This window comes from Lynx canadensis, chromosome D4 (genome assembly GCF_007474595.2).
Source record: "Lynx canadensis isolate LIC74 chromosome D4, mLynCan4.pri.v2, whole genome shotgun sequence".
NCBI classification, from domain to species: domain Eukaryota; kingdom Metazoa; phylum Chordata; class Mammalia; order Carnivora; family Felidae; genus Lynx; species Lynx canadensis.
The window spans coordinates 6,157,285-6,283,116 of record NC_044315.2 but is presented as its reverse complement, the minus strand read 5'-3'; the positions used below and the strand labels follow the sequence as shown (position 1 = coordinate 6,283,116).

The window sequence follows — 125,832 nt, the reverse complement described above, 5'->3', positions numbered from 1 at the left end:
CAGCACTTCTCCGTCTACTTTACCCAAATCACAAAGTCAGGATTGTTTTGATTCTCATGTATATTTTTACGTTTTTTAATTTTAATTCCAGTATAGTAACATACAGACTCTCATATATTTTTTGAAGTGATAAATTCTCCTTTTTTTCTAAACACATCCTGGTTTTTTTGTTTGTTTGTTTTTTAATATCTCCAGAAGGTACCAAAAACTTCATTAAGAACCTTGATAAGCTGTATGGGAAATCAATGGCTGAAGGGTGAAAACAGGTGGGGAAGATGAATAAGATCAGCAATCATCAAATTACTAATATGTAAATCACTGAGCAGCAATCTGAGTAAATACTTTCCATTCCCATCACTGAGTTCAGAGAAAGACAGATTCCATTCACTCTCTGCCTTCTCTGTTGATCATTATGTAGATCCTGGACATCACCTTAGTAAAGCAAACAGTAAACTAAACACCCTCCCTCCCCCCTCCTCTCAGTTTGAAAAATTATTCATAGATCATAGAGGCCATCTAAGAGGATATTACTTAATCCTCACTACTACTCAGTGAATTGGTTGCTCAGGATAACTTAGCTAGTTAGCAGCAGGTGGCTCTAGAGACAGTTTTTTTCTTTCTTTTTTTCCTCACACAATAGTCATGACCACACTCACAGGTCATGAAATCTTGTGTCCTGGGTCTTAACTCTCATTTTTAGAAAAATGAAAGATAAAATAGAAAATATCAGACAAAGTTGGGATAATACTGCTGTATTCCACTATGTGGCCTCAAAAAGAGATTTGAAAGAGGGAGCGTCTCAGCTGAATCTCCAAGTATATTTACAATTTGATTGAGGCTAAAGAGAATTTCACACTCTCTACCAGATTTTTAAGGCAGTATCATCCTCAGTATTTTTCTAGGTTAAAGAATAAAAACGTGATACTCTTGAGAATGTGAAGTCTTACTTGGGAAGCAAATGCCATAACCAAGGCAATGGACATCTTGATATTCATCCGTTATGCAGTATTTTGAATTGCAGTTGAAATAAATAAGCAGGAAAGTCAAAACAATGAAGAGTTCAGGTTACCAATTTAAAATTACAAAGAGAGGGAGACAGAGAGAGACCAGAAGGGAGGGAAGAAGGAAGGAGAAAGAGAGGGAAGCACCTACAAGTCCAGCAATGGGGAACGCTTAATTATGCCATCACCCTCTGTGTGACTCACATGGTTTTTAGCTAGTCTCCTCCATGGGTCTGGAGGGTTTTCCTTATCTTCGCCTAGAATGTGCTAACCTAACCTGAACCCCCAAGGATGGCAAAACAGCAGGGATCGAGAGCATTCTTAAAAGATGTAACCGGTGATGGGAAGTTCTTTTCATGTCAAAGCAACCTAAGTTTCATTATGTCGAGGAACTTTGAGGAAGTCCTCAAAATTCACGTATTAAAAGTATATTTCCTATTACACACACCCGTACTTTCTAGAATAAAAACCAAAGCCATATGGGCTTGCCATTTTACTTCGTATGTATTGTGGAATTACATCCAGCTACGACAAGATGTACCATCTTGTGAAAAGCTTTTATCGGAAGGCTGTGGGGGTTGGGGGGTGGGGGGAACCTGATGGGCAGAACGTCAGGTGTCTGGATTCCTAAAATAAAAGCCGTCTGAAGTCTTTGTAATCAGCTCAGACGTCAGTTTGTTTTCAACCTTTGTTTTATTTTTTCAACCTCTGTTTTAAAAGAATAGGTCGGAATTATTAGATTGCTTTAATGCGGAAGCTTTTCTCTTTAACAGCTGATTTACAAGAACCCGGACCTCTATTTTCGCTTTCGGTTTCTACTTTTTATCCTAGAACGCAACCGCTAACTCCCCACTACGAGCCCAGCCTAGAGAACGGATCAAGGACGAAGGGCTCGCCGAGGTCTCAGGGGCGGGGCTGCGGCCGGGTGGGGCGGAGCCCCGCCCCGCCCCGCCCCCCGCCAGCTCATTAGCGCGAGAACCCGCGCCACCTGCTGCTGCAGCAGCTCCGGGGCCACCGCGTGCGGAGGCGCCGCCAGTCTCCCCGCCGGCAGGTAGGGAGCGTCCTTCCCTCATGGGGTGCCCACCGCGGGATTCGCTGGCTGTCCCGGTTGGGGTTGGCGCTTTAAAAAATGCTCTGTGGACCTTTGGAATGGAGAGGGGAGGCGGACGAGGGAAAGCGTTGCTGGTTGGATGGGGCAATAGAGCAGATCAGCTGCATAGGTTAATAGGAAAAGCTAAAACGTTTGGCCTTTCGCCAGGTGGGATTCAGTTTTGCTTCATGTCAGTTTTGTAAGTATAAGTTTCCGCGCGTTCCTGAATATGGTCCTGACTTAGGTAGCAGAGTCTAGGGGGAAATTCCTAGGCTGGAGGTCGGACACCTGGGTCCTCGTCCATCCTCAGCTGCTCTCTGAGTACGTCGTACACCTGCAGCATCTCCTAAGGATCCCCTCCTACTGTAAGATCCAGGAAACCTCAATAGGAGTTCTTCGCGCTGCCTGCGCTGAGGACCTGCAGGAGACCTGCAGGCTCCAAATGGAGCCTTTGGACACATTGATCATGGTCTTTGTCTTATAACACATTGTTTCACCTTGTTTGCATCTAAGAAATACCTTGTATGATTTTCTGTGGATTAAACAGTCTTCTAAAATGTGATATATCTACCCACACATACTCACAGTATGTATGTGTATATATGTGTATGTATATGTGTGTGTACATGTAGATACAGTTTTTTTACTGGCTGCATTCCATGTTACTGGGTAACCAGGCAAAATTAATACCCCATTCTGGACATAAAGATTATTTACAGTGTTTTAAGTATCTTAGCCATTCAGTGAACATCTTTGAATGTAAATAAATCTCTGGGATATTGCTGATTATTTCCTTCAGGCAAACTCTTGTAAGCTTAACTACTTAGGCAAAGAGCCTGAATATTTTAAAGCCCTTTTTTAAAGTTTTTAATGTTTATTTTATTTGGGGGGTGGAGTAGGGGCAGAGAGAGAGAATCCCAAGCAGGCTCCGCACCATTAGCGCAGAGCCTGACATGTGTCTCGATTTCCACCAACCATGAAAGCATGATCTGAGCCGAAATCAAGAGTCAGAGGCTCAACCCACTGAGCCACCTTTTGAGGCAAATTGAAAAATCACCTTCAGGATAGTGCCACTTTCCATTGAAGTTGCCAGCAGTTTTTAAGGACTATGATAGTCTAAAGAAAAAATTAGCCTTTTTCGGTGGAAGAGAGTAGGCAGAGGTTACAGGACAGTAGTTAGAGTGTAGTCTTACAGGAAGCCACAGAAGTACTGCTGGGATTTGAAGTCACCTGGGAATCATAGAAGAGGGTCTCAGGGTGACCGAGGGAAGGGAGTTGGGCACAGGGTTTAGATGGGTTTAATAGGTCAACTCTCTTGATCTATTGATGGGGTGGATTTTCATTTTGGAGTTACATTGTCAAACTCTAGGAAAAAATTTTTTTTTGAAAATCAAATTATAGTTCATTTACATCAGGTAAAAGTCAAAGGAAACTCTAAAACAAACAGACATCAAGACACTGCTTACTCCTACTTATTGAGAAAGGAAGCTTGAATTCTTTTCCATCTTTTCCTCCTACCCTGGCTACCCTTGGGAGATGGAGGGGGTAGCATCAGTTCCAAAGGATTATACTGAGTTCCCCAGGCACAAACCTGCTTCCCCATCCAGAATGAACCATCATTTCTTTCCTAGTTCAAATTTCCTTGCTCTTTGAATGCTCTTGTTGGGGAATCCAGATATACCATCATAGTTTCTTACTTGAGGAAGATGTCAGTGTTCTCTTAGACCAGCTGCCCTGATGTTCCAGAGGGAATCCCAGGCAGGCTCCACACCGTCAGTGCAGAGCCTGATGTGGGGTTCAAACTCATGAACGATGAGATAATGACTTGAGTCAAAATCAGAAGTTGGACACTTAACCGACTGAGCCAGCCAAGTGTCCCAGAATGTTCTTTGTCCTCGATCAACAATTCCACTTGGGGAAAGTCTATCCTAGGACCTAGCATGGGGCTGAGCACACAGTAGGCACTTCCCAGATATTTGCTGTATACACAAATATGTATGATATTTTTAAACAATCTTATGCCTAACTATAGGGGAAGTAACCATTATGGAAACAGTAAGATACTTATGAATATCATTCAGTAAAATGGAAAATGTTTGTATTATAATACTAAATGAAAAAAAAATGAGTTAAATATAGGATAAGGTTATAATTGTTTTTTAAAAAAATTCATAGGGGAAAGGACTAGAGGTAAAATATTTGCTAGAATGCTCATAATGGTTTCTCAGTCTTAGCACTGTTGACAGCTTGGCCTAGACACTGCTCTGCTGTGGTGGCTGTCCTGTGCTTTGTGGGATGCTCAAAGACAGCATTCTTGGAGACCAGCAATCCTCACCCCCACCCCACTGCACTTGGACACCAAAAATACTTCCTGGCATTAGCAATTGTTTCTCAGGTTAAAGTAATGGAATAGTGGGTGATCTTTCCCTTCTTTTCTCATTTTCTTCAATGTGTTTATATTATTCTAATAATGAACAAAAAACCAGGAAAATAAATATCATTATTCTCCCTCAACTCTGATGCTTGAGGTTCCAGGGTTCTGTCCCTTCTGCTACTCTGCCTCACAAACATTCTGCAGGTTGGCAGGATGAAATGCTTCACTAAATTCATTTTTATGTTTTTCTGATAAATAAAGGGAAACATATCCATTTATTTGAAAATGTGCACACAGAAACACCAAAGAAATCATTAGTAAGATCATCTACTTTTTTTTCTTTTTCTCACATTCTTTCTTTTAAAAATTATAAAAAGGTGAAAACCTGCTTATCATCCCTTTGATTTCACTCCTAGAGATAATCACCATCAGCGTGTTGGTATGGATTTTTCTGGGTATTTCCTATGTCTAAACACACACACACACACACACACACACACACACACACACACACACACACAGATTTTTCTTTGTTTTCACTACAGTAGATTTCTGCTACATATACTGCTCTGCAAATTATGTTCTACAGCTTTGCAAAGTCACTACAATTCTATCCTTAATGGTATTACATTGTATGACTATAACAAAATTTATTTAACCCTTTAGGCTTTCTGGAGTATTCCCCAGTTTGGGGCTAGTGTTAGTAGTATCATCAGTTAACATGTATTGTTTATGTAGGTGTTCTTGTAGGATATATTTCTAGGAGAGGAGGTGAGAGCTCATATATCGTATATACATTTAAAATTTTAATGGGCATTACCAAATTGCCATCCCAAAAAGGTTGTATAACTTCACATTCCTACCATTAGTGAGAAAACCCATTTGTCCATTTCTTACAAACACTAAATATTAGGAATCTTTATAATTTTGGCTAGGTTGATAAGTGAAAAATAGTACCTAATGTAAACTTATACTTTTAAAAAAACTGTTGAGATTAAACATTCTTTCCTGTGTGTATATGTCACTTGTACTTCTTATTCTCTGACCTGTATGCTAGAACTTTTTGCTCATTTTCTGTTGAGTTGTATGTAGTTTTCTTTCTGATTTTTAGGAGCTATTTGTGTATTAGCCTAAATCTTCTGTCTTATATATGTGTAGCATAGATTAATTGATCACTTGTGAGTTTTTGTATGTATACAAGAGGTCAAAGAGACCTTAAGAGGGAAAACTGACTTCTCAAAGTGTGTAAATACATGTATAATACAAGAGGGAGAATGTGTTAATAAAGAATAGAAAGAGTGACTGTGAGTCATTAACATCTTAGTATGAATTGGTTGGAGCCTACTGTTTCTCCTTCTCACTCCTGCTACTTGTAGAACCAATTTTATTGAGAGAATAGGATTTATAATTTGGAATAAGTGAAGGACAGAAGAGGAGATTTAGAAGGATGGCCCCTGGGAGAGAAGTGGCGTGGTTGGGATAGTGATATGGAAGGCTTGAGTAGTTAAGGGTAGGATGAAAATATTCAGGTGCCATGGAGGGGGAAAAAAAGAGTTAAAAGGTGGGAGGTGTGGAAGTCAGACTCTCCTTTTAAATTTTTCACAGGGCAGGTTTGGATTTCCAGATATGTTCCACTGAAGAAAAAACATGAAATAGTTGAGAGGGTTTAGTGTAATATTTTCTCCTTGGCGTCTTTTGAGTTCTAGTATAAGTTATTTTCAGACCTTGTAATTACATTTAAAGATTCTGGGAAGGGAAGGAAAAATAAGATAAAAAGAGAGAATGGGACAAACCATAAGAAACTCTTAAACACAGAGAACAAACAGGGCTGCTGGAGGGATGTTGGGTGGGGGGATGGGCTAAATGGGTAATGGGCATTAAGGAGGGCACTTGTTGGGATGAGCACTGGGCGTCATATGTAAGTGATGAATCACTGAATTCAACTTCTGAAACAAAAAAATAATAATAAATAAAGATTCTCACCATAGTAACTTTTTTCCATTTTGCTTTATATGACGGTGATATTAAGTAAAGGTATTAAACTTCTAAATTCCCTATTGCACTTCCACATTTATGAATCAGGCATTGTCTGGTTATCAGAAGACTATTTCAGTGAGAACTGCCAAGACCTGTCATCATTGAATAAAGCATTTTTCTTTTTGTGTTTTCCATAATTCGGTCACTCCAGAAAAATGAGGATATTTAGTGTCTTTGCATTCATGGCCTACTGTCATTTGCTGAAAGGTAAGACACCAGATCGTTTCATTAGGTTCTATATTTGAAATATTTTACCATAAGTTAAAAACTAAAATAATTATTTTAAATGGATGTCATTTTTTTTTAGAGAACATTCTGTTTTTCCTTCTTTATTTCATAAACCCATTTCATTGGCCAAAGATACGGGGAATATGGTCAAACTGAAAGAAAGAAAACTTATCCATTAGCTATTTGTCTATTACCCATTATCCATTTCCCAGGGATAATTCCTGAAAATATCTGGGGAAATGGTCTATGTATGTACTTTTATTCATTTATTTTAAACAAGAACAGGATCGTTATATCCACCTTCCTCTGCAACCTGCTTTTCCCAATGAGTATATTCTACAGAAGAATTATAGTATACGTTGAAAGTGCCAGGGTAACACAGAGACCCTCCCTAAATCTCCATACCCATGTACCTCTGGCTGGACAGCTGGTCAAGAGTTTAGGACAGTAAGAAAAGAGGACTGTTGGAATCTATCATTCAGACTGTCTAGAAGGTAAATAGGTTTCCAACCAAAGGACATTATGGGGGTATCCGTATGAAACCAAGTCTTCCTGGTTATAAGTACACCATCACCATGTCATATTTCTACAGTAATACAGGTTTATGATTTGGGGACAGCAGCTTGTTTAGTGGATTTTACTATTCTCACTCATGGATGAGATTTAGGGTTCCAAAGTGTGCTCCAAAGCCACTAGATAAAATATGTATTTTAGGGAAGTAAGTCCTTGAACATAATGATCACATAAGTGACCAGATAAAGTGTTTGTAAACCCTGCATCAGTCTGCAAATTTTTTGAGGAGTTTCCCATCTTCTGAAGACTGATCATCTTTCTCTTCAGCGTTTACGATCACAGTGTCCAAGGACCTGTATGTGGTAGAGTACGGCAGCAATGTGACAATGGAGTGCAGATTCCCTGTAGAAGAACAATTAGACCTGGTTTCACTGATCGTCTACTGGGAAATGGAGGATAAGAAAATCATTCAGTTTGTGCAAGGGAAGGAAGACCTGAAAGTTCAGCACAGAAGCTACAGTCAGAGGGCCCAGCTGTTGAAGGACCAGCTCTTCCTGGGGAAGGCCGCGCTTCAGATCACAAACGTGACCCTGGAGGATGCCGGGGTTTACTGCTGCTTGATTGGCTATGGCGGTGCTGACTATAAGCGGATTACTTTGAAAGTTCATGGTAAGAGTAGTCCCCAGGTGAAGAGGGCCCAGTCTTGATGAAAACCGTGTCCTGGTGCTGGGAACATTTCCTTCTTGCAAGTGGACCTCGATATCCATGGTGTCAGTCTGTTCATTCATTCCTTCACACACTCGTCAGGGAGCATTATGGGAACAGTTCCTATTCAACAGCCCCCAGGAATCTAGAGCCAAACATGGCAGGGCCCTTTTTCAGTTCTCCTAAATATAAATTTCTAGTATTTATTTTTTTATTATTGTGAAAGTAATATATGTATTTGCAAATAATTCAGATACTATGGAGGGGAGTAAAATGAATTACAAAAGTGCCCTTCCTCCATTCACTGCCATTTTCCATGGCACACAAAGATGGCAACCACTGTTCGTGTGTCCCTCCAGGAATTTTTTTATTCCACTATAATTTCTTAAAATTTTATGAAGTCTGCCATCATTTTCCTTCCTTTATGCCTCTCTGTGTCAAGTCCCAATTAATATGTTAAAAACAAACCCCACTATAAGGTTTACATTCAGAAAGACTTGAAGTCAGTCTATGTAGGCAAAAAATAATCCTACCAAATACAAAGGAAACTATTCTTCAGAGAGAGTGTAAACTAGGCTCATTGGGCATATATTCATCTTGAAAATATGTACCACTGTTATCTTGGAGTGTTGCAGAGGAACTGTGAATATCAAATTCCTGGGTACTGACCCATAGATACGTCATCAGGTCACTTAGGTTCAAAGTTTTGCATTGCCACTAGCTAAGAAAAGGAAAACACCTTCAACACTTTACTTGACCCCTACTGCTTTCACTGTTTAGATTCACAGAATTGAAACATGAAAGGATCCCAAGTAAGAGAAACTAATCCAAACTCCCAAAGAACAGAAATCTCCCCCAAGGGATCTTTTGCTCACATGCTTTCCACAGCAACATCCTGTCCATAGGCTTATTGAAATTATTATCTGATACTAAGCTGAAATCTGTTCTTTCTAGTCATAGTTTTGAGATTATCTGCCTGCCTTTTTTGTTTACATGATGATCTTTTAGTATGTGACCAGAATCTAATCGTTACCCTCCTTGCTCTTTCCATTCCTGGTTTACCCACCTTCCATTGGAAGATCAATTTTACAAGTAGAAAAAGTTTATATTTATCATAAAGGGATAACTGATCATTTAAACTCAAAATCAAAATTTTGTAGGAATTCGGAGAAATGCATATATTTTATGGCACATTACTGAGTTTCTGATTCTGGCCCAATTAGTGCTACTGTTGTCAAGAAGATGTCACTTGTCTTGGGAAGTAGATCTAATTTTCATTATATTTTACCATCTACGTCCCCAGAACAGCAAGCTGGTGAGATCCCAGGTTGGGATTTTCAACTTTCCTTCAGTCTGTCAGCAAATATCAGGCACTAACTGTTTCATGCATGGCATTGAAGAAATTATCAAGACTTAGCCCCATGAATGGCCAGCATGGCTGGATCTGGGTTGGAGAAAAAGAGCAAAACCCTATGGTCAGGTAAAAGGAAGTATAGGGTATAAATTTCTGCTTCCAGAAAAGAGGGTCTCTCATCAGCCATTAGGGGGTATGCAGAGAGTGGAACAGTTGTCCTGTAGCGAGTGTGAGTGTTCTTTTAGGTCCTCTGGGCTCTGTAATGTCCCTTGTTGATCTGTGACTTCCTTTGCTATGGTTCAACATAATAGAAAACCTTATAGCCTTGATGGTTTTTCCAAGGAGGGGTTCCTAATGGAACAAAGCAGATGAACATCCAGGTTTGAGGGTCTGATTTATTTTTGTTTTTTAAAGTTTATTTACTTATTTTTGAGAGAGAGAAAGAATCCCAAACAGGTTCCATGCTGTCAGCACAGAGCCCAACACAGGGCTTAATCCCATGAACTGTGAGATCATGACCTGAACTGAAATTAAGAGTCGGATGCTCAATTGACTGAGCCACCCAGGCACCCTGATTTGTTTTGACCATTCCATTTTGTATTATAAATTACTAAATTTGGCACCCTAGTCCCATCCCTCTTGTCATCTGTACACAAGTGGTCTTGGGTGTTGAGTTGAACTACACTTGAGAGCAAGCCAGCCACCAAGCTTCGCATGCACTGAGGCAGAGTCATTCGTGGAAATGTCCTCTTTCATGAGCTTCACAACTCAAGCAGGTTAGAATTCCTGAGTCATCTCCATATGCAAATGATTTCACAGTAATGCTGTCAGGTTCCTCTCCCCATCACTGTCGACCTGAGTTAACAGCAGCTTTCCCACAGAGAGTTTACTCACCCTGGGATTTTAAAGGGGAAGCATTTCAAAACTGAAATGTGTAAGAGTTTAGTTTTAGATTAACTCAATTATTATATAGTTACCCTGATAAAGCTCATTTGTTCATACAAACCAAGGATTCATGTTGTCATTCCCCACCAACCCCATTTCTCCCCCCAGATTCACCAGCCATCCCCATTTAGGTGTTCTCTGTAGTGTTCCTCCCCATCTAATGTATCACAGAACATACTTATCCCCATCTAACACATCATATAAATGTGCCTGTTCTGTTTGTTATCTCTCTCCTCTTTCTTGAATATATTTCGCACAAAGGCAGAGATTTTGGTTTGTTTAATCACTGTTTTATCCCTAGGACTTGGCATACAAGAAGGGTGTGACAAGAACACACACACACACACACACACACACACACACACAATATTTGTTGAATGGGGTGCCTGGGTGGCTTAGTTTGTTAAGCATCTGACTCTTGATTTCATCTTAGGTCACGATCTCATGGTTTATGAGATCGAGCCCCACGGTGGGCTCTGTGCTAATAGCATGGAGCCTGCTTGAGGTTCTCTCTGCCTCTCTCTGGCCCTGCCTGGCTCTCTTGTGCATGCACACATTCATTCGTATTCTCTCTCTCTCTCTCTCTCTCTCTCTCTCTCTCTCTCTCTCAAAATAAATAAACAAACATGAAAAGAACATAAAAAACATATTTATTGAATGAATGAATGAAGTATTTCCTCAAATAGGATAAGCCTAACCTTTTTGAAACATGAACAAGTTTGAATATGTGAAAATTTATTTCTGAGTCTGTTCATGAGGAATTGTCAGTACTTTCTGAAGAAGACTGTCTGAGGACACTTAAATAGAGGTAGTAAGGAGAGGAGCAGCAACAGCTCTAGTAGCTGTCCTAGTAGTAACTGACACGCATGTAGTAGCTATTGCATCCCAGGCCCTGTCCTAAGCACTTTTCCTACTTAACTCACTTAATCCTCAAATGACTCTATGGGGTAGGAGGTCCATCATGGGGTAGGAGGATGCATGTTTTCATATTCGACTATCTCTGCAATCTAAGTGTGTCTTTCAATAGATGCCATCTTGGATTCAGTGATGGGTATGGTGTGATTCTCATTTTATGAATAAAGAAACTGAGCTCCAGGGCACCTGGGGGGCTCAGTTGGTTAAGCGTCTGACTTCGGCTCAGGTCATGATCTCACGGTTCGTGGGTTCGAGCCCTGCGTCAGGCTCTGTGCTGACAGCTCGGAACCTGGAGGCTGCTTTGAATCCTGTGTCTCCCTCTGTCTCTGTCTCTGCCTCTCCCCTGCTTGCAGTCTGTCTCTGTCTGTGTCAAAAGTAAATAAAACATTGAAAAAAATATTTTTAAGAAACTGAGGTCTAAAGAAATTAAGTAATTTACCCAAGTTCAACTATTAGGTGGTAAAGCCAGGTTCTGAACTCAGGTAATCTAGCTCTTAAGTCTCTGTCCTTAATGACCAGGTTTTACCCCTTGTATTTATCCCTCCAGGGTATATATGGAATTGTATATTGACTTCAAAACTACTGTGAACTTTTCTTGGTCTTGATATGACCACTGGATTAGCACATGTGTGCTCTATATCTAGTAAACCAGTAGTCTGTAAATGTTTTTGATAACCTACCCCATCAATAAAGTAGATTAGCTAATATGTGTGTGTAGTTATAAAGGATGTACTTGTGCTAATATAAAGGATATAGCATAAGAAATTGACTTTTTTAAAAGGTAAAAGAAGTTGAACATCGCTAATTTCATATGGTTCAACCTACTGCATTGTGCATTCCATAAATGTACAAAAATAGGGGACTCTGGGGTGGCTCAGTCGGTTAAGCATCCAACTTCAGCTCAGGTCATGATCTCAGGGTTCGTGGGTTTGAGCCCCACCTAGGGCTCTGTGCTGACAGCTGGGAGCCTGGAGCCTGCTTCAGATTCTGTGTCTTCCTCTCTCTGCCCTTCCCCTACTCACATTCTTTCTGCCTCTCTCTCAAAAACAAACATTAAAAATATGTACAAAAATAGAAAATTTTAAAGGATGGAATAAAAATTTAACATACCATATTTTTTTTTTAATTTTTTTTTTCAACGTTTATTTATTTTTGGGACAGAGAGAGACAGAGCATGAATGGGGGAGGGGCAGAGAGAGAGGGAGACACAGAACCGGAAACAGGCTCCAGGCTCTGAGCCATCAGCCCAGAGCCCGACGCGGGGCTCGAACTCACGGACCGGACCGCGAGATCGTGACCTGGCTGAAGTCGGACGCTTAACCGACTGCGCCACCCAGGCGCCCCTAACATACCATATTTTTAATGCGTCGCTAATTATGATGATTCACTATCATTAGCTAATACTTCAAGGTGAAGTTCATTGTTAACAAAGTGGATGGTCTTGACAATCTTGAGGGTTTTTTTCAGTTTCAGGTGTACAATTTAGTGATTCAACACTTAACATCCAACATTAGGTGCTCATCACAACAAGTGCCCTCCTTAATCCCCATCACCTATTTCACCCATCCCTCCACCCACCTCCCCTCACGTCCCCTCTGGTAACCATCAGTGTGTTCTCTATAGGTTAAGAGTCTGTTTCTTGGTTTGCTTCTCTCTTTTTCTTTATGCTCATTTTTTTTTTTGTTTCTTAAATCCCACATACCAGTGAAATCATGGTATTTGTCTTTGACCATCTTGTTTCACTTAGCATAATACTCTCTAGCTCCATCCATGTCATTGAAAATGGCAATATTTCATTATTTTTTTATGGTTGAGTAATATTCTGGTGTGTGTGTGTGTGTGTGTGTGTGTGTGTAGTGTGTTGTGTGTATATATATGCCGTATCTTCTTTACCCATTCATCACTCGATAGACATATGGGCTATTTCCATAATTTGGCTATTGTAGGAAACAGTATGAAGATTCCTCAAAAAGTTAAAAATAGAACTACCCTATGCTCCAGCAATTGCACTACTAGGTATTTACCCAAAGGATACAAATATACTAATTCAAAGGTATACGTGTATCCCAGTATTTATAGCAGCATTATCTACAGTCTTTAGGTTTTTCAAACCATCACCTTGTCAGGTCCAATTAGGCATTTACTGTTTTAACTTCATAAAGTGTCATTCCTGCCACTTCCTTGTGGTTTGTGCTTGAATTCTTAGTATTATCTTCCATCTTCAGTTTCTCTGCAGAGAAACTTTTAATTAGTTGTTCATTTTGTAAGCAGGTTCAGTCTACTTAAAATTAGATAATCTATAATCCCAAAATGAGTCACTATTCTCCCTTTGGTGTTGTAAAACCTCCCTCTTCCCATATGACCCTCATGTGGCATATGAAGCAAGCCCCAGTATCAATTAGCAAAGCTTTAAGCTTAGATTATTTCTTAATTATTATGATAAAAATATGTATAAGTGGAAGTTCTCATATTTTCTTCTTATACCCAAATACATGTGCCCTACTTTAGAGACTGATACCATGGATATCTAACCATGAGTAGAACCAATGCACTTATTTATTCGGCACTTAGAGGTATACCACATTTATACATTTTCTTAGCATGAAGCAACATTCTCCTTTATTATTGCATTAAAAATTATAATAGAAGAGTAAAAAAGCAAACTTTTTACCTCTAATCCTTTACCATTATCTGTGATTTTACTCTTGAAACTGAAATTGTCCAGAGATCAAGCTCTGTGCTATGTGAACTAGAAACTGTTATGGTAATATTATTGCAGGAGGTATATAATCAGTGGATTGATTGATTTATTTATTATTTTGAGAGAGAGAGAGAGCGCATGCAAGAGCAGTGTGTGGGGTAGAGGGAGAGAGACCATGTTAAGCAGACTCCACGCCCAATGCGGAGCTTGACGTGGGACTCAGTCTCATGACCCTGAAATCATGACCCAAGCCAAAAATCAAGAACCGAGCCACCCAGGTGCCCCAGTGGATTTATTTTTCTTAAAGAATTCTTGAACATAACAGATACAATGTTGAGGACCCAAGTACTCATGAGAACCATTCTTTATGTGTTTTGAAATTGTCATTATGTTGATTTCCAGTGTTTCTATTTGTGGTTTCATTAAGAGCACAAAAACATCACATCATTATTTCAGTTTTGTTTCTGGTTGTTTTGTATCAAATTTCTGTGAATATATCTTATAAAGCCATTGTTAGGCCTTTAGTAAAGGAATGGAAAGTTAAGGCTCTGGGTGAACCGCTAGTGATTTCACTGAAGCATTAGAAATAAAATAAAGATTACCAGCATAATAATGGCTCGTTACCATGCTTGTAATGAAAAAACATGAATAAAGGTCGTAGGTGATGTAAATAGACTAAACAATCTACTAGAATAGTCAGTACACATGGTATCTTAATACTAAAAGGGTCCTAAACTGATGAGCTAAATTTTAATCGATGATCTAAAATTTAAACTTTATATCTTGAGTGTAATAATTATTTAAATGATTTATTAAAATAGCCAGCATAGTGGCACCTGGGTAGCTTAGTCAGTTAAGGCATATAACTCTTGGTTTCGGCTCAGGTCATGATCTCATGGTTCGTGAGTTTGAGCCCCATGTGGGGCTCTGTGCTGACAGTACAGAGCCTGCTTGGGATTCTCCCTTTCTCTCTCTCTCTCTCTCTCAAATAAACAGATTTTAAAAATAAATAAAGAATAGCATAAAAATGTTCAAAAAAGTAAGTACCATAATATGGAATTCTGGATGAGATCCTAGAATAGAAAAAGGACCGTAGGGAAAAACTAGTTAAATATAACAAAGTGTGAAGTTTAGTTAATAGTAATGTACTAACATTGGCTCCTTAGTTATGACAAATGTACTGTAAGATGTCAGCAGTGGGGGAACTGGGTGATAGGTATGTAGGGACTCTGCATTATCTTTGGTGTAAATCTTTCTGTAAATCTGAAACTACTTTAGTATCAAAAATAAATTTAACCTTTAAAAAGTATTATCAGGAACACATAGCAGTTTTTATAATGATATCATGCTCTTTTTCATACCTAATTTCTGATCCTTGACCTACAGTTGAAAAAGTGAATATTATGCTAAGTGAAATAAATCATGAAGAGAAAGACAGATATCATATGTTTTCACTCATATGTGGAATTTGAGAAACTTAATAGAGGACCATGGGGGAAGGGAAGGGGGGAAAATAGTTTCAAACAGAGGGAAGCAAACCATAAGAGACTCTTAAATACAGAGAACAAATTGAGGGTCGATAGGGGGAAGGGGGAGGGGAAATGGGTGACAGGTATTGAGGAGGGCACTTGTTGGGATGAGCACTGGGTGTTGTATGTAAGCAATGAATCATGGGAATCTACTTCCAAAGCCAAGAGCACATTGTATACACTGTATGTTAGCTAACTTGACAATAAAGTATATTTAGAAAAAAGAAGAAGAAAAATAGTAAAAAAAAAAAAAAAAAGTGAGTGGCACATGAAAATCAGATTTTCTGTTTATTAAATAAAGTCTAAGAAAACTGTGCTGGCCAGCTGAAGAGGTTCAATGTTATGAAGATAGATTTATGGCAACAAAAAGAAAATATCCAGGAATAAATTTAAGAAGAAATAGTTTGGCCCTTTGTAAAAATTATAAAGCTTTCCTGAGAAACATACAAAGACTTGAGTAAATGGACAGACATACTTTATATTTGGATAGAAAGACTATTGGTTTCAGGAAGACATTTCTCTTTAAATTAACCTGTACATTTACTTGAAGTCTAAATAAAAGCAATATAATTTTTATGGCAAGGTAGTTGTTCCTGTAAGTTCAAACTTAGCCCAGTTGTGAATAGAAGAGTTGAAGGAGGGGCGCCTGGGTGGCTCAGTCGATTAAACATCCAACTCCAGCTCAGGTCACGGTCTCACAGTTCATGGGTTCAAACCCCGTATTGGGCTCTGTGCTGACAGCTCGGAGCCTGGAGCCTGCTTCAGATCCTGAGTCTCCCTCTCTCTCTGCCCTTCCCCCACTCACACTCTGTCTCTCTCTCAAAAATAAATAAATGTTCAAAAAATTTTAAAAAAAGAGTTGAAACAGAACTAACGGGTTCCCCACTGCTGAGACGTCTGAACATTAAGCTTATTTCTCTGAGAACCAGCCAGAATTGATACTTTTTCTAATGTAGACAGCACCAAGCTACATACATAGTTTTGTCCTAAATAAAAGCCCTGCCTTCTTTTTGCTCATGACCTAGCCCCATATCGAAAAATCAACCAAAGAATTTCTGTGGATCCTGTCACCTCTGAACATGAACTAATGTGTCAGGCTGAGGGTTACCCGACCGCTGAAGTCATCTGGACAAACAGTGCCCATCAAGTCCTGAATGGCAAAACCATCATCTCTGTTTCCAACATGGAGACAAAGCTTTTCAATGTGACCAGCACGCTGAGAATCAACACAACGGCTAACGAGATTTTCTACTGCACTTTTCTTCAAAGATCAAGTCCCGAGGGAAACAGTACTGCTGAGTTGGTCATCCCAGGTAATATTCTGAAATGTCTCAACTAAAATGTGCCTATTGCTGTCCCCTGACCTCTAGCACAATGCGTGTTCACTGTAGGCATTCATGTGTTAAATAGATGAATGCATGTATTACACTATATTTAAAAAATGCTTCCTCACCTCCACTCATCTGAGTCTATTGCTATTTAATAAGCATTCAGCAAATATTATTGAATACGCCCTATGTTCTAGTTATCAAGCGTTCATAGAAAAGTAAGACACCATTCAGGCTCTCCAGGAAAAGGAAAAGTTAAACAGATAAGGCAACCCCATTCCATGTAGGAAATGCTCTTGTGGCTGAGGGGGTCTGGGGGAGTATCTGAAAGGAAGACTCAACACAGGCAGGGTTTCAGGAGTCCAGATCTGAGCACATCAGAGCTGCTCCTTTCTTTCCAGGGTTTCTCTGGTAGCAAGCAAATGGAAATCTATCCTATTCTAAATGGTACAGGTCATTTCTCCCCATCTGTCCCCCAACCCCAGATATAGTCTATGACATTCCAACTCAAAGCAGTCTGCTGAGCACGTAAGACACAAGAGACTCAATTTCTGCATGTGTCATGCTCCCTCTACAGCAATAACCTGTCAGGCAGGGTTATCCTAGGGGTAAATAAGCTACAGCGTGTGAGAGGGATTTGAGACTCTTGCCTGCACAGACTCCGTTATTGTTTTCCTTACTACCCTACAGAAGTGGGTAAGGTGGGATATAGGTGAGAGGCTCAGACCTTTAGAGAGAGACAGGAGAGTACGATGTTTACGTAACCCCAGAGGTGTTCTGAGAAGCACTTCTCAACGCCCCCTCTTCTACTAGATGTTATCAGTAAAGCTTCAGTTACTTAAGAAAAAACAACTAAGAGGGGTGCCTGGGTGGCTCAGTCGGTTAAGCGTCTGACTCTTGGTTTTGGCTCAGGTCATGACCTCATGATTTGTGAGTTCGAGCCCCACTTGGGCTCTGCACTGGTATTGTGGAGCCTCCTTGGGATTCTCTCTCCCTCTCTCTACCCTTTCTTCCCCAGTTTGCGCGCGCTCGCTCTCTCTCTCTCTCTCTCTCTCTCAAAGTAAATAAATAAACTTAAAAAAAAAAAAAACTAAGAAATTAGGTGGAAAGGTCAAACAATAGGAAAAGGTAATTAATACCGGATTGGTCCTATGAATGAAAAGAGCAAAAAAAGTTTAGAAGCTTAAAGAGATGCTCTTACTGGGTTATGAGTCACTTTGGTAGGGGCTGCTCTCATGGGCTCCTGCCATTTAAAAGTTGTTTTATGACAGCTTATTTGTGGGAAGGCTTACAGTAACTCGCCTAATTGCTGGTGTTTGTTTCCTCGTCTATAACCTGTGATTTTATTTTAATATCTTACATGCCTAACTCAACTTACTTTGAGATTGAAATAAAATAGATGTAAACAGGTTGTAAACTGTAAGCTCTTAAAGAAAGGTTCACCACTGTGTGGTTTAAAGCTTGAATTAGGCCGTCAGGGATCATGCCTAATGGTTAGGAGATGGGAATTAGCAGTATCTGAGCATCATGTGCTGAGGGAACCCCTTTTCCTCCTGCACAGAACCCCAGACAGATTGGTGACAGGTACCAGTGATTGGATGGCCCGAGATGTTCAAACTGAGAAATAAAAGGTAGCCTGAAATGGCCTTTAGTGGCGGCCACATGTACGGGGAGGCAGGAGCTCTCTGCCAGGACCAGGTAGCCTTCATGTCCCATCTCCATGTACAGCAAGCCATTGGCTTCTGCATTAAAGAATGCGAGGAGAATAATGAGGCTCCCAGGTGGTACTGAGCTGCTGTGGTGAGCACTTCACAAACGCTAGCCTCGCAATAAATTTATTATCATTTCCATTTTGTGGGCAGGTTAAAGGATTTGCCTGAGACCTCAAAGCTAGGGAGTGGCAGCAGAATTGAACTCCAGGCCCGTCTGTCCAAAGCCTGGGCTTCTTTCTCTTTTCCATGCTGTTCCCATTCTCATGTCGAAGGCATCTCGCTGTTCCGGCCACTCACTGGCCTGGCACTTTTGGCCACCTCAAGCTAATCTGAATTAAACTTCAAGGATAATTATTCTCTCGACCCCTTCCCGTCAAAATGTTATCTTTAGTTTCTCTTTCTCTTTTGTTTTTCAGAACCATTTCTGGTTCCAGCAAATGAGAGGACTCACTTCATGATTCTGGGAGCCATCCTGTTGTTTCTTGTCGTGGTCCCGGCTGTCACTTTCTGTCTGAAGAAACAAGATGGTATATCTTTTATTGCAGTGGTGCCCACCGGGCATATGGGCAAGCGTATGGGGGGCTGTTGTCACAGTGGCTCTTATAGGCAGAGCCAGGGCTGCTAAGTCTTGTGTAATGTTGCAGGATAGTCCCATGTAGCAGGGGGCCCTCCCGCCCCAAATGTTAGTGGTGGCCCCACTAGGAAACAATGATTTATAAAATGCTGCCTTTCTATTAGCGTTCACTTCTAAGGCCAGCTTTCAGTTATGCAAAGTAGGTCTTAGCTGGGCTAGCGTGTGAACCTGTGTGTCATGCGTTACTCCAGTCCTGCTCCTTTCGCTGTTCTGCACCATTGCTTACATTGAGGATGGCAGTGAGCCCTTGAAGTAGCATTTCCAAGGGGGTGACAGTTGGATCACGGCCGCAGGGAGACCTGATTTGCCTTTGCCGCGTGTCCCAAAGACATTCCACTGTTGAGTAGAGATGGCAGTGAGGCCGAGCAGGATTGCTGGGTGAAGAGCGTGTGTATGGGGGTGAGGGCGGGAGAATGGGTGTGTACACAGGGTGAAGAAGACCATGCATCATACAATTTCTTTCCATCATGCAAATAACCACAGACTTAGAGTAGGAGAGGAAAAGCTAAAATACCTGTCAGTTTCGGTTGAATTTAAGTCTTGCATTAGTTGTACTGCTGTATTGAGTTGGTTTCTGGGCACCCTAAGGAATAAAGATAGTTTTTCCTGTAGAGCTGTGATACTCCTACCATAGAGTATTTTATAAGATTTCTGGCTGAGGGTGCTATATAGTTTTTGAAATAATTTGCATGTGTTTCTCTATTTGCCCATGGGAACAATTAAAATCCAGGAAATTGAATCTATTCAAATAATTTCCTCCCATTTTAAGATGATTCAAAGTAGACATTTCCCCAATACTTTGAGAAGTATACCAGGGGATCCAATGATGATCTGTGTGTAGAATTATCTGAGGTCAAATAGGGAAGTGGAGGATGGAAGGGAATTCCAATGGTGGTTGAGAAATTCCCCACAACCCCTTTATAGGGTGAGTGGATACGGGAAAGTGGTGTAATTGAGTGGAGGTCAGCTGTTTCTAAAGAATATGTATTTAACAGAACTGAGACAATGAGCCAGAATGTAAGGATGAAGTTTCAATGATATGATGACCCTGAAATGGAGTTGATTTGTCCAAGGAAGTGACTATTGCCACCTTGCATTTTGAATATTTCCCCATGAAAAATAATTTTTGGCATTAGGAATGACTAGAAAACTAGTGTATAATAAAGTACCTTGGAATATGGTCCATCTCTGAGGGAAGGATGGAGAATAAAAGTATATACTCCTAAAAAAAAAAATCTCGGAGCAGGGCACCTGGCTGGCTCAGTCAGGAGAGAATATGACTCTTGATCTCAGTGCTGTGAGTTTGAGCCTCACACTGGGCATAGAGATGACAACTAAACAAACAAACAAACAAACTTAAAAAAAAAAAGAAAGAAATCTAGCAGCAAAAGAATATGCCCTAAACTGTTGAATTGACCTCAGGGGTTGGAACCCATGGAATAAATTTGGAAGTCTACCCGATTTCCTAGGGGATTAAAAATGTTTCCTAAGAACCTGGAATTTAAACTTGAGTCACTGCATGGGATGTAGAGTTATGTTATATGGGGATAAATATGATTTGTTGTTTTCTTTTTTTTTTTTTTTTTGAAGTGCGAACGATGGATGTGGAAAAATGTGACGCCACAGATATGAACTCAAAGAAACAAAACGGTAAGAATATTAGCAGGGGTGAGGAAGCTGAAGGAAAAAGAAACAAAAAGTTAACAAGAAGAAAGCCATCAGCTATAATCTCCCCTCACTGTAAAGAATGCTGGCTGTTAGAGCAACGGGCTCCTCCTTACCTCCACCTGCGATAAGGGGCCTCCTCTCACTGTCAGCCAGGAGACTGAGGAACAGCCCTGGTCCACAGCTTTGGGGATGGCAGGAGGACGTAACTTCTCTCTGCTGAATTTTTATTGCTCTGGATCCTAACACCTCCCTGCAAAAGGGGACCAAGTTGAGTTACATGGATGGATGACAGATGGATAGATGATAGAGAACTTGAGTAGCAGTCACTGTGTTAACTGCATAGGCAGTTCCTTATTTAATCTCTCCCCCACAAAATCAAAGAGATAAAGACTGGAATATTCCCCATTTTATAGTAGAGAAAACATAGGGTTAAGAAGATCATGTAAATTGCCCAAGAACACATACCTGACAAAAATCAGGCTTTGGAGCCTGCTAGCCTGACCATTGATCCTTACTCTTAACCTGTCCACTAACATTCATTTCACCACAAATGTCTGCATTGACAAAAGGTAGAAAGACCTCACCCAGCTGATTGAACTAAGAAGAAAGGTTTATTTTTTTCAAGTTTATTTTATTTATTTTGAGAGAGAGAATCCTAGCAGGCTCCACACTGTAGCCCAGAGCCCAGGCTCAAGCTCATGAACCTTGAGATCATGACCTGAGCCAGAATCAAGAGTTGGAAGCTTAACCAACTGAGCCACCCAGGCACCCCTGAACTAAGAAGAAAGTTATATTAAGATTTCTAATTCTTTCTAAAAATTTTTTTTAATGTTTATTTTTGAGAGGGAGAGAGACAGAGACAGAGTGCAAGTGGAGGAGGGGCAGAGAGAGGGAGACACAGAATCCAAAGCAGGCTGCACGCTCTGAGCTGTTACCACAGATCCCGATGCAGAACTCGAACCCAGGAATCACGAGATCATGACCTGAGCCAAAGTCTAATGCTTAACTGTCTGAGCCACCTAGGCACCCCTCTAATTCTTTCTAATTCAGATAGAAATGAAACTTCATGACAAACCCAAATTTAAAGGAATTTAAATTAGTTTGGATAAGCCCAGGCAGGTCTCATTATGCTGTCCATCCCACTCAATTGTTTTGTAAAACTAGTGAACTTTTGGAGCATCTTAGGGTGACCAGCCATCTCTCTCAATTTGCCCAGAATTAAGGGCTTTTTCAGGACATGGACTTTCAGTTTTAAAACTAGAACAAACCTAGGCAAACCAGATGGTTGATCACCCTTTATACTGCAGAGGTAACTGGACATAAACATAATTTGCCTCTTTCTCTTACTGCAAATTTATTATATCATCTAGCAACCATGAGTTATGTTTCTCACGATCACTTTCCAGATCTACAATTTGAGGAGACGTAATCCAGCATTGAAATTCCTGATCTTAAAGCAGGGATTCTCAGCCTGTGGTTTGGGCTCGTCAGGGGTAAGCATGACCAGAGGAATGCGGAGGGCCAGGCGAACTGCAGATGATGTCGGATGTGAGAGGCCCAAGCACTGAAAAGTGGAAGCCAGGAGAGAAGAGGAGAACAAAGCAAGGTGTAAGCAGGGGTCACCTGCCAGGAAACCCTGTGGCCTCAGCATGACTGGGGCCTCAGACTTACGGGCACCTGAGAAAGAGAGAGGACACTTCCAAACTGTCCATCGCTCATCCTAGGAAAACAAGTTGAGATTCCCTGATTTAGTGGTCAGTTCCTACAGAAGTGCCCGTTGGCTTCACCAGCATCTCTATTTGTCGTCTGTGTTATTGAGAGCCCCAGTGTTGCAGCAATATTTAAGTATGTTATTTCTATTTATTTTGAGTGTGTGGAGTCTTGTCACGTGAGTGTGGTTGTGAGTGATTTCTTTTGAAGGAATACTATGGTGGAAGTTAAAATTTTGCCATGGAACTAAACTGCTTAGTGACTTGGGTGTGTTCAATAAGATGTGTAGTGTTTTTAAATTTTTTGGTAATGTTTCTTTATTTTTGAGAGAGAGAGAGAGAGAGAGAGACAGTGGGTGAGCAGGGGTGGGGCAGAGAGAGGGGGAGACACAGAATCCGAAGCGGGCTCCAGGCTCCGAGCTGTCAGCACAGGACGCATCTCAGGGCTGGAACCCATGAACCATGAGGTCATGACCTGAGCCGAAGTCGGACACTTAACTGACTGAGCCACCCAGGTGCCCCAAGGCGTGTAGTATTTATAAAGTGCTTGGTATCCACCACAGCTACCAGGACGTAGGAAGCATAGAGAATGGACTGATGGTTTGTATAGGATATTACCTTATTTAGCCCCCCAGTACTTTGGTTGACTTGAAAACTCTTACTCTCACACCTTAAGGTGAGGTATGTTACTGCAGTGTCTGTTCCATTTTACCTCTCAGCGTTACAGCCATGTGGCATCCTCACACACAATGTCACGTAATGCTTGTGACAACTGTATTGTGCTAGGCACCGTTGCTACCCCCATTTCACGGTGGAGGGAGAGGAGGGATAAAGTAACTGGCCCGAGCCAGTAAATATCACACCTGAGGTTTCCACAGCTGTCACTCACTGGCCTTTTAGAAGACAGTTGAGGGCTGTGTTTTGCTTTAAGCACTTCATTCATTCAGCAGAGACATTTAGGAAGTGCCCTTGCACGTCCAGCACTTTGCCAGGCCGTGACTGAAGCGGACAAAGTAGCTCTCCTCAAGGAGCTCATGGCATCGAGGAGAGATGGGTCAGAGAATATATTATTACAACTTAGTGCAGCGTCATAGTATAAGGTACCGGAGGACCGCGACGGTGTGGAGAGTCTGGAAAAGCCGCCAAAAGGAGGGATGCCAGTCAGTGTGTTCCTCAGAAGCTGAAAATACATTTTCATAATCCAAGTGATTTTAGTTTATGAGGCGAGGTCAGCATTTTTAAAAATTGTGGACGATAACTCTTGAATCCCTTTTCTCTCATTGTATTTACCTCTGATTTACTTACCTTTGCCCTGCAGTCTGATGTCTATATATATCGTGTTGGTATTATTTTTAGCAGTTCTTTCTTTTTACTTAAGTGCTGTTGAATTTTGAATTCATATCTTTCCGTGATTCAGAATTCAGATCTAAGAGAAGACATTAAGAAGTCTTCATTCCATTCTCGCCGTCGAGTTTTCCTTTGCAGAAGCAACCATCCCTGCCTTTTATTTATGTGGTCTTCTAAAGACCATCTCTGAATATATGTAGAAATATGTATGAAAAGCATGTCTTTTATTTCTTTCTCTTTTTCACATAAGTGGTAACACACTATTCACTTGCTGTGCACTTTGCTATTTTTATTGAATATATTATTCCTCATGTAGCGGCTGGAACCAATGTGAACTTCCCAGAGGCCGGGCGTCATGTCTTCTTTGCTTCTAGATCATCTCTTCCATAGCCTGTTAGTATCTTTTCTAAGACTTAGTACATCCTAAATATTACTTCATCCACATTTAGACAACAGCATTTGTTGAGTGCTCTGTGACTGAGTTTGGATTTGGTTTATGTTGTGTTTCTCAAAGTGAAACCCTTGGGTTCTCCAGGGTACACTGGGTCAACCTAGTCCTAAGGGCTGACTTTAATACTAATTCTCTATGACCGAATCATGTGTGGAACTTGGTTTTTCCTCTCTGTTTTCTCTTGAGTATAAACTAGATTTTGATGTTGCAGTTGCAAAACTACATGAGTGGGTTTTATTGTGTTTTGTTTTTTGTTTTGTTTTTGTTTTTTTGAAATTCCAGTAGTGTACTTTGACTCTCACCTGTGCTAGAAAAGGCCCATGAGCTGTGCCTGAACCCTTGAGTCCTACCAGTTCTCATCACTACACAGATCCAAGATACTGCTTTTCAAAACTTTGAATTTACATGCCCTCTCTGGAGGCCCCAGCGTATTCCTTCTGTCTTCGCCATCTACCTGTGTAATCAACAAGGAAAACCTTTGCTTTGCCACATGTCAAGGCTGAAGAAACAGAATCTCCAACAGAACAGAACTCCTTCTGTTCTCTTGTTGTACACGTTCATTTGTACAGCATCCATTGTTTGCGTGACTGTATCCTCTGTGTGAGGTACACGAGAGGGTTCTGGCTGAGTTGGAGGACAGTCTGTTCACTCCATTCCTAAATGTTAATGCCTTCTTGTGGTGTTAGATTTGTAAGGCACTTTATATCTTTGTCTTGTGTTTCACTGTAAAAGACATAGGCAGAGATGATACTTAGTTCTGCATTTTAATTGTCATTATTTACACCTGCATTAATTTAATAAAATATTTATTTTGTTCCTCGGTGCACCAGCCTGTCCATTTTCTTGTTTTCTAGGTTTTATAAAACCACGTCCAGTTTAATATCCTGGTGGGAAAAGTTGCTTAGAATATCTGCAGCTACCTTCCTAGTAATTTTTTTCATAGCTGCCATTTATGTTGCATACTCTTGAGTTCTGTGTGATGAAATCGATCAAGAGAATTATTTGTTTAAAAAGGATGTATTGAAAGTTTTCATTCTCTCTTACTTGATAGCTTCTTTTAGGACAATACCAAGAAAAGAGTCAAAGTTGTGTCACACAAATTGAAGATCTGAGGGAGGGAGGAGAGGAGGGAGGATGAGAGGGAGGGAGTGGTCCTCAAGACAACTATGAGGAGGGGCGCCTGGGTGGCTCAGTGGGTTAAGCTTCTGAGACTCTTTATCTTGGCTCAGGTCATGATCTCAAGGTTTGTGAGTTTAAGCCTTGCGTTGGGCTCTGTGCTAATGGCACAGAGCCTGCTTGGGATTCCGTCTCTCCTTCTCTCTGCCCCTCCCCTGCCTGTGCTTACTCTCTCTAAAAAAACAAAACAGACAGCTATAAGGAAACTGAAGGGGCTTTCCTCTCAGAGAGTCCTCTTCTCAGGACAGTAAACATGGACATGAAGGCCAATGCCTGTAAAGCTGGATGTATTCCAGTCTTCACATTCTGAAAAGGAAGTGAGACATCTTAGCGTGAAGTCAAGTGGAGGATTAAAGCCTGGTCTAGGATGGGGCCATAAAAAGATTTGTAGTTTTATTTTATTTATTATTATTACTATTTAAGTTTATTTATTTATTTTGAGAGAGACAGAGACCGCATCAGCGGGGCAGGGGGGGGGGGTGGAGAGAGAGAGAGAGAGAGAGAGAGAGAGAGAGAGAGAGAGAGAGAATCCCAAGCAGGCTCCACACTGTCAGCGCAGAGCCCAACGTGGGGCTGGAACCCACGAACCGTGAGATCATGACCTGAGCTAAAGTCGGAAGCTTAACCGACTGAGCCACCTAGGTGCCCCAACCAAATATATTTTTATCTAAATATTTTAGAAAACTTAGATTATTACTATTTTAAAAGTTAGAATTCAGAGTTAACTTTTGCACAATTGCTATCCCTGGCCATATTTGTGAAGACAGATGCATTCCATTTTTATGACTTTTCCCTGCTCCAGGCCTCCAGAGTTTCAAGGAAATCAGTAAACCAACTTACCCTTATTATAATTTAAATATTCTCAGAATTACTTATATTTTAAAAGAAATTAAAGTTTGAGGAAACTGAAACAATTGTTAGTGGTGAGGTTTTGTCATTAAAAGTCATGATAATTACCGTTTATTGGGCACGTACTTCAGGCTAGACACTGGGATTATATTAGCTCATCTAATGCCATGGGCTGGTGATGAGATACACCAAGCAACAGTTTTTATTGTAATTCTTGCTGATTATTTACTTATGTCTTTTCCCTCAACAGAAAAATATAAAGTGGTCATTTAAAAGTAAGGTATATAAGACTACTATGACATAATTTCGAATGGAGAATAAGTGGCCAAATTGGCTGAAATGTACATTTCTTGGTTTCTTTTTTTCTCATTTAAGTTAATTTATTTATTTTGAGTAAGAGAGAAAGAGAGAGTGTGAGCGAGTGTGCAAGTAGGGGAGGGGAGAGAGAGAGAGAATCCCAGGCAGACTCCTCACTGTCAGCGTGGAGCCCGATGCAGGGCTTGCCCTCGCAAACCGTGAGATCGTGACCTGAGCCGAGATCAAGAGTCAGATGCTTGGGGTGCCTGGGTGGCTCAGTCGGTTAGGCATCCAACTCTTGATCTTAGCTCAGGTCATGATCTCACGGTTTGTGGGATCAAGCCTCACATCGGGCTCTGTGCTGACAGCATGGAGCCTGCTTGGGATTCTCTCTCTCCCTCTCTCTCTCTCTGGCCCTCCCCTGCTCTCTCTCTCTCTCTCTCTCTCTCTCTCTCTCTCTGGCCCTCCCCTGCTCGCTCGCTCTCTCTCTCTCTCTCTCTCTCTCTCAAAATAAAAAAAGAGAGAGACACTTAACCCACTGAGCCACCCAGGTGCCCCTACACTTCTTGGTTTCTTAATTGCGACGTTATCATATTTTAGCTCCATTTTTCATCAATTTATGATCTGATTGCAGATTCTGTAGTATAGAAGAATGGAATTAAATGGAGCAGAAGTTCAGAACCTCTGTCTCCATTGAAGAAAACACAGATCCCCATCTTCCTCCTCCTAGTCAGTGTGATCTTTCTGGATCTTTCTAGATCTCTTGCAGAAAATGAGAGTCAAGGCTGGGGAGATGGGCAGCAGTCTGGTGTGGAGTTAAGTCTCATGCAGGCCTCAGGATTCAGCCCCTCAGTAGGGCCTTTCAGGCCAGGTGGCAAATCTGGGGATGATCCAGAGAGGGAGAGGAGATGAGATGTTAAGACCCTAGGCACTGCAGAAGGGACACGGCCTTCAAGGCTACGCCTCAAACAATAGGCAGCCACATCCTGGCTGGAGGGAAGGTAAAGGGAGGTGAATCTGATCTTGCATCATCTCCGGGCTGGAGACCAGCTGAAGGATCACACTCTCAGATCCAGTGCCTTGAGACTCCTGGGGATGACTGCGATGGTGGCAAAACCGAGTTAGGACGGTGTTCTGGTGCCTCCATTTTGGGGAAGGAAAGTTCTCAAGAAGTAAATGGGTTTACCAGAAGAAGGCTTTGTGTCAGGATTGTGGCAAATCTTAACATATTAATCTGATTATGCTTCCTGTATTTCCCTCTACCTCTGTTCTCCCTCTTTGTAGTCTAGGGGTTGATTTCCCTTCCCCAGCCCATGCCAAAGATGAGATATAGTGCCACTTTAAAAAAAATTTTTTTTAATGTTTCTTTATTTTTGAGAGAGAGAGAGAGAGAGAGCATGCATGCAAGTGGGAGAGGGGCAGAGAGAGAGAGAGACATAGAATCCAAAGTAGGCTCTAGGCTCCGTTCTGTCAGACCTGATGCGGGGCTCGAACTCACAAACCATGACCCAAGCCGAAGTCGGACACCTAACCTACTGAGCCACCCAGGCACCCCGCAAGTGCCACTTTAATACTTGAAATTCCACTCACGTTTCTTCACAGTTCCATTACAACCACATCCGTGGGTCACAACTACTCATTGGCCAACTTCTCTAGGCCAGGCATTTACAAGGCATAGCAAAGGAATCAAAGATGTGAAATGTGGCCACTGCTTTCAAGAAGCTTACAGTCTAACTGAAGACATAATACATAAATTCAAGAAGAATTAAGTCATAATTCAAATGTTGGAGAATATGAGATTGAAGAAAATGTCTCAGGACAGTGAGAAGAGAGGACAGCAAACATTATAAAGGAGAAGAAGGAGGAAATCATTGGTGCCAGAAACTTTCACCAATGAGGCCAGATTCAACTTGGACCCTGGAGAATGGAGAAGATGCCTGCGTCTGATGGTGTGTGTTTCTAGTCCGTTCAGGCTGCTATAGCAAAATACCACAGAGCAGCTGACTGGTAAACAAATTTATTTCTGACCTTTCTGGCGACTGTGAAGTCCCAGGTCAAGGTGGGACCAAAGCCAAGGTTGTCTTCTGGTCAGGATCCTCCGCTTGGCTTGTACCCAGCACCTTCTAGTGGTCTCTTCACATGGTGGAAGGGGCAGAGGATCCCTGTGGTGTCTCCTTCATAGGAACACTAATCCCACTCATGAGAACTTCACCCTGATGACCCAAGAACCCTCCATAGGCTCCATCATCTTCAGACCATCGTCTTTGGGGGTTAGAATTTCAACATGTGAATTTGAGGGGACACAAATATCCAGGCCATAGCAGTGAGGGCAGCTGCTGCCCCTCCTTGTCGTCATCGTCATCCTCCTCTTCCTCCCCTATCCCCCTCCCCTTTCCCCTTTGGATAAATTTAACAATGGAAGAAAATCTGTGATCCCTTACACTTTAGTGGGAATGTAAATTGCTACAATCTCTGAAAAGGATAATTTGGCAATATCTATCAAAATGATAAATGACCCAGGAATTCCCCTTATAGAAATTTACCCTACAGTTCTATTCTCGTATGTGAAAAATGGCATATGTGTCAGGATATTCACGTATCCTTACTGTGAAGGATATGTGAATTAATAAATATGAGATTAATTTTGATTTAAAAAAGGGTTTTAAAGCTGAAAGGATTTCAGCTTTGTTTGTGATAGCAAAACATTGGAAATAACCCAAATGTTCATCATTTGGGAACTGGTTAAATGAATGGGGCGTCACATCCAAACGAGAATATTAGACGGCCACATAAACAGATGAGGAAGTTCTTTCTGTACTGATATGAAACATATCTCTGACATATAGTTATTGTTAAATTGAAAAAAGAAGATATAGAACAGTATAGTATCAGCACTTTGTACATTGTATTATGTGTGCATTTATACTATGAACACTTTGTACACCAGGTACTTAGTATGTATACTGGGTACACTTAGTTTGTATATTATGTACACTATGTATCCTTGCGGATATAAATTTTGTATTATTTGAAAGGGAAAAATGTAGATACATATTTACATGTATATGCAAAAAATGTATATCTGAAAGAATGCATAAGAGGCTGATAAGACTGGTTGTTTTTGGAGTGGCATAGTGGGTTCCTAGTGGGAGAATCTTACTGGTAGGACCTTTTGACTTTGAATCATGTGAACATATTACCTATTCCAAATAAATTATAATTTTTAAAATCTGAGCTCAATTATTTGCCTTCTAGGAACTTTCAAGTACTACTTGTAAGAAATGATAACTCTCCTTAATGTGTAAGACTAAATACAAACATCAGAGGTGAGGGAGTTTAAACAACTAAATTGAACCACCAGTGGATTTTCAATCAGGACTGAATTATTTTCTTTCATTTACCTTTTCCCCAGTTTTCACTGGTTTCACTCCCAGTATGGCTTGACTATGGAAAAGCATGATCAGTTTACTTATGGGCTCTGACTGTGGGTTTAGATCCATATGATACTGTTAAAAAAAAAAAAATGAGTAGAACAAATCAACCCATTGTTTATGGTGTTATAGATATGAAATATGTTTCTTTTGATATGAAATCACTAAAACATTTGGATCTTGGGGAAATTTGCAAGAAAGATTCCAGTATATGTATCCAGTCTAAGAACTGAGTTTAACACAAGCGAAGTTTCTGCATAACTGCAAGGTAAAACTTTTGGCCAGCATTTGGGGGGTTATTGGTGACTATCAAAATCCCCCAAACCTAGGTTTCCCCTTTCAGATCTTGGCTTCTCCTTGGGAAGGTTTGGCCGTCTGCCCCAAGACCAAGCACCCAGACTTTCACAAGACACAAAAAGCTGTTTCCACCTCAGTGCTTTGCAGTTGTGAAAAATGAAAGATTATGGAGAAGTTACTCAGTAGACAACAAAACTTGCATAACTGAAACTGACTAGAAGAATCTTTTTTTGTTGTGAGAATTAAAGAAAATGCCACATCAAGCATGAATAATGAAAAAAATTTAAATCAGCAACAACAAATGACTGAGAGCAAGCTTCATCCGTCAACTACCTCTCTTAGCAAGACAGAAACAAGTTGTCAATGCTAACATGTATGAGATCCAACAAAGTGGCCTCTTTCTAGGACACAGAAGATGCTTGGGGACTTCAAAACTTGATTAAAGTGATTCAGGCATGTAGGAGAAAACTGAAAAACAAAAACAAAGACAAAAACAACAAACACGTTTTGTTGTTTTACCACTGTTCTAAAAGTTGCTTCATCCTGGGTGACTGTGGAAGGTAAAAAACTGAAAAAAAAAAAAAATCTAGCTGTACTGAGAAATGTACATATACTTAGGAAAAGTGAGAGATTGTGTAGAAACCTGGAGTCAGACCCAAGTTCTACTCTTAGTAACTCTGTGACTTGGGTATGTGATTTAATTTCATGAGTCTTGTTTCCTTATGGGTAAAACAGAGTGAGGTCTAAATGCAACAGCATATCTAATGCATGATGGATGGTCTAGTCAGTTTGTGTACTGATAGTATCAATGCCAAGAAATTACTTATTAAATTATTTTAAAGTCCAGGAGCTATAAATCCAACCAGACTGGTATTGGTAATGGACGACTTCAAAAACCATTTTTAAATCAAAATTAATTTTGTATATATTACTAAAACTTATTTTTAAAAATTAAAAAAATTTAAAGTTAAAATGTTTAATTTTTCTTTCTATAAAGTAAAATAACTGAATTAAAGTTGTGTTGGGTTGATGGTCATCGTAATAATTTTGGAGTTTTTCATTATGTTACAATTGACTACAATTTCTTTTCTTTTTCAATTTGCCCATTTAAAATTCTGGCATTGATCCCTTTTCGATGCATCTGGATCTCTCATGTCAGTAAATGCTGAACTCTACCGTAAAGCAGAAATTACTTGCATAGGATAATGTAACTTATTTAGGGACAGTTTAGAAAATGTTTATTTGGATACCCGTGTTTTGTTTTTAAAGAAAGATGCTTCACTTCTTGGTAATTTCAGAACAAGCTGTTTTCTAGTGGAAAGTAATTCCTCTTTTTACACCTCAAGTTAAATATTTCTGTCTATCCTTCAGTCAAACTGAAAACAAAATATAGCAAAACAATGACCCTTGTTGGTTTCTAACTAAAGAGAAACAAATACACCATCAATGAGAACTTGCCCTCTTTGTTTGAACAAACACGCATTTAGTGCCTACTGTATCTACTTGGCTTCATGAAGAATATAGAGATGAGCCAGACATCCACACTACCCTTAAAAACACCACGATTGAAGCATATTATCATTAGTTATGGGCATAGAGCCGCCTCCTCCTCCCAAAACAAAAGACACAAATAACAGTGTTAGAGAAACCACTGAATCGCCAGAAAATAATTAAAGCAGTTTGAACTCAATCTTTATCCTCTCTACCACGTAAGTTATATTTTCTCAATCCTTGGAGAGTTTGTGAATTTTGTGGCCTCATTGATTCGAACCCAAATGTGGTATTTTTGTAGTTGTATGAGTTCTGCCATATCAGAGCACTGGAACATATGAAAGAGGTTTAATAAATAGTATTAAGACTTAAAAACAATTTTTTTTTTAAAACGTTTATATTTTGAGAGAGAAGGACAGACAGACAGAACATGAGCGGGGGAGGGGCAGAGAGAGACGGAGACAGAATCCGAAGCAGGCTCCAGGCTCTGAGCTGTCAGCACAGAGCTCGATGAGGGGCTGGAACCCACAAGCTGTGAGATCATGACCTGAGCCAAAGTCGGACGCTTAACCGACTGAGCCGCCCAGGCACCCCAATAGTGTTAAGATTTATAAAACATTTACTATTTGTTGGGCAGTATTCTCCGTGCTTTGTGTGTATTGACTCATTTAGTCTACCTAAAATCTCTACGAGGAAACTACCGTTATCATCTTTTCTTGACAGATGGAGAAATGAAGGAACAGAAAGTTTAGATAACTGAACCAAAATCAGATGTCCAGTAAACTCTGGCTGCAGGATGCAAACATAGTGTGGCTTCAGATCCCATGCTCGTACACTCCCTGCTGTGCTGCAGCCAAAGACTGCCTGGAGGCATGTTAATGAAGAGGTTTCAGAGTTTATTACCACTGGGACCTACCTGGGTTGGACAACTCCAGAAGCAGTCAGATGTCTGTTTGCCTGTATAGTTTTGTTTTTCCAGGCAATGGGGGATAATCTGACTAGTGTTGTTCTAGATATTCTAGTGTATGTCTTTGATGAATCCTTGAGCTCATTTCTATTCAGTGTATAACTGGTAAGTTCAACTGCCGGGCCATCAAGATATAGACATACGTAAGAGTGGGATTTCTGGGGCGTAGTGTGGACATGTTGGGAAATGTACCAATTCGCATTTCCAGCCTCAGTGTGTGAGAACTCTAGTTATTCCACTTTCTCACCAACATCTGGCATTTTGTTGCTTCTATTTTAGGCATTCTGGTAAATCTGTAGACACATCAAATATGGTTTTCATTTGCATTGTCCTGATGGCTGATGGAATTGAGCTCTTTTTCATGTTTATGAGCTATGTGGCAATCAGCTTCCACGAAGGGGCTTTTCAAGTGTTGTGTTCATTTTTTATTAGGTTGTCTATGATTGATTTGTAGGAATTCTTATCAGATTCTACATATAAGTCCTTTGTCAGATATTTTCTCACCCTGTGTGTTTCCTATTCTTTCTCTTAGTGGGGTCTTTTGATGATCAAAAAGCTCTTAATTTTACATAGTCCTATTTACCAATTTTCCCTTTACTTTTTTGTGGGTCCCATTTAAGCAAAGTTTGCCTACTCCAAGGTCATGAAGACCTCTTTCCACGTTTTCTTTTAAAATATCTACTGTTACTTTTCACATTTAGATCTTCAGTCCTTCTGGAATTAATTTTTTGCATATCACGTCATAAAAAGTATTTCTACTTTTTAAAAAAGTGTTTATTGGGGCGCCTGGGTGGCTCAGTCGGTTGAGCATCCGATTTCGACTCCGGTCATGATCTCACACTCATGGGTTCGAGCCCCACGTCGGGCTCTGTGCTGACAGCTCAGAGCCTGGAGCCTTGCTTCGGATTCTGTGTCTCCCTCTCTCTCTGCCCCTCCCCCACTCGCATTCAGTCGAGTAAAAAACACTTAAAAATTTTTTTTATTATTATGTTTATTTTGAGAGAGAGAGAGTGAGGGAGGAAGGGAGATAGAGAATCCCAAGTAGGCTCTATGCTCTTAGCACAGAGCTGGATGTGGGGCCCAAACTCACCAACCATGAGATCATGACATGAGCCAAAGTCAAAAGTCAGACACTTAACTGACCGAGCCACCCAGACACCCCACATTTTTAAAAATCATATGGATAACCAATTGTCCCTACACTATTTACTGAAAAGACTGTCTTTCCCCTTGCTGTATAGCAGTGTTACCTTTATCATAAACCAATTGACTGTATCTCTGTCTACATATCTATTTATCTGTTCATAGACTCTATTCTAGTACATTGATCAACTCATTTTTTGTCTGGAAAATTTTGTTAAAGCAGTATTAATGAGTTTGAAATTTGCCTCTTTGTATTAGGGCAACACTTGAATTGTGGGTTTTCATCTGTAGCTCTAGCCAGGCCATGGCACCCACCAAGGCTTTCATCCTGTGGGTATTTATATAATGAAAAGACAATGCATCTGTTTCTCCTACTGTTTTCCCTTCCCCCTCCCCCCCAAATCTTTATTCAGTCTCTTTCTCTCTGCATGTGTTTGTCTCTTTGTAAGTATAAAAGCAACTCATCGTTGACTTTTTTATTGGATATCTTCTCTTCTTTGGGCAATATTTTAAAAGCAGATGAATATAGGATTTAATGTATTTTTGTATAATAAAGAAATTAAGGTACACTTATCTATGTATAGTTAAATGAATTTTTCCTACTATAAATTTATTGCACCCTAGTTTTAGAAAAATATTTTGCACTCTCACCCTAAAAAAATGGGTATTTGAATTCTACAAGGAAATGATTTTGTCCCAATCTAACAACCACTACAAAACAATACATCCTTTCTGTTATAATTTAAACATCTATAATAAAAAATAAATATTGTATATAACTGCATTCCTAGAATGTTTGCTGACAGCTACAATATTGTAGGGTCAAATGAACTTTATCTCATACTCACATGTTTGGGTAGAGTCATGTAGCAATATGCAAAGCAGATCCTCTGTTGGGATGTCTGTTGGCCTCACAGGGAAATAGACTAAAACAGAAACGGTGGGCCATGCCCATCATTTGTGCCTTTCTGTTAATGGTTTATTAAGGTTCCCAGTCATCAGAGCTAAAACCTTTGGGCCATATTTACTCTTCCATTTTCTCATAGCTCAGCTTCAATATTGACCTAATCTCCTTTCACAGAATTTCTTCTTCCAACTTCTTCTTTTGTGAATTCACAATTACTGCCCTCTCTTGGCCCTTCTATTAGGATGTTCATATTGACTTAAACAAAAGGAAGATCATTATCTCAGCAAGAAATATACATGTAGAATGGCTCTGTCTCTATTTCTCTGCAATTCTCTTGGCCTCACTCTGTGGTGGGGGTGGCGGGTTGACTCTATACGCAAGCTTGTAGCAAGACAGCTGTGGTAGTCCCACATTCCACACTGAGCAGCCACACCTCATGTGTCTCACTGGCCACGACCGGGCCCCATGCCCATCCCCCAAACCAATTGTTGGCAAGGATTTACCCAGGAGCCAGGGATGAGACCATCGTTTTCTGGGTCACATGAGGATAGATACCTTAACAAAGTCGGGGCCTTGCCACAGTGGAAGATGCGGGTTTGAATGGTGGTAGACAACCAACAGTGTCTGCCCCAGACCCTAATCACCTCAATTTAAGTAATTGTAAGCTTCCTCCTAACCATGCTCCCTGCCTTTTGTTTCAGCCCCCATTTTCTCAGCATTTATAATAAAGTCACCAGAATTCTCCTTAAACCTATTTCTGTCATCACAGCACTTTCTTAGTATTACGGTGGCTCCTCCCTGAGTGAAGGATAAGGTCTGAACACCTTGGCCTCCCCACTCAAGATCCCCACAATGAGCCTCCAACCTATCCCTTTATCCTTTCTTCTCCCTACTCCATTATAACAAGGGTGGGCATTTTTAAATTTTCTGTAAAGGGCCAGAGAGTAAATATTTCAGGCTTCGTGAGCCATGTGATCTCTGTTGCAACTACTCAACTCTGCCATTAGAGTACAAGAGCAGCTATAATTAATATGCAAACAAACTAGCATGGCTGTGTTCTAATAAAACTTTATTTACAAAAACAGTAGACAAGAGTTAGCCCCCAGGTCACACTTTGACAATCTCTGCCTTTTAAGAAACCCCTTACTCCACTGAACAAGCAGCATCCCATTAGAGTCATAATGATGACAAGGTAATGGTTTGAGGCAGTGCTACATATGCAGGATATCTGGCAGGGTCCAGGCTTCATGTCTGATACATCATCAAAATTTGCAATAGCAGCAAGACTTTCTGTAAATGTATTAATTCAGCGAGATCATTATAGTGATTCAAAGATCAAAAGATCCTATGGGGCTGTGTTTCAAATCTCCAAGCTGTGGCACATGGATTTGCTGGACTGAGGCAAATAAATGGGTTTATTTCTCTCCTGTGCAGATAACCTCTTGGTGAGTCATCAGTTCAAGCTCATCTTCCTACCCTCACCAGCAGATACTCACCCTAACTCCTACAATCTTTTTTTTTTTTTTCTGATCATGCTATTGCTTTTTTTTATTGTAAAATATACATAACAAAATTTACCATCTTAACCATTTTTAAGTATACATTTTTAAATGCATTCATGTGCAACTGTCACCACCATCCATCACCATAGCCCTTTTCATCGTAAAAATTGACATTCTGTACCCATGAAACAGTAACTCCCTATTCCCCACTTGCCCTTGCCCCCGGCAACCACCAATCTATTTTCTGTCTCTATGATTTTGATTACTGTAAAGTATTTCGTATATGTGGAATCATACACTATTTGTCTTTTTGTGGTAGGCTTATTTCACTTAGCATAATGTTTTTGGGTTTTTTTTTTAATATTTGTTTTGAGAAAGAGAGCATGAGCACAAGCAGGGAGGGCGAGAGAGGGAGAAAGAGAGAGAGAGAGAGCGAGAGAGAATCCCAAGTAGTCTCCATGCTCAGCACAGAGCCCATTGTGGGGCTCAAGCCCATGAAATGTGAGATCATGATCTGAGCTGAGATAAAGAGTTGGGTGCTACGGGGTGCCTGGGTGGCTCAGTCGTTAGGCGTCCAACTTCGGCTCAGGTCATGATCTCACGGTTCGTGAGTTTGAGCCCCATGTCAGGTTCTGTGCTGACAGATCAGAGCCTGGAGCCTGCTTCGGAGTCTGTGTCTCCGTCTCTCTGCCCCTCCCCTGCTCGTTCTCTCTCTCTCTCTCTCAAAAATAAATAAATGTTAAGAAAAATTTTTTAAAAAGAAGTTCAATGTTCTATTTCTATAAAAATAAAAAAAGAGTTGGATGCTTAACCGACTAACTCATCTAGGCACCCACTTAGCATAATGTTTTTAAGGTTTATCCAGGTTGCGGCATATGTCAGAATTTCTTTTCTCTTTAAGGCTGAATAATATTCCATTGAATGTATACACTATATTATGATTATCCATCAGTCTGTTGATGGGACACCTAGGTTGCTTGCAAGTTTCAGGTATTGTGAATAATGCTGTCATAAACATGGGTACACCTCTTTGAGACCCTGTTTTCAATTATTTTCTGTGCATATACTCAAAACTAGAATTGCTGGGTCATACGGTGATTTTTTTGAGGAATTGATATATTGTTTCCCACAGTGATTGCACCATTTCATTTTACATTCCCATTAACAGTATGCAAGGGCAATTTCTACACATCCTCACCAACGTGTTATTTTCTGTTTTTTTGTTTTGTTTTTTTGGCAGTAGCCACTCTAGGGTGTAAGGTGGTATCTCATTATGGTTTTGATTTGCATTTCCCCAATGATTAGTGATGTTGAACATCTTTTCATGTGCTTGCTGGCCATTCATGTATCTTCTTTGTAGAAATGTCAGTTCAAGCCCTTTGCCAGTTTTTAATCAGGCTTTTATTGTTGTTGACTTTTAGGAGTTCTGGATATCAATCCCTTATCAGATATATGATTTGCAAATAGCTTCTCCCATTCTATTGGTTGCCTTATTGCAATGTTTACATTGTCTTTTGATGTGCAAAATTTAAAATTTTTCATGAAGTCAATTTGTCTACATCTTCTTTTGTTGCCTGTGCCTTTCATGTCATATTCAAGACAAATCCAATCTCATCAAGTTTTTGCTCTATGTTTTCTTCTAGAAGTTTTATTATTTTAGCTCTTACATTTGAGTCTTTGATACATTTTAAGTTAATTTTTGTATATGGTGTTAGATAAGGGTTCAAATTCATTATTTTGCCTGTGGATATCCAGTTTTCCCAGTATCATTTATTACAAAGACTGTCCTTTACTTACTGAGTGGTCTTGGCAAGCTTGCCAGAAATTATTTCATCATATATGTTGAGGGGTTTATTTCTGGGTTCTCTATTCTATCCCACTGACCTATATGTCTGCCTTTTCCCCAATATTGTACTGTTTTGATTACTACAGCTTTGTAGTAAGTTTTGTAATTAGGAAGTGTGAGTCCTCTAGCTTTGGTCTTTCTTAAGATTGCTCTGGCTAATTGAGGTCCCTTGAGATTCCATATGAATTTCAGGATGCATTTTATTTATTTATGCAAAAAATACCATTGGGATTTTAATAGAGATTCACTGAATCTGTAGATTGCTTTGGGTAGCACTGACATCTTAACAATATTAAGCTTTCCAACCCATGAACATGGGGTGTGTTTCCATTTGTGTCTTATTTAATTTCTTTCAGCAATGTTTTGTGGTTTTCATTTTGTGAGTCTTAAACCTCCTTGGTTAACTCCTAAGTATTTTTTTTCTTTTTGATGCTATTGTAAATGGGATGTTATATCTTCTTGCTGTATTAATTTTTTATTAATATGTAATGTCCTTCTTTGTCTCTTGCAAACTTTTTGGTTTTAAAGTCCGTTTGTCTGATATTAATATAGCTACCCCTGCTTTCTTTGCATTACTAGTTGCATGGAATATATTTTCCAACCTTTTACTTTCCATCTGTTTGTACCTTTGGAACTAAAGTAAGTATCCTATAGACAGTATACAGTTGTATCATGTGTTTTAATCCATTCTGTCAATCTTTGTATTTTGATTGGATAGTTTTAGTCATTGAAATTTAAAGTAATTATGGATAAGATGGGACTTAATGTTGTCATTTTTCTATATCCTATATAGCCTATAGCTTTTTTTGTCCCTCATTTACTGCATTACTCTCTTCTTTTGTGTTTAATTTTTTGTAGGGAAATGCTTAAGTTACTCTCTCTCTCTCTCTCTCTCTCTCTCTCTCTCTCGTGTATATTCTATAGCTATTTTCTTCATGATTCCCTTGGGATTACATTTAACATCTTAAAGTTCTAACACTCTAATTTGAATTTATGCTACCTTAACTTCAGTAACATACAAAAATTCTGCTCCTTTACAACTTTGTCCCCATCCATTTTGACTATTGAAGTCACAAAATTATATCTTTATATACTGTATCCCCCAAAACATAAACTAATAATTCTTTTAAGTGCATTAATTTCTTAAATCATTTAGAAAACAAAAAGTGGAATACAAAATGTTGTTACCATAATACTGGCTTCTATAATTGCCTGTGTATTTATCTTTATCAAGATTTTTATTTCTTCGTATGGCTTTGAGTTACTGTCTGTTGTTGTCTCATTTCACCCTGCAGGACTCCTTTGAGCATTTCTTTGCAGAGCAAGTCTAGTAGTAATAATTATCGGCTCACTGCCTTCTGGCCTCCAAAATTTCTGATAAGAAATCTGCTGATAATCTTATCTGAGGATCACTTGTATGTGATGAGTTGCTTCTCTCTTGCTGCTTTCAAGTTTCCCTCTTTGTCTTTGTCTTTCAAAAGTTTGATTATAATGTGTCTCAGTGGAGTTCAGAACTGAAAGTTCATTGAGCTTCCTGGATGTTTATGTTCATGTCTTTAATCAAATTTGGGAAGTTTTCAGCCATTATTTCTTCAGATATTCTCTTTGCCCCTTTCTCTGTCTCTTCTCATTCTGGAATTCATGTGGTGCATGTTCTGGCTCACTTGGTGGTGTCCTACAGGTCACTTTGGCTCTGTTTACTTTTCTTCAGAGTCTTTCCTTTCTGTTCCTCGAACTTGATAATTTCCATTGTCTTATCTTCAAGTTCACTGGTTCTTTCTTCTGCCCTTTCAAATCTGCCATTGAATCTCTCTAGTGAATTTTTCATTTCAGGTATTGTACTTTTGTGCTCCAGAATTTCTTTTGGGTTTCTTTTTAGGTTTTCTATCTCCTTATCAGTCTTCCTATTTTGTTCATATATCATTTTCTTGACTTCCTCCATATCATCCTTTAGTTCTTTGTGCACCTTTAACACACTTGTTTCAGAGTATTTTTCTAGTAGATCTGCCATCAGGTCTTTATCAGGGACAGTTTCTGTTGATTTATTTTTTCCTTTGAATGCACCATACTTTCCTGTTTCTTTGTATGCCTTATTTTTGTTGTTGTTGTTCTGGTAGAAAATAAGACATTTGAATCTAATAATGTGTTAACTCTAGAAATAAGATTCTCCATATTCCCTAGAGTTTGCTGTTTTGTTGTGGTTTTTGTATATTGTTTTTATTTTGTTGTTGTTGCTGTTGTTGTTATTGTTGTAGTCTGTCTCTGTGCCAAGAATCTGTGCCAATTTTACCAAGGTGTAAACTTAAGGTCTTCTCAGGTCTGTTATGAACCTATTCCTTTCTCTGGCCATATGCAGTCACTTTAAAAATTTCCCCGTATCTGCAGTTATAAATGTCCTAGTCTTTGTTGTCTGGCTCCCCAAAGGGAACAAAGAGAAAAATGTGAAGTTTTAGGGGATAGTAAGAAAAAGGGCTTTGACCCTTTAAGTCCCCTGGAAGTCATGTCAGCTGGAGGGGGAGGGGATTGCAGCAATGAGAGGAGGTGCAACAAAAATGGCCACTGCCTCTTTGTCTGCACCTCTGTGGTTAGATGCAGCAATCAGTGATAAGAGCAAAAATCCTCAATATTTGGAGAATAGGGCCTTTTTTGCCTGCTCTGGCTCCCACAAGCTGTGTGTGGGCTATTCCAGGAATATGTGCATAGCTAGCCTCCTGCCATAGGAGTAGGAGTAGGAAATAGGCAGCTGCTATTGTGCTATGAGCTGAAATGTATCAAAATTAACTGCAATTTACCATGCCTTCCCCTGGAAATTGCAAGTCTTCAATAGATTCCAGAGTTCCAAAATAGTTGTATCAGACAGATTCTGCCACTGTAATTATTGTCCAGGTGGGAAAACAAACTCCTGATGCTTTTCTACTCCATCATCTTTCCCCTGCTGACTCACACAGTCTTATCACTGCCTCTGCCTCCCTGTAAGAGACTGAAGAAACAAAAGGAAGAAACCCAGACATAGTTTGCATCCAGGATTACACTTACATGTACCGGACAGTGGTTGGGAGAGTGTTTTATTGACTCACAATAATTCATGCCAAGTATTAACATGTTTCCAATGGACATAGGGATCACAAGCATGGCTGAAGACTAACGTTTGGCTTTAGTTAATTAGTTGGCACCTATGTCAACAAAGAGTTTAATAAAACTCTGTTAGAAAATAGGGTAGGAGAGTGATTGAGAGCAGGGACTAGAATTAGGCTGTTTGGGTTTGAATTCTGGGTTTGCTGCTTCCTGTTTCTTTGACCTTAGTTAAGTTGCTGTACTTCTTTCTTTCTTGATGTGTGTAATGGAGCCAATGATAGTACCTGAATCAAGAGAGCTGTTAGGATAATTACATGAGCTAATATGTGTAAGAAAACTCAAGCACATTGTAAATGCTGAACATGAGCTGGTAGAAGAATATGTATGTTCTGTCCATAGGCATGGGGTAAAATTTCTATAAGAAAAGGACAGAGTCAGTAGATACTGACTGGGTAGGCAGTCTGCTCTGTGTAGTCAATCAAGGACTCAGATGGATAATGGCCCTGTTATATTCAGTATGTGGTTTCTGAGGTTTCCTTAGGGGGCCTCCATACAGCTTGCTAAACTAGGAGAATATAGAGGAGCTCAGTGGAAAGTTTTTATGAATTGGTTTCATTGGTTAGAATTTCATTGGTTAGAATTTCATTGGTTAGTATTCAGTCACAAGATCATACCCAATTGCAAGGGAGGCTGGGACATATAATCTAGCTGGAAAAAGGAGTTTATGAATTTGGAGGGAGAGCTATCAGTGTTGGCTACAGCTGAACATCAAGACCAAATTAGTATTGGTATCCCAGCAAGAAAAGACTACATTGAATTAAAATAGCTATAATGTCATTGGCCTCTATTGAGGTTGTTTTAACAAAGCACTTTTTGAAACTGGTCATTGAATATACTCTAAAAATATGGATGAGGACATTGTTCACGTCATTACATAATGTGCTTTCTAAGGAACTCTAGGAAAAATTTCCCTTTGATCTTAATGCCAAAGTAATTGTGTTTCCTCAAGTGAGAAGTTTTTTTGTTTTACCATCAACCTTAGAAGTATTAGTAATTGTTTAACTGTCCAACATTGGATTGGAAAACTTATAGCAAATTTAACTTTTTAATTCAACTGATATTTAATGAGTATTTACTGCCTGGCAAGCTTTGAGCTAGATACTGAAGATATAGGAAAGAACAAAACATACATGGGTTGGATCCTGCCTGGTGGAACTCACAATCTGGATGAGGGTCTGGGAGTGAAGGTGGAGATACATAATAAACAAATGACTACATAAGTGCAACAATACCAATAAATAAGAGACCAAGGTAGGGGCACCTGGGTGGCTCAGTCAGTTAAACATCTGACTCGATCTTGGCTCAGGTCATGATCTCACAGTTCGTGGGTTTGAGCCCCACATTGGGTTCCACACGGACAGTGCAGAGCCTGCTTGGGATTCTCTTTCTCCTTCTCTCTCTGCCCCTCTCTCCCCATTCAAAATAGGTGGATAAACTTAAAAAAAATAACAAAAAGACCAAGATAAAATTTAAGAGTCATGAAATGACTTTACAGACAATGAATAGGGAAGGAATTTCTCTGAAAAGGTAACACTTAAACTGAGCCGTACAAAAGTTGTTGTACTTCCAGCAGGATGTACAATTTGCACAAAAGTTTTAAGGTGGGATTGAGCTTGACATGATCAAGGGATAGAAGGGAGGCCAGAGTGACAGGAGAGTAGCAAATGAAGGAGGGAGAAAAGCACAAGATGAAATTGGAAAGCTAGCCATATAGGACTTTGAGTGCATGGTCAAGAGTTTGGTTTCCATTCTAGGGGCGCCTGGGTGGCGCGGTCGGTTAAGCGCCCGACTTCAGCCAGGTCACGATCTCGCGGTCCGTGAGTTCGAGCCCCGCGTTGGGCTCTGGGCTGATGGCTCAGAGCCTGGAGCCTGTTTCCGATTCTGTGTCTCCCTTTCTCTCTGCCCCTCCCCCGTTCATGCTCTGTCTCTCTCTGTCCCAAAAATAAATAAAAAACGTTGAAAAAAAAATTTAAAAAAGAGTTTGGTTTCCATTCTAAATGCAATGGGAAATTGCTGAAGGCTTTAAGCAGGAGAATGATTGATCCTGCTTGTGTTATGAGATAACTTTTGCTACAATGTAGGGACATGGAGGCAGGGAGAACAATCAGGTAATGGGTGTCAAGGTCTGGAAAAAAGCAGATGGTAGCTCAACCACAGCAAGCCTGTGTATTCTGACAGGGAGCATGCATTCCTGGCTTGTGCCCAGGAAGAAGAGGAGACTCCGTGGTTTGGGCTTTATTCTTCTTTCCCTACCCTTTCTTGACCCACTTTCCATTTGTGCTTGTTTGTTGTATGTTAGAGAGCCTTGTGAACAGCTTGAAATTCTTTCTGGATGTTCTGTATAATTCTACAATCCTGGGATATAGATCCTTCTTTGTTCCAAAAGTGATTCATTATATTGCTTAGAAAGAATAAATATTGTTGGGGCGCCTGGGTGGCTCAGTTGGTTAAGCATCTGACTTTGGCTCAGGTCATGATCTTGAGGTTCTTGAGTTCAAGCCCCACGTCGGGCTTTGTGCTGACAGCCAGAGCCTGGAGACTGCTTTAGATTCTGTGTCTCCCTCTCTCGCTTCCCCTCCCCCACTCGTGCTGTCTCTCTCTCTCTCTCTCTCTTTCAAAAATAAATAAACATTAGGAAAAAAAGAATAAGTATTATTTCTCAAGAGGTTTGGTATTTCTGGGTAGTCAATTGGGAAGACAGTTGGGACTTCTAGAGAAAGTGGATCCAGAGGACCCAAACTGCTACTTGAGAACAATTTATAAATGGGGGCGCCTGGGTGGCGCAGTCGGTTAAGCGTCCGACTTCAGCCAGGTCACGATCTCGCGGTCCGTGAGTTCGAGCCCCGCGTCGGGCTCTGGGCTGATGGCTCAGAGCCTGGAGCCTGTTTCCGATTCTGTGTCTCCCTCTCTCTCTGCCCCTCCCCCGTTCATGCTCTGTCTCTCTCTGTCCCAAAAATAAATAAACGTTGAAAAAAAAAATTTTTAATAAAAAAAAAAAAGAACAATTTATAAATGTAGATTATGGAGCTCAGAAAGAAGTTTCTCTCTGATATTTCTCCTAGATTACATGAAAGAGAGTCACTGGGGAATTCCGTGGACAGTCAGGGAAGCTTCAACTTTGGTGGCTATAAAGAGAGGAGTTAAAATTGGGGAACAAAGGGGTGAACGTGGAGAGAGGGAAGTAAGACAGGAGACTACTTCCTCAAAGTCAGGATGGTTATGAGAATGCTCTGGTTTGAACTTCAAGAAGTTACTGGAAATGAATAATGTCACACACACACACACACACACACACACACACACACAGACATCTATTGAAAAGAAATAGCAAATGTCTGTTGCAAGTCAGCTTTTGGCAAATTAAAGTACCATGATGATCCTTCAATTTGCTAGGGGACAAGAGGCATTGACTGTCCCAGTGTGGGTATGGACAGGGAGTGAATATCCTGACCATTGTATCCATAATGAACATGCATTTCTCCCTCTCTTCAGCCCTCCTGGCTAGCCCAGTTTCCTTCCTTCCCAGCCAGCACACCACAGCTTGCTAACTCAGTCCACTAGGTCCACTCCTATATTCCCAGAATATATGTCTCTTCATCCTTAGTATCATGTCTGGCTGGGCCTTTAGCAGCCTTTGGTACCTCATTTGACTCAACTATTTTCCTGTTCTATTGAGCATTAAGGTAATAATTTAACTACCTTAGGCATACAGTATATAGAGTAAATGGTTTGTTGAATTTGATTGCTTAATATTTTTAGAAAACTAACAATTTGTAGAGATAAATTTGTATGTATGAAACATATGTGTGTATACATAGGTGATATAAAGATATATAGACACACACACAGAGTGTTTGCCTGCAAGAGAGATCGATAACGCGTATAACGCGTATGTCTACTGGACACAAAGTAGCTGCCGCCTATGAAGAAAGGGACAGAGAGAACAGGAGGGGAAGAGTAAAGGAACTAGAGTTGACAAAGAGTAGAAGCAAAAATGTCAACATACCCCCTACTTTTAATGCAAAGCATGCCACTGTCAGATAATGTCACAATTCCTGCCACTAGAATCCATGGTTCTGTCCCTAAAGATCTTGTTCTCTTTTATAATCCCAGGCCAGGAGGGGCTCCGTTCAATCCCCTTTTATTTGTCAGGTTTGATACTCTTAAGAGGTCTCACTTTAAACAGGCTCGAGAACTCCCATTGGTTTCTCTTAAGGTTATCTCTTATAAATATAAATATAAATATAAATATATATATACATATATATATATATATTTCTGATTATTTCAGGAGTGTCTGGTTGCAGATAGAATCAGAGATGCTCACTATTACAAACACAAAGGAGAGCAATAATAAATAAAAGAACTTGGAGCTAGACTATGGGGGCTAAATCTCAGTTCTCCCATTTTACTCAATATATGTCCTTCAGCAAAATTGTCTGCCCTCTCAGTGCCTCAGTTTCCCTATTTATAAAATGATACCAATGAGCATACCTACCTTCTAGGGTTGTTGTAAGAGTTAATTGGGTTAATACACATAAAGCACTTGGAACTGCCCTAACAACATTTAGAACGCCGTGAAGGTTAGCTTGTATCGCTGCTTTCCTCTTCAGCTAGGAATTACTACAAGTAGGAGTAGACTGCTCATCCCACCAGTTCTTCCTGATCACTCCTCTCCCACACCAAGCCTGTGTGATGGGATGCCCCACCCTAGAGCAGGATCTGAGGATGTCAGGAAAAGAGGCTGGAGCGCAGTGTGTGGAGTGGTGGACCTTGGGTTTAAGGTGAAGTGCCAGGTGTTTCTTTCCCTTCACCCACCTGTTAGAAGAGCCCATCTGACTGCCCAAGTCTTGTTCAGTCCAGCCCATGTCCAGTTCCTTCCCATACTCAACTCATCTTTTATTACTCTCTGGCCAGTAGAAGGTGCTGAATCTCATGGCCACCTCTCATCCTTCTTACTGTACGTCTCAGCTCTGTTTGCTGGGGAAAAGGCCCAGGATTGCTGGCCAGGTGATAAAGAAAGTGTGGGGCTGGGGAAAAATCTTCCCCAAACATGATTGGAGCAAAATACCCTTGGACATTATACCCTCAGCAAGTTCCTCAAAATTTAAGTGACATTTTTCAGACAAATGAACTTTCCTAGTCTGATTTCCTGGAAAAGCCAGATATTCAAAGAAATTGTATGGCCCTGGTGGCCAAACGAGGTCAGTAAATTCTCCCACTGAGCCCCTTCTCAGGCTTGAAAAATTACCTGCTGGCACAGGAACATGTTTGAAACTTGTGGGCGGGGACTGCCTCCGAATATTTGCCCTCCCACAAACTCACCACTGGCCCACTTCAACTCCCACAACTAGGTCCTGAATTGCGGCAAAAGCCACATTCATGTAAGTACTGTCAAGCCAGATGACCAGCCAGTCTGTTTTTCCACAATATGTGTTACTCTCCTGGGACACATGTCTTCAGGTATATACCTTTTGATGCAGACAGACTACTTACAGCAGGTTTTTCCAAGGAAATAATCAGACAGGGACCCATGTCATATATACACATAGGTGAGGTCATTTGTGGTTCCATTGTTTTATAATATCAGAAATACTGGAAATCACCTAAGTGGTTCTCAGTAGTGATGGCTTAAATAAATTATGGTGTAGTGATGCAATGAAATACTCATGAGTCATTACAAGTAATCATGGGACCTATAATTGTTGACGTGGAAAGATGCCCATGGCAATTCTGATGAGTGATAAAAGAAGTTCAGTGAACAAACAGCATCTTAATATAATGGCATTTATTAAAATTGCATTCATACATACATGTGTGTCCAGAGAGCTATAGAAAATTATGTTCACCAAAATACTAGTGATTATCTCAGGTGTATTTGGGTAATCTTATTTATTTATTTATTTATTTAATTTATTGTTATTATTATTGTTTTTAGAGGGAGAGAGAGAGAGAGAGTGCATGAGCAGGAGAGAGGAGCAGAGGGAGAGAGAAGGAGAATCTCAAGCAGGCTCCATACTCAGCGCAGAGTCCCATGACCCTGGAATTATGACCTGAGCCAAAATCAAGAGTCCCATGCTCAACCACCTGAGCCACTCAGGCACACTATTTGGGTAATCTTTACTCTTTTCTTTAAAAAAAATATATTTAGCAATGATATAATGTGTCATTTTGCAATCTGAAAAAACAAACTAAACTTTTTACATTTTAATTCTGAGGGGAAAAGAAAGAGCTAGGTTTTAATCATATTTTTATGAATACAATCTTGGGTTGACCATACCAACCAGGTAACAGCATAAGAATAATATAAATAACATTTATTGAGAACTTACTATGTGTTAACAGGCTCTGTTCTAAGCACTCTCCATGTCTCAAACCATTTAATCTACACAACATTCTACATTTGACATTTACCCCTGTTTTACAGATAATGAAGCGATACCAAGAGAGAAAGTCCTTTGTTCAAGGTCTCAGGGCTGGTACAAGATGAAACAGAGAGTTGGGCAGAGGTCTCTGATCATGACCCGTGTGCGGCTCCATGGACAGTTCACCTGCTCTTCATCTGCAAGGAGGTCTGAGAATGGGTGAGTGGGTGATAGGAGTAGCACTCCATCCTCTTCCTCTATTGTTCTGAAGGGTCTTCAGCCTCCCATTGGCTACCTGTTCACTTACCTCCTCTCAACTTCAATTTCCTCTTTCGTGAAATAAGAAAGACTTCTTAGACCTCCTGACTTACAATGCATTACTCCCCTCTGTACCATGTATGGACCTAGGAGCTACTTCTGTTGTGGCACTTACACTGTCCCCCACTGTCATCACCAACATCCTATCTCAGGCTGAGAGGCCCCTGGGTCCCTCAATGGGCAAGTCGTCAAGACAGGCTAGAAGACAGCTGAGTTGGGCGTTCTCTGTGCCTGCATTTACCACTCTCTACAGTAATTCTGTTCATGTGTCATTCTCCCCACTGGACATGGCTCCTCAAAGCAAAGACAATGTCTTGAGCACCTCTGCATCCCCAGTGCCAGGACCATAAGAGTGAATAACTAGAAATTATGGCCATGTGGCCTTATGCTATCAGAGTAACAGTCTGGGAAAGCAATGCTTGCATCTGAATTTATTTTTAGTGTTCTGTTTTCTACCTTGTCTGGCACCACAATCAGAATAGAAATGTTCATTAAATAAAGAAGTCACTAATTTTTAACATGCCACTTATGCAAAAGGCACCAGCAGGCCCTGTTTTATATGAATTACCTAATTCAAGAAATACTAGGCTTTCTTTTTTTTAATTTTTAATGTTTATTTATTTATTTTGGGAGAGAGAGAGAGACAGAGAGAGCAAGTGGGGGAAGGGCAGGGAGAGAGAGGGAGACAGAGAATTCCAAGTAGACTCTGCACTGCCAGCACAGAGCTCAATATGGGGCTCGAACTCACGAAATGTGAGATCATGAACTGAAATCAAGAGTTGGATGCTCAACTGACTGAGCCACCCAGGTGCTCCAAGAAATACTAGGCTTTCTATCTAAGTTAGAAAATATTACAAAACTCCATCTCGTTCTTCAGGCATTTTACCACAATCCCTCAGAGCAGCTAGTGGGGAGTAGAGGCTGATTCAACGTTTCTGCCCTCTGTGTCAACTAATGTCTACTTTACACATAGTCTCACCTCTCTGCGATTACTATGGCTTCTAAATCCCCACATGCCACGAGTTAGGTGAGTAACTCATGTCTGAAATGTCTGAATGCTTACATATTACCCCCCCCCACAAGGGTAAACCGAGGATCCTGATATCTGCTTTTCTTACAAAAGAAAATCCAAGAAACATAGACAGATACAAGGCACATATTGAAATAGCCACTTTTGGCCGGGGAGTTCTCCCTTTCTCTTCCTCCCTTTTACTCACTTTTCTTCACAAGGTGGTGGTGAACAAAGTAATCAAACCTAGGGATTCTCTAATGCTGAGCCATCAATTAGGGCATGCTGATGACATCAAAATCAGCTGTTTTCAAAGTTTCAAAAACATGCATATCTCTGCACCTCAGCCATGGAGATTTTCAATCAAAAGGTCTGGGGGAGTGTCCAGGCACCTCTATGTTTTTAAAGTTCCCCAGGGGATTCTGATGTGCAGCCAGGTTTGGGAAAAACTGATATGGGTCAGTCTCCTCAAAACGTGAGTCAGCTGTCTTCTCCTGTCTCTGACTGTATTTGAAAAGATGAAAATATGAATCATTTCACTTTCTTTTTTCTTTTTTTAAATGGAGTTGAAACCAAGAGTCAATGTGAGAACTTCTTATTTCCTTTATCTGAGGTTGAGTTTAGGTGTCCCCTCCACTTGACCAGGCACTGCGTCTCCTCCTAAAGATCTCTAAGGGCAAAGGATGCCAATCTAGACTTCAGGAGAAAGATTCCCTCCTCCATTCCACTCTGGGACCTTGTTGTAGTTGTGGTGAACCGTGGTTAGGGAATTCCTGGACGAAAGGGCTATGTGATGCTATGATTTCTAAAAGAAATACACATTTGGCCTTTGGTTTCTGTTTCTGGCACAGAGCTCCTCAATACCTTGGAATTTCCTAAGTGATGAGGACTGTAAATGTGTTTCTGTTATGATAGTGAGGTGACTTATGGATGCACCTAAGTTTGGGGCTGGTTTCCAGGAGAACCAACCAGTGATTAGAGACGCGGAACTTTGGAGTTTTAACGCCCTGACCTCCTGACAATAGAGAGGTGTCAGAGGTTAAATCAATCACCAGTGCCCAATGATTTCAACCAACAATAATGCCTATGGAATGAAGCCACTAAAAACCCAAAAGAGGGGCACCTGTGTGACTCATTCGGGTAAGTGTCTGACTTTGGCTCAGGTCATGATCTTGCGGTTCAAGGGGTTCAAGCCCCATGTCAGGCTCTGTGCTGACAGCTCAGAGTCTGGAGCATGCTTCGGATTCTGTGTTTCCCCCTCTCTCTGCCCCTCCCCCTGCTCACACTCTGTCTGTCTCTCTCTCAAAAATAAATAAACATTTTTTAAAAATAAAAAAAAAAAAAGGAAAAGGTTCAAAGAGCTTCCAGGTTGTGGCGTCAGAATGCTTCTATATGCCACTGTGCTGGGCTCAAACTCTCTCAGGACAGGAGGGCCTTTGTTCAGATCTCACCCTTTGTATCTCTTCATCTGGATGTTGATTAGTATTTTTAATATCCTTTGTAATAAATTAGTAATCTAGCAAGTAAATTGGTTTCCTGAGGTCTGTGAGCCTGTCTAGGAAATTACTCAGACCCAAGGAGGGGTGGTGGGAACCTCTGATCAGTAGCTGGTCAGTCAGAAGCACAGGTGACAGTCTGCACTTGTGACTGGTATGTGAAGTGGGGACAGCCTTGTATCACTGACCCCTCCACCTGTAGAATCTGATACTACCTCTGGCTAGATAGTGTCAGAATTGAGTTGAATTGTAGGACACCCAGCTGGTATCCAAGAACTGCTTGTTGGTGTGGGAAAAAACTCACCCCCAACACACACACTGAAATGGGTACACAATTTTAAGCTGGTTCTGGGGATCCTTCAGTCCTGAGTTCCTGGGACCACACCAGGTTCATCTCAGAGCAGGCCTCAATGTCTGGGGCCAACACTCTTGCCTCCCTCTGTCCCTCAAGAGATGAGCCAAGACCAGGAAAATGGAGGAATGTTGGGATGCACGTAGACAATTTAGTTCCTTAACTGTTTCTACCTTGTCCTTCCCCAAAAACCACCCTAGAAATGACGCCATGCCTATGTCAGCATGTAGCAGTAAGGGGATCTCAAGCTCCGCTGCTCCTCTGTGTTATTAGAACTGTCTGATGTAATGGAGGCCACTTGAGCAAAAATGGTAATTCTACCAGCTACCTAGGCAGACCTGACACTGAAACCACAGGCCAGTCTGCAGAAAGGACTGGAATGAGGACCAGAATTCTAGTCAGGGCTGTCTCTCCCTTCCCTTCTTTGGTTTCCCTCTGAAGAGCTTGCCTAGGCTACATGGTGAAGAGGCCTTCTGCCTTCCTGCCCATCCCCCTGCCTGATGGGTAGAGAGAAACCTTCATCGTATCTCAGTCCAATCTCATACCTCACAGGTCACTTATGACTCAGCTCAGTTCCAGCTCTTTTAACAACTTTCTGATATATAATTCACATACCATACAATCCACCCCTTTAAAATATACCGTTCAACGGTTTTTTGTATATAAACAGAGTTGTGCAACAATCAGTACAATAAATTTTAAAACATTTTCATCATCCTGTAATGAAACCCCATACCCTTTAACAGTCACACCTCTATATCCCCTCCTAGTCCGAGTCCTCAGCAACCACTAACTACCGTCTGTCTCTAGGGGTTGTACAGTATGTGGTCTTTTGTGACTGGCTTCTTTCACTGAGCATGATGTTGTCAAGGTTCAGCCACACTATAGACTGAATCAGTACTTCATTCCCTTGTAAGGCTGAATTCTTTTCCACTGGATGGATACACAAAAGTGTATTTATCCATTCATCAGCTACTGGGCAGTTGAGCTCTTTCCACTGGGGGCTATTATGAATAATGCTGCTAGGAACATTGGGGTACACTTTTTGTATGGACATACATTTTCATTTTCTCTTGGTTATATGCCTAGGAGTAGAATGCTGGGTCATATGGTAACTCTACGATTAACATTTAGGGGAACTGCCAGAGCCCAGTTCCACTTGAAATTCCAGTCTCACATCCTTTTCAATCTCCCCCTACTCCAGGAACAGGGTAAACATGTGGGTCAGCTCTCTTGGAGTGAGAGAGGCAAATATCCCCAGGATGGGTCTGGGTCAGGCCAGTGATGGTACTCTAATAAAGGCCAAGGACCCCTGTGCCTGTGGCTTATCCCCCTTCTGTGTCCCTTGAGGCCACAGGAACCATGGAGTTTTTAATGGCCACTGAGGGCAGGAAGGCCTGGGATGAGGGGTGCCTCCATTTTCATCATCCCTGAAAACAACCCCACAGCCCTTCTGACATCCCAGAAATGGGGTACTTTAGGGAACCTCTCACCTTCAGAAACCCCAGGCAAGCAGCAGGTGTTACATTTTATGAAGAGCACTTTCAAACTTCAGGATGTCCAGCATCCCTTTCTTCCCTCCCAAAGATGAGAGGAGAAGAGAACAGTACATATCCCCTCCAGGACCCCAGAAGGTCCTTCTGGTCTCTGGAATCCCTCTCTTGTGTTTTAAATTTGAAAGGCTGGTGGAAGGGGTGCCTGGGTGTTCAGCAAGTTAAGCTTCTGACTCTTGATTTTGGCTCAGGTCCTAATCTCAGGGTTTGTGAGTTCAAGCCCCACATCAGGCTGTGCACTGACAGTGCCTGAGCCTGCTTGGGATTCTCTTTGTCTCCCCCTCTCTGTGCTCCTCCCCTGCTTGCATGAGCTCTTTCTCTCCTTTTTTCTCAAAATAAATAAATAAACTTAAAAAGAAAAAAAGAAAAAGGAAGGAAGGAAGAAAAGAAAGAAGGAAGGAAGGAAGGAAGGAAGGAAAGAAAGAAAGAAAGAAAGAAAGAAAGAAAGAAAGAAAGAAAAGATAAAAGAAAAGAAAAGAAAAGAAAAAAGAAAAGAAAAGTTGACCAGTTCAACCTCTCCCACCCCTGCCTTTTCCACCCTCATTTCTCAGCCCTATGCCTCAGAGACTCCCCTTACTGAGGTCTGACAGTTGTGACTTCAGTAACTTTATTCTCCACAAGGAGCTATCTCAAAGGAACTTCTTCCCTACTAGTCAACTGAGGGGAGATGGCCTGGGGAAGTACTTCATCAGTAGCTCCCATGAACCCATTCAACTTAAAATAAACCTCCCTTTTATCTGAGTTGCTTTCAGAGAATGAGCCAAACTTTGACCTCGTTCCTTCTAAAAATAAACACCCATCTCTGTTGCTTTGGCCAGAACACCCTTCCCCACCTTCCCTTCCCTCATATTAAGGCAAGGTCTTCCTTAGTAGGTAGAGATCAGGTGGGTCACTAGAGGCTGACCTCCAGTCCCTGGACTCATCATGAGTCAAGGAAGACTGGTTTCCAGGGAGGCCCCGGGTGGTCTCCTCCCCTCTCTCTCTGCCTCCAGTTGTCTGTGACCTTCTCCATCTTCAAGAGAGGGGGCTAGCCATCATTGCCATTCATCACATTCCACATCAACACACATCAAAGCCTTAGTTGCTCAAAGAGGTAAAAGAACTGTATGCTGAAAACCATAGAAAACCTATGAAATAAATTGAAGAAGACACAAAGAAATGGAAAAACATTCCATGCTCATGGATTGGAAGAACAAATACTGTTAAAATGTCGATACTACCCAACACAATCTACACATTCACTGCAATCCCAATTGAAATAGCATCAGCATCCTCCTCAGAGCTAGAACAAACAACCTAAAATTTATATGGGACCACAAAAGACCCAGAATAGTCAAAGTAATGTTGAAAAGAAAACCAAAGCTGAAGGCATCACAATCCCGGATTTTAGCCTGTACTACAAAGCAGCAATCATCAAGACAGTATGATATTGGCACAAAAACAGACACATAGACCAATGGAATAAAATAGAGAACCAGAACTGGACCCACAAATGTATGGCCAACTAATCTTTAACAAAGCAGGAAAGATTATCCAATGGAAAAAAGTCTCTTTAGCAAATGGTGCTGGGAGAATTGGACAGCAACATGCAGAAGAATGAAACTAGACCACTTTCTCACACCATACACAAAAATAAACTCAAAATGGATGAAAGACCTAAATGTGAGACAGGAAACCATCAAAACCCTAGAGGAGAAAGCAGGCAACAACTTCTTTGACCTCAGCCTCAGCAATTTCTTGCTCGACACATCTCCAAAGGCAAGGGAATTAAAAGCAAAAATGAACTATTGGGACCTCATCAAGATAAAAAGCTTCTGCACTGAAAAGGAAATAGTCAACAAAACCAAGAGGTAACTGACGGAATGGGGAAAGATATTTGCAAATATATTGGATAAAGGGTTAGTATCCAAAATCTTTAAAGAACTTACCAAACTCAACACCTGAGAAACAAATAATCCAGTGAAGAAATGGGCAGAAGACATGAATAGGCACTTTTCCAAAGAAGACATCCAGATGGCCAACAGACACACCAAAAGATGCTCGACATCACTCAACATCAGGGAAATACACATCAAAACCACAATGAGATACCACCTTACATCGGTCAGAGTGGCTAAAATTAACAACTCAGGAAACAACAGATGTTGGCGAGGATGCGGAGAAACCGGAACCTTCTTGCACTGTTGGTGGGAATGCAAAATGGTGCAGCTACTCTGGAAAACAGTGTGGAGTTTCCTCAAAAAATTAAAAATGGAACTACCCTACGACCTAGCAAGAGCACTACTAGGAATTTATCCAAAGGATACAGGAGTGCCAATTCAGAGGGGGCACATGTACCCCAATGTTTATAGCAGCACTTTCAACAATAGCCAAATTATGGAAAGAGCCCAAACATCTATCAGCTGATGAATGGATAAAGATGTATACACTCACACACACACACACACACACACACTCACAAACGGATACTACTCAGAAATGAGAAAGAATGAAATCTTGCCGTTTGCAACAACATGGATGGAACCAGAGGGTATTATGCTAAGTGAAATAAGTAAGAGAAAGATATCATATATTTTCACTCATATATGGAATTTAAGAAACTTAACAGAAGACCATGGGAGAAGGGAAGGGGAAAAAATAGTTTCAAACAGAGAGGGAAGCAAACCATAAGAGACTCTTAAATACAGAGAACAAATTGAGGGTTGATGGTGGGCAGGGTGGGGAAGGGAAAATGGGTGATGGGCATTGAGGAGGGCACTTGTTGCGATGAGCACTGGGTGTGGTATGTAAGCAATGAATCATGGGAATCTACTCCCAAAGCCAAGAGCACATTGTAACATACACTGTATGTTAGCTAACTTGACAATAAATTATATTAAAAAAAATAAAATAAAACCTTGGTTTCTGACTTTGGGGAGGTTGCTAAGGCTAGTTCCAGATAAACTCCTGACTCCTTGAAATTCTCACCCCTTCCCAAGCTCTTGGTCTTTGTTCATTTCTCCAAAACCCTGGGTGCACTTTTTTTCTCATTCTTAGGCTGGATTCTTTTATTTTTTCTCTATAAGGTCGAGCAGGGTGGGAAAGGTTGGACTTGTTGTTTGGATCTCGAACAGTTAACACTGATTTATCTCCTGCTATTGGACAAGGACTCTTCTAGATGCTTTACATGAACATTTACATCACATTACATTATATACACTGCATCTGGAGGAAAATATCTGGGGAAGAAAATAGAAGTGAATTCTGCCCTGCATTTACAAAGTGATCCTGGTAAAGCAGAATAATCTCTCTTTGCCTCAATTTTCCCTTCTATGAAATGGACCTTGGAGGCCTTGGAGACTGGTGGTAGACACTGGTGAGGTCATTATTATGCTTATCATATTGCAGTATTTGTGACCTACGTTCTAATTTTCCATTAGTAAGTATCAATGCAACATGGAGGGGTCTGTATTCTGCATGTCAGCTGTGCCTCAGGGATCTTTTGTGATAAAGAGAACGACACTAAATTAAATAAATTGGAAACAAACATAAACCCTTGGCCAAGTTCTTAAACTGATTTCTCGTTGCTGTTGGTTAGCAATTGAACTGTACTGTCCATTACTGATTTTTGATGATTATTTCCACATCTTTACAAAAGTCATCTGTGTCCATGGCAAGTTATTTAGGAAATAAAATAGAAGTCACAAGAAGAAACTAAAACATCACCTGCAAGTCCTCCACCCAGAAATGTGCTGTTAACACTGGTATCTACCCCTCCGGTGTTTCGTTGAGGCATATGGATTTCTGAGGCAGTAAAGTGTGCTGAGATTCCAGTTTGAGTTTCATTTGGGAACTTTGTCAAAACTCCCAGCCCTTCTCTGGGTTTGAGATGAGTCTTTTTGTCCCCCCAAACCTCAGTTGCTCAGCAAGAGCCCAGAGGAAAGAGTGGAGGGAAGAGGTGGACAGAGAGGGAGGGGGCTTAGAGCACAGAGGGAGAGATACAGCAGGGAGTGGGTCTCCCCCTTCAACACAGGCAGAACTCTGATGGATGGTGTGGGGATCTTGAAGACACTAAACTCTGAGAGCCACACGGGGGACCTATGCCCTTTCTTTAGACTATCACGGTAACTGGAGAAGGTCAGGTAAGAGCAGGCATCTCCCCTGAAACCACACACCCAGAGCTGTGGGTGGAGAAGCAGGTCCCCAGAGGAAGTCTCTCTTCCCACAGACACAGCCCCATCCTTGAGGAATAGGCAGCCAGTCCCATTTGTAGCCAATACAAGTTTTATTCCTTCTTGTTTAACGGATGCAGTTGAAAGAACAAGGAAGAAAGAAGAAGGCTGCTTTTTCAGAAGAAAACCAATTAAGGCACGTCATGGAGAGAGTACGAGAAAATATTAGATAAATGCGGCTAAGAACACACACCCTACGTGCACCTCAGAGCCTTGTCCCTGCTCAGGCCACACCTATGAGCCCAAGGGGATGGGGCGGCAGGAATGGGTTGGTCATCCAGCCTTGCGCTCAAGTTGGCCTGTTCTGCACCTGCTTTGAGTCTCACTGCTGGAAAGCCTCACATGTAGTGGGACCACAGAGGCCTGAGTCCAAATTCAGCCATGCAGCTGAGGAAGGGTTGCTTGACCTCGACTCTTTCTTCATATGTAAAATGGGCCCGATGGTATGTAAACCACACATTGCTCCAAGAATGGAGTCCTGTAGTGGGTCAAACAATTTCCCCAAATATTTATGTCCACCTGGAGCCTCAGAATGTGACCTTATGTGAAGCAAGGTATTTGCAGAAGTGATTAGTTAAGATGAGGTCATCTTGGATTAGGGTGGGCCCTAATCCAATGGCTGGTGTCCTTCTAAGAAAAGGAAAGGACACTCAAAGATACACAAGAGAAGAAAGTCCTGTGAAGATGGAGACAGAGATTGGAGTGATCAGCTACAAACCCAGGAGAGTGGCCAAGGCTTGCCACAATCACACTGCAAGCTGGGAATCAGCAAGAGGGCATTCTTGACTGGAGGCTTTAGAGGGAGTGGCCCTGTGACACCTGATTTCACCCACCTTGCCTCCAGAAATGTGGGCAAACCTTGAGCATACTGTCTGCTGTCTTAATCCACCCAGTCTGTGGTAACTTCTTACAGCAGCACTAGGAAACAAACAAAGGCACCTGTAAAAAGTCCCTGGCGCACAGCTAGAATGTGCTGGTATTCTCTTCCTCCCCTTTTCCTACTAAGTGCACCAGCTTCTTCAGGGACACATTGCAAGGTGCACCTGAGGGCAGAGGAGCAGTGCTTAAAAGCAAAACCAAAACTTCTCAGTAGGCTGGGTTTCAGCCAGTTCCTCAGACTTAGTGTTGGTTTGAATTACCCTCGTGTTACAAGGAAGCCTGAGCTAGATGGAGATGATGTCTTTTCTTCTCTTCCCTAACGTACCTTCCGTGACAGCTTTTTGTGGCCTGTCCTCATATGTCCCTCTGCCAGCTGGGAAGAATCCTGGCTGGGAGCTGAGGCTTGTTGCAGTGGTTTAGGGAGCAACCTACATTTTTTTTTTTTTTTTTGGTTTGGTTTGGTTTCGGCTGTTTGTTCAGTTGACTCCTATGACAGAGTCTGACGCAGGAGCTACTGTTTGTTGTTTCTTTTCTTTAACGTCTTTGCCTGTGGAGTGGGGCCAAGTTCTGATGTGAGTATCCAGTAGGTTGAGATTTCCTCCTCACTGAACTGGTGTTGCAGACGATGATGAGGCTGCCACGGTCAGGTAAGTGTGGGCACACTTTCCCTTCACATCATTGCAAGCAGGAGAACATCTGCCTCGGCAGTTAATGTTCAGGCACGCTAACAAGCTAATATCTTGCTGTCTCCAAAATAGTGGGATTTCTCAAGCTCGCTCGTATACGTATTACTCATGTTGGGAAGATTTATGAGCTGAGATTTTTTTTTTTCCTGCACAGAATAAATATGCAGTGCAAAAAAAAAAAATTAACTATCTTGAGATTGTCTCTCAGCTTAGAATTTGGGGAAGGTTAATGGAACTTAAAAATTTGTTTTTTTGTTTTGTTTTGTTTTTTGTTTACTTCAGATCTCTGGTTGTAACTATCCCTTTGGCAGGCAGGCAGCGTTCCAGACTAATCTGCGTTTACAAGCTATGCTCTAAGAGTAAACTGTTTAAAACAAAGAAAAGCAACAAAAAAACCAACTACAATTAAATTAACTTATAATACATGCAACTGTTAGTTTTAATTAGATTAGAGGCTTACTAAATTAGATTTGAGGCCTACTAAAAGACTTACTTTTCTATATAAAGCAATTAGAACAAGATTAGCTAACTGAAAGAACACTTGCTATGTATTGCTCACTGCCTGGGTGCAAATAGTAGAAAAGAGAGGACCGTGGATTTCATGTGGGAGAGGGGTGAAGTGAGCAGCTTGAGTGAAATTGCCTATAAATAAGCTTTCTATTCCTGAAATTCTATGATTCTGTGCAAGGGAATTGCAGACATCGATTAACACAGTGCACAGTAAGAATATTCAGTGTGAATAGTAATCAGACGTAGTATCGAGAGTTAAATGCCAATTGACTGGATTTTCTCTGAGCTCCCTTCCAAGCCCAAGAAGTCAATGAATGCATGAACACCATATCGCTCCTGCCTCTCAGAAGTGGTCTATGCGCCTTCATTACCTGAACTCTCTCTACCAGCGGCTCTTGCTGACCTGCAGCTTCCAGATGTGCTCTCCCCAGATTTCTCTTTCTGGGGAGCCTTTCCATTCGACTGGAGGTCTTCAGGGGCAAGGACTGTACCTTTTAGGTTCTCTGAAACTCAAGTGCCTGGCACAGTGCCTCAATCATGCAGAGGTGCTCACTGGGTGCCTGTTGAGTTGCAAAACGATTTGATTTGATGAATCCACAGTTGAATCGCCAGATGTGGGTCATTTGTGCATTTGTGGAATACCCAGGGAGCAGATGGGGGTTGATTTGAGAAGGATACAGTGCAAATGAGCTCAGAGGCAGTATTTCAGGTTGTGCTTCTGAGTCAACTTGCTTTAAGATGCATGGGATAGAGATCCATAGATTGTTGTGTGACGTTTTTATTCCACATAGCAGTGCCCAAATATACCACGTACCTTCACTGGGGCATACTTAAGTCACCCTGCGGTGAGGCTTCTGCAGCCTGGTCTCTTCCTGTCACAGCCTGCTCTACCATTCCACCTGTCTCCTGCACCTTGTGGTCCCCCCCGTCTTTAATCAACTGACAGAATTCCAATAGATACAGGAATCTGAAAGTTTATCCAGCACCAATCACCTCAATGCCTTCCAGCACTCTCTAACACCTCTGGAGGCTGGTTCCCAGTTCTAATTTTCCAGATCTGTATTATCAATCCCTCTGCTTCTTGGGATTTTCCTCCTTTGGCTCTGAGATACTACAGTGGGGAGCTTTTCATACTCTTGGACCATTTCTTCTTTGCCTTCTGCTCTGGACTCCTACTCCTGCTCTCCTAATTTGGAGGCATCCGTCAGAGAGAGTTCAGACTTTTTTTTTTCTCCAACCTGTGTTTTTATATACTTTCCCTCTGAGAGAATTAATTCATTCCCCCAATGTCAATTGGCATTTGCATGTTGGAATTAACATGTTTGTCTCTAGCACTGAATTGTGCCCCAAACGTGAGGCTTTCATCTGTCTTGAGTTGTTTCAATTACTTCATGACTCAAACCCCACTCGTGGCATTCCCTGTAAAACGGCTCTTGATCTAGTCTTTCCTCTACTCTACCCCTCTGCAATGGCATCAGCATTGTATCTTGATTTTCAGGCTTCAAAACCACAGTCAACTTGTTGCTTCTCTTTCCTATATGGCTGATCACTTGTCAATTGTTTTGTCAATTGCTTTGTCAATTGTCTTGTGATGAGTTTCTCCTTCCTCTGCCTTTCTTCCCTTTTCTGAACCTAAGTCAGGGGCTTTACCAAACATCTGAATTAATACTATGACCCCCTCATTGAGTGACTGGCATTCAATTTCACTCCCTCATTTCTATACAAACAAAAAAAAAAAACCCATAGATTTGATCTGTTTCACATACTTCTTTGGGATTGTCACTCACTTGTTGACAAGCTATAACTGGCATTAAACCATTGACAGAATGTCTCAACCCTAGATATGCTGTTCCTGATCCTCCTCGATAAGCCGTGAGTGTGTGTGAACCTCTGAGATTACCTCTAACTCTTCTGCAGGAGTCTCCAGAGTAGCTCCAACTCCCCAAATCCCACTCAATCTTGGACGTATCCTTCCACCAGGCAACTTGCATGGTCTGGGCATTTTCATGTAGAAACCTTTCACATCGCCTCTTACTATTTTTCATGTGTACAGAATTTTGATGTTCTGACTATGGTATAACGTCTTAGAGGGCAGGGATCCTTTCTTACATGAATCCTTGTCTTGATTCCCACTTTGATTTGAGTGAATTTTCTAATTCAAAGATGCACAAAAAGTGGAGCATCATATTCATTGGCTAAAAAGTTGAGATGCAATTTAAGTTAAACTTGAACTGATGTTAAATTGACTAATGTCTCAGGGTGCCTGGGTGGCTCAGTTGGTTAAGCACTGACTTTGGCTCAGGTCATGATCTCACAGCTGGTGGGTTCGAGCCCCACATCGGGCTCTGTGCTGACAGCTCAGAACCTGGAGCCTGCTTCAGATTCTGTGTCTCCCTCTCTCTCTACCCCTCCCTCTCCCCTGCTCATGCTCTGTCTCTCTCAAAAATAAATAAACACTAAAAAAATTTTTTTAATTGACTAATGTCTCTTGATGCCTAGCTCAGAGCTTTCCACCATGCCATCGAGAGAAGCAGCTTCCCTAGTGGCCTGGGGGAGCCATCTGAGCACGACTCTTCACCAATCTAAAAAGAGTGGCCCTTATTACAAACAAATTTTAAGTCGTTCCATATTAAAAATGAGAAATTCTGGTCTAAATGATAATAATACATACATACATACATACATGAATAAATAAAAATTTTAAAATAAATAAATTAAAAAAGAGTGGCCTTGCTTCTTCTCTCTCTCAAGCCTGAGCATCTTGTGACTGAGAGCTCCCTTCATGACTCTCTTTAGGGCCACAAGAAAACGTTCTAGAATTTAGTGTCATCTGCTGTCCTGTTCCGTTTCATACCATGACTAGACCCCAACCTCTACAGTATGTTCATAGGCAGAATTGTCAGGAATTACCCAGAATTCATTAAGAATTATCCAGAAATTTAAGAAATTCAGCTAAACTGATCATTTGATTGAAAAAATGCCTTTTCTTTTCTTTTCTTCCTTTCTTTTTTTTTTTTTTTTTTTGAAAATGTTTTTTCTAGTCACATTCTAGTGTATTCCTTAGAGGGGAGCTTCCCGAGTACAGACAGCTACAATGAACATCCTCTGCCTGATGGAAACTCCAGCACAAACAAACACATACATAAGGAATATACAATCAGGATAAAAATGAATGGCCATGTAAGCCTGGACAATTATATACTTATCTCCAAAACAAAGGTGAATTTTAGAAGGGGAGATGGAAGGAAGAGGGAGCATGGGTGTTTGAACACATTCATTTCATCTCATGAAGAGGTGTCCTCTCTGTGCTCTTTCAGCCAAAGGAGTGCCTTACATACGGATGCTTTGTAAATGATGCTTGAGTGAATTAATTTGGGCAGTGCACTCCATAAGTTTTCCAAAGTAACTCTTTCAGGCTTTGCCAGTCTGAATATAAAAGAGTTCAAACTTACCAACAGTAAAGTTTCCCAGAACCTGCTCTTAGAAACCCATTCTACAGTGAGTGACATAAATCGATGAAAATTTATTTGATGACAAAATGATTAAACAAATTAAGTTTTCTGTTTCTCTCATAGAGGAAGGAGTCAACTGGGGGCCAGTAGTCTCAGAGTATGATACCACATTGCCACTCATGCACTCGTTCATCTGTTCCTTCAGGGAACAGTCATTATCCTTTATAAACAGTTATAAACATTTATGAAACACACAGACATGCATACACACAAACACACACCAAGTTAAAGAGGAGTGTTATAAGGACCTAATACAGTACAAAGAGCTCTTGTTCTAACATGAAAGACAGACATGTAACAAATTAATATACCAACAAGGAGTTGAGTGCTAACATTAGTGAATAGCAGACAACAACTGAGGCAGAAGGAACAGCTTGGAGCAGCTAGAAAAGGCTTATCTACTTGTGTTGAGTGCATAAGAATGTAAGGCCACTTAAGGAAATATTTATGACCCAGTACAGCTTCTTCGAGCTCCAGTAGAAACTGAGATAGAGGGGAAATAAGATTGGACAAAATAAATGGAGATCAGACAAGAGAGATTAGAATCTCAGAGCACCTGTGAGGGACTTGTCATGGAAAGCACCTGTATTACTTCTGTGGCTAAGGCAGGAGGGACCAGATCTGAAAAAGTTGTGTAGCCCATGCAAAGGAGAACTTTACCTTATAAATCACGGGAGCTATTGGAATCTTTTAAGCAGGAGTGACATGGTCACATTTGATTTTTCAGTATTCAGGAGCATCTTCCTGCCAGGTAAATGGATAATTCATTCATCCGGTATGAACCGAGTGCCAGCTTCCTGCCAGACACAGTTCTAGGGACTGAAAGATGTTAATAAGCAAATCAGACAAAGATCTCTGTCATTTTAGTGATTAGATTCTTATCGAAGATAGTAGATGATAATATAACAAATGAGTGCATTATGTGGCATGTCAGATGGTCATGAGTGGTTTGGAAAATTGAGAGAGATAAGGAGAATTGGGAATGCTGGAGGAGTGGTGGTGTTGTGATTTTGCATAAGACAGTCTCATTGGAAAGACCAAGGAAAGTCTCTGCATTTAGGGAGTTGCACACTGGCAACAAGGTCTGCTTTTGAGGGAATGGATCTGGGGAAGAAGCCCCAAAGACCTGGCATCAAGCTTAGGGCCACTTAGAGAACTCCAGAGTCCCAAGAACCCAGATTGTGGCGGGTTTTAGGAGCAGGTCAAGGGCCCCAGAGGACACTCTTAGCTCTGCCAACACCAGGAGCATGGCCACTGTCGAGTCCACTAAAGCACAGGGCTCAAAGCAGCGGTCCCTCTTGCCTGGGCTACTAGACAGACTTAGGACTTTATTCTCAGTGAAATGCTAAGCCATCAAAAGATTTTGAGCAGGATGCTCTGCCATGGTATAAAGTGGAATGACGAGATGCTGAATAAAGATGATGGCAGCGGGGTGGTACAAAGAAGAGGCATCATCCAGAAGTATCCCAGCATAGAATTAATAGGACTGGGGGATGGACTGGATTTGCAAGACGAGAGACGAGTAGGTTCAAGACGACACACCCAAGATTCTGGCTTGAGGTGGGTGTTAATATTATTGGCATTACAGGAATATATAGGACACAAAGAGTTTTCATAAAGTGCCCAGGGCCTTAGAGGTTCATAATTCTAGACCCAGGTTTTGAGCTCAGATGTGTCTGACTTTAGAGCATGAGCTCTTATCCATTGCACAGAAGAGACTATCCCTAGCTGGAAGAAGCTGCTGGTTGGAAAGTACCTTCATAACATTATCTATCTCTCTGTGGAGGCAGTGTGCAAGGAAAGTCCCCTTAGACGGGCAAGGAAGAAGGGGAAGTTACAGCCAGGTCTGGGTGAGCCAGGCGTCCTTTCTGTTGCCAGAACGTGTTACACGCTATCCTTCTTAGCTCTAGAAATAAGAATGCTGGGCAAGTGCAGCATGAAATGATTTCTGGGTACATTTGCATTTTCGATAAGGAAGAGGGTCTTCAAGTCCAGCTAAGGTCTAGCATTTCCCTATGGAAAGCACTTGATGGAGCTCCTAGTTGGTATCCGTGGTAATATGTCTCTTTCTAAAATGAAAACAAGATTACATCCCTCTGTGGACCTCACAATCCCTTCTAGCTACTGCCTCGTTGCTCTCTCTTGTTATAATACTCTTCTCTGAAGCACTGCCTATATTCTGTTGTCTCTACACTCTTAGCTCTTATTTTCTCTCCACTTCACAGTCTTTTCATCTGCACCAAATCCATGGACGTCCCACAAGTGGGCTCTCTCATGACCTCCACACTGCTAACGCCAACTCTCAGCAGCATTTGGCTCAGCTGAACACCCCCTCCTCGGAACACTGTGTTTTAAACTCTAGGTTTCCACAGGGCACCTGGGTGGCTCAGTTGGTTAAACATCCGACTGCAGCTCAGGTCATGATCTCACGGTCCATGGGTTCAAGCCCCGAGTTGGTCTCTGTGCTGACAGCTCAGAGCCTGGAGCCTGCTTCGGATTCTGTGTCTCCCTCTCTCTCTGCCCCTCCCCCACTCATGCTCTGTCTCTCAAAAATGAATAAAAAAGTATTACAAAAATTAAACTCTAGGTTTCCTTATAATTGAGGTGTGGAGAGGCCAACAGATCAGGAGATAACTGCCATTGAAAAAATAGGTTGTTGTGTCTTCAGATCTTGAGAGAAGGAGGCATGCCACCCTTCAGGGACCACCTAGGGGAGCACCCGGCTCAGACAGGAGGCAGAGCGGAAAGAGAAATGTGGCCAGGAGTCTTTATTGTGGTTTCCACAAGAAGGGATGGGAAGGCAGGCTTAAATTGTCTAGTTTGAAATTATTCATCGGGATCTGGAACATAGGGGTTGTCCCTTATTGTGTGGTACCTGGCCCCAGGGTGGTTGGGGCAGTAAGGAGGTGGTTGGAGTGTGGGGTTCTGGATTGGTTGGTTTGCATTTGAAAGGCACCCTCCTGGTGAGTTGCTCACTGCCTCTAGGAATTGACTAATCCTTGAGGTGGGGACGGGGGCTAGTCCCTGCAGGATCAAGAGCCCAGATGTCCAAGTATCAGAAAACTGAAAATAAAAGGCGGGATTAATTAGCCTTTTTACCCTTCCCCTCAATCTTCTTTGCTAGTGCCCACCGTCCCAGGGATCTATAAATGTTGGAACGCCCCACATTCCAGTCCTTCGACAATTTTTCTCCTCTGTCTCTCTCGTGGTGATGTCACGCAGCCCTATGGCATTAAGTAACATGTAGACATTGAGCACTCCCAAATTTACCTCTACCCCAAACTCTGGACCCCCTGTTATCCAACTGCCTACTACACATCTTCACGTGGATGTCGAGCTGGCATCTCAAACCGAGTACGTGCCAAACACGTCCTGATTTCTGCTCCTTAATCTGTTTCTCTTCTCCACCTTCTCCAGTTTAAAAAATACCACCTGCATTGCCCTAATGCCTCAAGTCTCAAATGTGGAAAATTTCCTGCATTTATCTATTTTTGTCAAACTACATATCCAACCTGACAGCAAATCTCATAAGGTCTTATTTGAAAAGATAGAAGACCTAAGTAAATGGAAAGACATGCTATGTTCATTTTTGGAAGACTTAACATTATGAAGATTGGTATATTCCCCAATGGATCTACAGATTGAGTGCAATTCCTATCAAGATTCAAGATTCCAACTGCCTTTTTTTTTCCTTTTTGGAGATGGACAACCTGGTCCTAAAATTCCTGTGGAAATGTAAGGGAGCCAGAGTAGCCACAGACCCACGAGCTCAGTCTTTCTGTGAAGGAAGCCTAGTAGCTAATCATTCACGGCTGCACCCTGAGAGGCAGGGTGCTGATTAACACACCTGTAGGAGCTGGTGTAATCCTTTCCAGAGACCTTGGAAGGCTGGTGCTATTTGCACACTCATCCTCTGACGTACTGCAGAACACTAGTGTCTCCTGCCAGGGAGCCTTACAGGGTATACTGGGTTTTTGCAGCAGCTGCCCAGGGGACTCCTTACCCCTTCATCACCCGGCTCTGTTGGCCAGAGGGCTTGAATTCCTAGGTTCCAGAGGACTGTGAAATTGAGAGACAGCTCTGGGCAGGCTGATGCCTCCAGAGCACTGCACAAACAGCACACTGATGCACACACCCCAGTCTTTCTGTGAGGAAAGCCTTTTTGCTTCTCCTAGGGCTGCACACTGATGGGCAGGGTTACGGTCTTGCACACATTTGGTGGCCTGCAGAGCTGCTCCTGATTAATGTAGGCTGTGGGCGCCATCTTGGTGCCCTCCCTCTGCTTCATTTCAGTTCACCAGCAGCACCAAGAAAGCTTGTATACTCATCTTGAGCCCAAATTGTTGTGACTGCTACCCAGAGGACACCTCCAAGTTGCCTGGTTCTGGTGGCCAGTAGGACTTACACTTGCAGGCCACAGGACTGTATTATTTCTATACTTTTGCAAGCTGATGCCTGAGGATCTGACTTTCAGTCAACCTGAATCTAGCTGTAAAGATCCTCCCCTTTTGGATACTAACAGGCACATCCTCCACTACTGGGAATTATTTTAAGAAAATAGAATCAGCTGCTTGGACAAACATAAAGATTTGCAAGACAACCAAGAGATGAGACATGGTTGAACATTAAGGTTCATCTCCTACATAAGACTAATCCTTCAAGACTGGGAAAGTAGTTGTTGCATCTACAGTGTAGAAACAGAGAGTTCAGCAAAATGAAGAAAGTGAGGAATATGTTCCAAAGCATTCAATAACTAGTATTGGAAATATTGGGCAACCACGTGCAAAGAATGCAACTGGACCACTCTCTTACACCATACACAGAAATCAATTCAAAATGGATTAAAGACATGGATGTAAGACCTGAAACCAAAAAAGTCCTCGAAGAAAACATAGGCAATGAGCTTCTTGGCAAAAAAAGACATATAGATAACCAACCGGTACATGAAACAGTGCTCAATGTCACTAATCATTAGGGAAATGCAAATCAAAACCACCATGAGATATCACTTGTTAGAATGGCGAGTATCAAAGAGACAAGAAATAACAAGTGTTGGTGAGGATGTGGAGAAGAAGGAAGCTCCTGTGCACTTTGGTAGAATTGTAAATTGGTGTGGCTACTATGGAAAAAAGTATGGAGGTTCCTAAAAAAAAATAAAAATAAAACTACCATATGGTCCAGCAATTCCATTTCTGGGTATTTATCTGGAGAAAATGAAAATGTAACTCAAGATATATACACCTTCATGTTCATTACAATATTATCGCAGCATTATTTATAATAGCCAAGATATGGAATCAACCTAAGTATGTGTGTGTGTGTGTGTGTGTGTTTGTGTATGAGAGAGAGAAATGGAATATTATTCACCAAAAAAAAGAATGAAATTTTGCCATTTGCAACAACATGGATGAACCTCAAGGAGATTACACTAAGTGAAATATGTCAGAGAAAGACAAATATTGTATGATTTCATTTACATGTGGAATCTAAAACAAACAAGACAACAAACAAACCAGGCTCATAGATACAGAGAACAGATTGGTGGTTGCCAGAGGCAGGTGTTTAGGGGTGGGAGAAATGGGTAAACTGTTTTTGTTTTGTTTCTAATTTTAAAAAGTAAAAAAAAAAACAAAAAACAGGACTTCTTAGAGAAAGGCTAATTGTGTGTGTGGGCAACAGACACATGAAGTCAACTTAAGGCAATTTGTACAGAAAGCAAACAAACTTTCCAAGATTGATAGGATTGTGTGAAAAGCAAACAGAGGCTACCTTGAAGAGACTTCCAGTAGCCAAAACTATAATGATTTGATCTATAAAAGAACAATTATTATCTTTTTAAAAACCCTCAAAATGGGATCAGAGACCTAAATATAAGAACTGAAGCTATAAAATAGAAGAAAACATAAATCTTTGTGACCTTGGATTAGGCAATGGTTTCTTAGATATGACACCTAAAGCACAAGCAATAAAAAAGAAAATAGATAAATGAGGCTTCATCAGAATTAAAATAATTTGTGCTTTAAAATTAAATTAAATTAGAATATTTGTGCTTCAAAGAACATTATCAAGAAGCTGAAAAGACAAGTTGCAGAGTGGGATAAAGTGTTTGCAAATTATATATTTGATAAACAGTTTGGCAATTTCTCAAAAAGTAAACATAGAGTTACTATTTAACCAAACAGTTCCACTCCAACATATCCAAGAGAATTGGAAACATGTCTACACAAAAATTTGTACGTGAGTGTCCATAGCAGCATAATTCATAAAAGCCAGCCAGTAGGAACAACCCAAATGGATCGTTGGCATATGAACGGCTAGACAAGATGTGGTATAGTTATACAATGAAATACTATTCTACCATTAAAAGGAATGAAGTACTGATAGGTGCTACAGCATAAATGAATCTTGAAAATATTAAGCTCAGTGGAAGAAGCTGGATTCAAAAGGCCACAATGTGTAATTCCATTTAAATGAAATATCCAGAATACAGAAAACAATAGAGACAGAAAGTGTATTGGTGGTTGCCAGAGGTTGGAAGGAGAGGGAAGGGAAATTGGGAAGTTTCTGTCAGTGGGTATTGGGTTCCTTTCTGGGGGGTAATGAAAAGAATCCAAACTTAGATAGTGGTGTGGGTTTCACAATTCTGTAACTATATTAAAAACCACTGAATTGTACCACTGAATTGTCTGTGTTTTCCATATTTATGTACATACACATGCATGCACGTGTATACACACACACACACACACACATATAATCCTCTGTTGTATGTCAGTTACACTTCAATAATGCTGTTGGGAAAAAATAAATTTAAAGAACAAATGTATATTCGTATATAACATATGCCACTTCTCACCTCCACCAGCTCCATCACTCAGTCCAACCTATCTTCATCTCTGCGTAAACATGCCTCACTGGTCATCCTGCTTCTCATCTTGTCCAACCCACTCTCCTTCCCAAGAGTCTGTTGTCTACACCAAAGCTGAGTCCTCTTTTAAAAATGCAATGAGATCAGGTCATTCACCAGATCTAAATCCTCTGCTGGCTTTCCATCACACTGAGACCTCAGAGCAGATCTGCTTGTACCTGATTTGGATGTATGGCTCCAACCAATTTCCCTTGGAGAAATGGTTCCATAGCTAATAAAATTTTGAAAGCCTCTGTGAGGACAGAATAGCTGACAGTAGTATATCCTGTCCCTTTTGCCTCAGCCACCAGAAGTCCTGGGATGGGAGAAAGCCTGTGAGCAAATGTGGAAGCTTAGGAGTTTTAGCAAGATCAAGATTTAGCAAGATCAAGACCCGATCAATGTCGCCACTTCTGTGCTCTCCCTGTCTAACCTGCTTAGTAACAGGTAGTTCAGATAATGGGCAAATTCCATCACAACACTCAAAAGAACTTGTCACTTTACCTGCTCAGGGAAATATCAAGTGCTTATTGAGAATTTAGTTCTGTTCTACTGTATGCTATCTTTGAGTACCTAGCTCCCAGAGTTCAAGCCCACCTCAAGAAGCTGGTATGCATTATTCATTTGACAATCATTTGATTTTCAAGGATCCACTGCTGAAAAATCTATGGGAGGCTTTGTGGAAGGGACAAGGAGGTTCAGACAATCAGCAGTGTGGGTGACTCGTGAGGACTGGTTCATATTCAGAGAAGGAAGAACTTCTAATTTGGATCGATAAAGAATGCCTCACTTCCCCTCACCCCCTCTCCGGCATTCAACTTATAACTTCTCTTCCAGGCTCTGCTCTGCCCCCTCTGCTGCCCCCTCACCCCCAGAACAGTTGTTTACGAGTCATTTCCCTGTTTTCAGGAATGAGCAAATCACCAAATCACAAGATCCAGCAAAACTGCAGAAGGCCCTGAGACTTTCAATTATTTGTTTCAGATCGGGTACAGAGCATGTTCCTCCTGCTGATGTTGAGCTTGGGAAAGCAGCTTCATCAGACAGCAGGTAAGAAAGGGCAAAGGGAGGGGCCTGAGAAAGAGGAATAGGCAGCTGACCCATAGCTGAAGCCAATGGTGAAAATAAGGTCCTCAGGCTGAAGGCTTTCTTTGAGAGGAAGTGTGATTACTGTCACATGCACAGTAAAAAGAAGGGTGCCCAGGGTGGCTTGTATTTTCCCATGCCCATGTCTTATAGGAACAGTAACCATTCGGCAGATGAAGGTACTGGAATTCAGAAAGCTATTTAATTTTCCTGAGATTATGTAGTCATTAGGCATCACAGGCAAGCTTCCTGCAGAACTTTCTACCTTACCAGCCTACAGTGATGATGAGAATCAAGCATGGCCGACAATCCCTAGTCTTCCCACTTGGAATGGGTGTTTGGAGTTAAGTTTGATCATGGACGTATACTGAATGTTGATACTACACATTTACAAAACCAAAAAATATGTACGATAAATTATGTTTATGAATTAGCCAAAAGGAAACTATAAACATATCGTATCTTGGGGCACCTGAGTGGCTCATTCGATTATGCATTGGACTCTTGATTTTGGCTCAGGTCATGATCTCGCAGTTCATGGGTTTGAGCCCCACATGGCACTGACAGTGTGGAGACTGCTTGGGATTCTCTCCCTCCCCCATGCTCCCTCTCTCTCTCTCAAATAAACTTTTTTAAAAATCTAAAAAAGAAAAGAAAAGAAAAAGTGAAGTGGCTCTATATATTTCGTTGGATATGCCATGCTGTCCAGTCCTTTATTGATGGAAATTTTAGTTATTTCAAAAAAAATTTTTTGAGTCTTGCTGGATTAATGCTTGGAAAAAAGTCTGCTTCCTAAAGACTGTGATGAAAATGAACTCAGGGTATGACTCAGGTAAACCATTTATCATGAACACTTTCCTTACCTGTGTGCCCTGTGTGTGGTGCTCTATTCTGTTATCTGTAAAACAATTTAAAATTTGAAGAGAAAAATTGGCAGAAAACATTTCATTTTTTAAACATTTATTCATTTTTTTAATATGAAATTTATTGTCAAATTGGTTTCCATACAACACCCAGTGCTCCTCCCAACAGGTGCCCTCCTCGATGCCCATCACCCACCCTCCCCTCCTCCCTACTCCCCATAAGCCCTCAGTTTATTCTCAGTTTAAACATTTATTCATTTTTAAATTGGCGTACAGTAACATTTAATCTTTTTAGTAAAAACATCTATGAGTTTTTGGCAAACATGTAGTCCTATAACCACCCCTACAATCAAGATCCACAACAGTTGTATCACTTGCCAAGCAAACACACAAAAACCATCCCCAAACTCTTAAAGCCAGGTGTCCACTGCTCTCTGTGCTAGAGTTTTACCTTTTCTAGGATGTCATGCTAATGGGATTATTCATTAGATATGCTTTCTGTCTGGCTTCTTTCACTTAGCATAATGCAATTGAGATTTATCAATATTGTTAGATATATCAATAGTTCATTCCTTTTTTCTTGTTGAGTAGTATTCCACTGTATGTACATACCAGAGTTTGCTTATTCATTCCCCAGTTGAGGGACTTTTGGGTTGTTTCCTGTTTTGGGGCAATTATGAATCAAGTTACTATAAATGTTTATATATAGATTTTCATTTTAATTTCATTTGGGTAAACACCTAGGAGTAGGATGGCTGGGTCATATGGGAAGTAAATATTTAACTTTATAAGAAACCACTAAGCCTTTCCATAGTGGCTATAACATTTTTACATTCCCCTTGCAAAGTGTGAGAGCTCCAATTGTTTCACATTCTTGGCAGCACTTGGCATTGACATTGTCATTTTTTTTTAAGTCATGCTAATAGGTGTGTAGAAGTATCTCTTTGTGTTTTAATTTGCATTTTCCTAATATCTAGGAAAATAGATATTTCTTAATATCTAGGGATGATGAGCATATTTTCACATGGCAGTTGGACATCTATATGTCTTCTTTGGTAAAATCTGTATTCGAACTATTTGACCATTTTTAACTAGAATTCAGAAAAGCTATTTAATGTACCCAAGATTATGTAGTCATTAGGTGTCGCAGGCAAGTTTCCCTCAAAACTAATGTCCTTTCTACCTCACCAGCCTACAGTGATGATAATCATCAAAAATGGCAGACTTATTGGGGTGCCTGGGTGGCTCAGTCGGCTAAGCATCTGACTTCAGCTCAGGTCATGATCTCATTGTTTGTGAGTTCGAGCCCCGCGTTGGGCTCTGTGCTGACAGCTCGGAGCCTGGAGTCTTCTTCGGATTCTGTGTCTCCCTCTCTCTCTGTGTCCCTCCCCTGCTCATGCTCTGTCTCTCTCACTCTCAAAAATGATTAAATGTTTTTAAAAATGGCAGATTTATTAAGTTTTTTTCATTTTCTTATTAAGTTTTTAGAATTCTTTGTATATTCTAGATGCAAGTCCTTTATCAGACGCATGATATGCAAATATTTTCTCTCAGTCTGTGGCTCATTTTTTATTCTCTTACCAGTGTCTTTTGCACAGCAAAGATTTTAATTTAGATGGAATCCAATTTGTCTTTGTTTTCTTATATGAACTGTGCTTTTGGTGAGATGGCTAAGAACTCTGCCTAATCCAAACTCTCAAAGATTTTTTCCTATCTTTTCTTCTAAACATTTTATTTATTTAAACATTTTTTTCAATGTTTATTTCTTTTGAGAGACAGAGCGTGAGCGGGGAAGGGGGAGAGAGAGAGGGAGACACAGAATCGACAGCAGGCTCCAGGCTCCAAGCTGTCAGCACAGAGCCTGACACGGGACTTGAACTCACAAGCTGTGAGATCATGACCTGAGCCGAAGTCAGAGGTTTAACCAGCTGAGACACCCAGGCGCCTCTCTTCTAAACATTTTATAGTTGTACATTCTTAGGTTTACCATCCATCTTGAGTTGATTGTTGTCATCAAAGATATAAAGTATAGGTTGAAGATTTTTTTTTTTTTGGCATGTGGATGTCCAATTTCTTGAGCCCCATTTGTTGAAAAGACTGTCCTTTCCCCATGACTCACCTTTGCACCTTTGTCAAACATCGATTGACCATCTTTGTGTGGATCTACTTCTGGACTCCATTCTGTAATCTGTTCTGTTGGTCTCTGTGTGTACACTTTCATCCATAGCACACTCTTTGAATTTCTGTAATGTTGTGGTTCTTCTTTTCTTATAATTGAATTTCAAAACCTAAGAACATCTTGTAACCCAGATACATTTAAGGGGAAATATTCATTTCTTTACTTTGTCATGTCTTGGGGGGAAAAGTAACCCCAATTGTTATTCCTTTTATTGATGTTTTCTTCATTCTCCATCCTCCAGAGAAGAATAAAACCAGGGGGGCACATGACCATGGTGATGCTTGAGGTCACTCTGAGGGTGGGGACCACACCCTGGGTCACTCCACTTAAACTATCTTCAGCCTCTGAAACCACTTGTTTGGACCCCTGAGGTATACAAGGCAGAAAATTAGGTTTGGGAAAGGATTTCTAAGAACTGAGATGCACCCAGGCCGTTTTCCTACAAAGAGAAGCAGATGAATCAGGTGCCCAGAACAGGCTTCTATCCTAAAGCAGGAACTATAGTTTTCTGAAGACTGTGGTTGTGTAAAGCAGCCCCCACCTTTCAAGTTCATTAAGTACACAGTCTGAAAAAAACACTTAAGCTTCTGTTATTAAATGGGGGAAAAAAAGTATAAAATTAGCTTAAAGGGGAAGCTATCTTGGGAGGTAATGCAAATGATTTGTTTTGTGTTTCTGGAGATGTGACAGGTGCTGACTCCTATTGATGCCTGATTGCAAATAAAGTGCACAGCTTCCCCAAGAGCTTTCAGAAAGGTCCAGCACTACTCAAACCAGCTGCTTTGATCTGATTAAAAAGCTGCATATATGAATTTTGCATGCCCTGGCCAAATTTTTTTTACCCTTTAATTCAGTCAGGGGGCCCAAATGATAGGAAAACCTGTTTTGCTCTAGGTTTTGCCTGCTTAATTTTGTAGTTGTGGAAACTTTCCGATTTTTTCCTTTGTCTCATAACTTTAGGAGTTCAATGCTAGGTTAAAGCATAGTTTCATAACTACATTAACTTCAAGCTATATTACAAAGGTATAGTCATCAAAACAGTATAGTACTAGCATAAAAACAGACACATCACTCAATCGAACAGAATAAAGAACCCAGAAATAAGTACACGTGCACAGACATACGCACAGAGAAAGAAAATATATTTTTGTTATCATAAAGCTGAAAAGTGTATCTCTGTCATTTGTGGATGTGTTGTATACATGCCAGTGGATATATAGTCATATCTGGAGAGTTGTTAGCACAGGCTTTCAAGACACGGAGATCTGAGCTGAAATCCCCACTCCATGAGCTGCCATTCTTTGATCTTGGGCAAGTGGTATCACTTCTGTAAGCCTACATTTCCCCATCATAAGACAGGCATGGTAACTCCCACCTTGCAGAGTTTGGGGAACATCAAGTGAGATGCCGATGTAAAGGTTAGCTCAGTGTCTGGCTCATTGTGTTCAATAAATGTTAGCTATCTCTCTGCTTCCCAGGAACACTCCAAACGCGGGCTAGTGTTAGAACGCTTGTTTCCCAGACACGAATGTTGACATGACTCAACTCAACTTTGTTGGAGTGCAGAGTCTGCTTCTCTAGTCTGAGGCACAGCTTGAGATTCTAAATTCCTAACTTGCTCCGAGGTAAAGCTAAGGGCACTTTGAAAGGCAGGACAATAAAAGGCGTTTGTGTGTGCAGGTGTTTTATTGATCTAACCAGTGGTTCTCAATACCTCTACACGTTAGAAGCTCTCAAGGAAATTTTGTTTTAAAATTGATGCTGGCCTCACAAAAGAATTAGAATTTATATTTACAGGATCCAAGGTGGTACTCCTGTATCCCTTGGGTAAATTCCTAGCAGTGCTGATGCACAGGGGCACTTGTACCCCAATGTTTATAGCAGCACTCTCAACAATAGCCAAATTATGGAAAGAGCCTAAATGTCCATCAACTGATGAATGGATAAAAAAAATTGTGGTTTATATACACAATGGAGTAATATGTGGCCATGAGAAAGAATGAAATATGGCCCTTTGTAGCAACATGGATGGAACTGGAGAGTGTTATGCTAAGTGAAATAAGCCATACAGAGAAAGACAGATACCATATGTTTTCACTCTTATGTGGATCCTGAGAAACTTAACAGAAACCCATGGAGGAGGGGAAGGAAAAAAAAAAGAGGTTAGAGTGGAAGAGAGCAAAAGTATAAGAGACTCTTAAAAACTGAGAACAAACTGAGGGTTGATGGGGGGTGGGAGGGAGGGGAGGGTGGGTGATGGGTATTGAGGAGGGCACCTTTTGGGATGAGCACTGGGTGTTGTATGGAAACCAATTTGACAATAAATTTCATATATTAAAATAAATAAATAAATAAATAAATAAATAAATAAATAAATAAAAATAAAGGATCCAAGGTGGGGCCTGGTATTTTTAAAAAAAAGTCTTTCAGGTGATTCCAATGACGGCCAGAGCTGAGGCTCTCTGCTTAGTGATTCCACTGTGCATCGAGGCTTGAGAAAAATATCTTCACACAGTTGTTTGCAAGCATGTTCTTACCTCCTCTGCAATTTACAATAAGCAAGAATAATTTAGGATTTTAAACGTGTATTTCATTTCCTAAACTCATTTTTATGTGATAATCAAGCTCAAAGCTTTGCATGTCTTAGAAGCTTTGAGACAAAACTACACCAAATAAGAACTCATCCTCCAGTTACCCTGGGCCATCAGATATTTGATTCATGTTTGCTAATTGCTCTTTCCTCCTGTGAACATAAACTGAAAACTGTTCACCTGCCTAAGAGGTAACGTACTTTATGCCACAGCCCCTGCACACACACTCTGTATAAGGCAGAGGAGAGAAGCAAGCAGAAAATGGATTTTTGTCAAAGGCCCAGAGCGTAAAGAGGGGAGTTCTGCCCTCTGCTATGGGGAGTTCCAGAGGAAGTTACAGACTGTCTCTCTCTGTCATGAGAAGAAAGCCTAAGTGTGGTAAATAAATTTGTTAAATAAATTCAATAGAGGCAACACCCAAAGTCTTCTGACACTTGTTATATCTCAGATTCAGGGACTGAACTTTCTCGCAAGCCCCATTTCTCTTCCCTGTTTCCTGCTTTATCATGTGTAATAAGATAACAGAAGGAGAGTAAGAGTAAATCCCTGCATCTTGCACACAGAAGATGGTTACTATGCATTTGGTGAAAGAATCAGTAAATAGTACTCTTCAGGCCAGAGTGCATTTGATAGCAGATAGCTCTGTCTTGGTTATAGGGGGACTTCATAACTCAAAGTTTGGAGATGGTTCCCATCATCAAGGGGTCTACCCTTAAGAGGGTCCTATTATGGAGACCCAGGGTGAGAGGTATTACTCTCAGGTGTTCAGTGGGTTTCATGAAATGGAATCATGCAGGAAATTCAGAAGCACAAATCTCTTTCCACACGTGTCATTCCAGAGTCTTCTCAATCTGTCCAAGCAAATGCAGGTGTGATTAGCAGTGTTTTACAGAGGGGCCCTCATGTTATACACCTGCCCCCTGCCCCATCCTGCACCACAAAATGCTGGGCAGATATGAACTCTAGCCGTGTTAGAAAGTCACCTTCATATTCTGGTCATGGTTGAAATCGGGTTTGGAGGCAAGATATAAACTTGCCAATCATTTTCGATAAATGTCAAGTTTTGTGCATAACTATCAAGTTTGCTGTGTGATGATTAAGAATGACAGTCTGTGCAATTTGGGTAAGTTGCAGTTTGATGAGAGGAAAACAGAAGTGAGTATGGTTAGGCTTGTCCTTTCTTCTTCTCCCTCTTTCTGTCATTTATTTGCCTTTAACTGGAACTTAGTATGTGCTAGGCACTGGAGATACCACAACAGACTCAACCTGGTCACTGCCTTCAAAGTCTTGCAGGATAGTAGAAGGAGAAACTCAAGTCAGAAGAGAAATTGCCATGTGAATCCTTCAAGCAACAGGAAACCCAAAATTTATGTATACTGTAAAATCTGTTGCCCAAGATGGTCAGGGAATGGGCTGTCCTGGTTGATAAAATATCGTGGTCAATAAAGAAAGGCCGTGTATTGCATGGGTGGATTACCTCTTCCCCAAGAATTAAAACATGGTGCAAAAGAAAGGAACTGATGTTTACTGATGCCTGCTACCTGCCAAAATAAGGCACTTCATATGTGCTATTTTGCCTAGTTTTCCCCCACAATACTTAGATGCAGATTCTAACCTTACACCTGTATAGATAAAGAAGCAAAGACTCACAGAGCTAAATGACGTGTTCAAGATCAAAGCGCTCATAGTCTCAATACTAGTCAAGGCTCATCTGTCACTAAATCCCATGCTCTAACTGTACCACTTTTCATAATGGTAAAAACTCTTTGAGTAGCATCTGCTTAGATGCCATCCCCAAGTATGTGTTGAATGGATGTTTTGACTAATCAAATGAATGGGTGAATGAAGGAAGCTCTCCTGAATACAGTTTTGTCTAATCTTTTGTCAGGATTCAGAAATGACTTTAAGATCTTGCTGCACCTCGGTCATAATCAATATCCATCCGTTAATGATGGAGGCAGCATAATTTTCTACAGTTGCCCACACTTTATCCATGCATACATTCATTTTGCTTTGCTTTACCACTCTTCATGCTATTGCTTTTATGGGATTCTTTTTTTTTTTCAACGTTTATTTATTTTTGGGACAGAGAGAGACAGAGCATGAACGGGGGAGGGGCAGAGAGAGAGGGAGACACAGAATCGGAAACAGGCTCCAGGCTCTGAGCCATCAGCCCAGAGCCTGACGCGGGGCTCGAACTCACGCACCGCGAGATCGTGACCTGGCTGAAGTCGGACGCTTAACCGACTGTGCCACCCAGGCGCCCCTTATGGGATTCTTTAAATCAACTCAGCTTTAATCTTTTGAACAAAATGGTATACCCCTGTGGTAAATGGAAAACCAGTATAGTATCACTGTTACTGGTAAATAGAGGATATGAACAAAAACAAGTGCAACAAAAGTAGTGTTATTAAATTCTACCCAGATCTACAGTATCTGCCTGGGAACTTCCTGTTTTATTAAAAGAAGAAATAGCGATTGTTGGAGGTGTGAGAGTCTAATTGCAAATTATATGTTGTTTGAAAGACTGAAGTACAATTGAAGAGGAAATAAATTTCTCTCTGGGTAATTCAGTTCCCTTTAGGCCTTAAGTCTACCCTAGATAAAATTATTTCATGTACTTCGTAGGCGCCTCATATTTTGGGAAATACCTTTGCAGTAGAAACTATTGATTTTTAAGTCAAACATCTAACTGGCTCTAAATTTTAACTTTACTAATTGTATGTCCTAGAGTGAATCACTTTGAGCCAGTTTCTTCAACTATAAAACAGTAATAATAATACATATTTCATGGCTATATTTTCAGGATTAAGTGGCATAGTTATAACCTAGCACTTGGGGTGCCTGGGTGGCTCAGTCGGTTAAGCATCCGACTTTGGCTCAGGTCATGATCTCATAGTCCGTGAGTTTGAGCCCCACATCAGGCTCTGTGCTGACAGCTCAGAGCCTGGAGCCAGCTTCAGATTCTGTGTCTCCCTGTCTCTCTGCCCCTTCCCCACTCACACTCTGCCTCTCTCTGTCTCAAAAATAAATAAACATTAAAAAAATAATAATAATAACGAGCCTAGCACAGTGCCTGGTGCATAATAGGCATACACTAAACATTAGTTCTATTCCTCTCTTCTCCTTATTGACAGAAAATAAACTTCTCCAATGGGGTTGTATGATGCGATGGGTGAGGGCACTAGGGACATACCTGGGTCTGATCCTGGCTACTTTTCTGTGCCTCAGTTTCATTTTCTAAAAAGAGGATGGCTCTACCTTGCTGGCTTCCTGGGAGGACAAAATGAGACTGTGTGTTAGCAGATGCCTAGCATATACTAAGAACTCAACAAATGATAGCTGTTACTATTACTATCACTTGGGAGGGGAGGTAGTATTTGGCAGGGAATGATATAATTTGATCCATATGGAGAAAATGAGTCTGGGTAATAGCTGACAGGCGAGCCATCAGCTCCACAGTTGTGGAGGGTTGAGAGAAGAGAACTACCTCACAACAGTGGATCCAGAATTCCACTCTTGCCCAGACAGAATAGGGCACAGCAGAGAAAGAGCCCAAAGGACTGCCCAATGCGTGACAGGTGTCTCCTGGAAAATGGGGGTGTGATGGGTCTCCTCAGCTCCCACTCTGCACGGAACTGAAATGTGAAGGCAGACAATGGGAGAATGTTTTGTGTTCTGTTCAGCTTTATTCACAGTGATGGTCTCCCAGGAACTATACACAGTAGACTACGGCAGCAATGTCACCCTGGAGTGTAATTTTGACACTGAAGGTCATGTGGAACTCAAGGACTTAAGGGCCAGTCTGCAGAAGGTGGAAAACAATACATCTTTGCACAGTGAAAGAGCCACTTTGCTGGAGGAGCATCTGTCTCTGGGGAAGGCCTTATTCCACATCCCTCGGGTGCAAGTGAGTGATGCAGGACAGTATCGCTGCCTGATCATCTATAGGGTCGCCGGGGACTACAAGTACCTGACTCTGAAAGTCAAAGGTGAGTAGTTTCAAGGACGAGAATCTTTGGAGGCATCGGCACAAGCAAAAACTGGGAGATGGTTACAAGGAGACCGGGCAGTCTTAGAGAAAACAGAAGCACCTGCGCAGAAGTATTTTTTAATCTCTGAGTGTAACGCAGCTGAGGTGAGGGGAAATAGGGGCAGGAGTTGCAAGAATAATGTGGGTCTGGAGGGAAGGCAGGAAATGCGTCCCTGAAAGGCGGGAGGACACCAAAGCTAAGCCCTGCCTTGCCCACAGTCCTCCAAAGGAACAACACTGACCTGATTGTTAAGCTCCTCTTTGAGAGAAGCTCATTCCTCTGGTCCAGAGTTTTTTAAGCCATGGTTTGCCAACCATTAATGGATGGAAGTATAGATTTAGTGAGTAGCAACCAGGTAGGTGTCTTTTTCCCAATAAAATGAATGAGCAAAATGAATAGATCAGAAGGCATCACATAGTAGGGCTGAGTGTTGTCTTGTGACACTCTTGTTTCAGAGGTGTGTGTGTGTGTGTGTGTGTGTGTGTGTTGGTTGGTTGGTTTGTGATATAAAATATTTTTGCTCACTCTGGGTCACAGTTTAAGAAGTTTGGAAAACACTGCTCTTGTCCAAGCTTCACCTATTGCAGATGAAGCAGCTAAAGTCCAGAGAAGTCAAGTGGGTAGGCTGGGGGAGCCCCGTTAAGTCAATAGCTGTTCCCATTCCTCTAGGTGAAGGGCTCTCCTTACCCCGATACAAGCCAAGAACCTAAATCCGAAGAGAATCTTCAAGTTCATGTTTGTTCTGGAAAAGGTCATTTTGGAAAAGACCATAAAAGAACAACAGATTTGGCTCTGTTCATCAGCTTGTGTTTTTCATCCTGCCCGGACTGCTCTGGGTTTTTTCTCTGTCCCCTTCCAATCTCACCCATTAGGCCTCAGAGGATCTGTTCTGTCTTCTGGAAAGTCCATAGATTTTGGTCCCTAAAGACCATTGACCTTGGCAGCAATGTTGTAACTTTATGATCTGGCACAAAGAAGGACAAACTAGAAGGGTTAGACATAAGGGTGAATGTTGTTTCCACCTGTGGCCTTGGGCAGGTTATTTCACCTTTCACAATCTCACATTTTTCTTATTTGTAAAACGATAACAATAGTAGCACCTACCACATAGGATTATTGTAAAAATTGAGATAATGAACATAGAGAACTAAGCATGGTGCTTGGCACATGGTGAGTGTCCAGGGAGTGGGTTTAAAGACCTCCTCTCATCTCAGACATCAATAAGTCATCAGGAAAGTCATGTGCCTGGATGTAACTGACTTCCACCTTCACTGCATTTCCTACATCCAGAACTGGAATGAACGCTACAACTTTGAAGTTAGCCTGAGTTCAATTAATGGGAAGAAAGAGGGCTCTACATTGTCATGATCTCCTAATGTGTTCAGTATCTTCACCCCTCACTCCCTGACTCCACATTTGTTTATCTCTATTTAAGTGCTGTAATGCATCTAGGGTCTCTGGGCAATTGGGGGCCAGTCATTTCACGCTTTCTGTCCAATTGAAGGCTGCCCTTAATTCCTGGAAAGCCACTCTGCCAGCTTCATCACCTAGCTCAGGGATGACTCAGGTGTGGAACAGGTTAATTCCTTAAATCCGAATTATTTATTCTTTAAATCATTGATGGTCTTTGAACTAAGGTAGATGGATATACGAAAACTATACTAAGGTATATGGATATATGAAGACAGTTTTAGGAAATGAGTTTCTAATTCCTAATCTTCCCCAACTGCTCTTTCCCCAAATTGAGTGTGCCTGAGAATACGCCTTCCAGGCAAGTCTCTTGGGGTTCCCCTAAAACACTTCCTCTTTGATCATTGCCTTCTTCCACTTCATAAAAAGTGTGCCTCTCACCCATTGTGAATATGGTGCATTGCCCTGGGGCATAGAAAAACATGGCACTGACCAAAAGAGTGATTAGAAATATTGATACCATATCAAACTTTAAAGACTAATAAATACTTCTGAAAAATAAGTGATATCAAGTTCTGTGTTCAACAAATTTGGAGAAGGCCCTAATAGAGTTAATAGACGATAGCAAAAAATGAAATAGTTTTTTTTTCCATGTAAATCATAATGAAGTGACATTCCTGTAACAAAACTGCTTCTACTCCCACTTACTTTTCACATGAGTAAGCCCTTCTTGCCACAAAAACGGAAAGTCAGAAATAGAACCGATGCTTACCCTTGCCTCATTCCAACCACAAAGTCATATACATCCTCAGATAACTGGACAAGTTGAAAAGGAGAGCCCCATCCATCCTATTAAGAGATACATTTCTAGTCCACTTGCCCTTTTATGCTTAATCATTATCACCATTTTTACATTTGGATCTTACATGTGCTGATAATAATAGAAATGAGATTTCCTTTTTTTAGTATTTTAAATGTTTTTATTTATTTTTGAGAGAGAGACAGACAGGCAGATCATGAGCAGGGGAGCAGCAGAGAGAGAGGGGGGGACCCAGAATCTGAAGCAGGCTCCAGGCTCCAAGCTGTCAGCACAGAGCCTGATGCGGGGCCCGAACTCACCAATGTCAGATCATGACCTGAGCTGAAGTTGGTTGCTTAACCAACTGAGCCACCCAGGTGCCTCAGAATTTAGATTTCAGTGCACAAGAAAACTATGAACACTTGAAGCCTCGTGACCACAAGGAAAAAAACGACCCTCAAGAGCGAGATGTATTTTGTTGTTGCAAAGAAACATAAGGATAATCAATAAAAGAACTTCCAAACATGTTGCGTTAGGATAAAATCCTGCATAAAAAGTGGCATGGGAGCGGAGGGTCGCAGAATGACACAGTGTGAAAGAGAAACCGTGTAAAGCTCGGACCATTAGAGGAGAATTTTTGTATATATTTTTCCACAGATGGTGGCGTGTATAAAATATATCTAGCTATCTTTTGCCCTCTAGACAGCATTAGATACATCTGTAAGAGTCAAATCATTGTTTTACTTAAAATATAAATATTTACAAAATGCTAAACATAATCTATTTTCCCAATATAGAAACTTAGGAAAATTTTTAAGAACCGTCCTAAGACGTGTGAGAAGGGGCATACTGCATCCAAGTCCTTTTAGAAGGAATGGAAGCAATAACAGGAAAAGCTGAAGACGTCAGCTGAGAGTATTCTAACCTGATCAGGGGTCTCTGGAGAAAGCAGGGGAGATTTGGGAACCTTAGTAAGGATTTGCTTCAACGAAACACGACTAGAGGAAGGATGTGCTTTTTCCTTAAAATGCCTCATCTATGGCATAAACTTGAAAACAGGTTTATAGCAACTTCTTGGATGTCCGGGCAATATTTCATATGAAATACAGTGAAAAGAGAGCTAACTTCAAAAGTACAGGTAAGTCAATACTAGGTAGAGTGGCTCGAGAGTCCAGAAGAGAGGTTTCTGAAGGGGAAGGCTGCCACTACAGGACTGTGAGTAACCTGTCCGAGGGAGGTCAGGGAGCATGGCCTAAGAGAAGAGCGCCATGACCCAGAGAGGCCAGGGCTTGCGCCCTCAGGTTGAGAACTGGCCTATGCAAAGGATCCCAGACAGTCCCAGAACAAGTCGTAAGAACAGAAGAGCCAAAGCAGCCTGAAGTCTCCAGGCAGGGTGGGAGATGGGGATGGGAGACGGCCAACCCCCAGAGCAGGCTGAGGCTCACGGAAGTGTTTCCAACCGGTGAGAAAGCCCAAGCTCCATGGGCGTACAGCTTGAGCAAGTCGAGGAAGGAGGTGGTAAGGCTTCCATTTTTCTCTCACAATGGCCTTCACCCTAAGGAGGGCAAGACAAAGGGCATGGGTGGGGTGGGGGGGGGACAGCCCAAGGGAAGTGATGCAGCCTGGAAAAGATAATGACAGCCTCTGGACCTAGAGAAAGCATTTGCTTAAGACACTTACTAATAGGGCTAAATCTCTCCTTTCAGTGCCTTTCCCCACTTGGGGAAACAAAAGGGTAATAAGGAAAGCTGGAGTTAATTAAGAAAACAATGTCCCGAATTCTGAAATGAGGAAAAGTGCCTGCGACTTACAAACTATTTAACCTGAAGTTCCTCTGCAGCTCATTTAACAGACAAATTGGGAGCAAGCCTAAAAGATTGATTTCAGCAATTACTACAAACCCGCCTATGTTCTGTTAAGACCGAGGTATTTGTAAAACTATATTTTTTCACCTTAATTACTATCATTATGATAGAGCAGATAACACAATGTGCAGCTTTCTCTTTATTTCAGAAATGCTAGAGTTGCCAGTAGCATAGGGATCATATAGTGAGAGACGACTAGGGAAACAAAAACCATTTAAACCGGTAGAAATTTCAATCAGAAAATAGCAATTCTTTTGACGGAACAGACTGAACAGCCAACCTGGGAACAGTGTGGCAAATCGGCAATTAGCATGAGCAAGAAGCTGTTGCCTGCCCTGGACTGGAGGGAGAGGGGGAAGGCAGGAGTACTGGAGTTCAGAGGCCAAGGTCATTCTACAGACGCTAGAACCACAACGGGCCCATCCAGTGGTAGCAGGAGCCGAGGAAGAGATGTGGGTGCTGGTGGAGAGGCCCCTATAGCATAGAGCATAGGGGAGAAATACCCCGACTTCTCCCTCCCGCTTGCCCTCCAGTCTTCCCACCATGCCTCCTATTGGCTGTCAGGAGCCTGGGGAGATAGCCTGCAGGAGTCTCCTAGATCATTCATTTAGTAAAATTGATCTCATGACCTTAGACTGTATTAAAACCCTGTGTTGGACCTAAAATGTGCTCCACACATAGGAAGTAATTAGTCCCACTATACTTTGTGCTGCTTAGGTAAAGTCTGGAATATAGGTCATGTTATACTGGCAAACAAAGTGAATCCAAGTCTGGTCTGAAAACTGTCCTCTGAGATAGGGTTGAAGGAAGTAGCCATGTTTTACCCAGAAGTCAAAGATGATATGGAATCTTGCCAGTTATCTTCAAACACCCGAAGGATCATATGCAACAGTGAATAATTGCTAACATTAACCGAGTTTTTGCTATATTCTAGGCACCTAAGTCATTCAATCATCCTAACACCTCTGTTAAGGATAAGTATTATTGTACAACCAGAAGGCTCGACGGGTCATGTAACCAGCCCTTGGCTCAGCATAGTCAGACCTTTCAGACTTCTGTCTACTATGCTGCCCCCATGTTGTCTTATTAAACCAGGCAATTACCAATGGGTTGAAGCTGCCCAGAAGCAAAGTCTGGCTTGGCAGAAGGATGATCTTTCCAATGAAAGTTTAGCTTTCTTATTGTCTAATCATGGTAATGGCTACTCCTGAAAGTAGGAGCTTCCATTAATCGATGTATTTTGCCCAAAGTTAGTTATCTAGCAGGTTACTAATATCAGAAAAGTGTTAGTAAGATAAAAAGGGACATTTCATAAAGATAAAGTCAAGACAACAGGGAGACATAATAATCCTAAATGTGTGTACATCTAGCAACATAGCTTCGAAACATATAAAACAAAAATAAAACAGACCTAAAAGGAGAAATAAATCCTCAGTCATGTTTGGAGATTTCAACTCATCTCTACTATAATGGATAAACAAAAAAGAAAATAGAAGGGTTCAGTGAACACAACCATCTTGGCCTAACTGACACATACAAAACTTACACCCAACAACTGCAGAGTAGGAAGTTGGACTATTTTTAACTTTAAGATGACTTTCATCTCTGAAATTCTAAAATTTACTCATCTTTTCCTAAGAATATCTCCCTTAGTCCAGCTTCCCTGTTGTGTGTTGCTAGTAATGTATTTTCAGCCACTTCCCAAATATGCATGAGGCTGTGGAGGTGTCTTTAATGTTGTAAACATGCAGGCTGTGGGCTCCCATCCTTTCCCCAAACCTTGCTGGTTCTTTTAAGTGAACATCTCTCTCATCTGCTTCCTCATTTGTATATCCCACATTATAGCCTCAGCCTACCTCCCGATTCCCGGCCCCCTGACCTCTGAAACCACCTCTCAACCTGGCCCTCAACCTGGCTTCTTGTTCTGAGCTATCCTGCAGGAACCAGCCACACCTTCATATGCAACACATTGCTGCTATGAACCCATTTATTCTTCTCCATCCCCCCCAAAGACCCCAGAACTTACAGAAATAATCTACACCAAAATAGGATGAAATGATTATAAGAGGACATCAAACCAAGGGAAAATACGTGTAGGTAAATAACGTAAAATGAGAGATAAATTCATGCTTCATGCCTCAAAAATTCATGCTTCAAATACTATTGAATTGCTAGAGGTAGATCAAAATTGGCTTCAAGGGCACTGGTAGGTCTAACCGGTTCAACTCCTCAGCAGGATGCTTCAAAACCTGCTTCTCCTCATCTTCCACTAGTTCCGTGTGCCCCTAATTCCCCCTGGGAAAACATGTCCCTCCCCCCTTTCTGTGTCTATTGCTCTATCCCCAGACTTTTGCAATTACAGAGAGAATCATCGATTCCAATGCAGAATTCAGAATAATGTGGCCACGACTGGCATGAGTTCAAGTCCCTCTACCTACCTCAGATTCCAGCTGTTTGGAATTTTACCTACCTCATAGGGTCCTTGGAGAGTTTAACTGGGATAATGTGTGTCAAGGAGATAGAATCAGGTTTTAGAGCCACTCACCCCTGTTCCTCTCCTTGGACCCCTGGTCCAAGTCCTTGACCAGGTGAGCTCTACGCACAAGAACCAATAGCCAAATGGGAAATGAACTCCATTTGTTAAATTAGTAACTGGATGAGCACATGACTTTCTCCCTTCCCCTCTCGGTACTTTAAGGCTTCTCTGGTGATTTACACTGGAGAACATGACTTAGAATAAGGGCCTCTTTTTTCCTGCACCCCCCTCCTAACTTAGAGTCCGTGTTTGCCGAACAGGCCCTAAAATTACTCATCTATCCAGCCTCACGGATAATAAAGTCCATCCCACCCACCCAGTCGCAAGCAGAAACTGGAATACTGTGAGCCAGGAAGATTTCAGAGCTGTTTGAGGCAGGCAGGTCAGTAGGCCCAACTGAGTATGCTTTACCGCATGGAGACAAGAACTTCAAGAGAGGCCCACAGACCGTGAGCCACGCTTCCAGATGAGGTCACTCACCGCAGTGAACAGTGACCCCGTGAGCGTCTTTGGCTATAACTAATCGAATTAGCAACTCACAACCCAGAGACACAAAGGGAACTACTCAAGGGGCAAAACTGTGGAGAGGGGCCTGAACATTCCTCCCCCTTCCACAGTACGTGAAATCACACAGCGTGAAGCTTAGCACCTGGAAAGCACTTGCTTCCTCATACACATTGGATGTTTTCCACAGGGCTGTCCTCATGATTTTAATGTAACATTGCTTTTCAGCATGGGTGTGCCTGTTGATACTCCTCCCAACAGTAAGAAAAAAATGGTTTCATCACACCTGAGCCACAAACACAAAGATTGTATCAAAATTCTATTTCTTAAAAATTTCCTAGCTAATGGAAGTTAGTACTCATTTCCACTTCCCTTCACCAAAAACCAACAGATTACTTTCCATACTCCCTGGTATCTGCATATGTTGTTAATATGTCTTTATTTGGGGCTATCATCTAAGATAACGATTTGTCCTTGTGTCTTATTGCTTTCGATGTCATTTGTATGCATTTTAGATCTCAGTTTTTTAGAGGGTAGGGAGCCACTTTGGATTAATTCACTCAGCATACACTATACACAGGTGTGTGTGTGTGTGTGTGTGTGTGTGTGTGTGTTGTACAGGATAAATAAGTAATATAACTAATTCTTAACTCTTTATAGGTAGAATCTAGGTCTTTATTTTTTTCTCCTCCTAATTTCATAGAGAAGGGAGGAAATGGGGAAGTGGGAAGAAAGTTTTCTTCTGAAAAGATGTTGGAAGAAGCACCAAGTAAAACAAGAATGTGGGGATTATCTAGTGATTTCATTTAACCACCTTCTGTCTTTTCTCCAGTCCCCGGTTGTAAGATAATTTACAGGAATACAGGAAGCCACAGAGTGTGATAGTGGAAAGCACTGTTGAGACTTGGAATCAAACTTCCAATGTGCAGATGTTGGCTCCAGCAGTTATTAAAGCCTTGTGACTCTGGGCAAAATACTCAACCTCACTCGCTTCAGTTACCTCCAACAAAAATTGGGAATACCAACAACACCATTTTTGTTATATTATGAAAATGTAATCCTTCGATGTCAGTAGCATGATATCTGGGACACAGGAAATGTTTACAAAATTAAAGCATAATTACTTAATATTGATAATGATAATTTTAGCCATTTCACATGGCAGTGAGTACGGAGATCTCTAGGAATCAGAAAAGAAAAACTTACTTCTTTTTCTTTTTGTATTATCCAGCTTCCTACAAGAAAATAAACACTCATATCCTTAAGATCCCAGGGGTAGACGAGGTACAGCTCACCTGCCAGGCTGAAGGTTATCCCCTGGCAGAAGTGTCCTGGCCAAACGTCAGCGTCCCTGCCAACACCAGCCACACCAAGACCTCTGAAGGCCTCTACCGGGTCACCAGTGTTCTGCGACTAAAGCCACACCCCGGCAGAAATGTGAGCTGTGTGTTCTGGAATGCTAACGTGAAAGAACTTACTTCAGCCATCATAGACCCTCATGGTAAGAGCAGCCCACCCTTCCCGACTCCAGTAGTCAGGAAGTAGATGGCATACTCAGAATGAGTAATTGGAGGATAACGTAATAAAAAGTCTATTTGTGGAGGTGTGGTCAGGATCTAGAGAAGCGAGTAAGGTTATTGCCAGACCCTGGGGCTTCAACAGTCAGAGGAGTGACTGCTACTGTTGGGGTGGTTCCCGGATGGAAGCCAGGGAAACAAATACCCCAACCTCCCACTCCCCCCGGCCTCCAGGCTCCTGCCTGTGCCTCTCATCCGCGCATCCAGCTGCGAGTCAGAGAACAAGGGAGTCCCACTGATGTGTTTCAAAAAGGCCAACCTCTCAGAGCCCAGAACCCAGTGTTGAAGTGCAGAGGGTGAATCTGAAGAGGAAACAGATAATAGCCAGCATGAAAGCTAATCACTGTAATTCGGGCACGGTGCCTAGAGAGTCAGCAGAATAAATGTGACTTTGCTGGCTCTGCTGACACTCAGGTGGGTGTGGGGTTTTCAAGGAAAGCTGGCCTTGTGTAAAATCTTTCAGAGCCTTTGCTGATGGCTCTGTGCCCCATACTTTAGAACTTCATACACCAGGGAAATTTCAAACAATTTGGGAGTCTGTTTTATTTTGTAGTTGCTGGGTAAGAACATCTATTTGCCAAATAAGAGCAACTCTACACCTAGTATCAAAATTCTTCCCTAAGAGACGGGTCACCTTCTCGCCAAGCTCATCATAAGGTTCCTCTTGCCCCATCTAACAAACTGCTGCAAACTTTGTGGGCTTGAGACAACACGAATTTATTAGCTTACACCTTTGAAAATCAGAAATCCCAAATGGGCTTCACTGGGCTTTAGTCAAAGCGTCGACAGGATTGCAGAGGCTCTAAGGGAGAATTATATTCTTGTTTTTTCTAGCTTCTGCATTCCTTGGCTCATGGTCCCTCTTCCACCTTCCAAGCCACCAGATGCATCCCTCAGACGTCTGCTTCTGTCATCACATCTTTCTTTAATTCCCCTGCCTCCCTCTTCCACCTTGTAGGGACCCTTGTAATTGCATTAGACGCCTTCCCCCAACCTGACAATTCAGGTTAATTTTCCCATTTCAAGGTCCTTAATATAATCACATCCGCAAAATCCCTTTTTGCCTGTGGGGTAACACGTTCACTGGTTTCAGATATTAGGACATGGACATCTTTGAGGGAGCCATTATTCTGCTACCGTACCAGCAAAGGATATAATCTCCGAATAAAGGGCAGTCCCTAGCACTGCTTAAATTTGACGTAATTTATAGAAACTTTAATATTGTCATTATATTCCACTTTTTGCCCTTTGTCTTAGTTAGACAAAACAGAGCCTCCGATAGGAGCTCATGTGGCATGCCAGTATTTAGGTGGTGGCCTCAGGGAGCAGGGATGGGAGGCTTAGGAGATTCAGACCAGAAGCAAGAATTGAAGTTGTTGCTATCAGCAAAACGGGAGCTCAAATACCCAAAGACCACCTGGGAAGTGTACAGACAGCCTCCCACGATGCTCACTCAAAGCACTTCAGGTGGAGGTCATCTCCTTTCACCCCTGTTGGTTGACAGCAGTCTGCAGGACTGTGCACTCCATGCTGGGAGCTATGCATGCATGTGGGCTGAGTGAGTTCCCCCCAGCACCTGTAGCGTCAAGTAATCCCAGGGCAGAAAGCAAAGTACCCATCTGAGGTGAATGAAGCAAGTCAAAGGTCACCAGACTTCTCCCGAGCTGTGGCTGAAGTTAGAGGTGAAGCCAAGAGGAAGTGAGACAGGACTGCAGCAGTCTGTCCCTTGCCCTATAAGCCCCGTGACTAAGCCTTCAGGCTGGGAGGCAGCCATGAAGCCATACGGTATCTCTTCACAAGATTTCATAGGCAAGAGTTCATAGAACAAGCTACAGTTCTGGCTGCTGAAGTGGATGCCAAGCCATAACCGATCATCGTCCCCTCTCTCATCCCCACACATTCTAGATCTCCCTCGCTCAGCACTTCAGACGGAGCAGAGGAGTGGGGGCAGGGAGTGGGCTGGTGACACTCGCTTTCAACCCCGAGAGCACCGAGCCCTTGGTTGCCTTGCCCGGAACAGACTGACTTGCTGCAGTTGCCTTTTCTTTGTTCTTACTGAACGTGGAAGTACAAAAATCAGAGAATCCACGGGTCCCCGAGTTCCAGACCTAACCTTCTGTGCCTGCATTAGGTAGCAGCTCTCACGTTCTTCATGGTAATCAAGACTAATCGCTCTGTCAGTAGAGCAATTCTTTACTCTGCCTGCTCGTCCACCCATGGGTAGAACTCAAGCTATGAATTTAGATGCAGTAGAGCATATCCCTTGATGGGAGCATTTGCCACTAGGAAGCTGGACCTTTAATCCAGTAGAGCCTAAATTTGTGCGGATAAGAAGGAAAAATCCCACATGTGGGTCACTGAACATAACAGTGAGAAGGACCAAGCTTCAGCATTGAGGAAACCCTGGCACAGAAGCAGCATGTGCTTGAGTGAGACTATCAGGGGGAAGTGAATCAGAACCTGACTGGAACCATCCATCATTCAGCCACATTCAGCCCTGGCTGAAATCAGGGCTGGGACGGACAGGATAGAAGCTGGGGCATCAAAGATATCTGCTCTATCTCAAATTAATTTATATTTCATCATGAACTGGCAGGACTGAGGACTCTGAAGTGACTCAATCCCCATCTCATCATTAATTTCCCAGGATTTTCTTCGGGAGGAAAAAACCCTCCCTGATATAGTTTTCAGGGGGCAGCCAGCCGCCTTCTCACTGCCACCCCCTCTACCAACCCCCCCCGCCAATCTATCCACACTTTACTACCCAATTCCAACACTAAGGTTAGCCCAGCTTCTTTCTAACTGAATGGATTTGAGAAAGTGAGACAGTAAAGAGAGATGTCATGCTAAGAATCTTGGTAGAAATGAAGACATTAGAAACACCTCATTTTTAGGGTCAACTTTGAGGAAAAATAGTGAATTAGGCAAGCTGGTCTTTAACGTTCTCTACCTCTCTTTTTATCCCAGTGCAGATCCTGAGACTTGACACCTTATGAAAATTGAGATACAATTAATTCATACTAGGGCTTTAGAGGCTTAAATACTAACAGTCACAGAGGAATTTATTTTTCTTGGAATTGTTGAGTAACTGTCCTTTGCTGTGTGGAATTTCCTGCCTGGTTAAGTGTAGGCCAGTACTTTGGATGGAATGTGGTTTTCCAGAAGGATCAGGGAAATAGGGGCCTGGGTAAGATGAACTTGGAGATAACTGGAATCTAGCCTTTGCACCACCGATTACATCAGTGTTTTTTTCTTTGCGGTGGAGAAGTAGGAAGGGCACACTGACCATTCCTCTGGAGACTTTGAACCAGTGATAAATTATGAATGAATGAAGGTGGTTCTTCTTTCCATGGAAGTCAGTGTAGCTGAATGAATAGTCAACAATCACAGGAGAGGCCCGTGGGGTCTGCATCAGCTCAGGATCTTCTAGGATATCACTCATAAATGTAACTGGCAAGGGCACGGAGAGATTTTCATGCAGTTAGAGACTTTCAGCCTACATTTACCTATTCTTCCCAGAATTATATTCATGCTACTACCTCCTGACATGGTTCCTGGGCTCTGGTCAGCTCTCCTTCCTCACCAGTGCTCTCTGAGATTTCTGGCACCTCTCCCACCCCCATGATTTCTCTGCTCAGGCAGTTTCTTCCACAGAAAACATAATTACTCACCCTCTTCACTGCCTTGAAGTCTGCCCTCTCTCCAGAGCAGCTTAGATAATCCCAGGGCACAAGGGGTCCTTCCCTTATCTCTTCTTCTAAGACTGATTACCTGTACCATGACTTGGTTTGCCTGTGACTATACTTGTCTTTTATCTTTCATTGTATTTTAATTGTTCACATGGGTCTTCTTTGTGGCAAAAGCTAAAACAGTATGGCCATACTAAGCTAAAACACACTGCCCATACTAAGTGCTCAATTAATGTCAGATTAGTGGGTTGGAGGATTGGCCTTGATAAAACAGTCCCATTATCCCAGCCAACAGACTGTGTGGACCACCAGATCAGAGCAGTCAAGTGACCCCCTGGTTTGTAGCACTAATACCAGCAACAAATAACCAGTCACACATCCTCCCACGGTTCCTGGCATTTTAAGCTGCTTTATGACTGTCCTTTTTCTGGTCATTCTCATCAGTTGAGTTGCTCATTGCTGATTCTGTGACCCATCACAAACTTCTCTAGAAGTCAGTGAATAAAGCAAATAGAGCAATGAGAGTCTGGTGGTGGGAGTTGCCCCAGTGTTTGTAGGATGGATGACTGAACATCCTAACTTGATCAGAAACAAAAGGGCAATGAGTCCATTTTCCTTTTGAAACAGGGTTTCCTCTGCTCAGCCCATTGTTGCATTTCATGAGGAAATATAATGGGATTGGAACACAGGAAAGAACTATAAAAACATTTTTATGGGGCCGGAAGTGAAGCCATCCAAGGAGACCTGGAGGGGACTCTCTGGCAGTGGTCAAGAGCATGGGCTCAGAAATCAAACAGCCTTGATATTTAAATCCTCTCTCTGCCACTAGTAGCTTTCAGAACATGAACATATAACTGAGTCATCCTAGAACTTGGTCTCACATTTGTAGAATAAGAATAATGACAGATACCTTAGAGGGTGATAGTGAGGATTAAATGGAATATGACTGCTAAGTCCTTAGCACTCAGAAAGTATGGAAACGGGGGAGGGGGGGGGGGCGGGGAATATAGTGCCTCTACCAAGAAGCATGGCTTCCTTGAATGCATGGGACTGTGGGGAGGATGAAACCTAGTTTTCCCATTGTATCATCATATCATTGTTAAGTAACATGTAATTATTATAAAATAATTTATAAGAATATGTATTAGAATAAAGGCTAAGCTGCTACAACAGAGAGACCTCAAAATGTGACTCAAACAAGATAGAAGTCTATTTCTCTCTTAGGTAATTCAGAGCAGGTAAGTATCTATATTCCATAAAGTTATTCAGTGATCCAGGTTCTTTCCATCTTGTTGCTCGCCGTTCTCTAAAATGTTTTCTCTGTTGAATTGTCAAAGCCGGGTCACTGCCACATCAAAAAGGAAAGAGAGTCAGAAAGGAAAGTCAGAAAGGAAAAAGAATGGTGGAAGACTTATCCAATGTTTTAAGGCCAAGGCTCAGAAGACCCATGACTTGAACTTAGTTTACATGGCTGGCCCACATCTAACTGCAGGGGAGGCTCCAAAATGTAGTCTTGAGAAGCCATGTGTCTAGCTAATGACCTCATACTCGGGGAAAAGAGAGAATGGATTTCAGGGATAAGCATCAGTCTGCCACAAGGTAAATAAGGACAGGGAGGATCGGGCTAGGTAGACTAGATAGACAGTGATTAACTCGGCCCAACAAATCCTTATTGACCTCTTTCATGTAGCTGGCACTTGGCTCTATAGGGGATTCAGAGATGACTTAGGTGAAGTCTTTGCTCTCCAAATACAGTCTAAGCAGACTGATGTTCATTGTTAGAAAGTCTTGAGGGACGAGTAGAGCTTCTGTATGCGAAGGGACTGTGAAGGATAAGGGTTTGTAAAGGACAAGGGTTTGTAAAGAGTCACTGAGGTAAGGACTTCTCCTGTTGTGGGGACACTGAAGGTCTCAGGGCCCCTTGACTTACAGTGCTACTGCAGTGGTACTTAATAAGCACTTCCTAAAAGTAAAAGAGCTGTTGTAATTAGTACAAGCTATCCAATGTGTGCATGAGCCAGGCTTCTGAATCCTTTCTTCCTTAATGTTCACCACACTGTTTTCAATAAAGACAAATATCTGCGGGGATGGGGATTTGATTAAACCAATCTGGGCTTGCAATCCTGGCTTTGCCACTTATTTGGCATTGATAACCTCAGATAGATTTTTTAGCATTTCTGAGCCTTACTTCCTGAACTCTAAAATGAGGGGCTCAGATTAAATGATGTCCAATCCCTTCTCAACTAAAACAATCTGTGATTCTCAGATGGCACTGAGATGGGGGAGAGGGAAGGCAGTTGGCAGGATTGAGCCTTTCCTCCTGAGCACTCTTGCCAGGTTTCTCCTGGACCACAGTGTTATGTTTATTCTGCAGTGGTTACTCCATGGGGCAAAATGCAGGCTTTTGGAAAGGGCACAGCTTACCTTGGGTATGCTTCTTTCTCCCCATTGTGAAGCTCCCTCCAGTTCTTCCTCACTGTCAGTCTGGAACCCTTATTCTAACTTCTAGATACTCAGAACTCTCCTTTACAAGGCCTTCCCCTGTCTCCAAAATTGCTTTTCTCACCCGCCTCTCCAGTAAACTCACCTTTTCCTCAGTGCCAGTCCTCAGTGATTAGCTGAGACAAGGAAAAGGACATGCTGTAGTAATTCACACTAAGGTATGAGTGTCTGGATTTTGTATGTTAACACTATCTACAATATTATACTTTTTTCCCCAAAAGGATCCCTGTTAACCCTTGAAATTGATTGACTAATGGTATAGATTCTAAACACTGTGAATGCTTGACAGTGGAGGGGGAATACATGTTTGGGTTGAGAGACCATCCTACTGGAAAGAAAGATGATGATAGATAGATAGATAGATAGATAGACAGACAGACACAGTAGATGGATGAGAATGATGAAAACCATAGAATCTGGAACCAGACAGCCTGGATTATATCTCAACTCTGTCTCTTACAGTGCAACTTTGGAAACATTTCCCAGACGCTCTGGTGTCTTCACTGGTAAAATGAGGGTCATAGCAAAGCCTGCCACATAGGATGGTCGTGAGAAGTAGATGAACTAGTACCTGCAGGATACACAGAACAGTACCTGGTTATAACCTCCTCAGATGGTCAACTTGTTGGTCTATCTCTAAGTTCCCATGTAATGGGATTCTGGTGTTGTTGTTTTTTTTTTTTTCATCCAGGTGACCTAGAACCCAAGATCCCTTCAAATTGGCTGCTTCCTGTTTTCATCCCTTCCTTCCTCATTGCTTTGATTTTCATAGCTACGATGACAGCCCTAAGGAAACAGCTCTTCCAAAAGCTTTATTTTAGAAAGGGTAAGTGAGTTTTATTCATGGTAACCAAGTGGACTGGGTGTCTGCAATGTGGGGTTCTGCTTGGCCCCAGCAGTCTACAGCTCCCCAGTTTCATACCAATCTCCTCAGGGCTTATGAATCCCTTTGGGCTCATCCTGATGATTTTTTCCCCAGAAGAAAACGGCCCTAGTCTTCTTCAGTGAGCTGAAATCCTCATACGGAATATTTCTAAAGGAATGTTTTGTTCCTATGCTGAAATAGTTTGCTTTGTTCTTTGAGCCAAGGAGAGTCATTAGCCTCATGAGATCAGTGTCATTTTGGTAATGCAGACAACTATGTGGTCAGAGTTCATGGGCAGGAGGATGCCAAGATCACTTCTGAGGATTCCTTCAGTTCTCTCCCCCTCTTTCCACTTTCTGGGCGTCAGCTGGGCTAAGCCCTCCCCAACCCCTAGGAATCTGAATCCCTTGGTTGGTAATGAAAGAAGAGAAGTGTGTGAGGCCATTTGCGGGCAGGAAAACCACCTGTTTTGATGGCTCCCTAATGTCTTTCAGTGGCTCCCCTGGAGTCCCTCCTCAGCCTATCCTATTCTCACCCACCTATTCCTGTCATGTAACCTTTGAACCCTGGCCAGAATATCTGCAGACTTGTCTTCTGGTTTACCAAACTGCTCCTTTGTCAGCACCCAGTAAGCTCCTCCCAAGGTCTACACATGGCCTTGTTTATAGAAAAGGAAATGACATCTGGGAATAATCCAATAGGAATTGGGGATGGCCATTATTTGAGAATTGGGAGGCTTTTTGGTGTTTGTTATGCTACATTTACAGTCTAACCTCTGTATTCTCATCTGTCTCAAAATACTATCATGCTCTATTTGTCCACTGCCCTATGTATGCGTTAACTTGGGTGCTAACCACAAAACTCTCTACTATAGAACCCAAGGAACTATTGTCAAAAGAAAGGGGAGTGGAGGTTGAGGAAGAAGGAAGAAGGGAGGAAGGAGAAGAGGAAGAAGGGAAAAAGAAAAAGAGGAAGAAATGATAGAAATGGAGAGGAAGGGCATTTCACCATAAGGGAGGAATTATAGTGTCTTCTCTCACAGAACTTTAACTAAACAGAATCACTTCTTTTTTTCTTTAAACATTTTATTTGGGTGGCGCCTGGGTGGCTCAGTCGGTTGAGCGGCCGACTTCGGCTCAGGTCATGATCTCGCGGTCCGTGAGTTCAAGCCCCGCGTCTGGCTCTGTGCTGACAGCTCAGAGCCTGGAGCCTGTTTCGGATTCTGTGTCTCCCTCTCTCTGACCCTCCCCCGTTCATGCTCTGTCTCTCTCTGTCTCAAAAATAAGTAAACGTAAAAAAAAAAAAAAAATTAAAGAAAAAACATTTTATTTGGGGAAGAGGGAGCAGAGAGAGAGAGAGAGAGTTAATTTCAAGCAAGTTCCCCCTTAGCACAGAGCCTGACAGGAGGCTTGATCCCACGACCCTGGGATCATTACCTGAGCCAAAATCAAGAGTCGGATGCTCGACTGACTGAGCTGCCCAGATACCCCAAACAGAATCACTTCCACAGATCTATGACCTCAGAGAGCCATGGCAGATGCCCCTCATTAGAGTTTAATCTTCTGTCATTCTTCTTTCACCTCCCCCATACACACCCCTCAGGAACAGGTCTATACCAAAGTTCTAGGCCTGCGACCTGAGAACTTAGTCACGTGAGAAATGAGCAACAGAGTTTTCTGTCCTTACCCTGTCTGGGAGAATGAAATGGGGTCACACTGAAAGGTAGAGCAGAAAAAAGTCTTTCCCTTATCCTTCACCCCAGTCTCAAGAGTGAGCGAAGCTATCAGTAGTTCCACACTAGGTGCAAGGCTTGGGTACCAACTGTGGTGGGAGACATTTGATGCTAATAAGAGTTGAGAGAGTAAATTTGCAAATGGTTCCTTATTTGTTTGTAATGAGCCAGAGTGAAATCATGGCTGCCTGTATAATACAACGCCATACCCCAACTCACATGCGCTGGGATCTGCTTTCCTTCATGGGAGGCACATGGACACACATGCACACACATCTGTGTGCCTTGCATGTGTCATGAAAGAAGGTTGAGAATGGCTGACCCTGTAAATAGAGCTTTAAACCAGAGTCAGAAGGCTAGGTTGGGACCTGAAGCTGCCATTTATTGGCTCTATGATCTTGTGCGAATTACCTAACTTCCTTGAGATGGCTTTTTCTATCTGTAAAATGGGAAGCGACATGAGAATGAGCGTTTTACTGCTTATTGACCCAACCTCACTGCCACTACTGAGGTTCACCTGGACTGGAACAGAACCCTCCCAACTTGTCTCCCTGCACCCATTTTTGCCACCTGCAGTATGGGTCTATTTTCCCTTCTAGCCAGAACAGGCTTTCAGATTCTCAAGTCTACACGTCTCCATGATCAGACCTCGCCCATGGCTTCCCACTGCTCCCCAGGTGTCGCGACCGGCGTGACAATCACCGAGGTCAGGGTCCTGAGGGTAGGGGAATGCAAGAAAAAAAAGAAGAGAAAGTTTGGGAACAGGAGGGTCCCCTGGGCTGATGGCCCAAGTGACGGCTTTATTGTTGCTGTACACAATCTTTTATAATATAAGACTCTTATGGATCAGGTCATTCTAAGAATAAACAGGTTTCACATGATCGCTGCCAGCCAAAACATTTAGTTCGGTATACCTTGTGAACTTTCTGAACGGGTCACAAGACCTTGTTGATAGATTGCTAGCAAAACACTGTTCCCATGTTTGTTTCTATCTGACTCGGGGTAGAAAAAGGGAGGTAGCATTACTGCCAACACCTGCAGACCACAGGCTTCAGGAATTAACTTTCTCAGCCTTGACAAGGCTTTCGTATGCCCTTGAAAGTGGGGGAATGGGAGGGGGAACCACCGGGTTGGCTTGAGTCAACAGGGAACGTTGCTCGACCCGGTCTCAGCCTGGCACCGGGGCCCGGCCCCCCACACCTAGGCGAAGTCCCAACATGCCCTGAGTGGTGTGGCTCACAATTCTGGCTTTTTCCTGAGACACCATCACCCTCGTTCTCTAAGCTCTAGCCATGTGAGGGTCCTAAGTCCTCAGTGCCACCCCACCCCTTCAGATCTGAGTTTTCTCATGTAGCACGCGGTCCTCTTAAAGTATTTTCTTCTCCTTGTCCACCTGACTTGGTGTCATCCCTTAAAACTTGGTGAAGCTACTACTTCTTCAAGCCTCTCCTGATTCTGCCCCCCTCACCACACCCATTACAGGACATCCCCTTGTGAGATGCTTCCGGTACCTACTTCTCCTTCCAGCACCCTCAGCACACAGTTATACGTCTAGGACCTGTTTCAATACCTTGGGCCACAAACTCAATTGCGTCCCTTTTAATTTTCCAACTAATTCCTCAAGCACCCACCTGCCTGTCTTAGACATCCAATGTCTCCCCCTTACAGCATGGACTTCCCCACCTCCAACATACTGTCACAAGGCCACCTTAGCCCACAGGGCTGCTGCTTCCAAACAGACAGGGAGGCTCCTGGGGAGCCAGGGCGGTTCCCCTGAGGGCCCCGATTTTGAGCTCTTTCTATTCCCGCCATGCACATCTCTGTTCCCTCTGGGGGTCTCCATCGACCATGCAAAGGCAGCCTTGCTGGTCCAGATCCCCACAAAGACCAGAGTGATCCAAGCTGACACTTTTCTGGCCCCCCTCATGTGTGCTTCCGTGGTTCCCGAAGCAGGACCCTCAAGGGCTGATGAGGCAGAAGGGGCTTCCCGCTTTCCCCACAGCTGTGCCCAGCCAGCTTCTTCTGGCTGAGGTCTTTATGTTAAGTCTGGGATGCCAGTCCTAACTTCCTTCTCTTGAGTTCCTCTTCAAGTCATTGCTGTCCTGAACGTCTCAGTCTATCAGAGAGAGTCAAGTAAAGGGGTGGCTCTCTTAGTCCCTCTCTGCCCAGAAAGCTCATTGGCTCCTAAACGGACTTGCCCATCTATGACTCAGCGACCAGCTCTGCACACCACGCTGTACAGGGAGGACAGCTGTGGCCAGTCCACAGAAGGTTCTGTTTACCATCTCTACCTAAGAGGAGCCCTCAACAGTGCGGGGCTCCAGGTGACTCACTGTGTTCTAGAGAAGGAGCTGGCAACTTCTGTTGCAAAAGTAATGTAAAGTTCTGCCTCATCTGTTGGTCTTTAAGTTTCATGACTGCAGGGGCTGTGTTTCTCTTATTTACCAATAAATGCCCAGTGTCTGAAACATTGCCTGGCACATATAGATAGATGTTCAATAAAATTTTACACATTGAACCTACTATATGCAGGTATCCATGCTAACTTGCTCTGTATAATATAATAGCTGTATGTGGTTATTCAAATTTAAATAAAATAAAAATTCAATTCCTTGGTCATGTTTTAAGTGCTCAATATTGTTAGTGGTCAATAGCCACGTGGGGCTAGAGGCTATTGGACGGAGCAGATATACAATATTTCCCTCTTTGCAGACAGCAAAATATGTCCCTCTTTGGACAGCACTGGGCTAGACCCTTTACAAACTTCTTTTCAGTTAATTTTACAAAAACTTCTTGAGGCAAGGAGTAGTGTCTACACTGCACATGAAGAAACTGAAGCTTCAAAAGTATTCTTTTTTTTTTAATTTTTTTTCAACGTTTATTTATTTTTGGGACAGAGAGAGACAGAGCATGAATGGAGTAGGGGCAGAGAGAGAGGGAGACACAGAATCGTAAACAGGCTCCAGGCTCTGAGCCATCAGCCCAGAGCCTGACGTGGGGCTCGAACTCCCGGGCTGCGAGATCGTGACCTGGCTGAAGTCGGACGCTTAACCGACTGCGCCACCCAGGCGCCCCCAAAAGTATTCTTAAAGTCAAATAGCTGGGGTTTGAACATAAGTCTGTCTGATGCTGTATGGCCTTCTTGTTGCAAAATAATAAAAACTGACTCAATCTGGATAGTATTATGTTGGGCAATGGAAGGAGAGAGTCTCAACCCAAAATAATTGAATGGCTTGATCATTGGCTGTGCCGATGGCAAAGTCAAGAACAGAATCCAGGAGGAAGCACCAGCTATAAAGAGACCAGATCTCTAGAACAGGCCTGCAGCTCATAAGAATAATATTTCTCAAACTTTCTGTTATAAGGAACCATTTATTTTTACATTTCCAATATGTTAGCGTCAATGCTTTTGCAATATATACTAAAACTTAATTACTAAAAAGTAAAATAAAAAGAACAAAGACATACAACCATAAGCCCAGTTTTTACTGGATTCAATAAACCTCTGACGTGTCAATAAATATGATCAGAAAAAAACACAGTAAAAGGATTACTATAGAAGTTGCTAAGTGTTATACTAAATCTCGGTAATTGTCCCATTGTGGGCTGGTAACAAATAGCTCGCCCACCAGCCCCAGCCCATGGACTCTGCACTTTGAATGGCACTGCCCTAAAAGACTGAGCTGCAACTTTATGGGGATTTAAACCAAAGACCAAATATGTTGTCTGATGGTTAAGGAAGGTCTACAGGATGGCAGCACTTTCTCAAGCGTTAGAGAGGACCGGACTGAAACTCCATCATTCATGGGCAATTTCTATGGGTTAACTCTTAGGCTCCTTTCAAATGTAACTCCTCTTCGGGGAGACTTCGGTGCTGGATAAAGGCCCTCAAAGTCCAGGCCAAGGGTGGTATTGTCATGAGGCAGTTGCTAAAAATCTAGTGTACAGAGCAAAAGCAGAATTAGGGATGCACAGAGTTTAGAAACCCGGGCATCAAGCTCTAGAAGGAAATCAGAGCTGGGACAGGGAACACGTGACATCAAGGGTTGAAAAAGAGATGAAACCAGGGAAACAGTGGTGGACAACATCCTGTTATGTGAACTTGTGCTTCTGCCCCGAGTTCCTCTGGAACAATATCGGTCATGTACACCTTAGTATAAATTAATTGATCAGCCCTTTTGCTTCATGTAGGGCAGACCAGAAGGAAGTGACAGTCAAGAGCAAAGCAGAACAGGGAAAGAGAATTCTGAAGCCAGACGTTTCCTGGGGCTGAAATACCCAAATTAAGAGTCCCTCAGCCTTTGAGTGCCTGGTGACCAGGGGCTGAGAAAAGAATGGAAAGTAGAGCTACTATTTTGTTCATGGTTTTTGCCTAAGGGTACAGTTTTCCTTTATCTGTTGTTCAGCCTGATGTCTCAAGCCACAGTAGGCATTTGGCCTCTACATGTGATTTATTTGGATTAACTTTTCATTCTGCCATCTGTTAGCCTATAAACAGAAAACTTTTCTCAGTAATCTTATCCTGTCCCTGGGATTTCTCTTTTTCAGACACAACCAAAAGATCGGTCACCACAGTAAGGAGGGAAGTGAACAGAGCTGTAAGTAGTCGTGACTTACCTTATCTCTTTCACGTCTTTTCTTCTCCTAGCTTAAATTAAGAAATAAGCCCTGTTCTCGGAATGCACAAAAGGGCAATGGAATAGTTTCAGCCTGCACAGAATCTTCCTGTTCAGTGGCATTTCTGCCCGTTGCTACTGTGACCTTAGGTTGTTCCACACCTCTCTTGGAGGAAAAAAAAAGTGTCTGCTGTGCAGCCACAGAATAGTTGTGTACTCTTTGGTCTGTCTGTATTCCTAGGCATTACCGGGAACCTGCACAGGACATCAGGGCCCACGTGCTTAGAAACACGTTTAACACTTAACGGCAAGGGAAGATACTCAAATCTGAACCAATCAACAACTCACGTTTTTGCAACCGTTGTTAAGTACATCGTTGGGGGCTGTGAGTCAAGGTTGGGGGAATAGAAGTCTCTTCATGAGGCTGACAGGCTTGGAGCTGGAATTTGTGGGAAAGGATATGATATGGAGGTCAGGAGAATTGGGGTTGCTAAAAATCATTCAGCCTGGTTGGATGAAATGCTTAGACCCTGGGGAAGTGGTGTTTTGGGGACCAGACCTGGGTCCTCTTGCACAATGGGTATTTCTAGCTTTCTTAGGAAAATCACCTTTCCTTTTGAAATCTGGGGATCACATGGTGTGACGCACGAGCTCATGAGTTTGCCAAAATCATAGGCAACTCATAGAAATTTGTAAATAACTTTGCTATCAGCTACTTGAAATATTCAGAACTCGTCATTTTAGAGTTCTGTTGAATGTGTCTGTAAAATTCCAGAGGCGCCAACTGTGAAAACAACTCTAAAAAACCTTCAACACCAGGGTCAGTGCCTGGCAGCTCAGAAGCACAAAATATGACTGACAGGAATGACATTGGGCCCTGCTCCCTCCTACCACATCCCTGAAAGCCATTTGTGAAAACACATCCCATTACTGCAATACTCGTCCCTGGGCACAGAACAAGGAACAAAGGCAGTTTAGGTCTGGACTATACTTAAGGCCTAGTTGTGCTGAATTGCTCTGAATCAACAATGAGATATTCTTAACTCAGAAAAGTTTCAGATTATTACTGGCAGTCCTAACTGAAACATCTGTTTCTTGACAAACAAAACTCCTATAGTCCGATAGACTGGGATACTTGGTCTACATGTGGGTTTCCATGGGAGAGACCTCAGTATTTGTGATTCATGAGCTCTGAGTCTTTGTATAAGCATCTCCTTCAACTGCTCAGCATAAGGAAGAAAGAGAAAAAGGGTGTCGTCTGCTGTAGAGCCACAGAACAGTTGGTTTGAGAGCAGAGGTGGTAAGGTAAACTCAGATGCCCAGACGGCCAGGCAAGTATTGAAATGAGATAGAAGGGCACACTATAACCAGATAGGGGATGGTGACCAACTGGAGGGCATATTCCTGTGAATTTAGCACCAGGCTAACATTGTTGGAGAAGATGAAATCCAGATTTTTCTATAAAATGTCCTAGTTATTAAATGCTTGCTGGAAGTATTTCAAATACCAAACAAACCAAGTAAAATATGTCCATAGGCTAATTGAACCTATGAGGGACCAGTTGCAACCTGTCCCCTAGAGAGAAAGTATTGTCAGAAAAGGGGTTAGAATCTGAGTAATGAAGGCAAAACCATGTATGTGAGGAATTGAGGGAGGCTCAAAGGCTTGCAGCCATTCTGCATGTCTCATCCTATGGCCTGCCACATGGCCTGAGTAGCACATGGTTAATAGAGGGACTTTCTTGGATTAACAGGGTATCACAACCATTTTTAAACAATACATCTCCTTATAAGCAGAAAAACCTCATACTCTTTTTTAAATGGTAGGTGAAATTCAAAGTAAAGTAAATATCTTGGTCAAAAGTCAAATTAAAGAAATTAGACTGGGGTGCCTGGGTGGCTCAGTTGGTTAAACATCCAACTTATGGTCTCAGCTCAATGTTGATCTCAGGGTGGTGAGTTCAAGCCCTGCATTGGGCCCCATTCTGTGGGTGAAACCTACTTGAAAAACAAAAACCAACAAAAAGAGGAAAGATGGGAGGGAGGGAGGGAGGGAAGGAAGGAAGGAAGGAAGGAAGGAAGGAAGGAAGGAGACTAATTCTCTTCTCTTTCCCCCCAACCAGTAACATATAGTCGTCCTTTATACCTTCTAACCTGGGGAGGGAGAGTCAAGGAGGTGAAAGAATGATGCTTCTCTTCTCTCTTCCTCACCCCTCCCTGGCACTTAAATATGTGGTGTGATGTAAAGAGGTCAGGACCATTTCGATATACATCAAAGAGGGCCCACACAGGAATGTTCCTGGTACTTTTATTTACAATAGCAACAAATCAGAAATACAGGTGAATAGGAAATATAAACAACTAAAATGAAAGCACAAAAAATAGATGTATTTTTGAGATGGATAAATCTGAAAAATATAATTTGGGGAGAAAAGATACACAGAAGAAAGATAGCCACAATGTGTGGGCAATTATAGAGTTTAAAAACTGCAAACAACCTCTATGTAGTGTTTATGGAAACAGTCATGTGAAGTAAAAGTACGAAAACAACCAAATTTAACCTCTTAAACTGGGTGGTGGGGATGCCGATGGTGACGATATTATTCTCCTAGTTTGTTGTATGCCTGAAATGTTAATTTTTATAAAGAAGAGGTCATGACTAGAATTCAAGAGATTTAGACTCCAGTTTTTCTGTGAGCTACACAATCTAAGGTAAGATCCACCAAGGGGCACTTGAATCTTCTCCAGAGAAACAGAACCACAGAACCACTAGGACACTGGCAAGTATGAAATCTATAGGGCAGGCTTGGAGGCTGGAAGAAGTTCAGGTAGGAGTTGAAATTAGGAATCCAAAATCTGTAGAGTAGACCAGTAGGCTGGGAACTCAGGTGAGATGTCTATGCTACAGTCTGAGGCAGAATTCCTTCTTCTCTGGGAAACCTCATTTGTTGCTCTTCAACTGATTGAATGAGACCCACCCACATTCTGAGAAGGCAATATGCTTTATTTTTTTTAATTAAAAAAATTTTTGTAACATTTATTCATATTTGAGAGAGACAGAGACAGAGCGTGAATGGGGGAGGGGCAGAGAGAGAGGGAGACACAGAATATGAAACAGGCTCCAGGCTCCGAGCTGTCAGCACAGAGCCTGGTGTGGGGCTCAAACTCACAAACAGTGAGAACATGACCTGAGCCGAAGCCAGACGCTTAACTGACTGAGCCACCCAGGCACCCTGAAATTTGCTTTATTTAAAGTCAACTGATGACAGGCATTCATCACATCTACAAAACGTCTTTACAGCAACATCTAGACTAACATTTGATCAAACAACAGGGTACGATCGTTTAACCAAATGGACACAGAAGACTAACCATCACATGCACCACCACATGAGGGAGGCAGTCTTGGGTGGAGTAAGTGAATTTGTCAGACCTTCCTGAGCCTCAAAAAATAGAAGTATGTGACTATTCTCTGGTCACAGAGTTGTCCGAGAGGCCAGGGCTCTGTCTAAAACCTGTTCATCCATGAACCTGCCACCCCAGTGCCTGCAGACTCACTATTTAGGGTTTTCTATTTATTTCACAGGGTTGTTTCTCCTCAGCTCACTGCCTCTTTCAACAAAAAAAGGACATGTGTGGTATCAGAATCCTGCACTTTATGTGTTTTGAAATAATGAATAGTTGAGTAAATCTGGAAGGGGAAAAACAACCCTGTCACCAAAAGTACTTGATAAAATTAAACGGAAGGGTTTGGAAATGACTTGTCTGTCTTACTATCCATTTGTCTATGCTTCTTATAGTTTATTCTGCAATAAATATAAAAATTGACTGATTTTGACCTAATTTGTCTTACTACTAAACGATGAATCTTGCCTAATTTTAATTGTGTTGGCCAGCTCAAAAATAAATAACTAATACAACTTTTACAACTAAAAAAATTTTTTTTAATGTTTAATTTTATTTTGAGAGACAGAGAGAGACAGAGCGTGAGCAGGGGAGGGGCAGAGAGAGACACACACACAGAATACGAAGCAGGTTCCAGGCTCCGAGCTGTCAGCATAGAGCCTGATGTGGGGCTCGAACCCACTAACTGTGAGATCATGACCTGAACCTAAGTCAGATGCTCAATCGATTGAGCCACCAGGGTGCCCCTAGAACTTTTTAAAAATTACTGGGGCGCCTGGGTGGCGCAGTCAGTTAAGCGTCCGACTTCAGCCAGGTCACGATCTCGCGGTCCGTGAGTTCGAGCCCCGCGTCGGGCTCTGGGCTGATGGCTCGGAGCCTGGAGCCTGTTTCCGATTCTGTGTCTCCCTCTCTCTCTGCCCCTACTCCATTCATGCTCTGTCTCTCTCTGTCCCAAAAATAAATAAACGTTGAAAATAAAATTAAAAAAATTACATATTTTTTTCTGAGCAAAAATGAAAAAAAAAAATCCATTGCACACAGATTACCGTGGTTAATATTTAATAGTGCTTTAATTTCTAACGTTTTTCTGTATTTAAATTTTATAAAATTAAATTATAGTATGTATAGCTTGATATAGTTTTCTTTAACTTAATTTTATGTCATTAGTATTACCCATGTGCTAAAAATATAATTAATGGCTTTGATATTTTATTGTATATGTGGACTAGGACTTACCTAATTCTCTATTGCTCTACCTTTAGTATCTACCTCAGAGTTGTTTTATGTCTTTGTTATTTAAATATTGTCACAATTAGGGGCACCTGGGTGGCTCAGTAAGTTGGGCGTCTGACCCTTGATTTTAGTTCCAGTCATGATCTCATGGTTCATGAGTTCGAGCCTTGTGTGGGGCTCTGTGCTGCTTGGGATTCTCTCTCTCTCCCTCTCTCCCCTCCCCTACTCTCTCTCTTTGTTTCTCAAAACAAACAAGCTTACAATAAATAAATAAGTAAGTAAGTAAGTAAATAAATATCATCACAATTAATAATCTTATACACAGATCTTCATGTGCAGCTCCGATTATTACCATAAGGTAAAATCTAAGATGTAAAATTACGGAGTAAAGCTATAGACATTTTTAAGACTCTCAAAATATATTGCTGAATTGCCCTCTAAAAAGGTGTACCAACTTATACTAGCAATATATGAAAGATGTAGTTTCATCATTGCGTTTGTTCCAATGCTGGGTATTATCGTTTTTAAATTTTGCTAATTTAGAAATTGAAAACTGTACGTCATCATTACTTTAATTTGCATTTTCGAGTTATTAGTGAGATAAAACATTTGCACAAATTTACAGGTTTTATCTTCTTTTGGGAACTGTCTATGTATCTTTTGTTCATCTTTTTAGTTATGTCTTCACTTACAGTTAATAGTAACCCATTACCTGCTATCTATTTTATAAACTTGCCCTTGATTTGTCACTTTCTGCTAAGCTGCTTTTTCTTATCTGGTGAAAACAGTATTGGGTATAGTAAAATTGGGCTCACAGGACCAGGTCATAAACATAAATGTCCTATATGTCACATATTTATCAAAAGAAAATAAATGTATTAATTATAACAGTTATGCTAGATAAAAAGCTTACAGGCAATAGGATCCACGGTTCCCAGAGGACCAAGTTATAAATCTCTAAGAAGCAGGTGCAGTGCCTTCTTCCTTTAAGAGCCCATCACATCCTGGGATGCATTGTAGTTTCAGTAGGCACCTATGAAATGCTGGCCAACCAACGTTAACATTCTATTATCCACTAACATATATCAACTCCTTTTTAAGGATTAGGTGAACTGTAGCCAGGGGGCCAAATTGCCTCCTGTTTTTGTAAGCAAAATACTATTGAAGCACAGCCGTGCTCACTGTTTCCGTATCATTCCCAATGTTCACACCCTTGCCCCCCCCCCCCTGATGGCAGAGTTGAGTAACTGCCTCAAAGCCTATATTGCCCATAAAGTCTAAATACTTTACAACCTGGCCCTACAGAAGATGTTTGGTGCCCCAGAAGTTCTCCATGGCTCTGTACCTTCTCTCACAGTGAATGTACTTGGTCTTGTTCTAAATACTCTAACGCTACCCCCAACTCCTATCTCAGCTCCATAAAGTCTGAGGACAGAGCCCCTCTGGGAAGAGCTTGGTCCAGGCAGCTCAGAGCTCTCGATCTCCCACCTCTATCCTCTGCCATCCCAGCTCTGCCTCACCCCCAAACCACCCACATGGGGACAGTCAAGTTCTAGGCTGTCCAGGAGTCATCCTGACCCTCCTGTTCTTAGTCACATCACCTCGGTAGCTAGAGTCCTGGGACTTGCCCTGAGCATATTTGTCACACATATTTCTGACAAGACTTTGATACAGATAAACAGTCTCCCTTCCCACTTAAGAAGGGATGGGCTTGGTGGTTTTGCTTCACTGACCAGAGATTGAAGCAAGACCTGATTAATGTGAGAATGCCCAGCAGGGCTCAGAAGCTCAGGCATCAGCTGCACAGGGCTTGATTTTCCACTCCATAGCTCTGCCTTGAACTTTTTAGGCAACTCTGGGAAAGGTGTTGCCTATTCTTATTCTTGTGGAAATCCAGACTTCTCAGCCTCCCCAGATGGGCTTTCAAGGCCTTAACTTTATTACAGGATCAAAAGACTCAGATCAAACTAAATGTGGCCAAAGAGCTCATTACCATCCTTCTCCATGGTGGATGTGGTGGTCATTAGTGTTATTTCACATATTTCCTGGATCTCTTGCTTTTGTGTGATGTAATAGGATTGCACTTCTCCGCCCTTAATTTGTAGTTAGGTGTGGTCATGTGATTTGTTTTGGTCAACTAAATATAAGCTTAAGTGATGTGTGACTTCTGGGTAGAAGATGTAAGGCCTAGCTTGTGCTTTGCTGTATTCTTTTTCCATCTGGTGTGGCAACTAGCAACATTTGGGGTAGTGTTGCTACATCAGTATGGGTCTCTGAGTAACTACAAATAATGGTCAGCCCCTTGCTGACCCTCAGTGGACAGGGAAGCTTTGTTTACTATTTGATTTAAATAATAGAGATTTGGGGGTTGTTTGTTACTGCAGCATAATCAAGTCTATCCTGACTGATTCAACAGGGAAATCCTGGAACCTCAACTCAATACACTATATATTGTCACTTACAGTTCTGCTTCGGAGGAGTGATAATATGGGGAAAGGCTTTCTATATAACAAAAAGAAAAGAAGAGTAAGATATAAAAATATACTTACTATATCATTAATGCTTTATTTAAAAAATGTTTTTAATATACCGTCACACCCTTCTCCCAAAGAAGTGAAGAAAAATATTTAAATGCCCATAATCATTATATTCTGGAAACTTGTATTGTTTTCTTCTTTTATATTTTCTGAGTTTTCTTTGTACTTGAATACATTTTAAAATGTTCCAATGTTGGGGCACCTGGGTGGTTCAGTCGGTTAGGTGTCCGACTCTTGATTTTGGCTCAGGTCATGATCTCGTGGTCGTGGGATCAAGCCCTGCATTGGGCTCTGCCTTCAGCACAGAGCCTGCTTGGGATTCTCTCTCTCCATCTCTTTCTGCCCCTCTCCTGCTCATGGGTACGTGCTTTCTCTCTTACTCTCTCTCTCAAAATAAATAGACATTAAAATAGAAAAATAAAAAAATAAAATGATAAAATGTCCCAATGTATCACTTTTAAGTACCCAGGGGTGCTTGTTAGATGAAGGATGATCTCTGTCTCTATCCTCACCTCTCACTGTATATATCACCTCTTTGTAGCCTGTATAACAAATGCATATACAGAACTCTCCATGGGGTCCTTGTCAACTTTAGGGAGAGGAATGCTATACCCTGTTTCAAGGACACATACCAATGTCTTAGTTGCTTTTCAGAGCTTCTTAACCTAGTGAGCCTACGAGGAGTGGATCCATACTCCAAGGATGTAAGAGATCAGGCTTGGGACCATGGCTTCTTGATCTCGTGCAGGCCACCGAGCTATCAACCAGAATAGCTTCAGGAGTGGATTCTGACCCCATGGATCTATATCATGTTTCCTTTTAAAAAAAAGTTATCCTAGTCATCATGACATGGGTTGTTAGCGATTACAAACCATGTAACCTGACTTCCTCATTTTACAAATGGCAAGATTCGGACTAAGGGATGTTACCTAACTTTCTTGAGTGAAATAATAACAGAAAAATAAAAGGTCTTGTGATTCCCAGTATAGGGCTACTTGTTAATTCATTCACTCTGAAATATGCACTAAGTGTCTGTTTGCAAGACTCTGTGTCAGGTAGGCTGTGTGGAGGTCATAAGGGTGAATGGGGCACAACATTAGTATTCCAAGATTCTTACAATCAAGAGTTGGAGATAAGGTACTCAAAACACTGTTTTCATTGGTATAATTTGGGCTAAAATGAAAAGAGGCCAGATTTCTGTGTACCACCTAGCAGTTGATCAAATCTGTGTTTGTTTTGTTTTGCCTGAGTCTCTTGTCTTCCCCTTAGGAACTTCCACCTAAGAACTGACCATAGCCTCCACATGCCGCCATGGTGCAGGTGCCTTCTCTGTGCAGTGGTTTCCAATCTTTTCTTTCTTTTCTTCCCATCATAACCCTTTCATAAAGGAAACATTAGAACACCTGTACATACTGAGTGGGGAAACTTGAGTCCTCCTCCTCTGGGTCTCCTTTACTGTCACTACTATGCACACACTTCTGTCGTGAATGCATGGGGCTTTTCCCCACCCGGAAGTTCTCTGGGATACCAGCTTGGTGTCCTACGATTTAACTCAAGCCTGACCCTATGTCGCTGGGGATGGCATGAGATCCCACCCGTTAAGGGCTCAGTCCCACAAGACTGCCCTCCCCACCCTCCACCCCCCACTTCAGATGCCAATGGCCAGCCCAGGCTGTCACCTCTGCTTCTGACCAATCAGCTATAAATAATCTGAGGTTCCCACCATCCCCTCCTCAGGTTCGGTGAATTTGATAGAGCAATTCCCAGAAGCAAGGAAAACAGTTTGCTTACTGTTTACCAACCTACAATAATGGGTTATAAACAATACAGTGAACATCTGATAGAAGAAATGCATATGGCAAGATATGTGGGGGCGTCCACACTCTGTGTGTGTGCCACTCTCCCAGTACCAACTTGTGCTCCACAACAGAGAAGCCCCTGGAAGCCCTACTTCAGGGATTTTTATGGAGGCTTTATCACATAGGCATGACCAATCATTAACCCCATCTTTAGCCCTTCTCCCCTCTCTGGAGAATGGGGTTGGGGTGAGGGGTGGGACTGAAAATTCCAAGCTTCTCACCATAGCTTAGTCTTCTTGGTGACCTGTCCCCATCCAGGAGCTCATCAAGATTCACTTCATTACAACAAAAGACACTGCTGTCATCCAGGAAGTTTCAAGGGATTTAGGAACTCTGTCAGGAAGTGAAGTCAAAGACCAAATATTAGAACAAAGATGTTCCCAATGCTCTTATCATTTAGAAAATTACAAGTGCTTTAGGAGTTCTGTGCCAGGAGCCCCAGGCAGAGACCGGTATATATATATATTTTTTTCAATTATCTCACAAAAGCATGTTAAAACAGTGGTGAAACCAGACTGAGGGGTATATACACCCTGCCTTAGGTCCCTGCAAAGGCCTCTAAGGTACATTGTGCTTCTTGGAACATATTTGGAAAATCATGAAGCGCTCAAACTATCACTTTATCCCAAAGCCCACCTTATGTACCTATCCTCAGAATCCCCAGAAATGCCCACCCCACATCCAGCTTCCTTCCATGTAGAGCGCAGCTGTTCCAGGGAGGCGGGTGGGGGCTGGAAGAGGAGAAGAGAAAGTAACCTCCTCACTCACCTGGTTTGTGAGGGTTTTCAAAAAAAAAAATGTTTATTTATTTATTTATTTTTGAGAGAAAGAGAGAGTGCAAGCAGAGGAGTGGCAGAGAGAGAGGGAGAGAGAGTCTCAAGTAGGCTCCATACTGTCAGCACAGAGCCGGCTGTGAGGCTTGAACTCATGAACCATGAGATCATGACCTGGGCAAAATCCAGAGTCGGACTCTTAACTGACTGAGCCCCCCAGGTGCCCCTGGGCTTGTGAGTTTTTAATTGTGTGAGAAGTCTGTGTATTTTGTATTTTAGTTCCCTGTGGCATTACAAGAAGTACAAATAATACATGAAAATTCAGAGATGGAGAAAGTATCACTTTAGGCTGGGGACAATCAGGGAAGAGGGAAGGCTTCATGGAGGAGGTGACATTTGCACCAGGCAAACATGCGAATAACAGACTATTCTAGATAAAGGGGACACAGGGGGAATGGCAGAGGCAGGGGGACATCACATCTGTAGGAAAAGGCGTGTGATCCCAGCCTGGAAAAAGCTAGGTGTGGGACCAGAGGGAAGCTGGTTGGGGGCCCTGCTGTGAGCCAGGAATTCCAGGCAAAGGAGGTTAGATGTTGCTCCTTAGGCATGCATGCCTCAGGTCTCCGCAGGAAACAGAGGCCACACTCAGAAGGGGTGCCTGAGGCAAGCTTACTAGCTGCAAAGGCAGGAAGGGGGCGGTGGGGAGGTTGAGCGACCTGAAACTGGCAAGAGCAGGGGAGAGCTGAGCACCCCTAGGCCTAGAGGGGACAGGGGAAGGCATAGTTAAATTTTTTTTTTAATGTTTATTTATTTTTGACAGAGAGAGAGAGAGAGAGAGAGAGAGAGACAGAGCATGAGCGGGGGAGGGGCAGAGAGGGAGACACAGAATCCAAAGCAGGCTCCAGGCTCCTAGCTGTCAGCACAGAGCCTGACATGGGGTTCGAACTCACAGACCGCGAGATCATGACCTGAGCTGAAGTCGGACGCTCAACCGACTGAGCCACCCAGGCGCCCCAGGGGAAGGCATAGTTACCAGAATGCTGGTGAGAACAGCAATAGGAGAAGGCCACCTGCAAGGCTTTGCATGGCATCCGCTGGGCTCCCCCGTGCATTTGTGGTCAGTTGACAGATTGTTTGGGGGATGCTGGTCTCAGGTGGCCTCATTCATATGTCTTGGAGTTGCTGCTGGCAGGCGGTTGGGCCGTGTGTCTTCAGCAGGTTTGTCTGTACTCTTTTCAACATGGAAGCGGGTCCAAAAAGAGCAAAGAGAAGGCAGACCCTACCATGCATGTGTTTTTCAGGTTTCCATCCACATCTCATTGACCAAAGCAAATCAGAGCTAGGCCAGATGCGCCTGCAGCCCGTCTGGGGGGTTGCTGAAGCACATCCCAACCTCACTATGCTACTCGTTACAGCCTTCTTTATCCCCTAGTCTGAGGGAAAGCATGGCATGCAAGCCGGGGGGAAAAGAGAGCCCAGTGAGCAGTCCAAGGTCACCCTCCGGTGACCTGAGCAGGGTAGAGCAGGGTGGAAAATGCGTCTGCAGGAGCCAACAGACATATCTGGCTCCGTGGGGAGCTACAAAAGGCTTTGAACGGGGAGCCCCGCCAACTGTGCTCCAGTGTCACTGGGCCGACTGCAGGCCTGAGAACAGAGGGGAGAGGCCTCTTGCAACAGGTCTGGAGAGAGAGGCTGAAGACGTGGACGAGGACCATGATGGAGGGGGGAAACACAAAGGTCTTGAACTCTGCTGCCTCCAGATAGATGAGCTCTTCCCCCACAGCCGTTTCTCACTCCAGTCTGTTTTTGAGAGGTTATCTCTTCTCTAATCAGCAAAGTGATTTTCCTATTTGTGGACTTGTCTCCCCAGATTTGAACCTGTGTTTTCAGGAGCTGGGGTGACCGGATGGGACGTCCTTGAGAATGTTCTGGACTCTGAACAAGAATCCTCTGGCCTGCAGAGCTCGTTGTTTGCACTTGTCCAATGCCTTTGTAGCTCCAGCACTGAAGAGGAGACCGCCAAGAGAGCGGGCAGCGCCTGGCCATGGTGTGCTCAGAGCACGTCAGGCAGTCCGCCCTCCCCACATCCAGGCACTCACCCCTGCATCCTGTGTCCCTAAGCAAGCACTACCGCACTTTAGAAAATGACTGCCCCGGACCCGAGACCCCAGTGAGTGCTTTGCAGCTCGTTCTTGCTGCCAGACTCAACACAAAGGGAGTTTCCCCCCTAAGTTTCCAAAGTGATTTCCAGAAGCGGAGATGAATGGAAATTTTCAGTTATAGGAAAGGACGAATTGCCAATAGAGTTATTTTCTCCACTGTTTCCTCTGGGTATACTGGAAAAGCCTTTTGAGACCATTAGAGTTTACACACAGTCAAGCCATAATTGACAAGTTATGTGGCTTACTGGAATCTTGACATCTGAGTTGTTTAATTAACAGAAAGCATTTAAGTACACAGTGGGCGGCTACAAATCGTGGAGAAAAGCCGTTGAGTATTTTGTGAGGTCTGAATCACAAAGCATTTGTTTTAACCTGCAATGGCACCATGTTGGATGATTTTGTTTTAAACTACATCTTTAAAAATTCTGTTTTCTTAACCTCAGAAACCAATGGCATACATTAGAAAAATTTAGCACGCTAGTATGCTGTACCTGCAAAGATTTCAGATGGGTATCCATAATGGTCAAAGTCCCAAACTAGGGCTCCTTTCCCGGCCCTCTCTGTGACTTTAAACTTAACCTTTCAGTGACTCGGTTCCATGTCTGTGACACAGTGACACTCACTAGTCAAGGCCTTTGATGGTTGGCACTTTAGAAACGCCGTGGAACCCCTTCCATGCGTGTCCAGGGTAACTGCACGCAGCAACAGCAGGTTAACCATGTGAAATTTGGTCTGTGTACTGGGGCCATGGAGTTCAGGGCACCTGCTGATCTATGAACTATCCAAATGTGTACATTATCTAGAGCCGAGTCTTAGGTTAGCATCTTATCTTTCTCAGTTTTGAATCATGAGGATTTGAGCACATGTTACATCTTCTCCTTAGACTCTAAGCTCCTGGAGGCCAAGGAGGGAGGAGGGGTTTGTCAGTCCTGCAGTCTGTTGCTTGGAATAGATGCCTCGTGCATGATTGGCTCTGAGACTCATCGTAATATTGAAGAAAATGGCGACTCGTGACATCCTTACTTTTTATGACATTAATAGGATTGGCTAAAAGTATGTAAAGGCAATCCTTGAAACAAAAGAGCCGAATGAACACTAAGTCTTTAAAAAAAAAAAAAGTACCTTTTACAAAGGGAACAAAAATAGTATTCGGGAGAGTTTGAGGAACTGAGAAATGCCAAACAAGCAAAAACCACCTATGATCTCATCATCTCAGCACAAGTATTTTCATTTTTGCTGTTTGTATTTGGTCCTTGTCCAGACATGTATGCGATCTCAGCTAGAGTTGTAATTTTCCATCCTTTTTTCAAATTTGTCATTGTACCACAAGCTTACACCTATATTGTTGATTAGTCCTCCTAATGATCACTTTTAATGGGTGCTTGAGTCACAGATCACAATGAGATGTGTTTAGGCACAAACTCTGTTCATCACCTGACCACTATAAGCCTCTCCTTTGACTAGTGGACCACAGGTGACATTTGGGGTTCCTAAGGATTGGTGTCATTTCAGAGCAGCGTTCAGGAATCCCTGAAAAGCCTGGGTATTTCCATTTCCCCCAGTGCACAGACACCTTCAGGAATGACTTCAAGTCCCCTTGGGGATAGCTTGGAAGAAGATCTACAGTACCCATGGCATTGTTGCGGGGTCCTTTCTAAGAATTTGGGGAAGAAGCTGTGATTCTCAGTTGTGAAAACACAAGCCAGATTTCTATTCTATAGATCAAGCCATGCTTTGGTAGGCCGGACAACTACTTAATTCTTAGGGCCGGCCACTACTAAAGATTTCCTGTAAGTAAAAAAATCCGATTGCTCTTCTGGGATCTTATCATCTCATTGAAGTCAGGAAGCCCATATCCGTGGTAGCATTTCCTATCATCATCTTTGTCCTACAGAAAACAGCCATCTGGTGGCACCCAAGGTTGTGGGGCTCCCTCGCTAATGCATTTCTCAATGCTTGAGTGAAGGGAATATCCCTTGGGCCCTTTCAAGGGGAGGAAAGATGCACAGGTTACACATGACAAATTGCCCCATTATTCCTACCTCCTTAAGCCTTTGGGATCGTTTCTGCCCATTATTCCATAGAAATTCTATCAACTTGCATCATTGTTGTCCACAGGGGTCAGCCAACCAACTTAGTAAACAGACCACTTCCAGCCACTCAAACTAATACATTTGTCTCTGCTTGCTTTTGCTGTGTAACAAAACTTAGGGCTTATGTTTATCATTTATGTATTTATGATTCTGTAGATTAGCAACTTAGGCTGGGCTCGGCTGGGGCAACTCATTTCTGCTTTCCATGGCATCAGCTGGGCTCCCTTGTGCATTTGTGGTCAGTTGACAGATTATTTGGAGGATGCTGGTCTTAGGTGACCTCGTTCACATGACTTGGAGTTGGTGCGGGCTGTCAGTTGGGCCGTGTGTCTTCAGCAGATTTGTCTGTGCTCTTTCAACATGGAAGTGAGTCCAAAAGGAGCAAAGAGAGGGCAGACCCCAATGTGCAAGTGCTTTTTAGGTTTCCGTCTGTATCACACTTACTAACGTCTCATTGGCCAAAAGCAAGTGAAATAGCTAAGCCAAAATCAATGTGGAAGGAATTACACGAGGGCCTGATACACAAAATGGCATGATTCCCTGGGGCTACTGCTGAAACAGTCTACGGTAGCATTAAGTCCAAAAACCTATGGAAAGTGTATTATATCAGGGCTACCTCAGTTTGGCCCCAACCCAATGTTGTATTGTGTTCTCCTTGATCTGATACCCTTAGAATCCATCTCTACCTATATTGGGTTTCTTCTAGCATGAATTTAACAAAACCTTGTGATTCTTTTGGAGTAAAGCCTTTTCCTCCAGAGCCAGACTCTGCCCTTCTCTCCCTGAATATGCTGGGATCTGACTCTAGATAAAAGCCTGAAGGCCATGGGCATTGGGAGCATTTAAAAGATTAGGGATCCCCATGCAAAGGCAGCTGCCTCAGAAGTGCTTACTACAGGTTTTCAAGCAAAGGAAGGCTGCTATTATCAAATAGGAAATGAGAGGCTTCGTCCACTATCAAGGGAAGCTCAGTGACACTTGGGGGGAGGGGGAGGTCCAGATTTTCAGCTTCATCCAAGCCCACCCAAAGGTTCCTGTTCCTCGTGTCAGAGTCGATTCCTCCTAAATGACCACCTCCACTCTCGCATATGAGACGTGGCCCATCTGTGAATGTTTCGTTTGGGTCTGATTTTCTAAACATGTCTGTCCTATAACTATAAGGAATAAGAGATATTTTTAGGGCAGTCTTAGAAGCCCTCTGATTCCTTAGAGATGATTTGAGCTGAAAGCTTGTTGTTTATTTCCATCCTGCAAGCACCATAGTGCGTCGGAAGCAGCCGGCTCACCTTGCATTCCTCGGAATCATCTTTACCAGCGTTAGGTGGCAGTTAATGTGTCTCCAAAACCCTGCCTCCTGCTGGCACTCCAACCCAGCGAGAATAGAGGATAATTTAATGAATCATAACGCCATCGCATGCCATAGATTACCCGCTCCCACTTTCCATTGGCAAAGAGTTCAGCTCTGAGTTCAAAGCAAATAAATTTCAGAATCTTGTTTTTGAGAGCCTGTTCCCTAAGGTGATTCCCAGTATCAGGTCCTCTATCAGCCAGGGTCCAGGCAGGAAAGTGCAGTGGGTTTAATATTGGGAATTGGTAATAAAGATATAGGAAGACAGAAAGAGCACAGAGTAGGTACCAAAGAAACCCAAATCTTGGAACTGCCAACAGCAGCTAACTTTCTGCTTTCCGCCACCACAGAAGTGAGAAATGCAGGAACTGGAAACAGGAAGGAATTCTTTGCCTCTGATATTCCGGTCCCCTGGGGTTTCCCGTTTCTTGGAACTTCACAGGAAGCCAGCTGGCAGGGGAAGCTGGTGACTGAGGTTTGCTGAATCCCTGTCCCAACCTGGCAGAACAGAATAGAAGAAGGTAGGCTTGGAACTGAGAACAGGAGGTAAACAACCAACCAGTTCCTGAATCAAAACTTATCTGGATAAATGGAGATACATTCCCTGAGAGAGGAAAACACAGAGACGATGGATTGTCTCCCTCTCTCTCTGACCCTCCCCCGTTCATGCTCTGTCTCTCTCTGTCTCAAAAACAAATAAACATTAAAAAAAAATTAAAAAAAAAAAAGGAAACCTGAAGCAAATGGGCTTAAATTAAAAACAAAACAAAGCAAAAGAATCCAGAATGCATTGGCTTATACAACCAAGCAGCCCAAGGTGCAGGTGGGCACAGGGGTCTGATGATGCCAGTAGGATCCAGATTCTCTCCACCATCTCTTCCTCCGCTTCCTTTTTGCTGACTCCGTTGTCAAACACGACTCTGTATTCTCAACAGCAGGCTCTTCTTAGGGGAAATAACTCCAAGAACAAGTTTCCTGCTCAGTTCCGTTTGTCCTGTAAAAATAGAACTCCACGGTAAAACAGAACAGCTCAAGAAGTAGAGAGGAAGCAACTCATGCCAAGTATTAGGAGTTGCACACATCAAGCAGAAATATAATTGGCCTGAATATATATATATATATATATATATATATATATATATATATATAATTTTTATTCAGGCTGCTGGTCAAATCAGGCAGCTTCCCAGCGTCTCAATTCCCCTTGCTCTAAAAGTCAGCAGATGAAATGCTCAACTTATAGGTAATTTAAAGTTTAAATCGAAACAAAACTTAAGCAGGCCTTTTCAGTCATAACATTGGCAAATGCTTTTTTTGTTTTTTGTTTTTTGTTTTTTTAGAGAGAGAGAGAGAGAGAGAGAGGGAAAGAGAGAGAGTGTTAAGCAGGCTCCTCACTGGGCCCCGATGCAGGGCTCAGTCTCACGCCCTTGAAATCATGACCTGAGCTGAAATCAGGAGTCAGATCCTTAACCACCTGAGCCACCCAGGTGCCCCAACAAATGCTTTTTAACCATAATACATATTGCTCCAAAATATGTTGTTAAATTGGTAGACTCATAAACTGTTAGTGGTCACGTATCAATATGATTTTTTTGGAGGGTGATTTCTCTATAGATTACAGGCCATACTGCATACCATTTACTCAAGTAAGTGTACTTTTATAAATCTATAAATCTGAAATAATCCAAAAGATAGAAAAAGCCAGAGACATGGAGACATTCACTGCCAATATAAATGTACAATTAAAAAGAAAAAAAAGCTTTGCCATAACATTGAATGAAAATCGCAAGGTACAGGGGCACCTGGGTGGCTCAGTCAGTTAAGCGTCTCCAGCTCAGGTCACAGCTCAGGTCACAATCGTGCAGTTCATGGGTTCGAGCTGCATCTGGCTCTGCGCTGACAGCGGAGAGCCTGCTTGAGATTGTGTCTCCCTCTCTCTCTGCCCCTGCCCCCTTGCTCACTATCTCTCTCTCAAAATAAACAAATTAAAAAAAAAAAATTAAAAAGAAAATATCAAAGTACAAAACCCTATCCTCAGTTACTCAAGTTAAAAAAAGTGAACTCAAAAACTATGCTTGATACATAAATATCTATATGTAGCAAGAACCATGTCAAGGTTTATACTTTCACCCAAAAATACCATTCCAAGGATTTTTCTAAAGGAAATCCATAGACTGAAGCAAAACATGTTTTTATGTTGAAAAAAATGTATTAATTACAGTATTATCTACATGGCCCCAAAGTGGAAATAACCTGTCAAACAAAGTGGAAGTGAGTTAGTCATAGGAATTTTATTTGTTTTGCAGAATACTATCTATCATAAAATGACAGTTAAAAAGATTATATGGAAAAATAATTGTTATGATATAATTTTAAGTTGAAAAAATAATTTCAAAAAATGTATTAAGCACTTACCCAGCCTGAGCCCATCACTATGTCACTCAATTTACGTCTGTTATCTCTTCATGCTTAACAATCTGATAGGTAAGAAGGGCGTTCTCCTCATGGTTCACATGAGAAAATTGAGACAAATTTCCTTAATAGTTTTCCCAAGTTCACACAGCCAGTAGAACCAGGACTCAAACCTAAGCTCACTAACAGGACAGCCATTTCTCATTATCTAACATGCCAGACAAGCCCTGGCCACTTAAGGATAATTAGTGAAGAGAGAGAAAGAGAGAGAGAGAGAAACTGCAACAATGATGTGGGTGGTCACAATAACGGTTTTCTCTCTATTGCAATGCCAAGTCCAAGTAGATAAATAAATAACAAATAAATAAGAAAAAAATGTGAGAATAGGGTGCCTGGGGGACTCAGTTGGGGAAGCGTCCAACTTCAGCTCAGGTCATGATCTCACGGGTCGTGGGTTCGAGCCCCACATCAGGATCTGTGCTGACAGCTCAGAGCCTGGAGCCAGCTTCGGATTCTGTGTCTCCCTCTCTCTCTGCCCTTCCTTGCTCTCACTCTGTCTGTCTGTCTCTCTCTCTCTCTCTCTCTCTCTCAGAAAAATAAACATTAAAAAAAGTGCGAATAAAACAAAAAGCTGGAGAGAAGCATACCAAAATATTAATGGGGCTTTGTTGAAGTAGTGGACTTGTGTGTAATTTCCCTCTTTTCTCTATTTTATAAGATTCTTTGGTAACGCACAGCACTGTTGCAAAGCATTATTTTACATGTTCACTTTGCGAGCACATACACAAAAATTGGAAAAATAGAATATTAGCATTCATATTAATATATATACATATATTTGTACATATTCTGACACGGAAACCAGAGCTCTATAAAGCTTATTGATGACTGAAACACTTTAATATCCAGCAATAGCACAGCGGTGGTCCTTCTGACAGTGTAAGTGCTATTAGGAAATGAATGTCATTTCTTTCAGAAATTTTGAGTATTACTATGATTTCTCTTATATGTGGAATTCAAACAACACAGAACAAATGAACAAACGGGACAAAACAAAATCAGACTCTTAGATGCAGAGAACAAACTGGTAACTGCCAGAGGGGAAGGGCGGGGAAAGCAAACTGAGTGAGGGGGAGTATGGGGTATAAACTTCCGGTTATAAATAAGTCGCGGCATCACAGCATAGGGAATGTTGTCAATAATATTGTGATAATTTTGTGTGGTGGCAGATGGTTGCTGATCACGGTGATCAGTTTCATAACGTGCATAAATAGCAAATCACGATATTGTACACCTCAAACTAATGAATATTATGTATCAACCAGACGGTCTCTGCCAATGTGATGAGATTATGGTCAGTTTTTATTTTCTTTAGAGTCTTGAAAGATTTTAAAAAATACATTTAGGGGCACCCGGGTGGCTCCATCGGTTGAGCGTCCGACTCTTGATTTCGGCTCAGGTCACAATCTTGTGGTTTGTGGGTTTGAGACCAGTGCCAGGCTCTGTGCTGATGGGATTCTGTCTCCCCCCCTCTGTCCCTCCCCTGCTTGCTCTCTAGCTCTCTCAAAATAAATAAAAATTTAAAATAAAAATTAAAAAAAAACACCCAACAGGGGCGCCTGGGTGGCTCAGTCGGTTAAGCGTCCGACTTCAGCCAGGTCACGATCTCGCGGTCCGTGAGTTCGAGCCCCGCGTCGGGCTCTGGGCTGACTGCTCAGAGCCTGGAGCCTGTTTCAGATTCTGTGTCTCCCTCTCTCTCTGACCCTCCCTCGTTCATGTTCTGTCTCTCTCTGTCTCAAAAATAAATAAACGTTAAAAAAAAATTTAATAAAAAAAAATTTAAAAAAATTTAAAAAAATTAAAACAACACCCAACATCTTTAACCCGAAAAAAAAAATAAACTCAGTTTTTTAATTTAGATTTTAAAAAGATTTTTTAAAAATACTTTGAAAGTTTAGGGGCGCCTGGGTGGCGCAGTCGGTTAAGCGTCCGACTTCAGCCAGGTCACGATCTCGCGGTCCGTGAGTTCGAGCCCCGCGTCGGGCTCTGTGCTGCCTGCTCAGAGCCTGGAGCCTGTTTCCGATTCTGTGTCTCCCTCTCTCTCTGACCCTCCCCCGTTCATGCTCTGTCTCTCTCTGTCTCAAAAATAAACAAACATTAAAAAAAAAAAAATACTTTGAAAGTTTAGAATTTCAGTGTCTAATTGCAAAATCCAAAGGCCCCACGAATGCCAAATATAATGGTATTTTTGGCAAAAGTTTTATATGCACAGCCCACGTCTTTTCCCTATGTCATGTGCAAACTTTCACCCGTGTTTTAAAGAGACTCTAAACAGAAGCTAAAAGGAAAGTTTACTAAGAGAAGGTGTGCAGGTCACCAGCATCCTGCCCTGCTTAATTAAGTGTGGAATCAGCCTTGCACACAGCACATGACTGGGCTGTGACCGTGCATGTGACACGAATGTGGCAGATGAGCCCCTCTCATCTCCTCCACATAGTCCTCTGGGGAGTTGACCTCAGAAACCACCCTCCTGAAGCAGGCAATTCAAGGGTGGGGAGCAAGAGGGGTCTTTCCAAAACACAAAAATTTTTTGAGTGTTCTAAAAATGAAGATAAGGAAAGCACAGGGGGGACTAAATGCTGGAATGTAACATTTGGAAGCTGTTTGGGGAAATGCCAGCCGACAGACTCCATCTATAACCGCCGCCTCCCCGCCCGCCCCCGCCCCCGCCCCCGCCCCCGCCCCGACAAGAGGCAAAATGAAAAGTTCAAGCCCAGGTTGGCAGAGCTCCCCTTTTCTGAGTGTTCACCAGTGGGACCGGGGCGCCACTGGATCACCCCAACAGCATCCCCTCCCTTTCAGAGCTGTTTGGGGTAAGGCAGCTGGTCTAGTCCCTGGGATCTATCGGATTCTAGGCTGGGGCTAAGACCCCCAGTCAGCACTGTGGGAGATGTGAGGGCTACAAAGTCTTTATTAGATACCCTGCACTTTAAGGGATTTTTAGAGAGCTGGATAAATCCACACGGGAAACCACACATGGGGAAAGTTGTCGAAGAAGCAAGGCCACACACAGTTAAGTGTCTGATGAGAGGAAACAAACCATAAGACTCCAAGGAACTCAGGGTGGGTGGGGGCTCCCCGCGGGAGGGAGAAGCAAAGGGAAGGACAACTGTCCTACTCCTGGAAGATTTTTAGTGATGGGTAGGGAGCAGGTAGAGCAGTAATGGGGGCAGGACTGATACTCAAAAACTTCACCAACCTACCCAGCAGTGGCACTGGCCAGTCAGAACCGACACTGGTCCAAAGGCTGGAGAAGCTTCCTGGAAGCTCCTTGCTGAGCCAAGAGTTACCCGTTTGGTTGTTAAGTGGGGGCAAAGGGGGATTTCTGGAGGTCCTGGAGAAGCAGCAAGTCTCAGGAGATGGCCAGGATGGTGGAGGGGGGGGCACTCCGCCTGCTTGGGACAAGGACTATTTTCTATCTAGTTCTGTCCAAGACAAAGGTGCAACGGTACCAGCATCTGTTGGAAATCAGCCCTGAACGAGGGCAGAAAGTACAAGCACATTTAAAACTTGCTTTTGCGTATGGTATTTCATTGGATCTGCCTCTCTGTCAGTCTGTCTATCTACCTGTCTAACTAGCCATCTGTCCATCTGTTTCTCTGTGCATGTACTTATCTTTCTGTCTGTCCGTCTGTCCACGAGAGACCAAAGCCATAGGCAAAGGAACAGAGATGGGTATGAAGGTGGCCCTCATTCATCATTCATTCAGTTCTTTGGTCATTCTTCTCACAAACTCCATGCTCCTGGGTGTTGACAGTGGGGCACTGAGCTGAGGAGTCAGTCTGTCCAGAGTTGGAATGGTCACATGGGAATGAGGCCTTGCGCAGCAAGCCCTGCAGGTCAGAAACTGCAAGTGGCAACAAGAAGAAACAAATGACACATAATCTGAGTATGGATCAGAGTCAGGTGTCAGGGAAAAAAGGACATCAGAAATTCAGTCACAGTGTTTTGTCAGGAACTAATGGCCATCAGGCATGGCAGACAGGTTTAAGAAGGAAACGGGGGCGCCTGCGTGGCTCGCTTGGCTGGGCACCTGACTCTAAATTTCAGCTCAGCTCATGATCTCAGGGTCATGAGACTGAACCCTGTCTGGCTCTGTGCTGAACAGGGAGCCTGCTTAAGATGCTCTCTCTCTCCCTCTGCCCTGTCCCTGGCTCTCTCTGTCTTTCTCTCTATCTTTCTCTCCCTCCCAAATAAATAAATAAATAAATAAGAAAAGAGGAAACCCATGAAGCCCAACCCACTGCACTCAACAGTAGTTACATCATCGTTTTCATTTCTGTGGCACGTTAAACTTTGCAGAGCATTGTCAAATGGCTAGCTGAGCGTTACTGACAACTAGTAAAGGAAATAGTGCCAACAGTCTCATTTTACTGATCAGGCAGATCAGGTTTAGAGAAGTAAAGTAACTTGCCCAATGTACCCATTTCTTTCTAAGTAGAGATACCAGTTTGGTAGCTCAAGGAGATGCTGTAAACACAGAATATCTTGATTTTTATCACAGCACAGACAAAGAGCTGCATTTATATGTGTGTATACAATATGGTTGGGAGAAGAAGTCAGACTGACAAAGCATCTATTAAAAAATTGTCCTTTTTGTTTGTTTACTTCTCTTCTATCAGCGACTTGCATATGGACATAGAAGATGAACCTGTAATATCTGAAGACTAATAAAGCAGGGAGAATAGTCAGCTAGGTAAGTGAGAGTTTTCTAATTTAAAATCCCACATTGGATCTACTGGGTGGCTCAGTCGGTTAAGCATCTGACTTTGGCTCAGGACATGACCTTGCAGCTCATGAGTTTGAGCCCCGAGTTGGGCTCTGTGCTGACAGCTTGGAGCGTGGAGCCTGCTTCAGATTCTGTGTCTCCCCCTCTCTTTGCCCCTCCCCTGCTCTCATTCTGTCTCTCTCTCAAAAGTAAGCATTAAAAAAATTAATAAAAATTTAAAAATTAAATAATTTAAGATTGACAGAGTCAAGACCAAGGAGATAGAGTGTAAAGTGTTTGCTTCTAGGTGTGTGAACACCAAAAACAGAAGAAGCCTGGTTTGTCAGTAGTGAATATGAAAAAGTTGTAGGGACTTAATGTAAAATGATGAGTGACATCATACTCATAAACTACAAATCTGTCATAACTACAAATGCAGGCCAAATTGAAATCTAGTTGCTAAAAAGCTAAGAGCTTTAGCACATCTGATGGTAGGATATTGTTAGGAACTGGGAACAGATAGTTTTGCTGTAACTTGTACATCTGAACCAGCCTGCATCTAGAGTATTTTGTCCTATTCTAGGCCCTACTTATTAACTGGGACATTGATAAATGGGAATAGACCTGGAGTGAGGAACCCAGCTCCATTGGTGGAATTTCCTTTAGGTCTCAAAGCACTTTTACACTTTAAGAAGCTCCTTAGGAGCTACTGATTGACTCAACCAGGTCAATATATACTAAGACTTGGGAGAAAGGGCCACTTTTAGGGAAGTCAGGTCCAGGACTATCCTTGGAAGATGCAGTCACAGGAAAACCAACGTAGATTAGGAATCCCTAAAGGAGTTGGGTGTATTTCTCCCGGAGAAGAATTATTAAGGGAAGACGTGAAAGCCACGTTCAATGGATACAAGTTCCACTGAAGTAGAGTTTGGCTCAGAACTGGCGAGAACTCAACAACAGCTAGAGCTACTCCTCAAAGGTTCATCTCCTGGTTCTTGGAAGTATTCACACATCCTGGGACTACCATTTTCCAGGATGCCCTACAAGGTATTCTTCCCTTGGGAGGTAAACTTATAAGGTCTCCTTCTTATCCGAAGACCCCATAACATTTCCAACTAGTCACTCAACTTCTTTTAGGTCAGAAGGCTGTGGAGCAGTGGTGGTAGGAAATGGATTTGAACTCTACCCCATCTACGATGCGTGTGGCTCTGGAGTGGAACTTTACTTATGTTTCACAGCGATACCAGAGACAGGAATCTTTCATTCTGAGCATGACTCTCAAGATCTTATCCTCAAACGAACAAACTTTCCTCTG

General features: G+C 42.1%; 2 protein-coding genes across 3 annotated transcripts; both read left to right on the top strand.

The window, feature by feature from the left end:
• The first annotated feature begins 1,907 nt into the window (after nucleotides 1-1,907).
• CD274 (CD274 molecule) lies at nucleotides 1,908-32,213 on the top strand. The gene is made up of 8 exons (XM_030293261.2): nucleotides 1,908-2,052; nucleotides 6,654-6,709; nucleotides 7,571-7,912; nucleotides 16,418-16,705; nucleotides 18,849-18,959; nucleotides 20,657-20,716; nucleotides 22,141-22,795; nucleotides 32,197-32,213. Exons 2-7 carry the CDS (start codon nucleotides 6,658-6,660, stop codon nucleotides 22,161-22,163), a joined length of 876 nt encoding a protein of 291 aa, XP_030149121.1. The 5' UTR covers nucleotides 1,908-2,052; nucleotides 6,654-6,657; the 3' UTR covers nucleotides 22,164-22,795; nucleotides 32,197-32,213.
• A 25,422-nt stretch (nucleotides 32,214-57,635) lies between these two features.
• PDCD1LG2 (programmed cell death 1 ligand 2) lies at nucleotides 57,636-124,499 on the top strand. 2 transcript variants are annotated; one of them, XR_003964287.2, is made up of 8 exons: nucleotides 57,636-58,112; nucleotides 70,065-70,130; nucleotides 79,486-79,791; nucleotides 88,179-88,448; nucleotides 95,407-95,541; nucleotides 101,861-101,910; nucleotides 113,605-113,904; nucleotides 124,432-124,499. XR_003964287.2 is itself a non-coding variant. In XM_030293930.1 (7 exons), exons 1-7 carry the CDS (start codon nucleotides 58,091-58,093, stop codon nucleotides 113,608-113,610), a joined length of 855 nt encoding a protein of 284 aa, XP_030149790.1. In that variant the 5' UTR covers nucleotides 57,636-58,090; the 3' UTR covers nucleotides 113,611-117,997. The 2 variants fall into 2 exon arrangements, 1 of the variants encoding a protein (XP_030149790.1); XM_030293930.1 differs by lacking the exon at nucleotides 124,432-124,499 and having other exon boundaries at nucleotides 113,605-117,997.
• The last annotated feature ends 1,333 nt before the right edge of the window (nucleotides 124,500-125,832 follow it).

Bases quoted from the DNA above. Each gene is read 5' to 3' on its own strand.
- CD274 (XM_030293261.2), top strand. From the start codon at position 6,658: ATGAGGATATTTAGTGTCTTTGCATTCATGGCCTACTGTCATTTGCTG. The intron at 6,710-7,570 runs GTAAGACACCAG...CTTTCTCTTCAG, and splicing joins CTACTGTCATTTGCTGAAAG to CGTTTACGATCACAGTGTCC. The intron at 7,913-16,417 runs GTAAGAGTAGTC...CTCATGACCTAG, and splicing joins GATTACTTTGAAAGTTCATG to CCCCATATCGAAAAATCAAC.
- PDCD1LG2 (XM_030293930.1), top strand. From the start codon at position 58,091: ATGATGAGGCTGCCACGGTCAG. The intron at 58,113-70,064 runs GTAAGTGTGGGC...TATTTGTTTCAG, and splicing joins GATGAGGCTGCCACGGTCAG to ATCGGGTACAGAGCATGTTC. The intron at 79,792-88,178 runs GTGAGTAGTTTC...TGTATTATCCAG, and splicing joins CCTGACTCTGAAAGTCAAAG to CTTCCTACAAGAAAATAAAC.